This window comes from Gigantopelta aegis, chromosome 4 (genome assembly GCF_016097555.1).
Source record: "Gigantopelta aegis isolate Gae_Host chromosome 4, Gae_host_genome, whole genome shotgun sequence".
NCBI classification, from domain to species: domain Eukaryota; kingdom Metazoa; phylum Mollusca; class Gastropoda; order Neomphalida; family Peltospiridae; genus Gigantopelta; species Gigantopelta aegis.
The window spans coordinates 28443236-28587414 of NC_054702.1; the positions used below are offsets into that span (position 1 = coordinate 28443236).

At 37.8% G+C, this 144179-nt stretch overlaps 5 protein-coding genes across 8 annotated transcripts; 3 read left to right on the forward strand and 2 right to left on the reverse strand.

Annotated features, from left to right (window-relative positions):
* The first annotated feature begins 3554 nt into the window (after positions 1-3554).
* On the forward strand, positions 3555-16190 carry LOC121370315. The gene is made up of 6 exons (XM_041495457.1): positions 3555-3617; positions 4822-6718; positions 7273-7703; positions 8507-8672; positions 10359-10527; positions 11314-16190. Exons 1-6 carry the CDS (start codon positions 3555-3557, stop codon positions 11498-11500), a joined length of 2913 nt encoding a protein of 970 aa, XP_041351391.1. The 3' UTR covers positions 11501-16190.
* Positions 16191-17290: 1100 nt separating this feature from the next.
* LOC121370318 (transcription initiation factor TFIID subunit 12-like) lies at positions 17291-34552 on the reverse strand. Its single transcript, XM_041495462.1, has 7 exons — positions 34472-34552; positions 30277-30478; positions 26838-26930; positions 24953-25174; positions 23402-23516; positions 21492-21580; positions 17291-17427 (listed from the first exon to the last, which is right to left on the reverse strand). Exons 2-7 carry the CDS (start codon positions 30415-30417, stop codon positions 17389-17391), a joined length of 699 nt encoding a protein of 232 aa, XP_041351396.1. The 5' UTR covers positions 30418-30478; positions 34472-34552; the 3' UTR covers positions 17291-17388.
* Positions 34553-36822: 2270 nt separating this feature from the next.
* LOC121370317 (BTB/POZ domain-containing protein KCTD3-like) lies at positions 36823-61722 on the forward strand. Of its 3 annotated transcripts, none has more exons than XM_041495460.1 (21): positions 36823-36958; positions 40162-40215; positions 41193-41238; positions 42064-42137; positions 43605-43663; positions 44629-44709; positions 45747-45855; positions 46312-46481; positions 47075-47165; positions 49508-49698; positions 50016-50131; positions 51225-51312; positions 51745-51861; positions 53053-53223; positions 53886-54041; positions 54984-55080; positions 55609-55741; positions 56147-56207; positions 57278-57510; positions 58639-58755; positions 60531-61722. In XM_041495460.1, the coding sequence occupies exons 1-20, from the start codon at positions 36918-36920 to the stop codon at positions 58750-58752; spliced, it is 2202 nt and encodes a 733-aa protein (XP_041351394.1). In that variant the 5' UTR covers positions 36823-36917; the 3' UTR covers positions 58753-58755; positions 60531-61722. The 3 variants fall into 3 exon arrangements, with proteins under 3 accessions (XP_041351394.1, XP_041351392.1, XP_041351393.1); XM_041495458.1 differs by having other exon boundaries at positions 58639-58735; XM_041495459.1 differs by lacking the exon at positions 60531-61722 and having other exon boundaries at positions 58639-60219.
* Positions 61723-65426: 3704 nt separating this feature from the next.
* Positions 65427-89107, reverse strand: LOC121372016 (leucine-rich repeat-containing protein 74B-like). Of its 2 annotated transcripts, none has more exons than XM_041498253.1 (12): positions 88807-89107; positions 82381-82807; positions 81273-81457; positions 78001-78108; positions 77595-77688; positions 75966-76015; positions 74833-75000; positions 73360-73554; positions 71949-72044; positions 69601-69870; positions 68377-68462; positions 65427-66511 (listed from the first exon to the last, which is right to left on the reverse strand). In XM_041498253.1, exons 2-12 carry the CDS (start codon positions 82718-82720, stop codon positions 66376-66378), a joined length of 1728 nt encoding a protein of 575 aa, XP_041354187.1. In that variant the 5' UTR covers positions 82721-82807; positions 88807-89107; the 3' UTR covers positions 65427-66375. The 2 variants fall into 2 exon arrangements, with proteins under 2 accessions (XP_041354187.1, XP_041354188.1); XM_041498254.1 differs by lacking the exon at positions 88807-89107 and adding an exon at positions 87348-87449.
* Positions 89108-93404: 4297 nt separating this feature from the next.
* Positions 93405-108799, forward strand: LOC121370319 (eukaryotic translation initiation factor 1A, Y-chromosomal-like). The gene is made up of 6 exons (XM_041495463.1): positions 93405-93537; positions 98155-98238; positions 99991-100094; positions 101400-101532; positions 104461-104546; positions 105493-108799. Exons 1-6 carry the CDS (start codon positions 93522-93524, stop codon positions 105496-105498), a joined length of 429 nt encoding a protein of 142 aa, XP_041351397.1. The 5' UTR covers positions 93405-93521; the 3' UTR covers positions 105499-108799.
* Positions 108800-144179: the final 35380 nt, after the last annotated feature.

Genomic DNA, 144179 nt, shown 5'->3' on the forward strand with positions numbered 1-144179 from the left:
CTAGTGGTGTCGTTAAACAAAAACAAACTAGCTTTTCAACAAAAAAGTTAGAATCCAATAGCCGATTATTAATATATCTATGTGCTCTAGTGGTGTCGCCAAACAAAACGAAATTTAACTGTATCGATGTTCATTGAAATTCGGTAATCTCGTATAATGTTTTGATGCATGTCCCCCATTGGCGAAGTATTGGAGAGACCAGCCCCATGTCACATCATATACCACCGTTATTCGAGGCCGAGAAAGAAACGCATAGCTGTTATGTATAGCACCAATACAAGAAAACTGTGAGGTTCCCCGGGTAACTGTTCCATAGTCAACGGTCGACCACACCATAGCTTAGCGTATTGCTTAGCGTATGCCTATGTATGGTATTGCATTCCATCAAGACATTTATATTTTGAAATTAACAATCCAAGTGCTCTGCTAGCGGAACCATTTTCGCATGCACGTACATGAAATTGACTGGACTGAATTCATTTAAATCCAGTCAGTGATAGAAATAAGTAGTCATTTCCCCTAGTTCACCAGGGGCGGATTATGTTTTGGGAGAGGGAGAGGGAGAGGGGGTGAGAGAGAGAGAGAGAGAGAGAGAGAGAGAGAGAGAGAGAGACACAGACAGACAGACTGTTTATTGTGAACTGTTTCAAACTGATGCGTACATCAGCGCTACTTAATAGTTACTCGCATTTTTAGCGGGGGGGGGGGGGGGGGGGGGGGGTTGCGTGCACCTGGGAAACCCCCATAATCCGCCCGTTCACCGAACAAATATATCTAAAAATCTACTTGTCCGCCAAATTGTCACTTGTTCAAATAAAATGGTTTGTTTGATTAAAGTACAAGGATGATGTTTTTCACTAAACAAAATGAAACTGCATTAAACATTTTGGTCTCCACTAACCTATAATAAGTGGGGTGTCGCAACAAAAAGAATTCCAAAGGAATACTTTTAAACTAAAAATGATAATTTCTCGTACATTTCTGGAGGAATAATAGGTTTTAAATTTTGGGTACGTCAGACTGAAGTCGTGCCTTGCTGCTATTTCACTTAATGCTGATGACTTAAAAGTGAGGGCCATTAAAATCTAATTCCATGCAGTGGAAATAGGTTAGTTGATTGTGATCGCTTGATTTACATTTCACCAAAAGCACCAATTAGTAGGCTATAGCTACCCTAATTTATTATTGGCAGGAAGGAATCGTACATGTGCATCTTTTCACAAGTCAGGGGCGGGACGTAGCCCAGTGGTGAAGGACTCGCTCGATGGGCGGTCGTTCTGGGATCGAACTCCGTCGGTGGGCCCATTGGGCTATTTCTCGTTCCAGCCAGTGCACCACGACTGGTATATCAAAGACCGTGGTATGTACTACCCTGTCTGTGGGGATGGTGCATATAAAAGATCCCTTGCTGCTAATCGAAAAGAGTAGCCCATGAAGTGGCGACAGCGGGTTTGTTCTCTCAATATCTGTGTGGTCTTTAACCATATGTCCGACTCCATATAACCGTAAATAGCATGTGTTGAGTGCGTCGTTAAATAAAACATTTCTTTCTTTCTTTTCACAAGTCATATTACGGTTTTGAAATGTCGTAAAGCACTGGTAAGGACACTGATTCTGACGAGGTGGCCACCAAGCTACCCACTCTATAGGCTAGTTTAGCAATTAAATGGCCGAGAAGCAAGTTTGTGCGACCTACAAACATAATTTCCTATTGCAAATTCCTATTATTAAACACAATTGTTTTGTAAAATGCGTTTCAAGCTTCGTTGAGTAAAATGTTTAGATTACTCAATGAGTATATATTACTGCGTATAAAGATACTAAGTACCTAAATTACCTGAAGAATAGGACATTTCATGGTCTCACTAACACACAGACCCTGTCTATATTGTGACATCCACTTGTGGAGCCAGCAGTGTGTTTGTGTGTATGTGTGTGTGTGTGGGGGGGGGGGGGGGGTGTAAAAATGCTCTGCTCCAAGAGAATTGTTTTTAAAATGCCCTGGATCAAGGATGATCTGAATCCCCATGTCACTTCGCTCGACACAGTTTAGACACCGACCCTGCATAATTACCTCCACACACACCTGTTTTTTCGAACCTGTTATAATCAGGGCAGTCAAAACCGGATGGAAGAAACTTTATTATTTTAAAATAATAATAAATTCAAGCAATGTTCATGTAAACACTAACAACAGAATAATTATTTTTAGAACACAATTAATAATTATCTGTTTCACAGTATACATTATAGCTCTTCCGGTCTGTGTAGATTATCTTGCAACATATATAATTATATTTATTTTGTCAATGATAGGCCCGCAGGAAGTTGGGGGGTGGGGTGGTGGTGGTGAGGAGGTTGTGCCCCCCACTTGATAACGAAATTGTACAGGGTTTTTCCTACTCTATAAAAATAAAGATAAAAATGTGGCTTGTGCCCCCACGTGAGATTGTCCCCCTCTACACGTCGTTCCTACGGGCCTGTTCAGATCAAAATAATAGGTCAAAATGTTATTCGACAACCCAAAACCACGGTTTAAAAACTCCTCCAAATTGCCCACCATGTGTTTCGCGTCTTTGCCTTAAAACACTTCGACGGGCCTGAATAATGCATTAATCTCATAGATTATTGTTTTATGCAATTTTAAAAAGTATTTCAGTTTCAATTACCCTTTTCAGTTTGTATACAAAATTATATATATATTAATAGGCCTACTTGTGATATGTGTTTGTTTCATTTTTATTTACTTATTTATTTACACTAAATTATGGAATTTATTTTTTAGGTAAACAATTTTCAATGCAATTACCTGTTTGTACCCAGGCGCGTGTGCACGTGTGGGTTTTGGGGTCGACCCCCCCACCCCCCGGTCAAATAAATGTTCTGGGGTTTTTCCAATACATTTTCCAGGGGAACATATCTCACCCCTCCCCCATAATTTTCACTCGCCAGTTTAGAACCCCCTTGCCCGCTAAAATTCATACACACGCGCTTGGTACTAGGGTATCGTTATTTAACCATTTATTCATTCTAAACTTGGCTATTAAAAACTTTTTCTGATTTTATAGAATTTCATATCTAGGCTAATCTATTATTTATAACATGCATAAATAAAATTTAAATTTTTTTTAAATAATCAAACGTATCATTTTACTACGGTTAAGTTGGAGTCTGCTTGGGAATACTAGGCAGGAACCTGAAAAACAAATCAAAATTGGGTACCGGGTATTACTCCAGCCCAAAACGGAACCAGTGTAAATTTGGCGCCACCCACCTTCGCGACATGTTCGGAGGTTTACACTAATTTTATTATTATACACAGGTATTCGTCGGACATCATCAAATTAGTGATGTTGAGGGAATTGTATTTATTTATTAGTATTTATAGATCAATAACAATACGTAATTGTAGGTATTCAGTAGTCCCTAATTGGCTCTAACAAAATATCTATGTATGGTTTGGCCACTAAAGTCCGGAATGTCCGCGTGCAAACTATCATACAGTAGCCTACAACCAAGGGCGCCCCCTGCATTTGCTGATCTATTGCGAGAAAATGGCCGACTTTCTCAAGTCAAAAGCAAAACATTGGTGCTGCAATACTGTTATGTCTGAAGCGGTAACAAACATCTAGTAAAATCTTTTTAGCAGAGTTTTTTTTTCGTTTATATTTTTAAAACAGCATTATCCTTTGTATGAATTGTAATATCGATAATTAAGTGGCGACGAGTGTGTCGCTATTTTACCGTCAAAGTCCCGTTACTCGAATTGGTCTAATTGTTATCAAAGCCGAGTGTTTACAGTACAAGCCGCACATTGACATGTCACATGAATAATGCGGAAGTATGTGAAAAGAAACAATAATTCAAGTGGATACGCATCTACGTTATGCTTGATTGACATTTTAAGTACTACAAATAATTTTAACACTTGTAAATGTTACAGTCCTATGTTATGTATGTAACTTGTAGTCTAAATATGTTACATCAATAACTTAAGCTATCTTGCATGTGCCAAACCATATGTAATGCAATATACAGTTGTGTAGTCATCTGAGCAGAGAGAGAGAGAGAAACGGAGGAAAAAACCCCCAACCCCAAACAATTTGGCATTTCCCATCCCTATCTCACTCAGAAAATAAAATAAAACGTAATATTTGATATCAAGTTCTTGCAAGTGCAATATTTGATAGGGTTTTTCTAATACTTAAATTTATGATAAATAAGTAAATTAATAGATCCGACACACAGTTACAGTATAATAATAATTAATGTGACAGTGTCAAATTTGTAATGTGCATCTTCTGTCTGTCTCTCCTACAGTGATAAACCGTTCACTTGATGCATTGTCAGTCCAAGATCGGTCCCTGTCCGTCTAATTCTCATTCTAACTTGCCTCTTTGAAGTGCCCTTTTTAATGACTTTTAAATTTTAAATTCGGCAATATTTTCTGGGACCTAGATTAATTGCCATGTTGCCCTATCGTTAAAATATTGACCAATAGAAAGTTTAATTATACAGGGCTAGCTCTGGGTGAGCAAAATGTTTTGCCAAATTGTCTATTAAACTTCATAAATTGCAAAAATCGTCAGTTACTTTCTAAAAAATGTCAATTTTTACATGAAATTATTTCACAAAATTAAAATAAAATTTGCCAACTACTTTCAGAATTTGCAATTGGTGAATTTGGCGAGTGCCAGAGCTAGCCCCGATTTAATACAAAGATCTTAGGTGTGTTGACTTGGGTTGAATGTAGCTTTATTAACTATGTTTACATACCTTTGTGGAATGTTGTTTATTTTTTTCTCTTTTTGAGGTTTACAGGTTTTAAAAAAGTACAGCTATAAGACATCCCACAGCATAGGATCAAGAAAGGTTTCAGAAAGATGCATCTCCTACAGTGACACCTTTCCTATCTATAAATCAATGGTGCTGGCCTATTTAAAGGATGAGGATATGAAGTCACAGTCGTCGACCAAGACTGGCTCACATGTCTCCAAACCTGATAATCACGACCACAATGGCACTAAAGGTTTGCCGTCAAAAAAGAAAACCCAGGTTAAAGAGTTTGTCCACAAGAACAATATATGCTGTTTTGTAAAACTCTCGACGAAAAGTGCCAACAAAATTCCATCTTCAAAGCCAAAGTTCAAAGAGACATCCTTGAAAATGGATGCAACATCAAAAGTTTCCAAATCGCCTAATAAAAATAGCAAATTTGTTTCATGCAAAGAGCATGCACCTGGACAAAAATATCTGTCAACCAATGGAGTGGGTAACAAAAGCAAACAAAATATATCCATGCATGACAAAAATCCAAACCATGCCAATAACAAGTCGAAAAATAGAATTAAATCTATAGAAAGGAAAATGTGTGTGAAAAGGAAACTGGAAGTGCTCTCCTGCAAATTGGAAGAAAATAATAATACAGTCGAACATTTGAAACCTAAAAAGACAAAAGCTACTTCAAACGACATGAAATCAAAAGGCGTTCAGAGTAAGAAAGACAAAGCTAAGCTACTTGTAGATATTTCACTAATTCCAGGCAAAAGGAAAAAGCGGGAAGCAAGTTTGAACGCATCTGCTTTAGTGAATATTTATTTTGAAAAGGAACCTGTTTTTCCTAAAAAGCTTAAACTAAGTCCTAGTGTTTCCATTCCTGGAAGTGATTTTGAAATTACTGACACTAGTAAGGAAGAGTGCAAGTTGGATAGCTGTAAGAAAAAGTTGGATAAAAAAGGACTTGTACCTAGTGATGGAACTAAGAAAGTCAACACAGTTAAGGAGAAAAGTTGCAACACCTCGGCCAAATTAAAAGAAACAAATGTGAAGAAGAAAACTCTGACAAAACAAAAAGAAAATGATTTAAAAGCAAAGTCAACCAAATCTAATTTAAATGCAATAAAAACTCTGAAAGATAACATGAAGAATAAAATTAAATCTTCCAAAAGTTTGGATCTTAAGGAAATAAAGCAGAAACTTAATAATATTGGGAAGATGAAAGACAGTGTGGGGTGTTTAAATACAGAACCTGCTGCGTCTGCCTCAAAACACTTAAAGCTGAGCACTGAACGTGCTGCAAGAACTGATCGATTCTGTTTATCCTGGGTTCGGCAGCCGTTTTCAGCACACCACTGCCAGAGTAAAGCTCAGTGGGTTGAAGGCTGGGGTAATACCTGCTGCTCAGTGGCTGCACAAGCGAGTCCCGAAGCAACGTTGCTCGTTTCCCAGCCAACTCAACAGCTGTACGAAGACAGCAAGTCACCGACTATGTCGATGCAAATCACTGCACCGTCTCACCTGCCACCCCACGGACTTGGGAATGTTCCTCGCTACGAGGCAGCCTCGATCTCGCAGATGGAGCCGGCACAGGTGATCCACATAGAACCTGTTCAGAAAATAACGCACATTGAGTCCGAGATTCCATCGGAGGATCGGCCGTCCAGTGTGGTGGATGTTGTGGGTGCTCACACGCCCATGAAGCCTGTGGCTAGGACGTCGGTGTGTATCAAGTCTGTGTACCCACAAGAGTCGACTTGTGTTCCTCCCTGCAATGGGTATTGCTGTTCCCCGTCGGAGAGATACATGCCTGGTCAGTATCAGTCAATGACTCTCAGTGGCATCGGCAGTCTCAATACAATGCAAATGATGTCCTATCCTCAGCCACCGTACAGAAGTGCTTTCAGTGTGCCTTACACACATGCTGGAATCCAGTCCTATGGTAAGTATTTTGATGGTTTGTATTTGCTTGTTCTTGAAGATGATTTTCCACTATCATTCTATTCTGCTTATTTTGTGAATCATTTATTGGTTACTTATATAATTAACTAATACAGGCAGGTAAGATTTATGATCCTTATTAAATCTCAGCTTATATCAGTCGAAAGATCAGCTTATATCAGAGTTGAAAGATCAGCTTATATCGGTTGAAAGATCAGCTTATATCAGTTGAAAGATCAGCATAAATCAGAGTCGAAAGATCATGAAAACAAAATTGATAATGTTTTTTAGTATATATCTTGTGAATTTTTTTACTGATTTCATTGAAAGCTGGTCCATATTATAAAAGTAATGGAACACTGAGTTATGGTGCTCAGTCAGTCCCAACCCCTGTCGCAGATGTCTTGAGATGTCATATGAAATCCTTTCCTTTTTAATCCAGTCACTTGCTCAGTCCGTGTCTTTGGTTCAGATAGCTTAAGATGTGCATCCAGACTGCATTCTTGCAACATGAGTCACAAAAATGAAATTAAAATGAAAGATCGTTTGTTGTAGGATTTTATCCTGGAAACTTCTACCAACCGAATCCTTCATCACTAATGCAGCAGTCACTCCACAACATGAACCCATGTTTACTTCCGCACCATGTGCCGGTGCAGGTCGCTCACGCACAGGTCAAGGTGCTCATCCACAACCCAGACACCTCCCACGACTGTGCAGCCTTCTCTAATGATGTCTCAGATGATGGTCACAGCATCGTGGTAGATAGCATCAGCAGTGGAAAAGGAAAGAAGGTGACTTCCGAGGGCAAGAGTAAGAACACAGTGAAGCAGAAAAAGAAATTGGAAAGAAAAAATGTGAAGCCATCTGAAGGAGACGAAAAAGAAGTAAAAGCAGACAAAGTTATGGTTCCACAACAGCCTGAAGGGTCTGGTCACGGGTGGTCGTGGAGTGGGGAACCGGAGTGGAAACTGGTGCAGAATATTGTAAGTATCAAAGTTAAAGTTTGTTTTAACAACACTACTAGAGCACATTGATTTATTAATCATCGGCTATTGGATGTCAAACAAATGGTAATTTTGACATTTAGTTTTAGAAAGGAAACCTGGTATGTTTTCCCATTAGTAGCAAGGGATCTTTTATATACACCATCCCACAGACAGGAAAGCACATTACATGGCTTTGGATCAGTCATGGTGCACTGGCTGGAACGAGAAATGGCCCAATGGGCCCACAGACAAGGATCAATCCCAAACCAACCATGCATTAAGCGAGCACTTTACCACTGGACAACGACCTGCCCTTGTAAGTATTAAACACTGTAGACTGGGTACAAAATCATGCATCTTTATTGTTTGTTGCTGTGCAAATTTAGACCGAACCTGTCATCAAAATTTGACAGGGAAGAAAATCTGTTTTATTTTATACTTGAGTATAATTTATAGTGGTTACATATTTTCATTGACTTTAATAAAACAAGGGTCTAATAAATAGATTTAATGTATTTTCAGGTATATATGTAGCTATTTTGATTGATTACTAGGTAGTATAAATTGGTGTACTAGCTTATTCTTTTAAATGTTTAACTACTGTGATTACATTTGATCATCAGTGTAACATACAGTCAAGAATAATTTAGTTCATAAACAATTAAAATTGACCAACAAAGGGTCATTTAATTTTTTGTTTGTTTTACATTTCAATCATTATCTTAGTATTAGAATGTAGACAGTTTTCTGGCCAGCTGTCTAGTACTGACATTACATGTGGTGTACAAATCTATTTTTAGCAAGTAGATGGGCCACCCATAAGACGAAAATGTTACCCGGCCATCTGTCACGATGATGGAGACATTATCCACATTCGGGATTGTGTGCTGCTTCGATCGGGACCAAGAAAAACTGACATTCCTTTCATTGCCAAAGTGGCAGCTTTCTGGGAACACCCAGATGATGGTAAGATAATCAGTCCTTTGTCAGTCACTGACCTGTCCATCTGTCCGTCTGTCTGTTCATCTGTTCCACATATAGTTTTTCTAACTTTTTTTTGCATTAACTCAAGATAATAAGTTAAAATTTTGTATATAGGTTTATCAGGCAGAATTACAGGACATTGTTGATTTTCTTGGGGATCTACTCATTTTTGAGAGAGTTATGGCCCTTTGAAAGTAGGAGGCTCAGGTAATTGCTGCCTGCAATGAATTATGTGTATAGTAAATACTGATGGAAATAAGGGAACACGTGGAACTGTAGATCACATTTAATTCACTAATAGCATAGTAATGTCTGTATTTCATACAAAGTTTGATTGAATATCAGCAGAATCAAACTGGCTGCCAGTAACACAGTCTAACAATATGGATTGAGGGTTTTGGTTGCAGTAACTATTTAATGTTACTATTTATCTGATCCCTTATTTCTTTCCATCAGCATGTTTATTAATATATTTGTCATTGAGATCAGCTAAAATATAGGATCAGATAGGTCGATAAATATTTTGTATCTAAATATTGATGGCAACTTCAAATTGGGTATATATACATGTATGTAAATGTATTTTGACATCCACAATTCATTTTTGAGCTATATGAACCATGCAATGTAGATAAAGATATTATTTATTGGCTGGATTACAGGGAACATTTGGGTTTCAAAATCTTGATTTATTTAGCAATATTTCTAGTCAATTGAAAACTGATTGGCAACTACTGTTTAATTTTTTTAATTATGTAGGAATCTGTGAAAGTTGTGTAGACAATTGCGACGCGATACTGAAATTGTTTTAGCTTTTCAAATAGTGACTGAAATATTTCTTACTTCTCGAGAACATATACTAGGATTTCAACTGAAACGGATCCATTTGCATGACTTGTGTTCCTTGCAAGATTTTGTTTTGTCATGTTATTTCATTGGTCATTTAAAAACATTAGAGACTTAGGTACCATGGATGATTGCATTTTTCATTCCATTCTTGTGGATAATAATCAAATATGTTAGTTGAGGTTTCATTGAAAGAAGTGTTTTATTTAACGATGCACTCAACACATTTTATTTCCGGTTATATGGCATCAGACATATGGTTAAGGACCACACAGATGTTTTTAGAGGAAACCCGCTGTCGCCACATAGGCTACTCTTTTTACGACAGGCAGCAAGGGATCTTTTATTTGCGCTTCCCATAGGCAGGATAGCACAAACCATGGCCTTTGTTGAACCAGTTATGGATCACTGGTCGGTGCAAGTGGTTTACACCTACCCAATGAGCCTTGCGGAGCACTCACTCAGGGTTTGGAGTCGGTATCTGGATTAAAAATCCCATGCCTCGACTGGGATCCGAACCCAGTACCTACCAGCCTGTAGACCGATGGCCTAACCACTACGCCACCGAGGCCGGTTGAGGTTTCATTGAATAACAGGTCTAGCTCTGGCATTCACAAATTGCAAATTTTTGAAAGCAGTTGGTAAATTTTATTTTAATTTTATAGACAATTTGACAAAATTGTTTGCTCACCCAGAGCTAGCCCTGAATAATGATTATAATTTTTATTTAATGATACTTTCTGATTTAAGCAACTGTATAATAAGTTCTAATTAAAGCTTGCTTTTGCTCTGATAGTTAACCAGTATATTTTTGCATGGTAGGTGAAATGATGATGAGCCTGCTATGGTACTACAGACCTGAGCATACAGAAATGGGTCGTCAACCTCATAATCAGGAGCAGGAGATCTTTGCTTCGAAACACAGGGATGAAAACAGTGTTGCATGTATTGAGGACAAAGCGTATGTCTTGACAAGTGGTGAATATGGAAGGTAAATTTGCTTTTTACATGTACTCAGAACAGCGTTGAATGGCCTAAATATTTATATCATCAAAAGATGATGCTTTTGGCTCCGCAGTTGAAAATAAAATCAATGTATAACTCCCCCCTCCCCCCACTCCACCCCCATCCTCCATTGCTGTCATTTATATTCATACATGTGTAAAAAAAATTAAAGATGTTTTTTTTTAGTTGTCTGTTTCATATATAGGTTTCCTTCTCTCCTCCCCCCCCCCCCCCCCCACCACCTTCCCTCAAGATATTCAGCTAAAATGTTTTGTATAGCTTGACTTTTTGACCATAGAATATTTCAACCAACATTTTTCTGGAATTTTCTTTGGGATGCATCAAGATCTGGAGTTGAAATTTTTAACATACCTTTATCATGTAGTTACATATACAAGTTTGTCTTTCACAGGGTTTTAATCCCTTTAAGACAGAGATATCGTAAATATTACACTATTGCCTCTCAAAAAGGCCTGGTTGGACCTGGTAGAAGACATGCATTGTTTAGCAGTACTCTCAGAATGCCTGTTAAAAGTTGGAATACTAAATGCCATCACATTGTGACAACCAGTAAAAATCTTCACATTCCTGGGATACAAACTAACTCATTCCCTTGCGTCAGTATGTGACCGTTTTGAAATACAATTCCACTTCTGTTGTCCCGAACAAACTGAACTATTAATTTAAGATGTCAAGTAGCATCCCAAATTAAAATTATGTACAGACTTGTTTCCAGATTAAAAAGGATGTTTCTTGTTTTTTTATTTTCCAGATACAAAGCTGAAATGTGTCGACTCAAACTAGGAGCATACAGTAGAACAAATGTGGTCCCCGATGTGGACGATGAGGTGACTATCTCTCACAAGCTGATCTCCACAGATGTTGACCCGACAACCGTCTTTCTGTGTCACCAAGTGTACGACTTCCGACAAAAGCGAATTCTGAAGAATCCATCTTGAACATATCATTTTGGCGTGAGCAGTATTCCCAAGTGCAATAATTTAAATAGTATTGTTTGTTTGATTTCATCTCATTTCTCTGTTCAGTGTAGTTGACAGCATACAATTCAATACTCTTTGTGTATCATACTATATTAATAATTAGGTGTTCAAAGCTGCAATCTTAAGAATATCTTTTTTTATATTTATTACACGTTTAGAATAGGTTATGAATTTTCTTTTCTTCCCATGATGTGCCATTCTTTGACTCATTTAGGATCTGATTTACAGTCTAGGTCATATTAAAATGTAGGTTTTTTTGTGAAATTGACACATAGTGTTGGGGTGCTACGGGGAAATTTCCATTTAAGACATTACAAGTATTGTGCGCAGTGAAATTGAAAAATATACTGCAGAACTTGCAGTCTGCATCTTATTCTCAAACTGCTTTGGAAACTATATATTGTTTACACTGATTACGAATAGCAATTTTTTTAGCTGTTTATATTTTTAAAAAGATGACAAGACCTGTGAGTTGCATGTAGGTAGTTAGCTACTTTGTTGATAGAGGACACACCATTGGGGGAGGGGTGTAGGGAGACCACTGCCCACCAAAGGTAAAGATAATGCAGAGAGGAATGGCAAATTAATATACTGTAACTGACCTATCCCACCTTCCCAAATTGCCATGTATTTTCAGATGCCTCTCAACACACAAGTTTAGTAAACCTATGATTAGTAAATGATTTATAAGCTGGGGAGGCAAGAGTGCAGCTTTAAGTGTTTATAGATTTCTTTAAAATGTTCAAGAAGTATATTGATGTGTCATTCAGTTTATTTTTTTTATTCCAACAGCCACAAATTAATTAATATTTTAATTAAAAAATGACTGTCAGCTTAAAAAATACAACTGATGAATGTTTTTACAAAAGTTGTGTTCAAACTTCAGATAACTACGTAAAGTGCTTCTTTGTTCCACTGCAAGGTTACGTAGACGGTGGTGATTCCAAAATTATTAAAATCTCCTTATGTCAGTGATATGTGAAACCATTATTTCAAGTTATAGACAAATTTTGTTTTTATTTTGGTGTTTGTTCTTCATTTTGACATTTCATGGACCTTTTATGAAGATTAAGTAAATAGTATTTGTTAAGAATAGTTGCTTGTTCATTATAAATATATGTAACAGTTGTATATCTGCTTTGCAGTAAGAAAAGACTTAATTATATAACAATACATATGTTTATCAGTATCTAGGTTTTCTGGGTTTTTAGAGGACGTTTTGGTCAGAGAATTTTAACATTCAAAGTTTGTGTGTATATAGCATAAATTTTCTTTCCTAATCAAGGGAATACCATAGTTTGATTGATTGATGTATATTTTCTGAAATAAAAATCTATTGCAGTTATAAAATGCATAATATTTATGGAATCTCATGCATGCTGCATTGAGTGTTTACTTACAGCTTTATATATTATACAAATGACAAATCATTAGTCATAATTTAGTCCATTGAAAACGCACAACCCAGTTTTCATTTGTTATTGCTATTGCACTCTCCCCTGTGGTCAATTTTGGAACAGCCTTAATATGAACTATTATAATTCAAAATGAATATTATAAAGGAGTGAAATCAATGCATCAAAATATTTGTTATTAGAATTTAAAAAAAATTGGGGTGAAATATTTAGTAGTTTCTTAATACTAAATAGTCTTCCCTAAAATTATGATTTGTAAATATGTCATACAAAAATTTACATGACTAATTTGTATATACCTGTTGATAGATTTAATTCTCTTAGTTAGTTTTGAATTTGTTATTTCAATGCATTTGAAACGTTTTTACTGGAAGCCTGTATTTGGGTTTAAATACATGTAATTAAGGCTAGAAACTTCTTTTAAAATTTATTTAAATTATCAATCATGGTCATGGTTACAAACAGCACACATAAATGGTGAGAAATTTATAATGCTATATACATGTATTTTAATTATTTTTTAATAATCATGTTTGTCCCTCTTTTTTCTCTTTAGCCTGTATTATTTTTTAGCTCCTCGAGTGCTTTTGGAGACATGTATGCTATGTTTGTATATAATTTTATTTATTTATTAATAGTCACATAGTAAAGAAGTATCAATACTGTTGTTTTTACAGTCATGGTTTTAATTGATATGAAACCCATTTTGTCCCAAAAATAATTGAAGAATATGGTTTGAGGTCAAATTATATGAGATGTAAATATTTGCACAGCATATCAATATCATTTTTAGTTCCAACATGAATTGTAATCAGAGAGGCCCCAATCTTAAATTCTTGTTTTTATTTTAATATGCAAAATGGATGAATTTTTTTTATTGTCATTAATTTTTATACTTTAGTAAATTCATAGATATGATGTACAGCTTTTTGGGGTCCTTCTTTGAAGAGCAAATACTCATCCTGACCTTAAACATAATGCAGTTTATTTTGCACATAATGAGACCATTTGAAATTTGCAATGGCTAAACAAAATGCACTATGCAGACATGAAAATGCACATTTCTGCTTATGGAATCACGTTAAGTGTCGAGTGGGCCTAAGTCCGTTCCACTATTTCATTTCTTATAAAATGTGTACATGTAAATAATATTAGATGTTTAGTTTCCAGACAGTACCACACAAAATAATACAAGATTTGCTGTCAACTGATAATGGTATAGGCCTGTAATAGTGATGTAATGTTGGCAGATACCGGTACCAGTATTGGCCTATGATGATGATGTGATATTGACAGATATTGATATCGGACCCCAAATGATGTGATATTGGTATCAGTTCACAGTAGTGTCAGATTGTTTTTGTTCACCTATGCCTTGCTTGTAGAAGAAGAGGATTAAAAGGCACCAGTCATTTATTTTTGTCCTTAACAATTAAAAACAATATTTTCAAAATATATACTAAGCATGTTGTTCAGGTTTAAAGGGCATACTTCACTAAAAATACAAGGTTTTTATGCTGGCAGACTTTATTGAATGAAAATAATTGCAGTGAATTAGAGGATAATAAAAAAGTTACCAGTTATTATCAAATTTATGTCCCGAGTGAAATAATTTTCAGTTGTCACGAGCTTTAGGGAGTGACGAAAGAAAATTATTTAACGAGGGACATAAATTTGATAATAATGGGACCGAGTTTGTTATTCTATTTATTATCTCAGCTATCGCTAAAAGTCTTTATTTTTGACGCACATACACGAAGGCCAACCTGTATAGAAATGATGTAAACCACTTTTTGCACTGTTCTGAGAATTGTTATAACTTTGTAATTTAATCATGTTCATAGATAATTTTCAAAAACAAAAGTTCTCTTTATTCTGCTACAAAATCTAGAAGGAATTGCATTAAAATGAAATTTTGTTATTAATTTAACACCAAAAACAGAGCTGTATACGCAAACTCTTCAAACTGCATGACATCATTGTGTGTGTTTGCCAAATCGTGATAACATCATATTTAGTACCGACAAAGTCATTGGTTTGTAAGCGTCAAATTGTCCAATAGTATTGTTTGTTAGACCAATACAGAATATTTCTCACTGAGAAAATATGAAAAATATTTTCCCTGTTATGAGTAACCGCTGGGGTAATAAAAGCTATTATGAATGTTTTTATTGTTTTAGTAGGATGCTCCATAAATTAAGTTACAGTAAGACAGCTGTAGTACACACGAGGCTTTAGATGTAATATTTTTAGATGTATGTCCCTTCTTGTGAAGTTTATGATCCTTTTTTGGGACTGGCATATGTGTTTGATATATTATTACTTATTGTTAAAATAAGTCTACATACAGTTGGAAAGATTATTATGAAAAATAAAGTAGCTTAATTTTTGTGTGGAGAGTATATATGCTAGTAGATAAAACTATATTATCACCCACATCAAGCCCTTTCCTGTCCTGGACAGAGGAGCCGGCATGAGCAGACACCTGCGCCCATGACAGGTGTGCACTACAACAGGTTGCTCTGAATGTGCACGTTAAGCCCTTTGACCTGACCCGACTGTATTATTGTACAAGGACTGTGGTAATCTTTTAATTACCTGATGTGGTATGCCATCCCCATCCATCCCCACATCCCCAAACAATGCCAGTCCCTTCTAGGATTATGTATATCATTCCAGATTTGTTCCAGGTAATGTTGGGTGGTTTCATTGTAATATCAAGTCATTTTATCCTACTTTGCAGCTTATGGATTTGTCTTAGCACGAGACAGCTGGTGCCTTTTTTCCACTGTGACTTTTAGTCCCCTCTGCATGTTCTTGATATTTCATCACATAATATATATATTTATATTTTGTACATAAAACCCCCCTTTCATCTGTTAATTTTGTTACATGCAATTTATTTTAATAAAATTAAGGGATTTACAGATTAACTGAAAATCATGTACTCCTTTTTGTTTTTTGAATGTTTTAAGTATACGAAAGTAGAAAATAATGTGCATCACACCAGCATTATCAGTTGAATGATATCCAGTTGTTACCTTTTGTTTTCCGGAAAGCTCGTGCTTTTCCATGTGATAATAGCATAAATGCATAGTTAGTCATCAATATCACTATCATTTTAATTTATTTTATTTGTATACAGTGTATGCACTTTGTGTGTTGCCTAAAATATGTGTGTAAGGAACAACATTGTGTAACCTGTCAACTATATTAAATGAACTATTACGTCACCATTAGTGTTTGTTTTTTTGTCCAATCTGTTGAAAAACTACATTTAATTATCATATGGTTTTAGAAATGAAATCAATGGATGTTTATTGCAAGCTCAGCATTAACAAATACTTTGGTTAATAGGGATTAAACAAAGGTTGTCCAGTTTTAGATTAACCAGACACTAGCAGAGCTGGCTCTGGGTCAGCAAAACATTTCGCCAAACTTCAAAAACCCAGTTATTTTATAACAAAATATGAATTATTTTGCCAAATTACAATAGAATTCGCCAGTTACTGTTGAAATTCGCAATTGTTGAATTTAGCAACTACCAGAGCTAGCCCTGCACTAGACTAGTCATCTTTTTGCCAATGCAAAGCACATACTTATGTGTTGAAAACAGTATTTTGCGGTTTTGATAATGCTGCGTTCATTTGGTGCTCGTGAATTTACAATTTTCAAATTGTAAAACTATTTCACCAACTGGAGAACCATTCGGGCGATATATAGTCAATCTGCACTGTCTCTCCAATCTCACACCCTAACTCCTAACTGTACGAATGATTTGTTTGTTCCGCCATTTTTTCCACAATTTGTAAAGATTGAGACAGAAAAATCTTGCCCCAGTTCACAAGTTGTCTTCACAGGTTATTTCGCCAAATGAATGCTCTTCACAATTTGTGAATTCAAAAATAGGATATTCATGACTTCTAAAGAATGCAGCATGATACACATTCCGTAAACTTTGCAAAATATTCCATGACAAATTATCATTCACAATTCCAGTTTACACCTTCCATTATATATTGTTTACATGAACATTTAACATTTTGCAGAGGAATTTTAAATCTGCAGTTTGTAACGGTTTTTCTTGTAATTCTTGCAAGCCAGTAAGTTTTGAGTGGTATATCAAAATCCAGAGCTTGCAGAGAGTGAGCAGAAAATTTCACCAACTTATTTATTAAGCTTCAAAAACTACATAAACACGGTTACTTTCCAACTAAATAGCCGTTATTACATGAAATTTGCTATTGGCAAAAATCGCACAACTTGCACCTCAGATGAACGCTCTACCACCGAGTTTCATCCTATGCATGCAATAAATGACAAATGACAGAAGTGAAATGCATATTATTTTATTCATGCAGTATAAAATGTTCACTACCAATGTCTTGTATTGATCACTAGAACGTGAGCCTTTAACACAGTGCAGTATTTCTAGTATTTCTTGAGTGTCTTTCGAATCAAAGCCAGCCTCTGTAATAACAAAATAAAATGTTATTAAATATGGGAACATGTACAGTACTCAGGCATGAACGTTTGCCTCCTTTCGGCGGAATTGTGAAAAAAAAGAAAAAAGGTGCATGTCCTCAGCTGAAAAATATTTCAGCCTTTTTTGTCAAGGGCCGCTTTTATCCCTGAGTACTAAGTATATATCTACATTTTACCTCCAAATAATATCATGTATGAAAATGTACAGTCTGAGCCGTTACAAAACACCGGGGTGATCAGAAACCAATATTCTAAGCAAGAAAATACATTTACTTTAAATAATATGTAATTACGGTTGTAAAAATATTCTGTTGGCCAGAATAATCCAGTTAAGTATGTTTGTATAAACTATTAATCAGGGGTGGGAATTAGTGAACTGTAAAAAAAAAAGGAAATCTAGAGGGGTCCCAGAAATTTATTGAAATCCTAGGTTAAAATCTGTGCCATCTGACACATTTTGGAGGAAGGATGATTAAAATGTGAGGAAATGCAATGTTCCATGAGAGGAAAACAGCGGTTCTGAGAAGAATTCCCACCCCTGATTGATATGCCTATATCCAGGCATGTCCATCCCACACCCAGTCTGACAAGGCTAGTGGCTATGCATGGGCACAAAAGGGTATTTAAATTTAGGGGGCAAATTTGATGGTTTTATAGGCATGGAACAAAAGGATATATACTACTCAAAAGAATTTAAGGGTCAGACGATATTTTCGATATTATTTTCTGAATGTCAATTATATTAGCTAGACCATAATGTCACGCATGGTATTGTTCCATTTTGACGAAAGTGGGTCTAAGCAACCCATAAATGAATTAAAATCCACTGTCATTGACACTGTCGACTAGTTCTAATGGCGAAAACATGCTTACATTTGCACATAAATTAGGGTGAAAGCGAAAGGTCTGCTAAGTGCCCATAACTTGCTTTTTCACAAAAAGCGCTTCATTTGCACGCTTTGCACGTGTATTCCATATTCCCAATGCTGAATTTCCGTATAATTGGAGCTTGCGTTCGTGTACGGTGCACACTCCAAATTCGACAATGGTACGACTTCAAGTGACTATCGAAGATCGAGGAAGGGCTATTGCTTGGCTTCAGGATGGCAATACGCAAAGAAATGTTGCTCTGAGACTTGGTGTCAGTCAGAGTGTCGTTGGCCGACTGTGGCAACGGTACCAAGCAACGAATTCTGTTCGAAATCGTCCACGTTCGGGAAGACCCCAAAGCACTACAAATAGAGAGGACCGCTACATCACCAATATGGCTCTACGTCAACGCACAACCACTGCACGCCGATTACGTGACAATCTGCGGACTGCGACTGGAACTCGAGTGTCTGATCAAACCATACGCAATCGTCTGAGAGCCAATAATCTACGCTGCCGTCGCCAGGCTGTTCGAGCACCACTCCTACCACGTCACACAATGGCCAGACGTCACTGGTGCACGCTTCATCTGCGGTGGCAACATGTTCAGTGGGGTCGAGTGATGTTCACTGATGAGTCCAGGTTTAGTCTCCAGTTCAACGACAGTCGGGTTCGTGTCTACAGACGTCCTGGGGAGCGCTTTGCTGATGTTAACGTTAGACAATGTCACCGGTTCGGTGGTGGCAGCGTCATGGTGTGGGGCGGCATCTCTATCCACCACAGGACCCCCCTCTATGTGGTGGATGGCAATCTGAATGGAATCCGCTATCTGAATGAGATTATCCGGCCGTTGGTTCTCCCAGGCCTTCAGCAGATTGGCGGCGGGGCAGTTCTGCAGGATGACAATGCCAGACCCCACCGCGCCAGGGTGGTAACGGACTTTCTCAGACAACAAGGTATCGCCAGGATGGATTGGCCAGCATATTCGCCTGACTTGGCCCCAATAGAGAACGCCTGGGACGAATTAGGCAGGAGAGTTCGGGATAACCATGCCCCTCCGGCCAACCTTCATGATCGGGGTCAACTTCTTATGGCAGAGTGGCAGGCCATTCCCCAAGAGTTCTTCAGACGTCTGATCAACAGCATGAGGCAACGATGTGTCGAGTGTATTCGCGCCAGGGGTGGATTCACACACTATTAAACGAATGTTCTAATGTGTAAAATCCATGTTTGACAACCTTCAACTTTGACAGCATGTCATGTGACTTTCTTGTATACAGTGACGTTTATTTGTGGTTTTTTGTAAATATGGAACAATAAAAAAAAAAATTGGTGTAGTTTATATCATCAATCTAATACACTCTGAAACTTATTTGGTTATAAATTTTTGACCCTTAAATTCTTTTGAGTAGTATATATAAATTAATGGGGCAATTTTGACAGTTTTATGAGGAGGGCACTACATGTACAGTTACAGAATCTGTTAGTTGGTATACTAGACCTTTAGTGCAAAAAACAATTATTACTGATTGTGTATCGTAGAACATGTCCTCATAAATGAAACCTATGCATTCATCAACATTCTGTTTGATTAGTACAAAAAAAGTTAGTTTTGTTTAATGACACCACAAAAGCACATTGATTATCAGAGCTGCCAACTGCTACGCTTTATGCTCATGCCCAAATTGCTACGCTGAGTTGGAAAAAAAAATCAAGTATGATATGCTAATGAAAACCAGTAATAACTTTTGCAACAGATAAACATAACTGGATGATTAGTGTATTTGGCCAAAGTTTCTACTAAGGAATTATGTTTTATTTTGCAAAGCGTATACATATCATCTTTATTACAAATTATAGGTCTACAGAGTACAGTTGAAAAGCAGGCAATTTCTGGCAATTATACTAAAAATTGGACGTAATCTGGAATACAGTAACTAAAAATCGAATTCCTCATTTCTGTGGGGTTTTTTTGTTTATTATTCCAACATATAAATGTATAATTTGCGGATTGAAAACCATTGTAAAACAGTTATAGTAAGATGTATTCAATAACAGACATGTAGTTTTACTGTAGGCCGACCCCAGTGTTGCATACTATAAAACCTTCAAAGAACTGTTCTTTAGTTATGTTACGTTTGAATGCCGTGAATATAGAAAATTGCGCGTGAACGTATGCCAGTTATGAATAGAGTAATTATAATTTTAACTTGAAATAAGAATATTAGCATTTAAATTTATCATTGATCACATCATGGAAATGGTTTATTTAACAACGCACTCAACACATTTTATTTACGGTTATATGGCATCCGACATATGGTTAAGGACCACACAGATATTGAGAGAGGAAACCCGCTGTGGCCACTTCATGGGCTACCCTTTTTCGATTAGCAGCAAGGGATTTTTTATATGCACCATCCCATAGACAGGATAGCACATACCACGGCCTTTGATGTACCAGTCGTGGTGCACTGGCTGGTGCGAGAAATAGCCCAATGGGCCCACTGACTGGGATCGAAACGAAACTGACCGCGCATCAAGTGAGCACTTTACCACTGGGCTACGCCTTGCCCCTTGGATCACATCATTGCACAACAGTTAATTTTAGGTTTATTGCATTTCAATGCTGTTTTAAAATAAAATTCTGGTCATTCATAATCCTGTTCAAATCGCCCGACTTATCCGACAACATTCGTTACATTTAAGGTATGTCAGTATCCCTTAACCGACGACAAGCGTTATCTATGCTAAAAATAGCATGACCCAGTCTTTTGCGGATACTGACGTAGTCTTCATTATTAACCAATGAGCATTTGCGTTGGGGAAAAAAATGACTCATTTGTAACAGGATCTGTTTCGAAAGTTTATATAGCAGTTTCTTTCAACTTGAAATACAAGAGAACTACCGTAATGTGATGCTAGCAGAATGAATAATGCATCTTTGTGTTCAAAGTTATTTAGTGTTTTCTCTTGCTGTTGTTTAACTCAGGACTGTCCCTTTAACAGGAATTAAAATGTTTAAGTATTACAGAATAAAGATAATAACCAGTTAATGTTGTAGGATATCAACTTTATCCTGCTCATGTTGAATAGGGAATTCCACTTGGCAAGCCTTGCGGAATTTCCCTTCTTACCATCACAATCCGCTTTTAGCACAATATCAAAGAAAGGCATACCTGTTTGTGGGCTTCTGTCACTGTAGATTTCTTGAGTGGTCTCACCTCTTCAGATCCAAAACCTGGCACCCACATGTTCCAGTTTCTCTCTACAATAGAAAACCAGTTTAATTTATTGCGACTTACTTTGAACTCTTTTTTTCGTTATTATATCCAATTACGGTTCAAGCATGCTGTCCTGGGTACACACCTCAGCTATTTGGGCTGTTTGTCCAGGACAGTGGGTTAGTGGTTAGTGAGAGAGAAGAGGGTGTAGTGGTCTTACACCTATCCATTGGGTCGTTAAAACTTGCTCTGGAAGGGAGCCGGTACCGGGCTGTGAACCCAGCACCTACCAGCCTTATGTTGTTACGACACCACCGAGGCCGGTGTGACTTACTAATATTGATCTAAGAGGATTGAGAGGAAACCTCAGTTACCTACTGCAACCACACTGACAGTTTATATTCAGTTTCCTACAGGCAGGACAGTGCATACCAGACAGATGTACTAGTCAAAGGGCAATGGTTGGGATTAGTGAGGGGGGACGGCTGCATTGTCTTATAAAAAATAAACCCACTTCAAAACATCTTTTGCAACAAAATGCATAAGCTCAAAGATCTAATTGATATTGTCCTAAGATGATGCTAATTTTAGATAATTAAAAACCCACCTTGCACCAAAGAGTAAATTTAGTTAGTTTGAAAATGCCTTTTTACTGCCTTGGGTGTTCAGTTTAGTTATGGGTGAAAATAGAACATTTTCTATAGATTAAAATCGACTTCAGAGAGATCAAATGAATTTAATTTTTCACATTAGCAGGTTTTCTGCCAGATAGTATAGAGGGTAAAATTACTTACCCTTAATATTGTGGGAATAAATGGATGTATTTTTATGATTTGTTTTAGAAATATAAGTAAGAGAACTGCTGTTTAATATGTGTTGAAGTGTCCAATTTCAAGACATTCAAACACATAACCAGCTAGACTGGGCACTTATGGCCTATTTTGTTTTTATTTTGAACCCACAAGTTATTTTCTGATTAAGGATTCACTTTTTATTTCCACTAAAATGTGTTTGAATTTGACAATTCCCCCCCCCCCCAAAAAAAGTTTTCCGACATGACCAAATGGGTTCACTGTAAGCAAAGTCTACCTAAGCATACATCATGGTTTACACTAATGAAAATTTGGGTCTTAGAAGGCGGCCCGGTCCCTGTCAATTTTTAAGCCTTGTTTTACATGAAGTTTCTAATCTACAGATTTTTAATATATTTTTAATTTTTTTATCACACAGCCTTTTTCCTTTCTCTCCTTTGACTTCCATCTCATTTCTTCCGATCTAGCAGCTCCTATTCTTCAACTTCTTTCGCTGTCCACCTCCACAACCCAGTCCGTGTCTCTCCAACCGTGACAGGTGCTTGTCTCTTGTAACTATCCATGCCACACCAGCTTTTAGCTGCGGGCTTAGTCTGACCACTTCGGGGAGTGTTCAGTAGTTACTTCTGGCATTGTTAAGAGGCACTTGTAAAACCTACTATGCTCCCCTACTATCTTCAGTCGTTAGTTAGTATTATGAGTCAGACCAGCTTTATTAGCAGCAGAGGATGAGGATGCCAGGTGGGTGCAGGGAAGTACATACAGACTGCACCTGTGGAGGAGGCTGAGACAGGTAGGTGATGGTGTGGACAGCTCAGAAGACAGACAGAGGAAATTGAGAGACTGGGTTGAAAAATTGTAGGAGAAATTAGAGAGGTTTTTTTATATTAAGATAATGAGAATGATAGGCAGAGGGTGATAGATGAGAAAGATGAATGAAAGTGTGAGCCAGCTTTGACAGGATTTGAACCACTGTCGTCAGCATGATTGTCCAACAGCTTATCCACTACATCACAGAGCTCACTAATCTATAGATCTTCAGTACAGTCTTACCGAGATGTAGCTGAACATCCTTTACCTCCAGGGTATTGGACTTTCTGTGTTTTGCTATTTGACAAGCTGCCGTCACAACATTGTCAATAAAATCATCAGCTATTTGGAGCATCACCTGTAACACAAAATATAGTAAATACAGAAATAGTGCAAATAATATACTGTTAGGTAACAACCAGAACAATGTTAGATTCTATAACATTTTAATCTAAATTAAACTGAAAATTGTGAAAAGAATCATAATTTTATTAACAAAATTATGCCAAAGTACAATTTCCTGGCATACCTGGATACATTTCAGGACATAACCAACTATTTAATTCTAGGATACTGCTAGTAAACATATACCATTTTCACAAACAATATATAAATTAATACATATTTTTTGTAAACAGGGCTAAAAAAACCTTATCAGACATGATCTCAATTATATAAGAATTGTTTGTAATTTTTTTGTGAATTTATCAATGTATAACAGTCACAAACTGTATAAAATTGCGCGGCATAGCGATTTTATACTAAATTTGTGACTTTTATACATCAATAAATTCACACAAAAATGCAAACAATTCTTATAATTATAAACAACACAATTTATTTAGGTTAAAATACACAAAAACCAATTTCAAAAATCCTTTCCATGACATGTTTCACATAATGACAAGAAAACAACAAATACTTAAAAATAATTTTTTTTAATATACTTGAAATTGTTGCTTTATTACCAGACATGTGCAGGATTTTAGCAGAAGGTTGGGGGGGGGGGGGGGGGGGGGGCGCTAGACTTTGGCGAGCAAAGTTTATAGGAGATCGAGTTATGGAAAATACATTAAAAAAAGAAAATAACCTTGAGCAAGCAGGGGTTTCTTCTTTTTTTCCCCCATCTAAACAAAAGTTTTGTGCTTATATCCATTTAAGGTTTAAGCATACTACCCTGGGCACACACCTCAGCTATCTAAGCCGTCAGTCCAGAACAGTGGGTTAGTTGTTAGTGTAACTAATAGTTGTTAGTGGTTAGTGAGAGAGAAGTTGGGGTTGTGGATTTACACCTACTTTTTGAGCGAACCAGGTAATACAATGGTTTAACCCTTACACCACTGAGGCTGGTTGTGAAATTAGCATTTGGGCAGGGATTTTTGACAGAGGGTTAAAGGTTGGTTGTTGATCATCATTGACAGAAAAGTTGGTATACAGTAAGACTTACACTTTCCCACTGAACCCTTAAAACTCACTCTCAGTGGAAGCTTGAACCGGGATGTGAACCCAGTATCTATCGGCCTAAGTCAGTGGTTGAACCACTACATCACCGAGGTCACTTCAGTTTCTATAATTATTATACCTACATAATCAGTTTTCGAAAAATGTTTGAGCAAGTCACTAGCCCTCACAGAAGTTTTCTAGCTATTTTGGCTAGTGCCCTATATATTACAGTAATGCAGTTGATAATTTCCATTAGGCCAAACCAAACATTCATTAGCCAGGACAGATCGCTAGTGAATTTGTGGAACCCTGCATACGGCCAACACCTAGAACTACAGCATGTATACACACCTCTTCCACATCATCATCCAACTGTTCCAGAGGATCGACTTCCTTCACTAGTTCCTGAAGTCTTCTTTTATCTAAAACTCTGCCTTCACCCGACGCTACCCCATTTGCAGTCCCCGTGGTGGGCGGACGAGATGACAGATTAGACTGTGGTGAAACGGTTACCATAGGAGAGCTTGACAAAACCATTGTATTGTCGCCTGGATGCTTGCTGGCAGCCATAACCTGACAAAACACATTGTTAAAATAAAACCACATGTATGCAACACAACCATATACAGATTTCAGGACTGGCATAATTAAAGTGAAAAGCTTTCAAGAATTGTTTTAAACATAATTTATTGACTTTGTAGCATTATAACCTGAAAACCACATTGTTATAATAAAACCATATATAGATTTCAGAACTTGCACAAATAGCTTTCAAGCACCTTTAAAACATATAATTTATTGACTTGCTAGTTTAAAGTATAAATACATTTTATAAAACCTTCAGCCATTTATAAGTGTGTAACAGAGCCATGAATGATCAAAGAGATGAGTTTATAACACTAAAATGGAATTTTAGAACAAAAAAATTATTAAACTGCTCAATGTACATTTTTTCTTTCTGAAATGGCCCTAATAGTGGCACCTTATAATATTAAAAAAACAAGGTTGTTTTTTATCAATTAGATTAAATTTGTATGTTACTGTATTATTACCAAATAAATCAAAAGTTAGATTTTAGACATGGAGCATGCTACAGTTTCTACATATCAATCTCTATAGGTCAACCATGCAATGCACATGCAATCAGAGCACCTTCAAGCAGGGCCCATGCTGTAAGTTGTTTGTTTTTTTCATCAGTTTTCATCTATAATCAATTTTAAACAAAATCAGTTGTTGGCCAATTTGGCTATTGACAGTCAGTTTGACAAGATGTATAACAATTCAATATGAGATATGTCAGATTTTCCTTTCAAAGATTTCAAAACAGATATAGTGCATAACAAATCATGAAGCAAGTTTATCTAGAACTTTTATTAAACACTAGATTCATTATCAAGTCAACAGGCAAAAATAATATATTTTCTTGTTGACTGCTCAACTGTGGTTTCCTGCCAAAGCTATTAACCTTTATTTTCAAATGTAAAGATTATAACTGGGAGTAAAATTAAAGGTACATTAAAAATTATAACCAAATAATTTCATTTACAAACTAGTATTTTAAAAATACTGAAAAATCTGTACAGGTGAAACATCTGCCATAATGCTTTGAGATCAATTAAAAAACAACAACAAAAAAAAGAAGAAAAAAAAAACAAGAGAAGAAAATTAAAGCAAGGCAGCTAAGAGAGAAGCTGAATTCAGTAAGAACATGATGATCGGTTGGTAGCTGATGCCAAGAAGAGAAGAGAAAAAGTGAATGCTACTTACTCACATGTGAGGAATGGAAATTTGTTTTTAAACGAGTCTCCACATTGATGGCAAAGAACTACCGCTAGCTGCTGTGTTGATGGATACATGACAGAAACTGTATTCTTTAGCCAAATATGTTTAAATCTACTCTGTTTATTCAAAGTAGCAGGATATTTTAAATTGATATTTTCGAGTAAATAATGCTGAGGTGTGTGGGACTGTTGAATTTGTATGATATGATCACAAATGTAAAAATAGCAAAAAATGCCACTTGCAACTATGATAATGCACCTTTAAATTTAAATGTTTGTGTGCATTAATTTATGAGTTGCATGTACCATGTAAATGCTGCGATTACTGCCATGCACAAACAAGTGTAGCTCACACATTCAGCTACAACCTATTCTATGAGAAACATACCACAGTGTACTTGTTACAAATCATACTTTGTATATTGACAGTTTCGAACTGTATGTGGCAGAACTACCTTCTGCTGTTCTGCTTTTGTTCGCTGTAGAAAATTATTTAACTTTGCCAACTCCTCCTTCTGTTGTGAAGTGTGGGGTCCTGATCCCAAACGCTGGAATAGAATAAATAACAAAGAATATATTGACAGACATCTTAGTCAGTGTTAAAACAAACTTATAACAAGTTCATATCTTTCAACAAGAATTTGATTTTTTAAAATGACACATTGACAGGTACACAGAGTCCTCAAAATAAGGTGGCAACTTCAGCTTTTAATGGGCTAGAGTGTAACGTATGTGTTAGGTATCTTTAATAAGAGTTATATAACTTAAATTACAGATTTCCTTTATTACATAATCAATCTCTGCAATTAAGAAAATCACCACGACAAAAAAAATTGCCGCAGGAAAATAGTGTCCACGGGATTTTCCGCAGCTATTTTACCATTAACATGCTTGCATCTCTGGATTGTAAGTAAATTTGAATGATGAGTTTATTTGTGTTGTTTGCCAATATGCTGTAAGATTCATTTATACTATTACCAGTGGCGGTATTCGTTGACTGAAAGTGGTGTAACATGTGAATGACACGTGCATGATCAAGAACAATGGGGTTGTAAGGGATGACAATGTATCATATACAGTGTAGTCAGACTAAGTCAGTCTGCACTGACATACTAGTTCAATCTTTATCTTTTAATTATATTACATCAAAGTGTCAGAATATATTTAATGCGATATAGAATTTAAATAATTTTCTTTAATAATGGCATAATTGTTGTTAGGAAAGTTGTTACCAAGACCGAATGCTCCTTCCAAACACAAGTAAATCAATAAAGTTTTTTTTTTTTTTTTTTATGGGATTTGGCTACTCGGCACCCGAAAAGGGTAGAATATGTTGTCAATATAAATGTCGCAAAATTTTATTTAACTTTCGGGATGATCTCTCTAAATATATACTCTTCAAAAAAAGAAACGCAAAAGGGTACAAATGGGTTATAACTCCGATTTTATGTTTCCTACCGGTTCATGCTTTGTGAATATAAGGTCATTGCATGTCCTAAACACATTCCCACGGTTACATTCGATAAAACGCAGCTACTGTACAATAAAGTTCCAAAATGTGAATATTCGTAAAAATGCAGCCACGTGCAAACCATGTCACCACTGCACGTGCGTTGTCTGCACGTGCAACATGAACACCGACAGTATAAAAGTGCAGGGTGTTCGCTTGCCTGGCCTCTGTATCTGGCCGACAGTTGACAATCCAGGACATGCCACGTCTCAGTGAACCGCAGAGAAACAATGCCATCGGCCGACTAGACGCAGGCGAATCCAGAACGGCCGTTGCCAGGGCATTCCATGTGTCCCCAAGCACCATCTCCAGACTGTGGGACCGTTACCAGCAACATGGATCAACACGTGACCTCCCTAGATCCGGTCGACCACGGGTCACTACCCCCGGGCAGGACAACTACATCCGGGTACGCCACCTTCGGGAACGATTGACTACTGCCACCTCCACAGCCGCAGCAATACCAGGTTTGCGCAGGATATCCGACCAGACCGTACGGAACCGCCTACGTGAGGTAGGAATTCGTGCCAGACGTCCAGTTCGAGGTGTCATCTTAACACCACAACACCGTCGACTCCGACTGCAGTGGTGCCAGATTCATCGACAATGGCCTCAACTGCGATGGAGACAGGTGTGGTTCAGTGACGAGTCCCGATTTCTGCTCCGACGTCATGATGGAAGATGTCGCGTGTATAGGTGTCGTGGTGAACGTAAAATGCGGCAAACTGCGTGCAGGAAGTGGACAGATTCGGCGGGGGTAGTGTCATGGTGTGGGCAGCCATCTCACACACTGGCAGAACTGACCTGGTCCACGTGCAGGGCAACCTGAATGCACAGGGCTACATTGACCAGATCCTCCGGCCACACATTGTTCCAGTTATGGCCAACGCCAACGCAGTGTTCCAACATGACAACGCCAGGCCTCACACAGCACGTCTCACAACGGCTTTCCTACAGAACAACAACAATAATGTCCTTCCTTGGCCATCGATATCACCGGATTTGAACACAATTGAGCATCTATGGGACGAGTTGGACCGACGCCTCCGACAGCGACAACCACAGCCCCAAACCCTGCCCGAGCTGGCAGCAGCCTTGCAGGCCGAGTGGGCCACCATCCCCCGGGACGTCATCTGTATTCTGGTTGCTTCAATGGGCAGGCGGTGCCAGGCAGTTGTCAACACACGCGGAGGCCACACCCGGTATTGACTCCAGATGACCGTGACCTTGGTGGTGTGTCCTATCACTTACTCACAATGGACTAGAGTGAATTGTGAACAATCCTGCAACATTTGGTAATTATCGGACTCACCATTCAATAATTAAATCAATTCTCCAAATGTTACGACAATGTGGTTTTGCGTTTCTTCTTTTGAAGAGTATATGTATATCCACAAATATTTCATCATCAGACTGACCATAACACTACAAGTGACTTGTAGGAGTGTATGATGAACATTTTACTGAAAGTAAAAGACCTGTAATGCACTATAACCACGGATCAGTAATGTATAAGCTGTCACCCCCTTGCAATCCAGTGGTCCCTGCAATGCACATGTTATGAACAGTTAACAGAGTGCAATGACCTAGTTGAAACTCACTTTTATGCTGGATCGAGTTCAACCAGACTGAGCAGAAAAATGTCCATGTGACTGGTTTATGCGCTTTACGGTAAACCAAATGGCCATGTTAGGAACCAATCAAATAGCTTGCGAATGTTAGCGAAACGTTTGCTGGTTGAACTTTTGATTGGTAATTTACATGTATTTCTGATCATGCCTGATGGAGCTGAGATTCAGATACGTTAATAATAACAGTGCAGTTATTATTTTAATAAATTTACTTTTAATCTGTTTTCGGTTCACAAAGTATATTTTATTTTTTACAATAAGGAAAAACTACATATTGAAAAAAAAATCCAATATAGTCCATGGCAAAAAAAAAATGCTGCAGAGAATGAAAAACTCTGCTGCAATCTCCCCGGCAATTGCAGGAGTTGTATAATTTTAGGAATGAGCCCTACATTCTTACCAAATGGCGATTATTTAATTTGGGAATATAATTTGCTTCCATCTGAGAACAAGTTTAAAAAAACACCACTGTAGATTAACAGATATGACTTTGTGCTGGTAGCATCTTTTTCACATTATATGTACATGTACCTGCATAAATTTTAACATAATAAACAATAAAATAAATCCCACCTTACAATTGTCTTGCCTATGTAAAAAAGAAAAACAAAATAAACGAAATTTAAAAAAACCCCAAAACCCCCAAGAACTTCATTTACATGAAAAAATATGCTTTACAGAACTTAGTGAACAAACGAATGTGAAGCAGCCATCTTTAGGACTTAATATAATAATAATTAATTTCTTCCTCACCAGTATCTGGTTTTCCAGTTGGCTGATAGTCTCAGCAAACGTGGCTGGTCTGAAAGTGCTGCCCCCTGGGGAACCGTTCACTGCTTTAGTTGGAGAAGTGTTGGTGACAATACCCGACACTGAACTCATTGCTTTTTCCATAAATCCACATCTTCAGGCATCAGGCTAATGTTGTTACTGTTATATGCAAACATGTCTATTCCTGAAATGAGGAATACATTCAATATTTGCATAAATATGGTGGATAAGAAATACAAGTGTTAGTGACCATTCACAATTGTCAACAGTGTATAAAGAGTACACTTTTTCATGACACCACCCCCCCCACCCCCACTAAGTGTACAAAATAAAATGTTGATCTTTTACCATCTTTTATTGACAGTTATATTAGATCCACAGAAAACCATAAAATACATTAAAACAATTATCACAACAACGAACTACTGTCTGTCTCTATAGAGTTCATTTATATACACAGTATCGTCACCATTGTCCGCCATTCTTCTTATGTTGTTTATGTAGCTTACTGCCTTTCTTCATCAGAAAGAAAGAGGTGTTTTATTTAACGACGCACTCAACACATTTTATTTACGGTTATATGGCGTCAGACCACACAGATTTTGAGAGGAAACCCGCTGTCGCCACTACATGGGCTACTCTTCCGATTGGCAGCAAGGGATCTTTTATTTGCGCTTCCCACAGGCAGGATAGCACAAACCATGGCCTTTGTTGAACCAGTTATGGATCACTGGTCGGTGCAAGTGGTTTACACCTACCCATTGAGCCTTGCGGAGCACTCACTCAGGGTTTGGAGTCGGTATCTGGATTAAAAATCCCATGCCTCGACTGGGATCCGAACCCAGTACCTACCAGCCTGTAGACCGATGGCCTGCCACGATGCCACCGAGGCCAGTTTCTTCATCAGAGACCCACTGTGAGGTGTAGTTATCTGTGAGGTATCAGTAAATAGCTGCTGAATAGGCGCTTCGCAATAATGGCGATTAGGAAAAAATAAATATAAAAATACAGATCTTGTGGAAGATCATAAATCGACATTTATTTGTAGTTCTAAAAGCATACAGTAGCCGTTAATCCCCTCCCCACCAGTGTATGGTTTGTACGCTTATGTCAATGTTGACAATTGTAAATGGTATTGATAGTTAGCTAAGAAAAGGACTTTTAATGACATAGGCAACTGTGTTAATATGTTTAATGGAAAAACTGGTGGTAGATTATAATCCTGTGTTTTTGTATTAAAATGTCCAAATGTGTATCTAGCTCTTAAATGACAGACAGCTGGAGTAATCTGCTGTTTGAGAGCTAGACGGATATTTGGACGGTTATGATTGCTCTCACAGCCATAGATAACTATAGAGCTGGGCGGTAATTAAATTTCTGGCTTGGTATCAGTATTTTTGGGGTGATTTACCTTGGTATCAGTACGGTATTCGGTATTGATATAATACCGATACTGATATCAAGTGGTATTTTCAGTATACTCAGCTTTAAATGCATATATACATTTCACATATTAATCAATTACGTATTTAAACGGAACATTGTTGAAAGGGGTGATGTTGGATTACTTCTGCAGTCCTGTTCCAAGTCTTATTTCCTGCCAATAAGGGCAGATAAAAATGACTGCGCGCTTTTGAAAAACATCAATGCCAGATTTCGTTCCTGTAATTCAAAGTGAAGATAGGTACAAAGTAAGTATTTCTTGATCTCCATAAGCCTTGCACTTGCACTCGAGGTTAATCTTGATGAACTATTTTCTTGTAGTGCTTAGTCAAGTTAATGCAGCATTGAATTAATATTGTTAATTAAACTGTCAGGAGTCAACTGCACATTAGTGCCACTCACTGAGTCTCAGTCACAGTCTGGCTAGCCCGAGTACTCTGACTGTAAGAGAGCTAGACGGACATTTGGACATAAATACGCTCTCATTACAGTCAGAGACCAAGCTATGTATTTTTTTTGGCAATTCCCGACAACCAAAAAGTGGGCAAATATTTCCGCTCTAATATCACAACAATCCTATGTTTGAGGTTAAATACTTTTACATTGATCATTTTTGAGTTAATTGGTTAAAAAAAAATCCACATATCAAGTATTCACCAAAAGAGAGGAAATTCGTAACCAGTATCACAGCAATGCTAATCCAAATAGAAACGTTATAGCGAAAACGGAACTGTGCCAAAACGGGCCCAGGTGAAAACAGAACCAAATTGGACAAAACGGAACCTGTGTTGGCTAAAACAGCACCAAAATCTGTGGACAAAACGGAACCTGTGTTGGCTAAAACGGCACCAAAATCAAAACCAAAATTAAGGCATATAAGGCATACACTTTTTAATGAACTTTGTTAGTTGCCTTTGATGACAACTTTATATAACTTGATAAGAAGTCCATGTCTCCAAACCATTGTATTTTGAGTTTAATTGTAGGCTATTATATAAGGGAAAAAAGATCTATGACAACCGGATCCCCTTACTTGTTTACTTAACGCACAGCCTCCCATGTGGAGAGCTGCTAACCATTGAGAACTAATTAGCAATATATGCTCACTAAGGTTTGTCCATGTTCCATCAAATTGGTATTAAAGCTACAGAATCCGAATCCATGGTAGGCGTGCCCGAACCGTAAGGATATGGGCACGTTAATATAGTTCCCATGCATCTGCGCTTACAATGAGTAATATTTGTATCTTCTGCAAAAGGTGTGTTCGTCCGCGCCAGGAAGGACTTCAGTGTGAGGGCTGTTTTAAATGGCAACACAGACGTTGTGATACAGGTTAGTTTATTATATGTTAATTTTTTATTTATTTAAAGCTAAAAAATAGGGCCCCCTCAACATTCGCTACTTTTCCTGTTCTCTGCCGTTTCTATTTGGATTAGCATTGCTGTGATACTGGTTACGAATTTCCTCTCTTTTGGTGGATACTTGAGAAACTTGTGAGTGGGAGCATTTGATTATCAAAACATCTATTGACTGTTATTCCAAGTAGGGCCTCGATTAGTGACGTCAAACATCAATCTTCACTTTGAATTAAAGGAAAAAAAGTCTGACTTTACCAAGTGGATTCTAGCAGACAATTACGCTAGCAGACAATTTCAGCTGACACGCATGGCGACGTTCTAAACACCGGACTCATACGCCTTTCAAACACACTGATATGCTAATTATTAGTCTGCTAGAATCCGCTCGGTAAAGTCGGACTTTTTTTCTTTAATTCAAAGTGAAGATTGTTTCAAAGTAAGTATTTCTTGGTCTCAGTGAGCTCGAAATAGATCACAGTATACGATTAGGGTGTGGAAATGTGATGGTAATCGTTATTTTGACCGCAATTTCGTTCCGTGCAAAATTCCTCGGAACCGTTGTCCAGAAGCTGCTAATGGCGGATTGCCTAGACAAGATAAACCTCGCCGTTTGTGCTTTGCACGCGAGGTTTATCTTGGTGAACTATTGTCCGAACCAAATTGTTAACAACTACAAAAGATTACTCTCCTACCTTTAATTGCCGTTAGATTTCCTCCAAACTTTGTCCAGACACAAATCGCAAAAGAACTACTACAAATATACAGATTCCACACACGAGACTGCAACGATGTCGCCGATATTGTCTTTGCTGAGATTGCATAGGGTAAAATACATGCAGTTTTCTGCCGTCTGCCATGTTGCTTGTTTATGGAATACTCTTCAAGAGGGGTGAAAGCCTCCAAAGTATGTGACACAATTAATATGAAATCGATGATCTCTAGTGGTATCATTAAAATAATAATAATAATAATAATAAAAATAATATGATGTCATCACGTTTGCTTTTATATCATAACATGCTTTTTTCCCTATGCGCTCTCAGCGAAGTCGATATAGGTGACATGGTTATCATCTGGTATGTGGAATCTGTGTCATTGTAATGGTTTTTTCAAGATTTGTTTCTGGACAAACTTTGGAGGAAATCTAACGGCAATTAAAGGTAGGAGAGTAATTTTTCGTACTTGTTAACAAATTGGTTCGGACAATAGGCCTGAGTCAGTGACAAAGTAAACAACTGAACAGTTATTGTAAACAGTCAGACCTGTGTAAATGCAATTTGGGTCCATTTAAAAGCACATAGATGTATTATATAAAAAAAAATAGGATACTAAACAAGAAATCTAGATACAGAATTGGACAACTATTAAAAACATACCCTCTCTTTGCAAAACATAGATGCCATTTTGTGAAGGACGATAACTCTAATCCGACAGGTTTTGCCCTGGCTCAAATGAATTACCTACATAGACCGCAGCGGACTAAAAGAAACCCTACCGAAATATAATAATAATAATAGCAACAACAATAATCACAACTACTACTACTACTTAGGGCTTCTAGATTATGGTAGCCCCACTCCCATGGCTAGTGATATTCAATGCTGGGCTAGTAAATAATTACTATTGACATGCCCGATGGCTAGTGAAAAAAAAAGGAGATTAAATGTTGCAGTTAAGTCTATTTTGTAAATATGAATATCCGGACGCCACCTCAACCCCCAGTGTTGGTGTTTTTAAGCTCTATCTCCGTCTTTAGGTGAGTAGTAGTAGTATGCAGTGTGACTGTTCATAAATTAATTATTAATGTGAATACATTGTCTGTATATTATCTAAGGCCTGTACGTATTTCATGTATATGGCTGGTAACCAGTCAATTCGTACCATAATCATTTCGTACCCAATTTTACCATTTCGTACCCAAGTCATTTCGTACCTTGGCAATTTCGTACCATGTCTGTTTGGTCATTTCGTACCTCAATCATTTATTGTGCAGCTTAGTTGAATGATAGATAGTAAAATGTCGAATTACTTGTTTAAAAAATAAATATTAGGCTAATGCAACTATATTGAAGCCCCACCCCTTAATAAAGAAAGAAAGTAAGAAAAAAAGATGATATATTAGCCTACTTTCATCTCCCCACGTTTCCGTTCATCATTCCCGAGTTTGCTGCATTATAAGATGTTTCCGACTAATAAAATATTTCTACGATTAAACTTACATATTAAATATATTTTCTTGTTTAGAATATCAGTGTCTGTATATTCAACGTGTTTCTGGTCGTCTTAATATTTGTAAGAAGCCCAAACTGGATTTTGTCTTCAAATAATTTCATACATACGAAAAAATATATTTTAGGAAATAAAATCAAATTTAACCTAGTACAAATATTAGAACGATCAGAAACACGTTTAATATACAGCCACTAATATGTTATGTAGAAAAATATAGTTAATATTTAATTACAATCATTAAACAGTCTCTGTTAGTCGATAACATCTTTAAAATTGCAGATTCCCAGTCTGGAGCTCGTAAGACGTGTTTGTTTCGCTTGTGCACACTGCACGTGCTTTCGTGTGCTCGACTTGGGGGTCCTTCATTTGACGGGATGCAACCCATCTCGTCCCTTTAAGCTGTGCACCCAAACGGCCTTAACGAGGCCACTCGCGTGGACATATCGATCGGACTTTAAACTTTTAGATCTGCGTTCAAAATTTTATGTCGAAATTACTTCTTTTAAAAAAAATATTATTAAATAGTCCGATCCTCTCTTCTTTCTCTTATTTAATTTTGGACTGTCCTTCTAAAATGCTCCAAATTATATAAATATTCGGCCGAGCAGTCAATTCTTTTTTATTTTTGGCTTGTAACCTTTTTTTTTTTCTTTTTTTTATTCTATTAACTTTTTTTTACTAATTGCTATTTTCAAAATTCTGCCCATTTTCAATCCCCCCCCCCCCCCCCCCCCCATCCCGAGTCAGGCCACCGATCTTATCGGAGGTCGGACTCGGGATGGGCGTGTTCGAAACCCTAGTGGTATATGTGCACGTTAAACTAGTTATCATCATTAAAATTGCAGCAAACTCAAGAATGTCCCTTTAATTACCAACGAGCACCTAGTGTTAGAATAACATATCAAGATCTAAGACAAGCCGATCTCAGAAAAACCTTAATTACCCACGAAATGACTTTGGTACGAAATAACTAGTAACCATATGGCTTGAGTAAATGATACTGGAAATAAACAAAATTATAATATTATTTTTATCTGTAAATATAAACACGCAATGTGTGACGTCTAAAAATCAATGGATATAGGACAAATCAATGAATAAATGTACTTTATTAACAAAATAAAAATTAGTGCGAATCGAAACATGGGGCGAAACGACTCGGTTAGAGGTACGAATCAACCCTGTTCAAAACGACTCGGGTGAACTAGTAATACGGGTGAAACGACCTGTTACCACTTTTGAACACAATTATATGACATCTGAACAAACGTTGGCTATCGTTATCTACTCTTTTTTTATATATAAAACGTAATTTTGATTTGTAAAATCTTTAGGGCATCTAACCTCTTTTTAAATTGAATTCTATTTGGGTCGTTTGGGTTCATTCATGATGTTAAGTAAACTCATGTTATGTTGATAGTCTCGATCGGCCTATACTTGAACACAAGAGACTTGAAGAGTAAATTCTGTCAGCGACCGAGACTAATCCGAACAAACGATAACACTTTTTCATCGGATTTAACAATGTGAATTTGTAGATTTAAATAATAGCCATCATGTGGAAGATGGCTCAGTAGTGGCGCAATTACAATGTCAGGAGAAATAATCAATCTGAATGTTGGAGGGAAAAGGTAAACATATGATATGCATATAGGGCTACATCTGTCCGAATTGTAGACACATCCGATCATGATCGGTGACATCCATGATGATGATCCAATTTGACATTTTAATGATTACTTTTACAATGCTTCATTTTATCTTGGGGGCAAAAGTTAAAGCTGCTATCTCGAGTTTACTTGTTCGTATGGGTATGGGCATGCTTCCATCAGAAAAATGTTCAAGCATGCCTGTCGTGGGTACAACCAAAAACTTCTGCCTACGACAGTCACCGTGTCAGCCGTGTGACAGTGTTTGTTAATTATCATCCATGGACCTGTTTTGGTGGTTGTGTTGTTTGTACATACATTTGAAGATTTCTGACATTGTTGACATTTGCATGGAGAAAGTAAACAAATATCTGTCACATTCACAGAAATGTTCATAGAAATAAAGTTATTATGAGCAAAGAAAGCAAGATTGAACTTGGCCCACTCATAAACATGGCACATTTCTTAACACCTTTTTTTCCTATGATTTTCAAAGACTGTCATTTGAAAATAATTAAATTTTCTTTGCGTCTTTACACTTTACGGCAATCTGATTGGTTGTGAGGTGCTTACTATTTTTCATTCATAACTCGATGAACTGAAAAAAATTAAGCCACGTCTACCACTCCCTCCGACTTGCACTATTTTTCTGTAACTAGTCGGATTATTCAGGCAACCATATTTAGATATTTTGAAGAAAAACGTATGTGAAAGACACAAAAAGCAATACAATTGTGATACAGATTTTTATATGATAAAGTAGTGAACAATGCTATAGCAGAGTAGACATATGCATTGATGAAATTTCATCGCTATTATAATGAGACTCGGTTGGTGGCCAATGAAATGTGGAAACGTACACGCCTGAAACTTACTTGTAATTATTGTTCTACAGCTGTTGATGAAAATTAAACAGATTCCTCGACATTGTAAATGTTTGACACGTTCACTTCATTCACATTCATAAAATATAAACTAAATACAAATCGGACAAATTTTTCTAACATAACTTAACAAGCCATCAAAATCCTCCCAGCTAAAGCTAGCGGAAATGTCGTCACTTATCAAAAATACGTCATTTACCAAATGACATCATTTGGCAATCACCTGATTCAAATGATTGTGAATGAACATTTGCATTCTTATGCGACATAATATCAATGAAAATTACACAGACAATACTACAGGCATATTTAAAACTAAACAAAACAAATTGAGACATTTACTGTTAAAGTATGCATATAAATTTAATTATAAGAATTGACCGCAATTATATTTTGATTCATGCAAGTATGAACCGAATAAACAATGTGTACACTTTTGTATGACACACTACACTACAGTGTGCACATCGTTTTTTCAGTTCAGACTTGCCTTCGGATTTCACAAAAATTATTGTTTCCGGTAGCTTGTTTGTAAAATCACGGAACTGAAATTTCTTTTCCCATGATTATTATATATCATGTACAACTATTCAACAAAAATAATATATAATATGTAATTATTTTTTAAAAACAGTTTCCGATAGGTTCCCATGATCACAAGGCATGGAACCAAAAAAGTCTTTCCCATGAAATTTTAAATCCTATGGCCTGCTATATATCAACTTCACTGAGATCTCCTATGACAAAAAGCACACACTGGCTGCCAGTTTGATTTTTTTATGCAATATTCTTTAAAAGGGGTATATCACATAAATCTAATAACATGACATGTGCTACGGTATGTAAACATTAAATCAGCGTTATATGTGTCAAAATTAGTTTCCACATCTCTTGTTTTTTGTCCTAGGAGATTTTCAGCGAAGTCAGTATAGGTGACATGGTTACAATGTAGTATGTGGAATCAAGCAAACATAGTTTTCTTAAATAGTTTTGGAGAGGAGCATGTCTCAGTCACCCGTCAATTTGCTCACCACAGTCTAGGTTCCCCCTCCTGAAATTCCTGTACACACACCCATGAGAATAATTTATCATCTTAAGTAACAATGTGGTTCGAAGTTTAAATTATTTATGATATATAAATTTTAAATATTATCAGCTTTCATTTTCATCCTGTGATATGCCATTCTTCAATTTCCCTGAGATGTTATTTACAAAACAATGTGTATGTCACATGGAAATCATTTTAAACTATGGATTTCAGTTGGTGGTGTGAAATTCTGTAGTCAGTTATTATATCCGTGAGTGCTTCTAAACTGGGCTATTAACAGGAAATTGTGACTTCTGTGAGTGCACATTGTTAAATCACACTATCAATTTTGCAGAATATTTTTTTTCTTATTTACTGTAAATCATAAAATATGCTCAAGCTGTAGGATCAGGTTAAATAATATGTTTGATATATTTTGACATTATGCAGTTTACAGACAGCTGAATTTTAATACAAAATTGCAGACTGTACATGCTAACTATCTATTGTTGTTTGCTATTCATTTTGGTAGCATATAACCATTGATGTGTGTTCAGTTAATCACTGACAATTCAGTCACACAAATGTTTTTCAGGAGGGTCTATTGTATGTCTTTTTAGCATCATGAAATATTAACATCTTGTATGGCCTTGCTAAATTCACTAACATTTTATGCTCGCTATCATTTCCTGATTTACAGTAACTTACTATTAATCTGTTCAGCCTTTCCACTTTATTTCGTGACCCACACTGATGTTTTTCTGCATCATTATGCAAACCTCTATTAGTTTACTTAGCCTACATACAGTGAAACTCCTCTAAACTGGACACCCTCGGGACCAAGTAAAAAGTCTGGTTTAAGAGGTATTCAGTTTAGAGAGGTTGTCTTCTGTACAGATATTTAAAAAGGGACCATGAAACACATCCGGTTTTGAAGGGATTCTGGTTTACTGAGGGTCCGGTTTTGAGAGGTATCACTGTACATACATGTATGTTACCGGTACATTTTATCCATGTTGCACTTGTTTTAAATAATACTAATAGCATATAATCATGGACATAATTCAGGTTACTTTTAAATACATTTTTACCACCCTGATATGTCACTGCACTGCTTCTGAAAATTAATATTGTAATACTGAATGAATTACTATGACTGTGTGTGAGATTGCATATTACGATTAGTGAATATTTAATAAAATAGAAGTGTTTTTTAAAGTCTGTTTTTGTTCAGAGATCTTTAAGTAAATGATAATTATTGTGTTTGCTTACAGATTTTCCACCTCCAGACAAACACTAACATGGGTACCAGATTCATTTTTCACAAGGTAATTGTTGTTTGTTGCTAAGAGATAGTATGTAATTACATGTAAATATGTCATACATTTTCAGAAGCATACACTGCTTCATGATATTACAAAATAAAAATTTCGATGTCACTTTTAGGAAGGGGATGAGGGTAAAACAAATTTATTATCCATCGTTTGTATGATTATGAAAATGTAAATAAAGAATTTATTTTTAGCTTCTGTTGTAAAAGATATAGCTAGATATAGCTGCAGCAGCATTTAATGATGACAGTTATTTTACAAACATCTTTGTAAGAGGGTATTTAGAATAACATGTTGGATGCTACAATGGAATACAGCAACTCATTGTTATTATATTTACTAAGTAACAAAAGAAACGCAAGTATGCTATAATGTGTGTTATTTTAGCAGTGATATGGAATAGAACAACACTGAAATGTAGCAATTTTTGGATTTCAAGCTAGCAAACATTTACTATTTAGAAGAAGAGAGCATCTGTTGTTATCCTATAACTTACCCATGATATCCATGTCATAAACCCATGTAATAATTTAGCATATTATCCGGTGTAAAAATGGTATACAAATTAAAATGTGTGACGTCAAATTAATTTATGCCAATCGAGATAGTCATATTACCAATGTAGGCAACCGTAATACTGTGATTTACTAAATATCGAATTTAAATTATATATTAGAAGTGTTATAGGATAAATAGAATTCGCTACTTCTATTTTTTAATATGTAAAATATCAACCTCATCTAGTTAATCGGTATTTGTCTCAGCAGCACCTCAACAAATACTGATTAATGTAGACTCAGTTGATATTTTCCATATTAAAAAATACTTGTGATGAATCCTCTATTGACATAATATGATATATACTTGACACTGTAAGAATTATGTAATATACAGTATTTATATTTACTCACATTTCTTTTGTCAGTCAGTATACATGTACATGTGTAATTTGATGGCTATATATGTATTTGTAGCATGCTAAGTGGAAGGATCTCAACACTAAAGGATGAAACCGGTGCAGTAAGTATATAGTTGTAATTTATACAATTATGTGATATTCTTATTGTTTTTTAAATAGCACTCTGTCTTGTTCTTTATTTCATTAAACCAGTGCCACTTTTAACAGTTTGCATTATATTAAACCAGAAATAATTTTATTTCAAAGCCATTATTCTTAAATTTACTTTCATTACTTTAGGTGTGGTGTACATTGATTTAATATTGAGTTCAAACAAGAAAAGAAGAATCAGATGGATTTTAATTACGTTGAATGTTCACCAGACTTTTATCAAACTATTTGTCCATATGTCATGCAGGATTTAGGCTTGACACCATAACATATTAGCAATTTGACAAATTTGCTAAGAAAATCTGTTTCCAAATTCAAGTGTTATTGAGATAAACAACAACAATGGCGGTACATCTATAAATGATGGATGATTTTTGAATTAGCTTCTTGGTGAATCAGTAATGAAATATATACGCCAAATTCAACTTTAATTTGCATTTGGTGATTTTGCAAGTGACAGTTGAGCTTAAACTGTGGTCATGAATGGATGAATCGGACATTAACCGTGCATGGAAGATATTTACAAAAACTTACTAGATTGCCAAGATTACTGATCTCCACTTGATCATGTGTGACAGATAAGATCAGTTTAATTATTCACATGAGGTACAACAAACCCAGAATTTGCTATGTATGAACAACATTTATGTTCATTTAAGAAAAATTAAATATTATCTATACGACATATTGGTGTTTTTGTTTAACATAATGAGGTTAATTTAGTTCAATTAATGTGTATTATTTTTCACTACAAGAAGTACAATTTGTTGTTTCAGATATTTATTGATAGAGATCCCAAGCTGTTTCAGCATGTACTGAATTTTTTACGAACAAAGGATATTGCTTTGAGGTGAGTGCCACTAAGGTTGACGACAGTCACTTTTCACACTCTTCATACACAATAAATATTACATATCTTTCTATAATTTCACTTCAAATTCATATTTTGTAAATGCAATAAAACCTGCCTAAACCGGACCCTGAAGAAACCAGAAACCTGTCAAAACCAGCCAAGTTTCATGATCCTGAATTGTCTAAATTGTAAAACATGATCCTCTAATCACCGGATTCTGTCTAAATCAAATAAATATGAAGTCCCCTGCGTCATCCGGTTTAAAAAGGTTTTATTGTAGTACAATTGTTTAATTACAAGGTTTTCTTCAAACACAGTCAAGTGTGTTGGTAATTTTCAAACAAAATATTTTCAATAGCAGTTTTACATAGGGTTTTTTAAGCATTTTAAAAATGAAAACATGTACCAGGAAACGGAAAGGTGGTGCACCCAGTTTATTATTATTGTAAGGAAAAGCAAAGTGACGTCATTGGAATAGTGATATCATTCAAATTCGAAATTAGCTGTATCATTACAATGCTTCTCCACATTAAAATAAAAAGGGTCTACTTACCTTGACCCCTGTCAAAATAGTTCCGAGAGCAGACAACGCAGTTTACAGATCTGTTGGTTTTTATTTTTCATAATTTTAGACAAAATATTAAGTTTAAGTTTTAAAAGATGAAAGAAATACAAAGTACCATTCATCAAATATATAAACAAATTACTGTTAGATATATTATATTCATAGTGCATGAAGCCAATGAGTGACTGGTGTTGACTTTAGTTATAAAGATTTCCAGTTAAGAACAGTATGCAGGGCTTGAACTTAAGAATTTATCTCCCACAGCAATTTTTAAAAGAATTGCCATGTGTAAAACGTCCTACTGATAGCTATTGTGAGCCTGCCTATGGCAATTTTTTTAAAGTGACAAATAAACATGACTGAAAGGCTGTTTTGTTGTATGTGGACATATTTCGAATGTACACCAAGTGTATATATATTTTGCCATTGATGGTCTCTGCCTATGGCAATTTATATCTCAATGACGACAATTGCTGTCGTTAAGCCCAGAGTATGTATGAAGAAGAAGTTCTATTTGAACTGTCTAATTCATTTTTAATTCAGCAAAATGTCTTAACACTAACAAGTAGTACATTTAATTCTTTTAACATAAACAAACAAGGTTTAACTTTATTTCATGTTTTATGAATGTACCAAATAATTGCCTCTCAACCTTTTACACCGGGCCACATCAGTCCATTAGATGAATTCTACAACAGTGTTTAAGTATAAAAACAATCTTGCCAACATATGTGTAAAAACGGATCTATTAAGAGCAATGTGACAATTTAAGACAGAAATGTTTGTTTATTCATAAGTTTATTTCGAAGTACATTTTTGAAATTTAGATGTTTCTTTGCTTTGATATCAAAGACCTACATGTAGATATAAAAAAATGTATTTTGAAACTTTATTTTCAGAAATGTGAATCTGTCTGCACTTAGACATGAAGCAGAATTCTATGGAATCACACCTTTAGGTAGGTAATTGTGACACTTTGTGTGGACTTTCAGGCCTCCATATTTCATGGGAATGATTACTTCTGGTAATATGTCAGCAAAATCATAGCACTAAAAGTCTGTTACTCATTATCATGTATCACAATTCACCATGACCATGATCATGAAAAAAGTTTCTCATGGGTATTAATAATAATATCTCGATTAATTAAAGGGACATACCCTAGTTTCAACCCGTGAAAATTAACACTAATTTTAGTTAGTCTACAAACCTGTAACACATTTGGATTAAGTTACAATTGAATGCAACACAAGTCTTTGACTTTGAAATGGTGAAATATCCTCTAAAAATAGACCAAAACTCGACTCCATAACTGTTACTTCACAGACCCACGTGCAGTTTTAAAAATGTGAGAAATGTATTTTGTGATATTAAAAACATCAGGATGACCAAAAACACTTCGAATGTACGGAAGTGAATAATCTCAACAATACAATCTAAGTAAAGTATGATTTCAGTTGTCAAAAAAGGGCTGTAATAGTAAAACAAAAATATGCCTTAGTGTTTAAAAACTAGGGTATGTCTCTTTAATATTTTTAAAGACTATTTTTAATGCACAATCATGTGTTATTATTTTGTTGTAACTTGTATATTTACTGTTGTGTGACTGACACAGGGATGCGATCTTGCAGCTTTCTTGGTGTTTTGGTATAAAACAGTTTGCCCAAAGTAGACTAGGTTTGACCTGAAATGCAAAAATATTTAATTATAGTATAGATTTGTCAGCTTTTTAAAGATGAATTCAGGTTTTATGATTCAATTGATCTCACATCCCTGTTACAGTGCAGCGTCAATAATTTTCCAAAAGTAGACTAGGTTTGATCTGAAATGCAAAAAAAATATTTAATTATAGTGTAGATTTGTCAGCTTTTTAAAGATGAATTCAGGTTTTATGTTTCAATTGATCTCACATCCCTGTTACAGTGCGGCGTTTGATGTTGTGTGAAGACCTGGACTGTGCGTCGTGTGGAGATGTTCTCTTTCATGGATACCTTCAACCTCCGTGTGAGTAGATACATCGTCTGTGCAGTCATCTAGTAGTCTATTAAAAACTCATTACATTATCAACCCCTGCAATTGCCCATGGCAATCGGCAATGTCCTGGAGATTGCTATGGAGGTTTTAGTTCTCCACAGCACTTTTTTCTCTTTACAGCTAGTGCACCACGACTGGTATATCAAAGGCCGTGGTATGTACTATCCTGTCTGTAGGATGGTGCATATAAAAGATCCCTTGCTTCTAATGAAAAAATTGTCTCGGGTTTCCTGTCTATGACTGTCAAAAATGACCAATAGCCGATGATTAATAAATAAATGTGCTCTAGTGGTGTCATTAAACAAAACAAAATTTGGGACTATTCAGGGTTGTGTTTTTATCAGTGACATGTTTTTTTGCCGTAGAAATTTTTTTAAATGCAGGGGTTGCATTATACAAACATAAACTTAATTACTTGGTAAAAAATATTCCTCACCTGGAATATGTTATTGATTTGAAGTATTTATATATTTGTTTGATGATACACTAATAGAGCAGCATTATTATGATGCAATTTGTTGCACCGACTTGTCGCATGAGATTTGTCAGCCCTACAAAAATCGGAACTTGTAACGCTAAAGTTGTTACAATTTAGGTGTTTTCATAATACAATTTGATCACATGTGACAAGTCGGTGCAACTAATTGCATGATGAAAATACCCCTTTACATATCTGCTAAATTTCAAAAGCCTTAGCAGGCATGAGTATTTATCTATTTATAATAGTGTTAAAGCTTTATTGAAATATCACTTGGATATTGAATCCCAAGACCTGAAATACATTTAATAAAAAAATTGTGATCTTTTTAGCAGATGCTCCAGTAAATCAATAACCACTCGTTAAAAATTTAATTATTGAAATATATTGTGAAAAAAATAAAATGGGAAAGGTGATTTAAAATCTTGTTATATTAACTCCTACATATGCAGCTGTTGATGGAACTTCACAAAATACCTGTAGTTCATTGGATGTTCAAAGAATAATGAATCTTGTGTTGTAATTGTAGTACCTCCAGTGGCAGAATCTCTTTCCAAACACCAGTCACCATCTGTGAATAGCTTGGACAACAGTGAACAGGCTCAACAGAACCTGCCATCAAGACCTCCAGAATCAAGGTAAAATATACAGAATCAAGGTAAAATTGACATAATCAAGGTAAAATAGACAGAATCAAGGTAAAATAGACAGAATCAAGGTAAAATTAACTCACGCAGATCTAAGATTCCTTTGTTGGTGTGGGGGTTGTGTTTTTATTAATGTATTGTTAATTGGTGGCATTTATAAAGAAGATTTCTCATTTACAAATGCAAAATTAATTACTGGACCACAAATGAGGGTAGGGGAGGGGCTTGACACATACCTAAATATGCACCTTATTTACACCATACACAATTATTTTATTACACCCTCAGTGTGTTCAAATACCAGGGTTTTTTAATCTGCTTAATTCACTTAAATTCCAAACATAAAAGGATGTCCTGTTAGCTATTTATGGCTACAAATACAAATTTACTGCTTTAATAGGTTTGTGAAATTAATAGTGCAGTGCTGTTGTTTTGATTTGTGTTTAGGAACAGCTCAGTGGATTCAAGGATGTCTCATTCCAGACAGGGTTCCCTCGATATCCGATGTCACGCCCATTCAAGAAATTCTTCTACTGATCTGCGACATTTCCGTAACTCATTTGATTTCAACAGAATTATGTGTGCCAAGACTGACTCGGTGTCTAATTCAAGCACAGGTAAAATGACAGATTTCTATTCCATAATAATGTAAACGACACAGACTTTTTAAGACATATGATCTTTGATCAATCTTGATGTCCAGCCATATTACCTGGGACTGTCTTAAGAATATTTGAGGCCCTCGGGGGAAAAGTAATGTACTGGGGCCCCTGTTTCATAATATGAACCTTAAATTTTATTTTTGAAATTGAATTTCGGGCCCCTAAAATTGCGGGCCCCGGGGCAACTGTCCAGTGTTCCCATGAGATAAGACTGCACTAAATTCTTACATGTGTACAAACCTCGCCATTTAAGGCTATCACTCCTCCTCCCCTGAGCAAAGTCCAAGGAGAGTAATTTTGATCAATATGGTATTATTATAAATGGCTCCCCATAATCTAAATTAGAGGAGCAATTAATCACTCCCCTCAATTTTTCTCATGTCAAAGTCTACGTGTATTCGTTCCTTTCTGATCAAAATTCTAACAATGTGAATACACAGTTCACGTGAAATTGGTTTCATGTAAATGACTTTGATTTTGAATTGTCATAGCAAATTATATATGGACAGGACTTTACATTGTGTGAAGTTACGTTTCTCTGATTTCAGTTGTGTATGTTGACCCTCTGAGAGTGACCATGGTGCGTGGCCACCACAACTGGATCTGTGTGGCGTACCCACACTTTGTCTGTTGTTTCAGGTTAGTAAACTTAGCTCAGCTTCATTGCGAATATTACTATTAAATCATACGGAAACAAATCATGTAAACTGTGAATGAAATACAGTTTGCTTAAGAATTTTTTCAAGAGAATGCCACACCATTCTCAACTTTATTGACAGATACTAACCTCCTAGTAATCATAACTACCATTTTTGACTTATTTGGATATCTGTTATTGCTATTATAATTGTTAGTCCCCTATCAGTCCAACTGGAGGGGGCCATAGGTTGCATCTCCACTTCTGTCTGTTTGTCTGCTCCTTATATAGTTTTCTGGAAAAAATTTCGGAATGCCTCAAAATGTTGAGCTAAAAAAAACCTGTTTCAGATCAAGCGGTACTTTCATGGCAATTTACCCATTTTTCACAAAGTTATGACCCTTTAACTTAGACGACATGGAAATCTTTAGCATTACTCTCAGAATGCGAATTTCTGTTTGTCTTACAGAATGAAGGACTCAATGGGCTGGCATTTGGATTTGGACGAGCCCCCACATGGAATATCTACTCTAGCTGTTATTTGTCCATTTGTCTTACAGAATGAAGGACTCGATGGACTGGCAGTTGATTTGGACGAGCCCCCACATGGAATATCTACTCTAGCTGTTATTTGTCCATTTGTCTAACAGAATGAAGGACTCGATGCGCTGGAAGTTGATTTGGACGAGCCCCCACATGGAATATCTGCTCTAGCTGTTATTTGTCTATTTGTCTAACAGAATGAAGGACTCGATGGACTGGCAGTTGATTTGGACGAGCCCCCACATGAAATATCTACTCTAGCTGTTGTTTGTCTTACAGAATGAAGGACTCGATGGGCTGGCAGTTGATTTGGACGAGCCCCCACATGGAATATCTGATCTATCTATTATTTGTCTGTTTGTCTTACAGAATGAAGGACTCGATGGGCTGGCAGTTGATTTGGACGAGCCCCCACATGGAATATCTGATCTATCTATTATTTGTCTGTTTGTCTTACAGAATGAAGGACTCGATGGGCTGGCAGTTGATTTGGACGAGCCCCCACATGGAATATCTGATCTATCTATTATTTGTCTGTTTGTCTTACAGAATGAAGGACTCGATGGGCTGGCAGTTGATTTGGACGAGCCCCCACATGGAATATCTGATCTATCTATTATTTGTCTGTTTGTCTTACAGAATGAAGGACTCGATGGGCTGGCAGTTGATTTGGACGAGCCCCCACATGGAATATCTGATCTATCTATTATTTGTCTGTTTGTCTTACAGAATGAAGGACTCGATGGGCTGGCAGTTGATTTGGACGAGCCCCCACATGGAATATCTGATCTATCTATTATTTGTCTGTTTGTCTTACAGAATGAAGGACTCGATGGGCTGGCAGTTGATTTGGACGAGCCCCCACATGGAATATCTGCTCTAGCTGTTATTTGTCTATTTGTCTAACAGAATGAAGGACTCGATGGACTGGCAGTTGATTTGGACGAGCCCCCACATGAAATATCTACTCTAGCTGTTGTTTGTCTTACAGAATGAAGGACTCGATGGGCTGGCAGTTGATTTGGACGAGCCCCGACATGGAATATCTGATCTATCTATTATTTGTCTGTTTGTCTTACAGAATGAAGGACTCGATGGGCTGGCAGTTGATTTGGACGAGCCCCCACATGGAATATCTGATCTATCTATTATTTGTCTGTTTGTCTTACAGAATGAAGGACTCGATGGGCTGGCAGTTGATTTGGACGAGCCCCCACATGGAATATCTGATCTATCTATTATTTGTCTGTTTGTCTTACAGAATGAAGGACTCGATGGGCTGGCAGTTGATTTGGACGAGCCCCCACATGGAATATCTGATCTATCTATTATTTGTCTGTTTGTCTTACAGAATGAAGGACTCGATGGGCTGGCAGTTGATTTGGACGAGCCCCCACATGGAATATCTGATCTATCTATTATTTGTCTGTTTGTCTTACAGAATGAAGGACTCGATGGGCTGGCAGTTGATTTGGACGAGCCCCCACATGGAATATCTGATCTATCTATTATTTGTCTGTTTGTCTTACAGAATGAAGGACTCGATGGGCTGGCAGTTGATTTGGACGAGCCCCCACATGGAATATCTGATCTATCTATTATTTGTCTGTTTGTCTTACAGAATGAAGGACTCGATGGGCTGGCAGTTGATTTGGACGAGCCCCCACATGGAATATCTGATCTATCTATTATTTGTCTGTTTGTCTTACAGAATGAAGGACTCGATGGGCTGGCAGTTGATTTGGACGAGCCCCCACATGGAATATCTGATCTATCTATTATTTGTCTGTTTGTCTTACAGAATGAAGGACTCAATGGGCTGGCAGTTGATTTGGACTAGCCCCCACATGGAAGTACAGGTGGAGCACACAGCTATAAATGCCAAGGTGCTGAACCCGAATCAGGACAATTCGTACAAAATGGTGGCTGCATCTGAGGCTAATCTGATTAGACTCTGGTCGGTCAGCGATGATGGGGATAGTCGCGAGATAGGTATGAATTCTAAATATAGATAGAGAAAGCCCTCTAAATCGGACACCCACAGGTGAAAAAGCCTAATAGTAAACAAGTAAAAAGTCAGGTTTTAAGGGGTATCCGGTTTAGAGAGGTTCTGTTCGGTACTGATGTTTAAAAAGGGACCGTGAAAAACATCTGGTTTTGGGGCTTAAGTTTTGGGGTCCATGCACCACAAAAATTTACAAGCTTTAAAGGCAATAATTCCCAGTACTATCCAATGGAGATAGACAAGTTTTGTCATAATAACAGTGATATATATACAATCTTGTTATTACGACTGATTTGTTTTACAGGGGTGTTCAACCTAAATGTGTCGGTGGACTCGCTGTTTTTCATTGGGAGTCAGCTCGTGGCTCTGAGTCAGACAGGCAAGGTGGGAGTCTGGCACTCCATGACACAGCATTGGCAGGTACGTCACACAATATCAGAATAACCACTTTCACAACACATCGGAAGCAAAAAAGTTACCAAATTATCTATTAAACTTTAATTATTGCAAAAACCTAGTTAATTTCTGAAAAAATATCAATCATTACATGAAATTATTTTGCCAACTTAAATAAAATTTGCTAGTTATTTTTAAAATTTGAATTTAACAGAAAAATTTACCAAATTGTGTATTAATTAAACTTCAATTATTGCAAAACCATAGTTAATTTCAAAAAAAATATCAATTATTACATGAAATTATTTCGCCAACTTAACTAAAATTTGCTAGTTCATTTTGAAATTTGAATTTGGCGAGTGGCTCTGAATGTAAATATATTCATGACTGAATCACAGCTCTTATTACTATTAACAATACAACTAATATAATTCGAAATATATATATTTTATTTTTGTTGGTTTCTACACTAATCCATCTTCCATAATGAAGTAATGTTTTGCTTGAAGTAGATGTCAAATACATGTAAACATATGACAGGTATATCACTGCTACTTGCGAACATACATTTAGGATGTTTCGTGAAATTGGCTCACGGCAAGTAGAAAATAATTAAAATAAACAAAGAAAATGATTAAAAATAGATTCCTGGATTTTTCAGCTCAGTATTGACCTTCAAGCTGTCATAAGGGCTGGTAGATTATTTTACCATCCATGAATTTTTTTAAATATTACCCCATATTTCCCCTTAAATATAATAAAAAGACATCCTGGATATGGTGGTGGGTGAAACTCTGATTTAAATATTTCTCACATGTCTTTTTTTTTCCATGTATCACATTTCCTCTTGAAGATAACAGGACATATCAATTCATAATCTCACTCAAAAGTTAACATGAAAACATGAAGTAAGTATACTGGTTGTAACTAGTGACCTTAGCCACTGCTAAATATGAGATTACCTGATTTATAAAAAGTTCAGTTCAGTTCTATTAATGTGACACTGGCGTAGGAAGTGGAGTGGGGTGGGGGCAGCGATGGTTTTGATATATTTATATATGTATTTTTGGCACCTTCCTGATGTGTATGTGTCAACAGTAGGATGTTTGATATTCAGATCCAGGATGTCATTCCCATCACAAGCTATGACACATCGGGCTCTTTTCTGCTACTGGGTTGTAACAACGGTTCCATTTACTACATCGGTGAGTGCCTCAGTAGTTATAAATGATAATATTAAAGAGAAGCAGTAACAGGTTTCTTCTCTGATTGTCTTTATAAAGGACTCATTCACAAACCTTTCTGTTCAGTTCAACTTTATATTCTCGTAGTTACCATATTTTGAAGGAATGGTAGAAATGTGTGATTTTCCTTAGTTTTTGTGTTTAATTCCTTTATTATAAGACAAAATATCTCTGCAGTTAATTGCTGGAACTTTATATCCAGATACCTTTTTATGTTTGCCATTTAAAATGAATGTTCATGTAATTATCAGTATATGACTTGTTTGTAAAATGTAAATTATAATTTATTAATTAATGAAATGTGATAATTTATTCATTAATAAAATGTCATTAATACCACAAACATCTTTAAAATTAATAGGTTTTTTTTTTAAATCTCATTTATCATGGCAGACATGCAGAAGTTTCCTCTGCGGATGAAGGACAACGACTTGTTGGTAACAGAACTGTACAAGGACCCATCCAACGACATGGTCACAGCACTCAGTGTCTACCTCACCCCAAAGACCAGTAAGTATCGACATTTGTCAGTGTTTCTGAATTCATAGTGCTTTGATGGGATGGGATCTAGCTCGGTAGGTTGATTTTTTGCCTGGGTCATAGGATCAAACCTCGGAGGACTCATTAGTTTTTTAACTATCCCAGCATACGTACCACACTTGGTATATCAAAGTTCATGATGTGTGCTGTCTTGTCTGTGGAAAAGTGCATATAAGAAATATTTTCCTGCTAATGGAAAAATGTAACAGGTTTCCACTGGGCTATGTGTCGGAATTATCAGGTGTTTGACCTCCAAGAGTCGATGATTAATTTATCAGTGTGCTCTAGTGGTGGGTCATTCAGGGTTCGCACGGGCCTGGAAAAGTCCTTGAATTTTGACGTAGTACTTGAAAAGTACTGGAATTTTGCAAATTGAGAAAAGGTCCTGGAAAAGGACTGGAATTTCATTAAAAACTACTTGAAAATTGCCGAAATGTACTTGAGGTTTTTTTTACAAGCAGAATGTCTCTCTTACTGATTAAAATCTGGAAAAAATAATAAGGATTTGCTGACGTATTTCTCGGGTATTTATCGTAATCAAAACCCGGAAGTGATATGTGTTGCTGACGATATAGATAGACTGGCATACAAGTCCTTGTTGCGCTTGCTATATGCACCACAGTGTGAAGATTAAAGTAGACTGGGCTGCTGTCTACTGGAAACAGTGCATTACTAATAGTTGAACCGGTTTATGAGCGAGACAGGTAACCAGTCGTGTGCTGAAAAACGGTCAGCTGTAGTTAACTAGTGATGTGTGTGTGTTAAATTGCTTGTAACATTGTGCCAAAGACTACTTGAAAAACTGAAAAATATACTTGAAAAGTACTGGAATTTCTGTTCACCAGGTCTGTATGAACCATGGTCATTAAATAAAACAAACTTTTCATTTGATTGTGCCATGGTATTGGTTTTTAACACTTATTTCTAATTTAAATTAATAGTTTATGCTTGTTGGGTATGTGGAATTTCATTTTCCTTGTTTATTTTGTGTACAACATTTATTATTTTGTGAGTGATTAAAAAATTGCAACTCATTCCCCAGTCACTTTGAAAATTCCCTTAGTAGATTATTTCCCTTTGTTGTAAATTTGTAATGACAAGTATGTTATTTGTTATTTCACATTTTTATTAATATTATCATTATTTAAAACTATTTTGTAGGTTTAAGTGGTAATTGGATTGAAATTGCATATGGAACGAGTTCTGGAACTGTCCGAGTAATTGTACAGCATCCAGAAACAGTGGGACATGGGCCGCAACTCTTCCAGACATTCACAGTTCACCGCAGTCCAGTGAACAAGGTCATGTTGTCAGAGAAACACCTCGTCTCAGGTAAGTGTCAGATTTTCAAGTTTTCATCAGATCCCTACCTGCAGACATTATTCTGTACCAAAACTTCCAATCTAAGTATCTAATGATGCCTGAAGAGTATGTGTATGAAGCTACATCATCAGGGATGTTCGAAGTGGGAGGGAAGCAGGTGGGCCACTGGCCCCAACAACTCTGAAGTTTATATTAATGAAAAACAAATGGATATTTAGCTGCACCTTACTCCTTCCTTCCACCCCCACCCCCCGATTTGTTGGCATCTTCCGACACCTATTATGGTATTTATGTTTCTAAGTGTTAAAGGTAAATTTGGTGTGTATAGAATATGACACATTTACGACATCCCCTCAAGTGAATTACAAAGAAAAGTACTTTGTACTTTAGAAAGGACAGAAGTGGAATCAATGTTTTTAGCAACATCTCAGCACATTTTTACTATCACTCAGTGGTATCTAACATATTGTTATTTCAACACTTGGTCAAGAGAGAGAATAGAAGAGAAATGAAACGAGAGAGACTGATACGCTGCCACCAAATAAGCTGCATGGCTTTTGATGTACCAGACTGAACAGGTATACTTTATGTATGTTGCTGAAATAATAATCATATCACTTCAGTGTCTTTTGTCACTTATGGTGCTGTTAAGTTTTTCAATTTCTTTTCAGCTTGCTCCGAGTACAACCATGTTCGAACGTGGAGCGTTACACGGTTTCGTGGGATGATCTCAACCCAACCCGGTTCTACACCGTTAGCTTCCTTCAAGATTGTTTCCTTAGAAGATGTTGATCCCATTGTCAGCTATTCAGCAGGCAATGATTTTGGTAAGTTGGCTACGAAGAGACAGTAAGTGGCTGCAGTAATTAAATGTTATGTTTTGACTACATGTGTCACAAACCTCATAAACTATAGTATACAGAATGATACACAGTGACATTATATACTGAACACAAAAAATAAATGCAGATCAGGATTATGGTTGATTTGTAATTAGAATAAGATTACTTGAGTACAAACGCTCAATTCTACGGCCTCCACGAGTCAAAATATTGGACTTGAGGGTCAAATTCGACCCAGACCTGAGTACCCGACACTTACTACTAGATGATAATGAGACTCAAGAATAAAGTAAAATATATGCATCTTAATTCCAGCGCTGAACATGAATCTGAAATTATGCATTTAGAAACCAGTTGATATGTTCAGTATTGTGACGGACGAACAGCAAGATTAAAAAGAGAAACTAGCACATATGATCATATAATTATTGTGTAACTGGTATTACTGGTTAGTTACTGCTGAAATATATGCTCTACATTGTCTCACTTGCCATTCTCATGCATCTCAATAATGCATCTCAATAATTAAAAATTAAAAAGTATTTTGACGGACGAACAGCAAGATTAAAAAGAGAAACTAGCACATATGATCATATAATTATTGTGTAACTGGTATTACTGGCTAGTTACTGCTGAAATATATGCTCTACACTGTCTCACCTGTACGGGTACTCGAGTCCTGTGAACGGACACAAGCAGAGTACTCGTGGAGACACTAGTCAGTTCTAGGAAATATACCAACCTGCCATTCTTATGCATCTCAATAATTATGTTTTAATCCCTTCTTAAAAAAACTACATTTAATGTTACAGCTAAGACTTGTATTCGTGTTTCTTTTAGTTTTAGTATATTAGTGTGAAAAATCTGGTTCATTTCATTAGCTGCTTCTGGTGTTTGTATACAACATTGATTGCTTTTGTTTTTCAGGACCATATGGTGAGCGAGATGACCAGCAGCTGTTTATACAGAAAGTAGTACCAGAGACAGACCAGCTGTTTGTTCGTCTGTCTTCAACTGGACAGAGGTACAATTCTATAGCATACCGTATAGTACTTGTTTAAATCCTACGATATAGTACTTGTTTAAATCATACCAATGCTTATCTTTCACTGGACAAAGATACAAAATTTAATGTATCTATAATATAATACACAAGGCCTTTTTAACAGTTTCCGATTGTTCTATTAGCAACCTTCTTTGTACTTATTCGATGTTGCATTTCGTAAGGACCTTTTCGTGCTTAGGTCCAGTCGACTACCGTACACACATTGTGCTAAATATTACATACATAGATGAATTCCATGAATACAATGGTAATGTGATTTAGCAAAGTAGTGACTAAATATGTGGCAGTCGTGTATGTAGCTTTGGCTAATGAGGGCCGACTGTCTACACAGAGGTCATATTTTTGACATGAGTTTTAGGTATTACGATAATAAAACATGTATGCTAAAGTTTGTCTAAAAAATTATACTTGTATATTGACGGTATAAAACAAAATATATAATCATACCAGTTAGCATGGATTATGATTGTTTCTTGTGTTGTACAGAGTGTGTGTGATAAAGTCTGTTGATGCCAGTACAATCAGTGCTTTCTGCGTTCACGAGTGTGAGGGATCCAATCGAATGGGATCACGACCTCGCAGGTTTCTCTTCACTGGACACTCCAATGGCAGTATTCAGGTCAGTTTAACACATGTGTGCACTGGTCTTAAAGTGCTATAACTCGTGTTGCAGGGCTCACACTGGCAAACATTTTGGTTTAGCCAAATTTTAGATATGTACATGTATGTTGAGTATTTCCTTGAAATGATTAAAATGTGGTTAATTTATTAGGAATATTTTATTAGCCAAAAATTAAATGCTGTAGCCACTTCTAATAAAAATTAGCAATTGGCTAATTTGGCCACGTACAGGGTGAGCTCTGAGTGTTGTGCAAAATAATAAATTGATGTCAGAACAAAACCAATAAATGGTAACAGTAAAAACTAAATCTTGCAGCATGCTTGTTATTTTGTATATATTATTAAATAATAAAACTTGTTAACAAAAGTGACTATTAAATTATTTGACTTGACTTACTTTTAGATGTGGGACCTGACTACTGCACTGGATATAATGAACAAATCTGAACCGACTAGTCAAAAAGGTAAATTAGGATTTAGTGTTGTTTTAAGTGTACATGCTTTTGATTGATTATACATGTCTCCAAACAAAATCAGAGTTATCTAAAAAAAAAAGCCACACAGCATTTTTTTTTTTTTTTTTTTTTTTTTAAAAGTACTCTTTGTAATTTAAAGGGACATTCCTGAGTTTGCTGCATTGTAAGATGTTTCCGACTAATAAAATATTTCTACGTTTAAACTTGCATATTAAATATATCTTCTTGTTTAGAATATCAATGTCTGTATATTCAATGTGCTTATGGTCGTCTTAATATTTGTAAGAAGCCCAAACTGTATTTTGTCTTCAAATAATTTCGTACGTACGAAAAAATTTAGTTTAGGAAATAAAATGAAAATTAACCTAGTACAAATATTAGAACGATCAGAAACACGTTTAATATACAGCAACTAATATTCTAAACAAGAAAATATATTTAATATGCAAGTTTAATCGTAAAAATATTTTATTAGTCGATAACATCTTAAAACATTGCAGCAAACTCAGGAATGTCCCTTTTAGTAGCTAATTCTGTTTTTCAATTTTTGTTGCTCCCTGGCATTTACGCACGTGTGTGTGTGTGGCTAATCATAGATAATAAATTTACCAAGATTTTATGCAGTATATAATTTTTAATTACTGATTTGACACTTGGATTTTGTTTTTATTTTCATATTTTGTACATAGATTCAGAACTATATATACACATTGATCATTCCAAATTTGTATTTCATTTTTAGTTACGCAGGTGGCCAAATTTGATTTGATTTTGATTTTTGCAGATGTAGAACTTGAATTTTGTTTTTATTTATGTTGATTGCCCATTTTTTTTTATTTAAACAGATTTTGAAGTTGAATTTTTTTTAAAATTTATTTAATGTGCAAATTACGAACTTGACTTTTGCTTTTATTTTTATTTTAAAGTTTTAAAAACATTTTTATTCTTATACAAAGTTTTAAAATATATTTACCTCGATATTTGTATGGTATTGTATTGTGTTGGAGTATCAATAAACATTCATACATGCATTCATCCATTTGTATTTATTTGCCCAGATGGTGACCCCGGCGGTCCGACTCCACGAGAACTGATCCGACTGCTGGACCAGTGCGACCTGAGTTCGTCGCGGTGCTCCACGCCATGTGTCAGTCCTTCCCCGTCGCTCCTGGCCGGATCGGGCTTCCTGGGCTCACGGTTCCGCTCCACGCTTCCTTTCACGCCTAGCTACAACATCAACAGAGTGGCAAACCGTGAGGGCTCCGACAGCAGTGGAGAACCTGGGGAACAGGTGACATAATACACGAGTATCTGTTGGAGACGATTTATCTCACTACAAGTGGTTGCCAAATGTATCTAATGAGAGAAGTTAGATACTTTTGGGAACCATGAGTTGTAAGATAAAACTTCTTCAACAGGCATGAGTATATTATTCTATTTCTTACACACACTTAAAAAGTAATTTTTAATATAATTTAATGAGGAAAACTCTAAACAAGAAGGCTCAGCATTATGTTAAAAGTGTATATAAATTGATGATGTCATAGACATAAATGACGTCATCCATTTATAGTTACTTGGGTCATGACCTCAGGACAGCCAATCACAAGTCTTAGAAGTTGGTCTACAACATATGCTGTAGACAGTATTGATCAACAGTGGTTATCCCTTAACCGGATATGTAAAAAACATTCTGACATTCATTAAAGAGAATATGTTTTATATTTTGTTGTTTAAAATGTATTATTAGTGTATCAAGGTGGGGTTGTTTTTTTGTTTTTTTTAATCTTGTTTGTAGTAGCTCAGATTGGATTTTGCCTCCCAGAAATATTGTATATATGAAAAAATATATACTTGGAAGTACAACGAAGTTTGAGCCTCTAAAAACATTAGGACGATCAGAAATGGCCCTACTAAGGTCAAATATTTAATCTAAAATAACAGCCAACATGATGCCACCTTATTTTCCTATGCTTGTGAATGTTATATAATCCAAACCAAGTGGTGAATATATACATATATTTTGATGGTTATTTTCCTATGCTTCTTAAGGTCATATAATCCAAATTAAGTAGTGTATATACAGTGAAACCCCTCTAAACCGGACACCCTTAGGCCCAAGTAAACTGTCCGGTTTTAAGAGGTATCTGGTTTAGAGAGGTTATTTTCTGTACTGATGTTTAAAAAAAGATCTGAAAAATGTCCGGTTTTAGAGGCATTCCGGTTTATAGAGGGTCTGGTTTTGAGAGGTTTCACTATCTCTCTCTCTCTCTCTCTCTCTCTCTCTCTCTCTCTCTCTCTCTCTCTCTCTCTCTCTCTCTCTCTCTCTCTCTCTCTATATATATATATATATATATATATACATACATACATACATACATACATACATACATATATATATTGTATTTGTTTTCCACAGGATGATTCTGCCCAGCCTTGTGAGGGTGCATGTGCCGATCTGAACCACAATATGGGTGCCGGTCACGAGGAACGAGAAAACAATCCAAATGGAAAAAGTAGTTACTGGGTTTAAAAAGTATTATTTAATATGTAATAACATATTTACAAAATCACATAAATTTGTGTCTTTCATTGATGAGATACTATCAAGGTATGTAGTCCTCTAAAAACACTGTATGGTACTTCTGCCTGAAACTTACAAAGAGTTGATCCAAGGGAGGGGATGAGAAGAACCTGCCCTTCACCTCCCACCAACCCCAAGAAAAATTCACCTGTCGTTATTTTTTTGAACAATTTGTTTACAATGCCAAACTTTTATTAAAGTACTCTTTTTCAGGAGTTGGTCCATGTGTCCTTTTGCCCATGGTACCTTCCCTAAAATATTCCCTGGGTCTACCCTTGTTTTCAGTTTCATGCTTAGAATATTCAGGTCTATTTTTGGTTGTTCTAATGTCAACAGAAGCTCAGAAAAATATCTTGATCTGGCCATTTGGCATGTTAGATTTTGATGGTATGGGTACTGTGTTTTTGTAGGTACTTTTTGGTAATACATCTTTCTGAACTGTCAGTTCAAGTAAATAAAAATTATATATCATATTATATATATTTTTAATGTTAATTTGCCAAAAAGCTAATTAAAAAACTGTTTGTAGATTTGTTTATTTTGTCTGCATATTTGTTTTGTTTGGTTAACTGAAACTAGAGTTTGGTTGAAGATTTTCTGCCTAAATTCACCAAATTGCCATTAGGTTTATATTGTGCATTGTATGTTATATTTTATATAAATTTGTAAACTTACATGTATACAACCCACCTGTAGACTGTCTTATCAACTACGTATTATTATTTTATTTTGTATTCTCCTCATATGCCATTGCTGAACAGCTAGAGTAAAATAATCTATTCTTGTAGTTGACAGTTACGTACACTTCAACTGTTAGACAAATTTGTAGATGAATCATACTGATAGTGTTACCTTTGTTTGACACCCAGTAGGCGATATCTATATATTTTTGTGTTGGGCTGTCATTAAACATCCATTCACACGTACACTTATAGGTGATCACACACTCAAAACATGACCAGGGGCCTAATTCACTAATCTCTCGCAACTTTGCGATCTCGCAGTGCAATGCTAAAAGACTTGCAAAGAGGATGCTTTATTGTCTAGCAGAACCTAAGAGACCTTTGTGAATTAGGCCCCAGATGTAAAAACATTACTGTTAAGGTGTGGATAGAAATACCATATACTGTTATGCGAGGATTAAGTACTTTTAACAGATCCGTCACAAGAACATTTTATAATTTGTTTTATATAATATAGAGTTATACATCCCTATTACCTTATTTGAGAGCGTGTGTGTGTTTGCGTGCAGAAATCTTAACATTTTGATGGTTAAATGTGCAGGTTCAAATCAAAAGCCTAGGTTTTCTTAGATTAACACTCAAGCGTAGTTTAATACTTCCATTGCATTATAAGCTTCCTTCCCCATTCTCTCTCTCTCTCTCTCTCTCTCTCTCTCTCTCTCTCTCTCTCTCTCTCTCTCTCTCTCTCTCTCTCTCTCTCTAAATAACCATATGCATTAGGCATCATGTAGATCTGATTAATCATTAGGCCATCTTTAACAAACTTGATTTGCTGTTACCTCCCTCACCATTTTAACTATAATGAGACACTTAGCTATTAAAAAATAAAAATACTTTGATGATAAAAATGTTTTTAAAATATTGAACATATGTATAATAAAAATAAAAATAATAATTTAAAAAAAAGCAAGGTAAAAGAAACCATGGCGGACATATGATTTTACGTTTAAGCGTGTACTGATGTGTTCAGTTTGTTTTGAACAGGTTACAGCCAGTCAGATTGACGAGTCTGCCACTGATAGTGTAGATATCAGACACACAGCACTTTGCATGAAGTGAATCACAGGTTGAAAGGCGGTCGTGGAAGTCGATGGCTGGGTCGGAAGAATGCTTGAAAGCAGATCACTGCGTTTTCTTTGCAATACTAATATCACTGATGCTGTATCTTGCTAAGATTTGCAGAAACAATTTAATCAGAGGCATGTTCAGGAGGTCGAGTGATCGATGTCACTCGCTAGACTGGTTTTTGCACCAAATGTTAGATAAACACGATGTGATAGAAAATGATTGTACCAGTCAAATTGTTCTCGAGTGCTCAGTCTCCTGAACATGTCACAGATGTGGTGCAAAATGTCATAGCTATCTTTTTATTACCCTAGTGGTTCCCACGTAACTGGGAAAATATTTTCAGAATATTTTTGTCATTTAGATGATGCAGCAAAATCAGTTAGACAAATAGTGATTTGATGGTTGTAATGCCTTCTAAGCAATGAACTTTATTTATGACCTAATAAGGTGACACATATTAAATAGGGCTTGCATTTAGACTGTGATATAATTTCTATGTTAAATTACTCATAAGATTTTAATTTAGATACAGGTCCATTATCGATTTCTTTGAATAAACTAATAAAAGTATTTATAAAGAATTACAGTTAATCAATTTAAATGAAACCTATATGTCTGTTTGTTTGTCTGTCTCTATCTCTAATAAAAAACCCACTTTATGTATATATATATATATATAAAAAGAACTTTTTACAAGTTGCACAATGAAACCAAGCTGGGTAATAAATAGAATACTACTAGTTACTAATAAGTAGTACCTTTGTCTACCAACTTTGCATACTTCTCTTAACTATCACAGCACTCTGGCATTTGTAATATCTTCTTAATACATTGTAGTTAGTTTTACCACAGCACTCTTTTTCAGAGGACTGTAACGTTCATTAAATCACTGCTTTGTAGTTGCTTGCCTGAAAACGGGGTGCCCAATTTTCACATACACGCTAGTAGTGTTGATCTCCAATGAGTGTTTATTTAAGGATTATCTGTTGTTTCTTTTACGTTCATCTGGGTATCAACAACAAAAAGTTCTTATTTTATTTAGAATTATTTTTTAATTCTTAAAGAGTAAAAGTTTGTTTTGTTTAACGACATCACTAGAGCACATTGATGTATTAATCATCGGCTATTGGATATCAAACATTTGGTAATTTTCACATATAGTCTTAGAGAGGAAATCCGTGACATTTTTCCATTAGTAGCAAGGTATCTTTTATAGCACAAGGGACCTTTCATATGCACCATCCCACAGACAGGATAGCACATTGATATACCAGTCGTGGTGCACTGGCTGGAACGAATTCTTAAAGAGTAGCATTCAGTAAGATAAACTACCAATTATAAGTGACGTCATCGGATATATGACGTTCCCTGTAATGTAATGGAAAGTTAATTATTTAATGAATGATACAACACATTCTGCTGAATTTTTATTTGCACAGAGATGTGAGAAAGAAACATTTCTTCGGTTTCACAAATTAATGGGTACATATGAAAGAAGGTGAGGGCACTGTGTGCGGGCATCCCCTTTCTGAACTACAAAGTTCCCATTCTGTTTAAGGGATGAATTTAATTAATATTTAATTTTTTGGTGAGGGAGCCATTTTTTAAAACACTTCAAAATCTGACCCTCTGTAAACCAGAATTCCCTGAAAACCAGGTCCATTTTTAATGAACAGAACCTCTCTAAACCAGATACCCCTTGAAACTGGATGGTTTAGAGGGGTTTCAGTATATATCTTGGGAAGTATGTACAGACCTAATGAGATGTGTATTTTTTAATACTGTAGGGGACATTAGAAAATTGCTGCATCTGCCCCAGAGTACTACACTGACTTAATCCTGTTAGTTTGTTGAGTATTTACAATGAGCCTTAGAACAACAACCCCTGCAATTAACAAATGTCCACGGCAAAAAAACATGCCATTTAAAAAACCCTGAATATAGTCCACGGCAAAAATGTGCTGTTGAGAATTAAAAACTCCACAGCAATCTCCACAGCATTGCTGATTGCCGATTGCTGTTTGCCGATTGCCGATTGCTGTTTGCCGATTGCCGTGGGTAATTGCAGGGGTTGGAACAATAATTTGTTGAAAGTATTTTTAGTGTAGACATCTAGGGTTTTGCCTAGAAAATGATAACTGGTGGAGATAACATGCAAGTATAATATTAGTGAGATGCATAGTGTAGAATTCCTACACTTCGTTACTTCAAAATAGTATTACAGGTGGTAGTCGGCAGCGACAGTGCTGGTCGAAGCTTTAATGTACCGGTTGGCACTGACCTCTATAGGTAGAACCCATCGCATCTATAATGGGGAGAGGGTAGGGATGCATTAGATATATGATCTGTATCTGAAGGACAACTTGATCCACGTTACGACTGACATGTTATATAGGCAGAGCCATGTCTGTTGTATGTATTGTAAAAAAAAAAAATCTTGGTGTATTAATATATTTGTATATTTGTTCTTCATCAAACCAAATGTTACACGATGTTACACAATGTCATGTCAAAATTATTTTCTCCCTAGGATTCTGGAAAAAGATATCTTTAATAATGTAAGAAAAATTACCTGCATTCTTCTACAATCTTGAGAAATGTGTTTGGTGGGTTTTTTTGTTGTTGCTTATTTCTTTTCTTCTTTTTTTTTTGGGGGGGGGGGGGGGGGATGGTGGGGTGTCATGTTATAAAAGTTATGAAATTAACGAATTAAAGAAGATGTCAAAATCTATTTTTCGATTACTCTGTTAATTGTATTTTCAAATATTTTTTTATAATTTAATTTGGCATCTAGATATGCGACCTCTGTTGAATTGACCTCTGTTGAATTGGTCCGTTGGTTACCAATCATACATACTGAATGTAATACAGTTAAATTTGACTTTTATTTTTCTACTGGATTGAACTTTAAAAAAAAGTTTTATTATTTGTCCATGTATCCATTGAGCAGTTTCAGTCAGATTAGCTTGATGTGTGGGTGGGTATTTTGTATTTTAAAAAAGAAAAATGGAAAATGCAGCATTTACAAATTGAGGTTACATGTAGGTTTAATTCATTTTGTTTCCTTTAGGTGTGTACTTTTAAAGCTCAGTCAATCATCATTTAGATATCTCAAAACACTTCACCAAACATACTGTCAAGTTTTGAAAATTTATATATTAACACATGTATGTGTCATTTCGTAATTGGTGTCATATTTTCTATTTCTGTAGTTACCGTTTTCACTGACATGTCATTTGTGAAATAAACTTGTTAGTTGTTTTTCTTGTGTGTTATTTTCTTTAATATTTTATTTTATAATAAATGTATGACATAGAAGTCGGTAAACAAGATGAACTGATAGATTATATAAATTCTAGTAAATAGTGTACAAAAGGCCGTGATTAGTTCTGTCCTATATGTGTACAAGTGCATATATAGTGTATACCACCAAATAAATCCCATGTATGACAATAGTAACAATGCAAGACGATGGACCATACTTTGTTTAAATAAATAGGTGCGGGGAGTAACAGGTACTAAAACTATTTTGGACTATTTAATGTTTAATCTCGTCCGCTATTGTAAGGCATTTTGAGGATTTCAACACAAACCATAGGTAACGAAACCACAGACAGCCCAATGTGTTTGATATTTTTAGTTTTATAAAGACTTCACATTTTAAAATTAATATAATGCTGTACACTTCGAACTAACGGGTCATATTTACAAGCATGTTTTTGTCTTAAATGCATTTGACTACGGACTAACAGGCCTCAGTGGTGTCACGGTTAAAAGAGACATTCCTGAGTTTGCTACAATGTTTAAGAAGATGTTGACTAACGGAGACTAACTATTGCAATTACATATCAAATATATTTGTCTGCATAAAATATTAGTGGCTGTAGTTAAACACATTTCTGATCGTTCTAATATTTGTACTAGGTTAAATTTAATTTTATTTCCTAAAATATTTGTTTTCGTGCGTACGAAATTATTTGAAGACAAAATCCAATTTGAGCTTATTACAAATATTAAGACGACCAGAAACACATTGAATATACAGACACTGATATTCTATACAAGAAAATATATTTAATGTGTAAGTTTAATCGTAGAAATATTTTATTAGTCGGAAACATCTTACAACGAGCAAACTCAGGAATGTCCCTTTAAGCCATCGAACATAAGGCTGGTAGGTACAGGTTTCGCAGCCTGCTACCGGCTCACACCAATAGCGAGTTTTACAATAGGTAAGTGTAAGGCCACTACACCATGTTCTCTCTCACTAACCACTAATAATTAACAACTAACCCTTTGTCCTGGACAGACAGCCCAGATAGCTGAGGTGTGTGCCCAGGACAGCGTGCTTGAACCTTGATGGGATATAAGCACGAAAATAATTTAAAAGAAAAGAAAGAACTACGGACTTTGTACATTCGGCTCTACAAGTTTATATTGTATTAACGTTTGGTTGCGTCCTTTTGTGTGTGTCGGGGGGGGGGGGGGGGGTCCAGAGGTACTGGAATATTCTTATTTCTTAACATGATTTTTTTAAAAAGCAAACTCCGCATTCGCATTTTGAAACTTAGACGTGCACATTCAGTTAATCCAGTTCTACGATATCTCCATCATACAACACTATTACAGATATTTTTGCAATAACGTCCATCGTTCAAACATCGTATCCGATATGTTTAGGTCATCGTGTGTCAATGGTATGTTATGTTTTGTGATGCTTAAAATCCGTTGCGTATTTTTGTGCTGGGATGTAGTTAAACTTTCATTCATTCATGTGTTAATGGAATTAATGTCACATTGAAAAAAAGAAAGAAGAGAGAACACTTCCGTTTTATTATCTATGATACATCTACTAAAGTATAGTATTCATGCAAAATCTAGCTAGCTAGGTAGTCATTTGGTGCGCCATCACCTTGTTGACAATTGCAAACGGTGACTCAGTAATCTTGATATTACAAGGCTCACATAGACAGGGCGGTACTCTCCGGGGGGCGGGGCAGTTGCCTCCCTGAGAATCTCACTTTTTTTTTTTTTTTACTCCAGAAAATAGCACACACATCTCAGGGTTTAATATTTATAGTGTTTCATTTGTTTATAAAAAGTAGTGCCCCCCCCCCCCCCCCCCCGGATTTTGATCAGAGTACGGCCCTGATAGAGCACCAGCCACTCTCACAATCATTGCTATTCATTACAGTTTGTGTCCGTGTCACACTATATCGATATAATTCTGGTTTTAGAATTGTTGACACTAATTCACTACATCTGGGGACGTACCTAAACTAACAGAAAAACATTTATCAACAAACACTATGATGAACAATGTTATGAAGCTAGACCAAAGGGTCACTCTTTGTATTTTTTGGGTGGGTGGGAAAGCAATAGGCCATTTTGCCCTTCCCTCCCACTAGGTACGGCCCTTAGGAGGGTAAGCGATCGCAAACGCTCGATAGGCTGGTTTCTGCGCCGAATGTTAGATGTATAATATACATTTATGGTGACCGAAGATCAAGCCATGCACCGACTTCGTACGGTACAATCATGTATCGATGTATTTCACATTGTAATTTGAGTTCATGTGTTCTCGGGTGCTTTTCTTCACAAGTCATTCTTGAAGTTCAAGTATTAATATTAAATAGTTTGATAGGCAGACTTCTGTTAATCAGTCGCTCAGTCATTTGACACATGATCACTTCCACTGAAGGTTGAAAAACGCGTGTTACCTACTATTACGTATAACACACACATACATAACGAATGAGTGTCAAGACCCTGCCGCTTCTTGTATAAATGCGTCAGCGTTGTTGGAAGATTTGTTGACTTCGTTTTGGTGTTCCATGACCACCTTGAGAACATTCCGCTTTGTTTTCCGATGTTGAGTATCTTCCTGTACTAGTTCACTATAATAAAAATAGACAAACAGTTATTGTGCAATGTTCATGAAATAATGTGAATTTAAATATGTTCAAACTAATAACACCTTTTGAAACGGTAGCTTGTCACTTGGTTAACTATTAATATACAATTGCGTCGTTAAATAAACCATTTCCTTCCTTCCTGTTAATATACAAATTACTAACTGGACATCGTACATACAAAGTTGTGTTCCAGAATCGTGATATTTGAACTTGTGTATGAGGTGTAAAAACAAGGTGGATGTATTTGGAAGTTGTCCGGTCTTTATATTTGCGCTGGCCTATTGCCAGGATTTGTTTTTTAAGGCGCTTTCATTTTCAGTAGCGGTTACGCAGTTAGGTAGCGATAATTTTCCTGCAATCACTATAATAGTCTATATACAGTGACAATATATGATGACTAGTTAAATTTCTATATTTTCGGTCACTAACCAACAATATGCTAGTGGGGCGGAACTACTTTTACACTAGTTATGAACATCATAGGATTGGTGTATTGTTAAATATCACTTATTATTTTATTTCCAGTTGATGGTTTTGATTTTAAAAAACCCCAAACGTTTTGATGACAATTTTTGTTATTTAAGAACTATTTTGTTTTGGTGTATAGATGTTGTTTTCGATATTAAAGGCATTCAACATGTGCCAGCCTACCGCCCTAGAAAACGGTAAAATTGTGTAATAAAATAGTTAATTTCATTAATTTTTCGAATTATATAGGACTGCAGGATAAGGTTTGTTTTGTTACTGACACCACTAGAGCACATTGATTTTTAATCATCGGCTATTGGATGTCAAACAATGAGTACTTCTGACATACAGTCTTAGAGAGGAAACCTGCCACATTTTTGCATTACTAGCAAGGGACTTTTATATGCACCATCCCACAGACAGGATAGCACATACCACGGCCTTTGATATACCAGTCATGGCGTACTGGTTGGAACGAGAGCGAGTTCAATGGGCCCATCGACGGGGATCGATCCTAGACCGACCGCGCATCAAGCGAGGGCTTTACCACCCCGACTGCAGGATAAATAAAATAACCAATCGCAAGGCATTCGCCATTTTAACCTTCGTAGGATAAATCCGATATCCCAAGACAGTAACCAGTTATTACCTATATATTATATCTGTTCTCGAGCCAAGCAAAACTAAGGTGAGTGGGTGAAAGGAAACATTGTTCGTACACATCTGTTGGTGAGAACATCATTCGTTATTTTTTATAACACATACTAATAACACACATACGTGTGATAACAATTTAAAGACATACGACAGACTGATGACAAGCCACAAGTTCAGCCAACAAACGTTTCGCTAACGTTCGCGAACTATTTGAATGGTTCCCAATGTGGCCATTTGGTTTACTGTGAAGCGCATAAACCAGTCTAGCGGACGTTTTTTTATTGCTAGATTTACTCAGCCCTAGTCGTCATTGCCATATACCATCCAATGGAATAATAATTTTAACAAAGCACCAGTCGAAACCGATCACTCTGTGACGTCGCGTTGGTTGATTCCAGCAACTAGGCATTCAGCTATTAATTCGCCTTTCATGGAAGCGGGTGAAAACGTATTTTTTTTTCTCTTTTTTTTTTTCAATCTCCCCTCCCCAAGGGCGGGGACCAGGGGGCCTGTCCCTCCCCTTAAAAAATAAAGTGCCCCCTTTTTTTAACAATTTATTTACAATTTTCATTAAAGTGCCCTTTTCAGGAAGTTGCTCCATGTGCCCTTTTCCCTTGGTCCCCTCCCTAAAATGTTTCCTGGGCCCGCCCTTGCTCCCTCTTCCTACCTGCTTCCGACGCCTATGTTCATTCATATCTTCAATACATGTAAACCGAACTTACCTGAAATCAATTTCGCCGTCTCCATCCTTATCCATGCGCTGTAATAAAATTTCTATCTGCTCTTTCGTCATTTCAATGTTGAGCTTCTGTAAACAAAATACATACTAAAATAACTTCAAATACGCACCCATGCATGTTTAGTTGTGTCAATTGATACATAAACAAAAACAAAAATTTGATTAATCTTAGCTTCGTCATTGAAATTGTCATCTTGAAGTTAAAAAACCCAGCCTCGGTGGCGCAGTGGTTAAGCAATCGGACTACAGGCTGATAGGCACAGGGTTCGCAGCCCGGTACCGGCTCCAACCCAGTGCAAGTTCTTAAGGACTCACTGGGTAGGTGTAAGGCCACTACACCCTCTTCTCTCTCACTAACCAACTAACAACTAACCCACTGTCCTGGACAGGCAGCCCAGGACAGCGTGCTTGAACCTTAATTGGATATAAGCACGATAATAAGTTGAAATGAAATGAAGTAAAAAAAAAAAAAAAAAAAGTAAAAGAATAAAAAAAATTATATCTATTCTAGGCAGGGCTGTGATGAGTCAAAATTGCCCAAAGTAAAATGACGAAAAAAAAGAAAGAAAAAAGGTTTTAATTAAAGAATGTGGGTGGGGAAAACATTAAGACTACTGCCGTGTTGAATTCATGGTTGCAATCAGTTAGTGTCAGCTGGTCAATCAATTAATCAACCAATCGGCTATATATGGCCCGCCACTAGAGCACATTAATTGATTATCGGCTGTTGGATGTCTAACATTTGGTTATTCTGACATGTAATCATCAGAGGAAACCCGCTACATTTGTCCTAATGCAGCAAGGGATCTTTTATATGCACTTTTCCACAGACAGGAAAGCACATACCACGGCTTTTGACCAGTTGTGGTGCATTGGTTGGAACGAGAAAACCCCCAATCAGTTGAATGGATCCTGCGACGCAAGCACCTCAAGCGAGCGCTTGACCGACTCGGCTAAATCCCGCCCCACTCTTCAGTAAGATGAAAAGATGAAAATAATCTTTTGCATAAACCCTTTTTTAAATTCGTTGTCAATAAATTTTATTTAACCATCAATTCAGTATTTTTATCTTATCATTTGTATAAACATTTCTAATTTATTAGTTTTTTTACACTCCCCAGCCACCCAGCCACCCCTCTCTTTCTGAGTACAGTTTCTGGCCTTTGTCAAACTTTCTTTTTTTGGAGTGATAACTGCGCAAGCTTACCTCGATTCCAGTTATGAGCTCCTCTCTTGATATGGTCATACTGTTGTCCCTATCGAAATGACGTAACACGTCAATCAAACGGTAACCGGCTTTCTCCACCCACTGTTTGAATTTTGTGAATGGGTCTTTCTTGAACGCTTCCATGGGGTCAACGTACTCGGCCGTCAGGGTCGGTACCTCCTGCGTGACCCCACCATAGATGATCTTGATGTTTCGTTTGGATTCCAGTTTTTCTTGAAGGTCTTGGAATTCTGGCTTCACGACAGTATTCTGTGGAAAATTATACAAAATATTAAAGCTTCCATGTCGTCATATATATTAAAGGGACATTTCTGAGTTTGCTGCTATTTTTAAAATGTTATCGACTAATAAAGACTTTTTAACGATTGTAATTACATATCAAACATATTTTTCTGCATAAAATATTAGTGGCTGTACATTAAACGTGTTTCTGATCGTTCTAATATTAATGTACTAGATTCAATTTCATTTTATTTCCTAAAATAAGTTGTTGTTTTTTGTACGTACGAAATTATTTGAAGACAAAATCCAGTTTGGGCTTCTTACAAATATTAAGACGACCAGAAACACATTGAATATACAGAGTGACACTGATATTCTAAACAGGAAAATATATTTAATATGTAAGTTTACTCGTAGAAATATGTTATTAGTCGGTAACATCTTACAATGCAGCAAACTCAGGAATGTCCCTTTAATTGTTAGCTAATTGTGTTTAACTAGAACACGTTGAATTAATCATTGGCTATTAGGTAATTCTGGTATATAAGTCTTAGAGAGGAAACGCGTTACATTTTTTCCATTAGTAGCAAAGGATATTTTATATGCACCATCCCACAGACAGGATATCACATGCCTCGGCCTTTGGTAAGCCAGTCGTGGTGCACTAGTTGGGATGGGAAAATGCCCAGTTAAAGAATGGGTCCATTGAGGTGATTCGATCCTACGACGAATATATTTAAAATGCAACACATCACAAAACAACTACAATTTTAATAGTCATAGGATATTGTGACTACGTTTATAACGACTTAATTACGCAGTAATGTAAAAACGGGGTAGGTTGGAACGAGATCTTGTTAAGTCGGGAGAGAGTTCGTCCTCGCGTGCTTGGGTCGGATAATCGAATCTCCTCGGCAGAAACATTCTCTGATTGGCTCCCCCCCCCCCCCCCCCCCCGTGCATTATGGCTGGTACATCAAGGCAGAAGAAGGAAATGTTTTATTTTACGACGCACTCAACACATTTTATTTACGTTTATATGGCGTCAGACATACGGTTAAGGATCACATAAATATTGAGAGAGGAAACCCGCTGTCGCCACTTCATAGGCTACTCTTTTTGATTAGCAGCAAGGGATCTTTTATATGCACCATCCCACAGACAGGGTAGTACATACCACGGCCTTTGATGTACCACCCGTGGTGCACTGGCTGGAACGGAAAATAGCCCAATGGAACCACTGACGGGGATCGATCCCACACCGACCGCGCATCGAGCGAGCGCTGTACCACTGAGCTACGTCCCGCGCCTGGCTGGTACATCAAAGGCCCTGGTATACGCTGTCCTGTCTTTGGGATAGTGCATAACACATATAAAAGATCCATTGCTGCTAATGGAAAACAAAACGTAGCGCTGGCTTCCTCTGAAGGTTACGTGCCAAAATTACTAAATATTTCACATTCAATATCCGATCATTAATTAATCAATGTGTTTTAGTGGTGCAGTTAATGCAAAATTTAACTTTTACTGTAAGAAACGGAAATAAAAATGAGAGAGTTAAAAGAAACGTATCTATTCTAAATGCTTCACTATTAAAAATAGTCTCGGGATTGTATTTTTTAAAATGCTCTAACATCTGGACGAAAGCATACCGTTATTACTGTGAAAATTAATTAGGCCTAATTATTTTATAAAATAAAATAACATTTTTAAAAAAGGGTAACAATGTAACAATAAGTTTATTAATATAATTTTAAAAAAGTTAATTTGTTTTGTTTAACGCCACCACTCGAGCACATTAATTTATTAACCTGAATGTCAAACAGTTTGTAATTTTGACATATAGTCTTGAAGAGGAAACCCGCTCCAAATGTTTTCCATTAGTAGCAAGGGATCTTTTATATGCACCATCACACAGACAGGATAGAACATGCCAGTCGTGGTGCACTGGCTGGAACGAGAAATATCCCAATAGGCCCACTGAAGCGGTCTAGGAATCGATTCCAGACCGACCGCGCATCACTCTCTTAGGCAAGCGCTTTAGCACTGGGTTATGCTTCGCCACCCCCACCCCCACCCCCACCCCCATGTAAGAAATAACTTACGCCAAAGTTGAGTAGATTAAGTGAACTGCTTTCATTTTTATCCACGCCCACCAAAAGAGCAAAGGCGCCATCTGCATGGAGTGAATTATATCCAACCTTCAACAAACGAGATAATATTATTTTATAACATGAACATGAACTTCTATTAGCATTCTCCAAAACAAGCATGTATCTTTGCATTAGGCCAGTATTTGTTTTATTATTCGGTTTACGAACCCGCCGACGTAAATTTTGCTCAAATAAAACAAAACAAAAAAGTCGTATTTTTCACCTTTTTTTTTCTCTTTTTTTTTCCGCCGACTTCCACAAACAGCTCTAAAGAAAAAAAGTTACCATTCTAGTCTATTGTGGCGCATTTCGTAAGGTAACAGTGAGAAATAACATTTATTCGTCTTCGGTCGCTCTCTTTCGGTCCGAATCGCTATTTCGCGAATCCACATCTATCAAAGTAGCCATATTAAAAAAAAAAATTCACCCCTACTGATACACCCCAAACAGGTGGGGGGTTTTGGGGGGTTTTCCCCTTCCTCCTACCTTTGTGCACAAAAGTTCTTGTTCGTAAACCTAAAAATTAAAAAATACTGGCCTTAGAACATACAGACTAATTGTAATTATGAATAACTAAAATATAACAACAGCAGTTGAAATGGCCAAGTGACAATAAAGGCTCATACAGATTGGATGCAGCGCGTGCGTGCGGTCTGACTGTTGCGACTGATGCATCTGCGTCTTGCGTTTTGGGCATATATACCATATATGATTATTTCATTGCGGCTGGCCGCATGCGTTTTGTAGACGCACGCAGCAAACACATCCAGTCTAGAACCTCTCATTGAACCCAGTGTATTTTGATTTTGTTATAGCTGGACCGCACGCACGCGCCGCATCCAATCTATATGAGCCTTAACAACAGATATCCTGAATATAACTGCTGATAGCATTTTCAAGCCATAAAGTGTCTGTGGCCTTTTTCCCTCAGTAAAAAAAAATAATTGCCAAAATGGATTTCATTGGCATAGCACCCACCTTTTGGTTATGGACCTAATTACTACAGCCTGACCCCATTACTCCACCACACAACACTTCTGACTGAAGTTCAACTGCTGTAAAACATCTACCTTCAACTTACGTTTAACTGCTGTAAAACATCCACTGTCAACTTACGTTTAACTGCTGTAAAACATTATCAACTTACGTTTAACTGCTGTAAAACACTGTCAACTTACGTTTAACTGCTGTAAAACATTATCAACTTACGTTTAACTGCTGTAAAACATTGTCAGCTTACGTTTAACTGCTGTAAAACACTGTCAACTTACGTTTAACTGCTGTAAAACATTATCAACTTACGTTTAACTGCTGTAAAACACTGTCACTTACGTTTAACTGCTGTAAAACACTGTCAACTTACGTTTAACTGCTGTAAAATATCGTTGGTCTGTAGACCGTCGGACATTGACATAGCGCCGTGTAACGGCAGCCGACAGAACATTGCGTCCAGTTTGAGAAGAGTTCTGTTGTGCTTTATTGCGTCACCAAGTGCCTTGGCTCCTTCTAAACCAAATCCATTCATTGAAATATTCAGCTCTTTAAGACCAAAATTCTCCTGAAATGTAATTCAGTCTGACGTGAATGCTTGTCTTTTGTGTGGATGGTTTTATCAAGATTATTTGCAATAAATAAAACTGCCAAAGTACAATCATTCAAAGTCAAGTCATAGACATGGTAAAGGGACAGACCCTAGTTTTTAATCACTAAAGCGTATTTTTCACTATTATATCTGTTTATGGTCACTGAAATCAAACATTATATATATTTTATTGTTTAGATTGATAATTTCCTTACAACTTAAGTGGGTAAGGTCATCCTGGTGTTTCTAATACCACAAAATGCTTTTTTTCATATTGTTAAAAACGCACGTGCGTCTGAGAAGTAACGTTTATGGAGTCTGAGTTTTAGTTTATTTTTAAGGACATTTCTCTGTTTTAACGTCACAGATTTAGCTTCACTCTGTTGTACATTTATCCAAATGTGTTGCAGGTTTGTAGATTAACTAAACTTAGTTTCCATTTTCAAAAGCTGAAACTAGGGCCTGCGCCTTTAAGTAATCACACTGACGCAGGCCAATTTTTAAAATATTAGACGATTTCGGAGACTTTTAACGTGACTTATAAAGATATAAGTAATTGCTAAACAGAAGCAGAAAGGGCCAAGAGTGAAAGTTCCATTCACCGTGTTAAAATCTGAAAATGTTTTGGGGTTTTTTCATAACGCAAATTAATGGTTTTTATATAAAGTATTCAAATTCCATTGGCAATATACAGTCTATAAAGAAGATTTATTAAATAACCATTTATTTAATCTTGTTTAAAAAAAAAAAATATATATATATATACATATTAATAAACATGAATAAATCTGAACGACAAAATTGTAACACGTGATCAAGACCGTATATCTGCACAATGCAGAGTCGAATGCGCATTTGGCAAAATAATGGTTGATTCCATGAATCTCTATCTAGTGCATTGTCTGTAGGAGGACAGCCACTCTTCATTAGATCCTTTCCTGAATATTTAATTTTTCATGCAAAGCCACAAATGGACTGCCACTCCCCGACTAGTTTACTAAACAAAAACTGAGCCCAATGGAATAAGTAGAGTTGTGATGACATGCACTCATGAATCACTGTCATAACAGTGATGATATCAGGTGTTCGCGAAAGTTGAGCATATCCTGCTCCACCGATGGCACCTGTCACGAGTACTACCACCACAGCTGTCAAGTCCGTCACTCTATCTAAACGATCACAAAATAATAAATGTGCAAAGAGTTTTACCAGAGAGATGAAAACGTATGTGACAAGACAATCAATTGTAAGTACCTTAAGTCCATTTGCGATGGCAACGCAACCTTTGCTCTGGAAATGATTCCAGCTAAGATCGAGTATTTCTAGAGCCTCGTTTTCACTGAGAGCGTCTCTGAAGAACTGAGCACCATAGTCTTCGAAACAGTTATGCCGCAGTAACAAGCGCCGCAATGTCGTGTTTTTCTGCAATGAGAAATTTAATCTAAACGTAATGTGTCCTAATCATTAATGTCGACTGGCAATACTAACCGACAAATAGAAAATGTAGGAATTTTTTAACTAAATATGTTCGGATATACGTTTTGACATAATATATACCTAACCCTTAATAACAATAATTGCACTTACTATTGCTGAAATAGTTTCCTGTGGGCTCGAGTAGTAGACCTTTTTTTGAATGTATTAATTATTATTATATATAATAATATATATGGTTCTGTCCGATCTATTTGCAACTAATTTGTACCATATTTAGGTCCGACGCAAATAAATTATTTTTGTGGTTTGATTTTAAGCTTATCATTATAACTTTTTTTTCCTCCTAATTAACATTGTATATTCCATATAACCCCACCCCTTGTCTTGACAGAGGTGACTGAACCCTCATTGGATGTACGCGCACGTCAAATGGTTGATTGACTGATTGAAATCTAGGACATGAAACAAAATTGAGGCGAGTGATTAATTGCTCCCTTACCACATTGATACCATAGAATTTCACTTGCTAAGAGGAGCTAAAAATTAGTATTATATAACATTTAGTGAAATATTTTAAAATATCAGTGAAATAAATCAGTCACTCAGTGACGATAACACATTTTAGAGTGAAAATTTAACTATTTCACTCTAAAATGTGTTATTGTCACTGTAGAAAGTGTTATCTTGACTGTAAGAAAGCCGGAACTATTTTGCTGCTGGCATTTTAAAAATAAAGGTAAATTGCCAAAAGTTATATAATAAATAGAAAATTTCGTGTTTTTTGCGCGACTCGTGAGATATGATTGCAAACTTCACGAGATGAGATATAAATCATATTTGACAAAACATATGAAATATCCTCAATCTCTCCTTGAACTAGTCTCAGAGAAGTGATGGGGAGCGAGAATGATGGCTCCCGTATTTAAATGACGTCGTCTGGTACAACTTACTTTTAGCATGAAGTAGAAATATTCCGCTGCTGTATCAGTGATCTCGTTACCTGAAAGCAATAACAAGTATATAAGGAAGGAAGGAAATGGTTTATTTAACGACGCACTCAACACATTTTATTTACGGTTATATGGCGTCGGACTTATGGTTGAGGACCACACACATATTGAGAGAGGAAACCCGCTGTCGCCACTTCATGGGCTACTTTTTTCGATTAGTAGCAAGGGATCTTTTATATGCACCATCCCACAGACATAATAGAACATACCACGGTCTGTGATATACCAGTCGTGGAGAGAGAAACAGACAGACAGCGAGTGAGTTTAAGAGAGAAACTGCGATTAAAGGAAGGCCAATGGATGTCAAACATTTGGTAATTGTAACATATAGTCTTAGAGAAGAAACCAACTATATGTTTCAATTAGTAGCACCATCACACAGACAGGACAGCACACACCATGGCCTTTGATATAAAAAGAAAAAAGAATGAGAAGTATTTAAAGTTTGTTTTGTTTAACGACACCACTAGAATACATTGATTTATTAATCATCGGCTACTGGGTGTCAAACATTTGGCAATTGAATATAATATAATATAATATAATATAATAGATGTTTAACGACACCCGAGCACGTAAAATACATCGGCTATTGGTAAATGAAAATAAGTATTTTTTGGTAAACTACATGTATATTTTTCGATTAGTAGCAAGGGATCTTTTATATGCGCCATCACACAGACAGGACAGCACATACCACGGCCTTTGATATAAAAAGAAAAAAGAATAAGAAGTATTTAAAATTTGTTTTGTTTAACGACACAGCTAGAACACATTAATTTATTAATCATCAATAATAAACTATTAGATGTCAAACATTTGGTTTTTCTGACATAAAATCTTCTAGAGGAAACCCGCTATATTTCTTCATTAGTAGCAAGGGATCTGGCACTATCCCACGGACATGATAGAACATACCACGTCCCGTCCCAAGAAGTATATAAGTTAGAGATACGTATTATAGTATACCCAGTGTCCTTAATACATACACTTATTGTGTCACATTGTCCTGATGTGTCCGTGTTAATACTGTGGGGTTCACGTGGATATGTGCCCACATAAAACGTTAAAGGTACTTATTCTTACGTACAAATATTGCACAGTGTCTAAAACAACCCGCTAAAATTAATATTATGGATTAAAGCTAAAGTTTGTTTTTTGTGTAACGACATCACTAGAGCACATTGATTAATTAATCAATGTGCTCTAATGTTGTCGTTAAACAAACTACGTAGTAGTGCACAGTCTAACCAGGCCCAGGTCTTGGGCGCCAAGTTTTCGGGAGCGGCAAAATCTTGTAACAAAAACTGATTTTTGTTTTGTTTTTGTTTTTTGTTTTGTTTCCATGCTGCACAGTATTCCAATTTTTCTCTAAGTAATCTAAGTAAGCATCTACTCTTTATTCCATAATTCATGATTCCCGACAGCAACTAGTAGGCCTATTATGTTTGTTTGTTTGTTTGTTGTTGTTGTTGTTTTTGGGTGGGGTTTTTTTTTGGGGGGACGCAAAAACATGGCCTGTGTGCGCCAGATAATAAGATACATCTCTGTGTATTGTTTATAAAGTACCTGTGAGATCTACGCTCTCCAGCGTCCTGTTGTTAGCTAGGAGCTGAGCCATATGTATTGCACCAACACTTTCAATCTTGTTTTCCGATAGCACCTGCAGAAATACAACACTGTGTTAATACATAAACGACACCGCATTTATCATTTACCTTAAAACAAGTTTCAAATATATCTAACGAGAGAAAGCGTTTTTAAACATTTGAGTAATAAGATAAATGGTATCTAATGGATACGGGTGTAATTCTCTCTCTCTCTCTCTCTCTCTCTCTCTCTCTCTCTCTCTCTCTCTCTCTCTCTCTCTCTCTCTCTCTCTCTCTCTCTCTCTCTCTCTCTCTCTCTCTCTCTCTCTCTCTCTCTCTCTCTCTCTCTCTCTCTGACTATGCATGAGAAATGTGTTTTCACTCACCAGATCAGTAACGTAGACGTTTTCCCTGAGTACCCGGCAAAGGTGAATGGTCCCTTCAGCTTCGATCCCATTACCCTCAAGGTCGATCTTCTCTATGACAGTATTAATCTAAAAACACACACACACTCATTGACAAACAGACGGATTTATAAATAATCAATTATTAACACAGAAGCATATGCAGAAAATTGTACAAGTGGGGTCGAGACAAGAAAATTCGTTTCAGCAGGCGGGTTAACGCAACTTTTAAAATGAAAATGTTTTAGCCTATATCATATTTTATACTGTTTATCACACATAACCATACAACTTGTTGCTTCAATTATTTAATACGTCCTGGTTGTTGTACACCAATGCCTGAACCTCTTTTGGATATAGGCACGTTAATAAAGTAACAGTGTACTCCAAAATGCATTAAATATGCAAAACAGAAAATACACTATCTTAGAATCTAGGATCTAGGATTTTAACAGATCGACATTACACAGGGGAGGATCCAGAAATATTTTGCGGGGTGGAATTAACGGGAAAAGTGCAGAAGGAAATCCCAATAAAAAATAAATTAAAAGAGGGAAAAAGGGGGCTCATGGATATTTAGTGTGGAGGCAGGTCTCCTGGTTTCTCTCTTTGGATCCACATCTGTAACAATTTATTTTAAGAAAGAAATAATAAAGAAATGAATTATATAGTTGTGTTAATTATAACAATACTGCATTCTGAGCCAAGGCGCACAGATTTAATTTTAATTCAGTTTATTATATAGGCTATTTTAAATACTTTGTGCTTTTTAATTTGTAAATGTCAGAACTTGAAATGTGGAAATGTTAGCAAGCATACTTTAACGGACAGAATTATTAACACAAGAGCAAAATATTTCGTCTGCGTTTTAGTTTGATAAACACCGATTAATCAAATAAACAATGTATCACAAGAAAATTAAAATTATGTATACATATGTATAATAATACAGAACTAGTTCTAAATCTAATCGCTAACACCAAAATCAGTTCTTGTACAATCATGGAATCGATTCCTACACAGCTTGTAATAGTCAACCACAATATGTCTACTAAGTCTAATAATATTTTAAAAATCTTCCGTAGGAGCTGGTATTCCTTTATTTTTTGTTCAATATTAATAAATATTTGTATTTATGTCCCCTTACCCACGTTTAAAGAGAATCGTTGCCCAAACCCAGTTGTAACTAAACGATAATATAATTTAAAATATTGTGCACATCAGACTAGGGTTGCACTATAAGGTATATAATATTAACACATCGGTGTTAAGGATATACGGTATCACCTCATTTTGAGAAGAAAATATAACCTTGAAAGCTAACGTATATTTACGAGTTCGATTATAAATTCAGCAAACATGTTTCAGCTGGAATAAAATCATTCATAATTTCCTCTATTTGTAATCGTTTCCGAAAACTTCATGCTTGACTGTGTGTAAATTTGTGTTAAATTTGTGTTAAATTTACCACGACATAAAATGTATTTCCCATTTAGATAAATTATTGTAGTGAAAATAACTTTAGGCGATGTAACCAGTAAACAAACATACGTGTGTATTGTGTCGCAAAATAATAGACCTTCAATTAGCCTTATTCGGTGAGCACCTTCTACCAATTCAAAACGTCAATGTAGTAAACAATTATTTATGTCTGTTATTATTTATTACTGTTTTCGCATACTTTATAATAGTATGTGCTACACCTCCTTCTACTACCTTTATAATACATATTAATACGTGAAGCATATCAATACTTGTTGAACGTAAACAAAACTGAGATATAGAGTGCGAGTGCGAATAATTTTTATATGCTCATATACCACTAGAGTTTTGAGCATGTCCGTCCCGGGGCCTGTCTCTGGATAGCCAGTGACTTGCTCCGGGACAGAAAAAATTAAGGGGACAATTTTGAAATTTACATCCAAAAATTAAATAGTGGGCCTTTAAAATTTTGATGCGCATCTCTAATTAAGATAATTATTTTAAAATAATTTCGACATAAAATTTTGAACAAAGGTCTAAAACAGTAAAAGTTTAAAGGTTGGCGACTACGGCGATCAGACAGCAATGGGATGAGTTGCTTCTTAGAGAGCCGAATGTTGTGGAGCTCGAAGTGGATCCCGTCTGGCAGCGGTCTCCAGTCCTGGTTGCAAAACCTGCCCCTCAGCTTCGCCGTATCGGTCGTGTCGCCCTGGACGTTGTGACGGTACTAAGCCTTAAGTTTCCCCAAGGCCAGTTGCCAGGTATTTACGTCCTCCTCCGGGGGTGTCGTCTGTCAGACAGGCTGGCTTGCAGGAGATGATGCTTTCCTCTTGACGGCTGCCGTCGCCTCAACAACAGTAGGCCGCTTCTCAACGGGAGCGGTCTGTATAGTCGACCGCTTCACCGGAGGCGCTGGGGTGTGTGTGTGTGTGTGTGTGGGGGGGGGGGGGGGGGGTTAACTTCAGAGCGCACGTCGACACGTCTAGCTTCATAGCTGTCTCTCAGTGGAATGTGAGATATAGAATCAAATTTAATTACGAGAGAGAGAGAGGGATGAACATATTATAGGCTTCTGTTACGGAGATGGGGGGGGGGGGGGAGTGCCAGTTGAAATACACATTAATATATGATTGCATCCACACCTCACACCTCTAAAGCTTTAGTAGTAACTAATACGAACAACATTTTAAGACTGAGGGTGGGGGCATAAGCGGCTGCCTCTACCCACGACTAGGTAAGCTGAACATTTATATTTTCAAAGCAAAGATTTTTTTTTACACCAAATACATGTATTTCTGATATGTTGTATTCTTTGGGGGAGGGGAGTTTATTGTTTAATGTTGATTAATTATTTGGTACAATATATATGTATCCAGAGAGCCAGTGAGATTGCATAACAGGTGGTGAATAGTTATTTAACATTTGCGTTATATTATGCTACACAGAGTGCTTATGTACAAATTAGGGCATCGTCAAATTTTTCAGGGCAACTGGACCCAGCCCGTGACTCACTAACCTCGAGGGGAATGGACAAGGCCTTCATGGCCACTGGACCCAGCCCGTGACTCACTAACCTCGAGGGGAATGGACAAGGCCTTCATGGCCACTGGACCCAGCCCGTGACTCACTAACCTCGAGGGGAATGGACAGCCTGTTTTTGACTCACTAACCTCGAAGGGAATGGACAGCCCGTGACTCACTAACCTCGAGGGGAATGGACAGCCTGTGACTCACTAACCTCGAAGGGGATGGACAGCCCGTGACTCACTAACCTCGAGGGGAATGGACAAGGCCTTCATGGCCACTGGACCCAGCCCGTGGTGTTTCAAGGACAGCTCCTCGTCATGCATGTGCTGTATGAAGTAGCGGACCGGCTTCACCTCGAACAGAGCACACGCCCGCATGTACTTGTTTAAACCAGTCGTGTCTCGGTCGTACCTTTCAGGATACAACCACTCTGAAATATAACAGTCAAAGTAGAAAGAAAAAAGGAATGGCTTATTGGACGACGCTCAACACATTTTATTTACGCTTATATGGTGTCGGACATATGGTTAAGGACCACACAGATATTGAGGGAGGAAACCCGCTGTCGCCACTTCATGGGCTACTCTTTTCGATTAGCAGCAAGGGATCTTTTATATGCACCATCCCAAAGACATGATAGCACATACCACAGCCTTTGATGTACCAGTCGTAGTGCACTGGCTGGAGCGAGAAATAGCCCAATGGGCCCACTAACGGGGATCGATCCCATCAAAGTAGATATCGTCAGCCTCTTAGCATATCTTTCTAATTAATTTTTATTTTTATTTTTGTTTTTTTAATCTTTTGAGACAATTTGTTCTTCTTGTTCTTGTTCAAATAGTCGGTCCGGGGTCGATCCCCGTTTGTGGGCTCATTGGGCTGTTTCTCGTTCCAGCCAGTACACTACAACTGGTATATCAAAAGCCTTGGTATGTGCTACCTTTTCTGTGGGATGATACATATGAAATATCACTTGCTACTAATGAAAAAAATTCCTGTCCTGGACGGAGGAGCTGGCCAAAGCCGGCACAGATTGCTCTGAATGTGCACGTAAACCCCTATGACATGACATGACAATGGAAATTGTTTTTACACACATTAATATTAAAGTAAATTTGAACCTCCTAGCCATAGATTTTGTGAGACAATGCACTTTGTTGACTCCTACCCCCTACTTTATACATACATATATCTATACATCTCAAATGCATATAAATTACCCTGAATTTGATTTTAGTCATCATTTATAAAATGGTCCTGTTATGTGTAGGCCTACTTACACTATTATTGGATCTTAAAGGTATACACAGCTGATTTTATGTTATATTTTTTTTAATCTACACATTTACTTACTATCTTCATCCATATCTAGATCCGTGTCGTAGTCTTCGTCATTGAGCAGCAGAGGTTCCAGTAACACGGATCCCTCGTTGTCAGACGAATCGGAACTCTCGTACGAATCGCCACCATCGCCGTCTGCTTCCGACGCATGCGCAGTGGACCCTTCGCGAGAGAAGACGGCAGACGAGTACAAGGATTCGTCGTCGTTGTACTGCGTGAGAAGAAATGGTTCCTCCGGGTACTCCGCGGAGTTTGGACTCGACTGCCCGCTGTCGACATCCTCCTCCGATCCATCTTCCACTATGGGTTCTAGTTTGGATGACGTAGATTTGTCCACCTCCGTCGTGGACATCGCTGGTCGCACTGGTTACAAGATGGGCACGGTTACATCATCGGAACGAGTCTGCATATAATAATTAAACCATCATACGTGTTGCGTCTGAAAGCAAGAGAGGATAGGGAGTGTTAAAGACTTGATACAATATTATTAAGTTTATTTAGTTTAACGACACCACTAGAGTACATTCAATTTATGAATCATAAGCTACACTGATTGTTAAATGTTTTATACTATTGACATATAGTCTTAGAGGAAACCCACTACATTGGATCTTTTATATGCACATACCACTCCGTTTGATATACTAGTCGTGGGGCACTGTTTGTGACGGGAAGAATTAGGTAGAGGGAGATCGATCCTATGACCTAAGCACCCCAGATGAGCTCTCTATCGACTAAGTCAGATTCCACCCAAACTTATAAAAGTCAGTAATGAAAGCAATCTAAGTTAAAAGAGATCTTACTTCTCCCTTGTCAGTGCATTTAACCAAAGCTAATGTTTTCTCGTCTGCAGATGACATTGCATTCAGTCAATCAAAATACTGGTATTATAAAACATATTATAGTTCGCATTCGGAGTTACAGTTCACGATGCTCTCCTGGACAAGAAATGGCGTTGGTTCGTAGTAGATTTGAAAATCGTCTTACCACACTACTGATGCATAAAAACACGCCTTAATTTATTATAACACTATTTACTAATGCAAAACACAAAAACATTGTAAATAAATTTATTGTTAAACTTATGTTATTGCTTTCAACGGTTATCACCAACAGCCTTTATACCATAATATACAAACTAGTATATCACCATTTCCCCCTTTAAGCTGTATCCTAAAGCTGTATCCTAAAGTTGCATCCTAACCGGACGCGTGCGACGAAAGCGGCGCGAACGATTTTTGTTTAAGAAAGAAAAGTTTGTTTTATTTAACGACGCCACTGGAGCACATTGCTTTTTTATCTTATCATCGGCTATTGGACGTCAAACATATGGTCATTCTCACACTGTTTTTTAGAGGAAACCCGCTGTCGCCACATATGCTACTCTTTTACGACAGGCAGCAAGGGATCTTTTATTTGCGCTTCCCACAGGCAGGATAGCACAAACCATCGCCTTTGTTGAACCAGTTATGGATCACTGGTCGGTGCAAGTTGTTTACACCTACCCACTGAGCCTTGCGGAGCACTCACTCAGGGTTTGGAGTCGGTATCTGGATTAAAAATCTCATGCCTCGACTGGGATCCGAACCCAGTACCTACCAACCTATAGTCCGATGGCCTAACCTCGACGCCACCGAAGCCGGTATTTTTTTTTAGAAATCATTGAGTTCAATTGCTGCATCATAACCGCACGCGTACGGCGCGACAGATTCATGTAGTCGAGCGCGCGACACAATACCGATAGGAATTGTTTCTAATTTTATTTCAGAAATCAGGATACTGCAATTGAAACCAATGATTAGGAATGGTTAGGATACTGCAATTGAAACCAATGATTTCTAAAATAATCGCTCGCATCGCTCGCGGCCGGTTAGGCTACAGCTTTAATATACTACGTAGCACAAAACTGAAATATCGCCAATACTCGGCTGATCGGAATTTGACCCCGGCTACTACTTCCATATCCCAGACAAGCTGCTGATTTAGTAAGTCAATTAATTAATTAATTAATTAATTATATTAAATATATATAATTTTTCATAAATACTGTTATTAGTTGATCTATTAATTTAGGGCTGTACCTTACAAAAAGTAAAAACAAATAAGATATTTTTAAATTAATATTGCCATTTTTACCTAGCTCTGTGAAGCCGCTGCTTTACTTGTTTAGTTTGTAAATGACACCGGCCTCGGTGGTGTCGTGGTTAAGCCGGCTCCCACCCACAGCGAGTTTTAACGACACATTGGGTAGGTGTAAGACCACTACACCCTCTTCTCTCTCACTAACAACTAACGACGAACAACTAACCCACTATCCTGGACAGCTGAGGTGTGCGTGTGTGTGTGTGAGTGTGTGTGTGTGTGTGTGTGTGTCTGTCCAGGACAGCGTGCTTTATCCATAATTGGATATAAGCACGAAAATAACCATGTAAGATAATATTAACATTAACCTTGGGTCTCTATATGATTTAGTGGAATATTTATATTAATTTTATTTTATTACATTATAGTACGCTTATCAAAGCCTGTGGGGTATCGTAATAATACTCGATGCATTACAAACACAATAGAAATATATTTTTTCAAGTCATGTGTATTGTAATAGAGATGTAAAATGTTCACACTCCATTAACTATTGTACAAAAGCTAATGAAAATATATCTTACCCCCGGATCACAACCCTTTCAGTATCAATAATCCAACGACAGCTATTATACAGCTATTAGTTTCAACTTAAAATCAGGTGCGTGTCCATTTAGCTTTATTAAGAAATAGTAACATTTATCAATGGCGATAAAAAGGGCGAAAGAGTGGATGTTGAAAAAGACTTATAGCAGAATAAAAAAATGTAATCTAGATTTTGATCTCGACGACAGAGGGCTCTGGCCGTATTGTATTGAATGTGGCTGTCTTAAGAATGTTCTTTAATGGCGTCAGTGGCGATCGCTTAGAACTTCATAAACTGCGATGTCAACAGCAGATTATTAACGGCCAGTGTCAGCCACGACACGATTCTTTGATTAGGAGGCCACTCTTAAGGAATCCATTTTTCAATAGATCTATACTGTTTTGAGCTTCCGTACACCTCTTACCGCGGTCCTTCACGGCCTGTTAGCCACTGTATTTAATGGTTAATTTCTGTGAGTGGAAAACACTTCTCGCTTCCACAGAAGAAAAAAAAAACCAAGTCATAGTTGTTTGCCTGAGTAATTATATACTAATATGCATGCTCCAGGGGCGGATCCAGGATTTGTTTAGGGGGAGGGGTCTAATGGGAAACGAGCACACGAACCAAGGCCCGTGCTTATAAAACGTTTTAGAGTCCAGGGCCCGTATTTTCGAAGTCATCTTAGTGCTACGGAATCGTAAAACCGTCGTAGGTTGTGACGCCAATACAGCACACGCCATAATGACGCCATAGCTTACCACGGTTTTACGATTTCGTAGGCTAAGATTGTTTCGAAAATGTGGGCCCCAGACTCAATCTCTAAAGACGCACCACACATGCATTGTGTATGGCGGTGTCATTGCATTAGTGTCACAGACTCTGTTAAAGTCTTGAGTTTTATACTCTAAACGTTTTATAAGCACCAGGCCAGCTCCTTGAAATGGCATCCTAACAAAACAACAACAAAAAATAAAAGAAAGAAAGAAAAAAGGATAATATTTTTAAGGGGGTGGGTCCCCTGATTTGTGTCCACGACAGCGTCCATAAATCTTACTTTTAAAAAAACAACAGTATCATATATTATCGAAATTATAAAGTTATAATACAGATATATGTACATGTATATGCATCTTCTGCGATCCTTGGACCCAAGCACCTAAGGATAACACTCTATAAAGTAAGCTAAGCAAGGTCCTGCTCCCATCTGATGCGTTTCATTTTGACAGGTGATTACTATCCATCGAACCTCATTGGGTTTATTACGTCCCAACCAGTGCTCTACTACTGGTATATCCAGGGCTTCTAGAATTTTTTTAAAATCCGCTAGCCATGGGATCGATGATTTTAATAATTTACTAGACACAATTAAAAATTGATTAGCCCAACTTTACTTTAAGATAATACTAAATAATAGTAAGAATCGGATATGTCACCTAAAGAGGGAGATAGAACTTACAAACACTAATATTGGGGGATGGGGGGTGGGGGGTGGGCAGAATATTCACATTTACAAAATAGACTCAACTGCAACATTTAACAAATGTTTTTCACTAGTCATCTGGCATGGCAATAGTAGCTATTTTCTAGCCCAAAATTTAATATCACTAACCATGGGAGTGGGGCTACCATAATCTAGAAGTCCTGGGAATATCAATGGTCGTGGTATGTACTGTCTTGCCTGTGAGAAAGTGTATATAAAAGAGCCCTTGTCCTGGACAGAACTCTCTGGCGAAGTCAGAAGATGTGCTCACTATAGGCGTGCTTTAACAGTTTTCTGATCACAGCACGCCAAGAATGTCCCATACCCAAATGTTTGACATCCAATAGCTGGTGATTAATTAATCAGTGTGCTCTTATGGCTGCGTTTAACAAAACAAATTTTAACACTACCAAATAAATGAGGTGTTGTTAGATAACCAGTATTTAATTTATTCTGGTCTCTATTATAAACTCTATGTTTGTGACTACTGTCCCATCAATATATCAGTTTTTAAAATCCTCGACCTATAAAATACTGGTACATTTTAGTTATAAATCTAGATAAACTATTTCAACTTTTGGTCCGTTTTTTATTTAGTTTTATTATTTCATATATATTATGCCAAGATCAGGTGTTGTAATGCAATATGTATGATTAAATACGTACTTTTTATAACATACGTGTATATACTATTTTAATTCAAATGGGTACGGCTAAGTATGTACTTTTTATAATATATAATATTTTAATTCAAATGGGTATGACCAAGTATGTACTTTTTATAATATATAATATCTTAATTCAAATGGGTATGACTAAGTATGTACTTACAGTTGATTCTGTACCTAAAGCCACGTTGGTCCACCACGTATTCATTAACCGTCTCAAGATTGTAACAATATAAATCCAAGATTCGCAGAAGACAACCTACGGACTGTAACAAAACAGAATACCCATGTGCAACGATAACCACTGTATTGTTGAGAAGTCATCGTGAAACGAGAATATATCTGTGTGATAACAGCACTCATTGTTTCCGCTGGAAAATAATACACCAGTACCGTAAACCCAATTTAACACAATGCTTCGCCGCTCTGTCACACTGTCTACGTTCCAGCTACATGTAAATGTGACGTCACTGGTTAATTGTTTGTGATTAGTATTTCGTTATACGGGTGGAGATATTGGTTTTATAACATGATATATGTATGATTATAAAATAGGATTTGTTCACTGAACCTCAACCGTCCTGAATGACTGGGTAATCTGCACAATGTCTTGCTTTTGTCATGTGTTATCTCAAACCATAGACAAGACTATATCCTGGTCTAAGATTCGGTAAAGAGGTGTCAGGGTAGGAGATATATCTACAAGTATATGTCCATCAATGGATGAAGGAAAAAAGTTAAATCAGTTTTTGTGTCAAATAAGTAAAGCATTTGATCGAGTTGGGCACAAGGATCTAATCCACATATTGGAAACTGCCAGGATAAAGAGTAAATTGTTAACTTGGTTTGCATGTTACCCATGTCCCCATAAACAATATTTTATACTTTAAAACCCACCCAGTCTTCTCACAGAAAAACGGTTTCAAGTGGTGTTCCCCAAGGTTCTCTTCTTAGTCCTATCTTGTTTTTGATCTACATAAATTATATTGATAGTGGGATTATTTCCAATATACGTTTGTTTGCCGATGTCGCATGTTACATTATTGTTAAATATCGTCATGACGATTAGTTGTCAAACTAAAAACCATAAACAATATATACTTGTACTATAAATAATGTAAATATTTTAAAATTCTTTCCCTGCCTCCCAACCTCCTCCTCCTTCTCCCTCCCTCCCCCTCCGCTCTCTCTCTCTCTCTCTCTCTCTCTCTCTCTCTCTCTCTCTCTCTCTCTCTCTCTCTCTCTCTCTCTCTCTCTCTCTCTCTCTCCATGTTATACATCCTTTTCTTTATTTACTTTCTTTTCGTTTATTCTTCGTTAGTAATTTATAAGATACATTTATTATATATTTATAATTTTTGCTGTATACTGAACATTTGCATTTGTAAAATGTAAAGAGATGCCTTAATATGGACTTATACCTGTTACCGATCCAAAAACGGCATATGTGTTTATTACTAATATAAATACATGTACTGTTTTAAAAACCAATTGATCAACGTGTGCTAGTGGTGCTCGTCAAGTAAAACAAACTTTAAGTACCGGTAATACTTTTTAGATATTGTTATATTCAAACCAATGCCAACATCATACATTACCTGTAGTTATTTCAAACAACTTACCTGTAATACTAATCAAATCGTATCCAACATGAACGCCTCCATGTTTAACCATTTAAATACATTTTCTGTAAGTATCGTCGACGATCGTGTAATCCAGAGTGAAGAAACACAGGTGCAAAACAAAAATCACACTGATGCTCAAATATCGATGTCACTAAAATTGCTTTAGAAATAAATAGGACTTTCAGTTTTTTACCAACTAAATATCAAAGGATATATAAAACGTTATGACTGGTGGGTAATGTGTGTTAAGAAACAGTGAGTGGGGTAATCAGGCGCATGGACAAACAGCTAAAGCTTGGTGGTGTATCGCCAGGAGATATGTTGGGACTAATCCTAATATTTGTATACCAGTAAGTAACGTGCACACCTTAGGCGTCGACTCTCCACGCTCCGTCACTTCCAGTTGCGCAGTATGGTAAACGTATGCTAATTCACAGAAGAAAGGAATGTAGGGTTGTTGTTTTTGGGGTTGTTGTTTTTTGCAATACCCCAAGACATTATTTAATCAAGAGGCGGGACGTAGCCTAGTGGTAAAGCGCTTGCTTCATGTTAACATTATACGGCGGGACGTAGCCCAGTAGAAAAGCGCTCGTTTGATGCGCGGTCAGCCAAGGATAGATTCTCATCGGTAGGCCTCTTGAGCTATTTCTCGTTCCACCACGAAAAGTATATCAAATGCCGTGGTATGTGCTATCTTATCTGTGAGATGGTGCATACAGAAGATCCATTGTTACTAATGGAAAAATGTAGCTGGTTTCCTCTCTAAAACTATATGTCAAACTATCATGTCTGTGGGATGGTGTGTATAAAAGATATTTTGATTCTAATGGGAAAATGTAGAGGGTTTCCTTTTCAGACTATATGTCAAAATTACCAAATGTTTGATACCCAATATTTAATTATGAATAAATATACGTATGTGTAAATTGACATGTGTATTGATTGCAATCTGTTCATATGTATGTTCATACATGTATATGCTAAGTGGGTCACCTCAGATAAAAATAACTCCAGCAGTTAATTAGTTTTTAAACACAACGGCATATTTTTGACCATTATAGCCGTTTTTTGATAACTTAAATCATACTTTACTTAGATTTTATTGTTTAGATTATCAATTTCCGTACATTCGAAGTGTTTTTGGTCATCCTGGTGTTTTTAATATCACAAAATGCATTTCTTATATTTTTCAAAACGCACGTGCGTCTGAAAAGTAACAGTTATGGAGTCGAGTTTTAGTCTATTTATAGAGAGTATTTCACCATTTCAAAGTCACAGACTCATGTTTCACTCAATTGTAACGTTATCCAAATGTGTTACAGCTTTGTAGATTAACTAAACTTTTAGTGTTAATTTTCACGGGCTGAAACTAGAGTCTATCCCTTTAATATTCGATATTACAATATTTTGTATTATTCATTTGTCTCACAATATACTTCTATGTAGATATATACACCGTGCAGTATCCTAGTGTGTACATATATTAGTATTAACTTCAGTTATCACCATATGTAGCATTCTTTTGTATTTACTAGGTTTTTTTTTATTACAATAAGAGTGTTAACCTGTATTATGTATTAACATGTATTAATGTGTCAATATTGTTACAGCATGTCTAGCCAAGAGACAAACAACCAAGTAGCTTTGTTAATCATTCTTTAATTACTTGTTTGACAAAAGTGAATTATGTTACTTATAGTCCCACAATAATTTATTTTTATTAATGATTACCAGAAAAAGCCTATTCTCGATATTGTTTGTAACATACTAACGCAGTAATCCGTCCTTGATCTTTTACGACTGGGCGGGACGTAGCCCAGTGGCAAATCGCTCGCTCGATGCGCGGTCGGTCTGGGATCGATCCCCGCCGTTGGGCCCATTGGGCTATTTCTCGTTCCAGCCAGTGCACCACGACTGGCCGTGGTATGTACTACCCTGTCTGTGGGATGGTGCATATAAAAGATCCCTTGCTGCTAATCAAAAAGAGTAACCGATGAAGCGGCGACAGCGGGTTTCCTCTCTCAATATATGTGTGGTCCTTAACCATATGTCTGACGCCATATAACCAAAAATAAAATGTGTTGAGTGCGTCGTTAAATAAAACATTTCTTTCTTTCTTTCTTTCTTTTTTTTTTTATCTTTTACGCTTCTAAATTTCTTCAGTGGTTGTTTACAGTAATTGGTATTGGTATTATTTACTTCTTACGTATTTATTTACTAATTCACTCACTCACTCGCTCACTTACTCAATTACTTTCTTACTTACATACATATCTGAGTTGATTTGATTTGATTTGATTTGATTTGATTGATTCATTCATTTAGACAAAATTCTTATTCCAGTTGTGGAGGAGAATTGGGGGGGGGGGGTGTAACAGGAACCTATCTTTTGTGGGCTATCTGAAATATGTTAAAAAAAACTGACTTAAAGGCCCTCAATATTTTAAAAGTTATTAATAATACAAGATGGGTAGCAGATCAAAAGGTTATGCTCCGTCTATATAGAGCTTTAGTAAGATCACAACTTGACTTCGGGTGCATTTTGTACTTGTCGGCACGCAAATCTTACTTGCAGATGCTAGATCATATACATAACCAAAAACCAGGCTTTGTCTTGCAGAGCGCTTGTATGTCGATGCACACGAACCTTGTTTGGATGTTAAACGTGCAAAGCTTTCTCTGCAGTATGTCACCAATAATAAAGCATTGCCGAAACATCCTACATATAATGCGGTGTTTGATAACCAATATATCAAATTGTTTGATGCAAGGCCGAATGATTTCCTTACATTTGGTATTCACATTAAGTTGTGTTTTTTTGTCAGTTTCCATCATTGATTTAACAGACATTTGGTAAACTCATATCTTAATTGTTTTACCACATTTGTGTATGAAACCAACCAAAGTTTTGTTTGATCCTGCGCATCTGAAGAAAGATCGTACAGATGCTGTTGTATCTAAACAATATTTCATAGCAATTCAAGACAGGTACCGTGATTACATAATGTAAATTTACATTCCTGATTATACAGACGGATCCCGGTATGGGAATTATTTGGCTTGTGCTTCCGTGTTTTCACCAGACACAATCATTTCTGTGATACTGCCCAATTCGGCATCAGTCTGTAGTGCTGAAGTTTGGGCAGTCATTAAAGCCTTGTAAGAAATCAAGGATTCTATTGCATCCAACTTTGTTATTTTCATAGACTCACTTTTGTGTCTCTAAGCTTTACGATATATGAAGCTAGAACATCCCTTGGTTGGGATGGTGATACGAAAGTTAACATTTCTTCGTGATAGTGAGTTTTATTCTAAATTTTAATTTTATTTATTTGTGATATTTGTAAAAAAAACAACAAGAAAAAACCCTACCAGTTCTTTACACTGTTTATTAATTTAGCTCTTGATTTTTATATTGATATTGTCATCACTTAATTTTTCACAGTTTGCATTTACCTTGATTTGACACTAAATAGCCGATATATTTTTCGTGCTGGGGTGTCCTTAAACATTCATTCATTCTTTCATTCATTTAGGACACTCGAGCTATTACTAAGCGATTTCATGTGCAAATGGAGTGGGGTTGGGGATCGAATTTTCTTGTCTGTATGTATTTTTGAAAAAGCATAACTCGACCCCCTCCTGAAACGTCGCTCGTCACAGTTTATACTCCCCTCCCGCACAGTTTCCTACACATGCGCCTTCTTGTATATATGGGCTAAATACGAGTAGCTTTCGGTTAAGGCTGAACTGAACCAAAGCAAAGAGTTCAACACACTATAGAGGTTAAAACGAGTGCAGGGTATCCAAAAATGGAACTGCGATTTTCAGTGAAAAGGAAAGTTGCTATTAAAACATATGTTAGGCCTAGGCCTAAATATCTTGAATTGTATATGTGACCTTCCCCCATTTTTTGCAAGTAGGTTAAATATGTGAGGGTGTACTGCCTTAGTGTTTGTTTATTTATACTTAAAATCGTGCTTATCTGGTCTGTCTGTCCAGGACAGTGGGTTAGTGGTTAGCTGTTAAAACTCACTATGGGTAGGAATTGGAACCGAGATGCAAAACCAGCTACTACACCGCCAAGACCGATGCTTCTTTTATAGCTGTTTTCGTGCTATCTTGGCTGTCTGTCCAGAACAGGGCCCTAGGTGTACGATGATACGCTGTTTCTTTTTATTAGCCCAGTAGTAGAGCGCTTGTTGGAGCGCGGTCGGTCTAGGATCGATCCCCATCGGTGGAACCGTTAGGCTATGTCTTGTTCCAGCCAGTGCACCACGACTGGTATATCAAATGCCGTGATATGTGCTATCGTATCTGTGGGATGGTTCATATAAAAGATCCCTTGTTACTAATGGAAAAATGTAGCGGATTTCCTCTCTGAAACTATATGTCAAATTAACAAATGTTTAATAGCCGATGATTAATAAATCAACCTGCTCTAGTGGTGTCGTTAACCAAAAAATTTGTTGGGCTTTTTATGTTAACATTATCGGTAATGGGAATTTATTTTGTCTAATGGAACCTTATTTTTCAAAGACGCGCCTCTTGCGGTAACTTGGAACACCAATTTCCAACAATGCCTTTGGCTTACACGACTTCCGGTTAGGTATTTCACATGTCGCTAGAAGTTTTATCTTGACAATATTGGTTACCAGATTTTGTCTTTATAACTCACTGAAATATCAGTTTGATAAGTTTCTTGTTCCATCATGCCTAAAAATAAAGGTGAGTTTTATTTTCTGAGATTCAGGTCGTAAACCGTCGGTTTTGTTAGGCAAAGTGTTGAAGGCCGTGGCGGTTTTGTTTAACAATAACATCAATCATTATCTTCATGACATGGATGATGAATGATTAATCTAATGTAACTTTTGATATTAAAAATACACCACGATAAGTAATCATCATTGATTTTTAAAGAGTAATATTATATTTGAATTAACAATCAATCCACGTTAAAGGTAGGGTCAACTCAAACAAGAGCCTTCGGCTTATGTGTTGGAAAGATGCATACCCAGACCACCAACACATACTGACACTTTAGCAAATGAAAAACGCGTTATTTTAGAGTTAATAAAAAAACATGATTATTCCTGCTAACTGGGGGCAGCCATTTTGTTTCGTTTTTGTGATGTCCGGTTGGATAGCTTGGGTCGAAGTGACGTCAGCTCCTGACCATCTCCTATATGTACAGTGTTACTGAGTGTAAACAAAAGCAGTAATTTTCGACACGGCGCTTCTCATTGATCAACCTGACTTGTAAAACAGCATAAATGACATAATAATATAATAAACTATTTAACTAAATATATTTCAAGTTGCATTAACAGAACAAAATGGGGTTATAGTATTTTTCTCTGTTTAATAATCCAAAGGAAAAATGTACACTATTAGGCTATTAATATGCTACGTTGGAGCAAAAACTGACAACCCACGATACCCAAGTGATAATTTTCTTTTCTTTGGGACTACGTAATTGGTCAGTTCTGTGGTTTTAGATGGGAAAAGTCTACTTAATCAATAGTTTTACAGAACTATTTACAGTAATAAACCATGTCCATTACAATTTTAGGGGCGACAGGTAATATTCCACAATACCAGTATGTATTTTTGTGTCTAGACAGCGTCAATTAATTGGCTAATCTGGTTACCAATCAAATACAGACCTGCCAATCAGGAATCTCAGGTAGAAGCAACTAACAGCATAGACCAATTAACTAAGAAAACACTCCGCGTATCATTTCAGTACGTAGGTTAATGCATGGGCAAAACATTGTTAATTGTTTCGACTTGTTGTGTAGCCACTTTGACAATGGTATTTTATTTTGTATTGAAAAATAATATATATAGTGCTGGATTTACTTATTGCTGGCTTACTGGGATGTGTATTATTACAGAACATTGCAATATATGACTATTTATCATCCCGCAAAAACCAGGTAGATTGTGTTTCTCTAGTTCTTAAGGCTCATTCCTGACATGACGCGTTAAGTATTACGTAACCACCAGCTCGCCAGAGGGCGTACTCACTCAGATGGTACAAAATGGCTGTGCCCGTTATATATAATAGCCGTCACATTTAACCGTTTTATTAATTAACTATACGATTATACGTGTTGATATTAAAGCCGCACACCCTAGTTCCATCCAGTGAAAATAAATTATAATTTAGTTAATCTACAAACCTGTAACACACTTAGATCACGTTTTTAGCAAATGGAGTGAAAAAGCATGTTTTATATCGATAAATACCATGGGAATCCCCATGTCCCAATTGCTTGAAATAATTTTGAAAGTTAGTATTCTGATGTCACCGGTAAAAGCACAACAATGCCTACGTCACGACAAATTTCACAGACTTGGGGTGCGTTCGTTTCACCTCTCCTGGACATGTTCCAACTGTTCTGTCCTGGTTGTATCCCCTCTCCAGATATCGTAAGACTTAGCAAAATTATTGGTTTTAAGGGTTTGTAACGTTTTGTATTGAGACACTTACTTGTCTGAACTTTATTGTTCAGTGTTCGAGATTAAAAGTTTTGGGCAGTATCCCAGTTGGATACTAACAATTCAAAATCTGGTATCCCACCTGAGAATTTAGTATCCCACTTAAATGAAATTCATAAATAACATCATAACAAATTTGGACGACACCGTTCTCGTTCCCAATCTATTGCTACACCGCAATCAAAATCGCAGAATTCCTGAAATTCGCAATCAAACGGAATTGGCAAAAATATTTGCTGCATCTATTTTTGCGTAATATTGACATAAATTAATATTTAGCAGTAATCAATAAGTGTTTCTGGCATTACTAACGATAAACCTACCTGTATCAATTTTCTGCAGATGTGGAATCGATCAATATCTCAAATAAAATTTGAAGGGAGGAAACATCCAACAAGAACAATAGCGATTTATCTATTCCCAGCATTATACTGAGTACGAGTTGGGGGAGATATTGTTACGGCATAGCATTAGACTGAGTAAGAGCTCAAAAATACTGTTACTTAACTTCACCAGTAAATGACGACTTTCACTGTTTCAGCAAAAAATAAATGCAGGATTAAATAACCCAAGAACCGTATATGGTATCCCGGTGGGATACTGGGTTCTTGAAGTCTGGTATCCAAAATTAAATTCTGGTATCTCCGGGATACTGGGATACCGTTAATCTCTAACACTGTTGTTACTGAAAATGTTCACGAACTGTGAAGAAAAATCTCACAAATGAACAACAACAAATCGGATGTTGATTGCGCGAACCATGCACGAGAAAACAAACCGAACCAAAATGATAACGGTCACGTGATATACCAACGTCTGTGACATTAAAAATAGATTGGACCTCGCTTGCTTAACGGTTTTTTCTTGACAACACGTTTTGTGAAAAAATGCATTTCGTGGTTTTACAAACATCAGGATTACCAAAAAGCACTTCAGGTGAATGGAAATGTGTATTCTAAATAATAAAATGTAAGTAAAGTGCAATTTTATTTGTGAAAAATGGGGTTTAATACATAGTAGCGAAAAACAACACCGTAATGGTTAACAAATAAACGTAACTAGGGTGTGTCCCTTTAAGCAATAATGTGCATTATATATCGTTGAATATGCAGGCCAAATGCCTTAATTGTCCTCTCCTTTAACATATTGCAATAAATTGTAGCTCTTAACAGAATTTTAAGAATTAATTTCCAAAACGCAATAGACCATATCATCAAGGCATATGACAATTTCCAGATTTTGGAGTTAGAAGTAAAGGTATTCTCATACTAGTACAGACAGTAACATTCCATTGAAACACAATCTGTACCCATTCATTTATTGCACAGGATGTTAAAACTGCTTCATTTGTGTGTTAAAAATCGCAGTCTGACTAAGGTTGACAACAGTCACTTTTTGCACCCTTGTTTTGGCTTCGTACACAACAAATATAACCTATCTTACTGTAATTTTACTTGAAATCCATATTACGTAAAAGGTCCACCTTTTTAATCACAAGATTTAAAACTTCAAACACATTCAGGTGCATTAATCATGTTCAACTCCATGGCTAGTGATATTCAGTGTTGGGTTAGTAAATAACTACTGTTCAAGTCTATTGCCATGCCAGACGGCTAGTGAATTTTTTTGGTCAAATATTGCAGAACTTACCCGGTAAGTCTATTTTGTAAATATGAATATCCTGCCTACACCCTAACCCACCAATGTTAGTGTTTTTAAGCTCTATCTCCCACTTTAGGTAACATATTTGATTATTACTAGTATTTAGTAAAATTGTATAAACTTGAAGTAAAGTAGGGCTTGTGAATTTTTAATCGTGGCTAGTAAATTTCTAAAATCACTGATCCCATGGCTAGTGGATTTTATAATAATTCTAGAAGCCCTGTTCAAACAAGAAATTTTCATTTGGAATTTTTCCAGCATTCTTAAAACGGAAATGTCATGTACCTAGTTTATGGTCATTGTAAGGAAATGTCATGTACCTAGTTTATGGTCATTGTAAGGAAATGCAAAGTGACATCTTTTGAATACTGATGTGAATTCGTATTCAAAATTAGCTATATTATTACAATGCTTTGCCATATTAAAATAAAAACTGGTCTACTAACCGTGTCCCGTGTCAAACAAGCAGACAATGCTGTTTACAGGTCAGTATGTATATATATATTTTTTTCTTCATAATTCTGGACAAAATATTAATTTTAAGATTTAAAAAATGAAAGAAATAAAAAGTACCTTTTGTCAAATATATCATATATATAAAAATTACCATTGAATATGTTTTATTTATTGTGTACAAAGCCAAAACAAGGGTCTGAAAAGTGACTCCTTGAGAGCCAAAACAAGTAAATGCTAAATTAGGTAGAGCATCATTAGATATTTACAAAATATTGACATGTCAGTTTAATATGAAAGACATAATCGACGAAAATCAGTTTTATTCTATTTCCGACACTACTTTAGTCATTTGTAAAAAAAATTCTATATGCTGTCGAAATTCTATATCTGTGCTCTGGTGTACTGACTCCAGGTACAGATACTGTCATTCTTTATACAATTCAATCAAAATATCATCCTTTTTTTGTGTGTTCACGTGGTGTCAATGGATGACACCATTTTGACAGATGATTGGTTCATCTACAAATCTCAGGACATTTTCAGTCACATCCATCTCGAGACCGATGCCTTCATCCATTCAAAATCAAACATGTTTAGCATTAAATAAAGGCACCATAGCCATAATGCAGGTTAGTCGCGCACACAGAGTTTTATGCTGGACTAATTTCTAACACACATTTTGCTTTACATTATAATACATATATGTAAATGTTTCTTTTAAAGGTAAGGGAGGTAAAAACCGAAGGAGGGGAAAGAATGAAAATGAAAACGAGAAGAGAGAGTTGGTTTTCAAGGAGGATGGGCAAGGTATGTTCGATGCAAATAAAACACAGTGGCAGTCTGAACGTGTGTATCCACCCATATTAATTATCATTAATCTTTTGTGAAGGTTTTCTTCTGTATATAAAGTAAATGGGCAATATGCAAAGTTTTGAAATTATTAGAACCAAAGAGGTCTATATTTAAAAGCAAAAGCTCTCTCGCTTTTAAATATAAACATTTAACCATAAAATAATTTGAAAAAATTATTTAAGAATCTTTAGTGGATGACCAATAGAATATTGGGCACGTTTAGTTGAGGTGAACTGTCACTCTAGATAACGTTATGCCAGAATATGTTGCTGTTGTCTTCCTGCAACACATCTGTCTCTGATTGCCATATACCAGCATCATGGTTAGGCCATTGGTCTACAGGCTGGTAGGTACTGGGTTCGGATCCCAGTCGAGGCTTGGGATTTTTAATCCAGATAACGACTCCAAACCTCGAGTGAGTGCTCCGCAAGGCTTAATGGGTAGGTGTAAACCGACCAGTGATCCGTAACTGATTCAGCAAAGGCCATGGTTTGTGCTATCCTGCCTGTGGGAAGCGCAAATAAAAGATCCCTTGCTGTTAATCAGAAAGAGTAGCTCATGTAGTGGCAACAGCGGGTTTCCTCTCAAAATCTGTGTGGTCCTTAACCATATGTCTGACGCCATATAACCATAAATAAAAGGTGTTGAGTGCATCGTTAAATAAAACATTTCTTTCTTTCTGGTTGCCATATCTAGTTGCCGACAGTCTACTTAACAGCTTTTGTGGATTTGATGGTTTTTTAAGATTTGTTATGATGTGTTAAGATATAAATTTAGTTGTACATACTGGATGTGACTGTTCAACATGGTCTGCGAGTACCTTTTTACCGGATGTGTGTTGGTAGCATGTTGGCTAAATCATAGAACCATAAGACTGTTAGTACTATGTCATTGTGTAACATACTCAACCATTGCCATGATTACTACAAACAGTTTCTGATGGGCTCAATTATCACAGGCATGGAACTGAAATTTTTTTGAAAAAGTGCTTTTCTTAAAATTTGATACCATGACTGTAAAAGAAGTTGAAAGAATGAAGGAGATGCCATCTCGGGAAGAAGGAATAAGACTATTAAGAGCAGTGGAGAAAAAAATAGTTTTAAATCCAATCAGAATCTGCATGTAACTTACAATTATTGTAATTGAGTCATAGTGTATTTTACTGTGAAAATTGCAGATAAAATCAAGTTGATCGCTTATTTTGTATATGTTCTTTAATGTTTTTTAAAGTTTATTTTTGTTTAATGACACCACTAGAGCACATTGATTTATTAATCATCGGCTATTGGATGTCAAACATATGGTCATTATGACACTGTCATAGAGTGGAAACATGCTACAATATTTCCATTAATTGCAGGGGATCTTTTATATGCACCATCCCACAGACAGGATAGTACATACCATGGCCTTTGATATACCTGTTGTGGTGCACTAGCTGGAATGAGAAATAGCCCAGTGGGCCCACCGACGGGGATCGATCCCAAACCGACCATGCATCAAGCAATCGTTTTGCCACTGGGCTATGTCACGCCCCCGTACATGTAAGATACTGACGCCCAATAACCGCTGTGTATTTTTGTGTCATTAAAAACAGTTCATTCATTCATTCATTGGAAGATAGTGATAACTATCTCATGCCTCACACTCGTTAGAGATTGAAAATGTGCATAATTTAATTATATGCAAGATATTTTGTTCCTTTAGAATATGCTCAAGTTACCAAGATGCTTGGAAATGGGCGGTTGGAAGCGCTGTGCTTTGATGGAGTAAAAAGGTTATGTCACATCCGAGGGAAGCTTCGTAAAAAGGTTTGCTATTTGTATGCCACATTTACTGTTACTGAACATGTCCTTGGTTGCAGTCATCTAATCATAATCTCCAGCCAGTGCACCACGACTGGTACATCAAAGGTTGTGGGATGGTGGGAAAGATCCCTTGCTGCTAATTGATAAGTATAGCCCATGAAGTGGCGACAGCGGGTTTGGTCCCTCAATATCAGTGTGGTCCTTAACCACATGTCCGACACCATATAACCGTAAAATAAAATGTGTTGAGTGCGTCGTTAAATAAAACATTTCCTAATCATAATAATATATAGAATAAGGCCATATAAACAAATTAGTTGGGGAGAGTCCCATCCTGCCCACCTGAAAGACCACATTTAGGCTAAACACCTCATGATGTATCCTTTTTTTTTTCCCCCTTTGCTGTAGAAAAGTCTAATATAAATTTTGTGATATTGAACTGATTTGTTTTTCTGGATATGACCCAGTGTCATCACCAACTTGACTCATCATGTTTGGAGGGAATTCAGGGCTACCTTTGTCATTCGCCTATTGTAAATTTTAGGAACAATTGGCGAATTTTATTTTGATTTGGCAAACAAATTTCATGTACTAATTGCTATTTTTGGGGAAAAATAACAGTGATTTAACATTTTTTAAAGATGATTTAGCAAAATGTTTTGCGCATCCAGGTCTAGCCCTGGAATTGCAACGAAAATAGCATTTTAGCATCTCAAACCCATTTTCCAACATGAAATATTGAAAACAGCCTACCTATATATATGCATGTTCAAATTCTTAATTATACAATCAAAAAAAAAATGTCTGTCCATCCCATATATGTATAGGAAGTTGCCAACTGATTTTTTTAATGGCTTAATAGTAATGTTGTATTAAAATGACACTTGAAATTTAGATTTCTTATTGGATGGTTTTTAAATTATATGTTTATATTTTGTTTGGTTGTTTATAATATAATAATTATTCAGACACATAGGTAAAATAAATTTTGAAACTTATCTCCAGCATCATCAGTATAATTACAATGATTTACGTTGTGTATATGGTTTTATTCTTTTTTTTTGTAATACAGAGATCCATATAATGTTCAGAATGTGAAGCTGTGGTGTGTTCACCTGGCTGTGGATTTTTGAAGCTTTCTTGGCGTTATGAAATTGTAAAACCATCATAGACCATAGCGTCACTACAGCACATGCCATAGTGACATCGTAGCCTACAGAGGTTTTACTGTTTCATAGTGCTAAGATAGCTTAGAAAAAATTGGCCCTGGCCGGTAGAAATGTTTAACACTTTTGATCTGTGTTGTAGGTGTGGATCAATGGTGGTGACATCATATTGCTCGGTCTCCGTGACTACCAGGACAATAAGGCTGATGTCATACAGAAATACACGCCAGACGAAGCCAGAAACTTGAAAGCTTATGGTGAACTGCCAGAAAATGGTAAGTATCAGTTTTGTTTTAATTTGTCTGTCTGACTGTATATTGTTTTTAAATGATCTCGACAATATGTGGTCAAAACACTGAATTGAATAAAACCTGCATCTGCCTTTTTTTTTAACTCAGTGAACTTTGTCGTCACTTCAGTTTTGAATATTAATTTTACGTCACATTCTAGCCTGATCAACTGATAATTTTCAGAACTAAAATGGTATAATAATCTGGGTTAGCAGAAATTTTAGCCAGGCTGTTTATTAAACTTTAAACACTGCAGACACTTATTTACCAACAAAATATTAATCTTGTAATGTAATTATTTAAAAATTTGCAGTTGGTGAATTTTAAGAGTGATGCATCTAGCCCAGTTAATCAAGTTTGTCAAGCATTTCTCTGACACATTTGTCCAATTTTAATCGAGTATGTTTCATGATAGAATAAACTGAATATTGTGCAGAGTTGTTTCCCTTCTGGTTATGTAGTGTCTATTTTCTAAATGAAGTTTCATGATAGAATAAACTGAATATTGTGCAGAGTTGTTTCCCTTCTGGTTATGTAGTGTCTATTTTCTAAATGAAGTTTACTAAATATTATATTCTTTGTAATTTATACTTTTATTCAACGCCATAACTGCTGTTGGTTTCAAACACTTTCTGAAGAGAATAATTACAGTTCCAGTGATCATTTTGGAACCCAATGGTTCACCATATCACCAATTGGCTGTTAATGTGAATTTCAAGTTGCATAAACAAACAGGGGCCTAATTCACTAAACTCTCACAACTTTTCAATCTTGCAGTGTAATGCTAAAAGACTTGCAAAGAGGATGCTTTGTTGTCTAGCAGAGCCTAAGAGACCTTTGCGAATTAGGCCCCAGAATAGCAGTTTGCATGAATATTGTGCCGTTACTAAAACATCTTTGCAAATCCTTTTGAACTCATTTCACCTGTTTTAGCATACACCAGTGCAGCATGCCTGGTATATCAAAGCAGTGTTCAACAAATGTTTGAAAAAGTTACTAGCCCTTACAAAAACTTTGGCTAGTAATACAGTTAACAGTTTCCACTAGCCTAGACTAAAAATTCACTAAGCAGGGCTGAGGGCTAGTGGTTTTGTCGGACACCACAAGGGCATGCTATATGCTATCGTCTCTGATAAAGACTATGTGTTTTGTCGGACACCACAAGGGCATGCTATATGCTATCGTCTCTGATAAAGACTATGTGTTTTGTCGGACACCACAAGGGCATGCTATATGCTATCGTCTCTGATAAACACTACATTATGTGTTTTATCGGACACTGCAAGGGCATGCTATGTGCTGTCGTCTCTGATAAAGACTATGTGTTTTGTCGGACACCACAAGGGCATGCTATGTGCTATCGTCTCTGATAAAGACTACATTATGTGTTTTGTCGGACACCGCAAGGGCATGCTATGTGCTATCGTCTCTGATAAAGACTACATTATGTGTTTTGTCGGACACCGCAAGGGCATGCTATGTGCTATCGTCTCTGATAAAGACTACATTATGTGTTTTGTCGGACACCGCAAGGGCATGCTATGTGCTATCGTCTCTGATAAAGATTATGTGTTTTGTCGGACACCGCAAAGGCATGCTATGTGCTATCGTCTCTGATAAAGACTACATTATGTGTTTTGTCGGACACCACAAGGGCATGCTATGTGCTATCGTCTCTGATAAAGACTACATTATGTGTTTTGTCGGACACCGCAAGGGCATGCTATGTATATCGTCTCTGATAAAGACTACATTATGTGTTTTGTCGGACACCGCAAGGGCATGCTATGTGCTATCGTCTCTGATAAAGACTACATTATGTGTTTTGTCTGACACCGCAAGGGCATGCTATGTGCCATCGTCTGTGATAAAGACTACATTATGTGTTTTGTCGGACACCGCAAGGGCATGCTATGTGCTATCGTCTCTGATAAAGACTACATTATGTGTTTTGTCTGACACCGCAAGGGCATGCTATGTGCCATCGTCTGTGATAAAGACTACATTATGTGTTTTGTCGGACACCGCAAGGGCATGCTATGTGCTATCGTCTCTGATAAAGACTACATTATGTGTTTTGTCTGACACCGCAAGGGCATGCTATGTGCCATCGTCTGTGATAAAGACTACATTATGTGTTTTGTCGGACACCGCAAGGGCATGCTATGTGCTATCGTCTCTGATAAAGACTACATTATGTGTTTTGTCTGACACCGCAAGGGCATGCTATGTGCCATCGTCTGTGATAAAGACTGTGTTTTGTCGGACACCGCAAGGGCATGCTATGTGCTATCTTCTCTGATAAAGACTACATTATGTGTTTTGTCGGACACCGCAAGGGCATGCTATGTGCTATCTTCTCTGATAAAGACTACATTATGTGTTTTGTCGGACACTGCAAGGGCATGGTATGTGCTATCTTCTCTGATAAAGACTACATTATGTGTTTTGTTGTGAAATCGTTATGCTCAGGCTTGGAATGAATTCTTCAAGTGTCTCCTTCACAGTCTAAACCATAGGAAGGGATGTATTTGGGTTGCATTCTAGTAAATTCATGGACAAGTTCATTTTTAAATTTGCGTTATTTTAAGAAAAATATAATTTGGCTGCAACATGACGTTATAGCGTATATCAGACAAAGCACAATTTTAATATCCTGTGGGCAACGATCATATTTTGACAGAAACTCTAGATAATGTCGCATTGCAGAATTGTTCTAATATCAGTATACCTTCACTCCTAACTCCATAAATTGAAAATTGGTGTACCACGTTTTGGAAATGAACTCTTCAACTGTATAACTTCTACAAGTACATTTTTTCTAGAAGTACATTTTTTCTTTTATGTGATTTTATTATTGGATGCAAATTATTAGAAACATCTAAATTTGAAATTTGTTTTTCTCATCTACAGCTAAAATCAATGAGGCAATTGGTGATGAAGAACTTGATGACAATGTCACCTTTGACTTTGATGGTGATGATGAAGATATTGACGAGGTAAATATTCTAATATGTCAACTACTCATTCTAGGAGCGTGAAATGAAACAGCTCACCTTCAAAATGTTTTACTTACTGTAATAGTGTTATAAGTATTGGTTTAACGTTAGAACTAGGATTAATAATATCTTTAATAGATTAATTTCTTCACATTCCCAACCATTGGCCCATGAATGGTATATTCCTTTTATCACAGTTTTCTCTCTCAAACACGCTCACTGTCTGTCTGTCTCCCCACGACTGGTATATCAAAGGCCGTGGTATGTGCTGTCCTGTCTATGGGATGGTGCATATAAAAGATCCCTTGCTGCTAATCGTAAAAAGTAGCGACAACGGGTTTTCTTTCTCAATATCGGTGTGGTCCTTATTCATGTTTGATGCCATATAACTGTAAATAAAATGTGTTGAGTGCATGGTTAAATAAAACATTTCCTTCCTACTCTGTCTGTGTTTCTTTGGCTCTCTCTCTCTCTCTATCTCTCTCTCTCTCTCTCTCTCTCTCTCTCTCTCTCTCTCTCTCTCTCTCTCAGTGTAATGTATACACCGTTGAACTCTTTCCTAAATGGCAGACACAAATTATGAAAAAATTGTCACGGTTAACACTGAAAGGTGGGATTTTTTTTAAGTTGGCCAAGTTGTGAACATTTTAGTATCTTCAAGATACAGTATCAAAACTCATTTAATTTATGTAACCTTTTACTAGTCTCTATTGAAGCAGTATACTAATCAACCATTAGCTGTCTGGAATGCCTCATAATTAAAGTATTGATAACCATTCTTATTGCTCAGTATGCTAGCCGAAAGAGTTGTATTATTACTGTTTAATTACAATTATGCTCTTTTAATACATGTACTACATATTGGACAGAGTAATATTATGATATTGGCAATTTATATTCTTTTGTGTTTGGATAAATTAACCTACAATTTTTTTTTCTTTTTCAGATTTGATGAATAGAGGTTGGGGTTTTTTCTGTGGTCCATCATTATTTTTTCTGAAACAAAGAGCCTTGCTGAGGAGGAAATGTTTGTGTAAAAACTTGTTCAGTTGAACTGAAATCAAACATGAGATTGTATGTCATTTAGGCTAAATACCTCATGGTGTATCGTTTTTTTTCTTTGCTGTGAAAAAGTCTTATGTAAATTTTGTGATATTAAACAGTATTCTATTTTGTTACATTAAATATTGTTTAATGAACTGAACTTTTGAGTGAAAAAAACACACATGATATTGAGGTTTTTACAGAAATTATTTCATTTCGACTTTCCACAGATTTTGGGGATACAGCATGGTGTAAAATATGAACTACACTGTTTGAAAGCATTTGTACATACTAGTATATCATTGAATATGACATGTAGTTTTATTTTATTTTTCGCCAGCTGCTTAATATTGTGGAATATCGCAGGCTCAGGTGTGTTTTGGTCACATACTATGCATTTATCAAATAAGGAGCCTACGTCTTGAATTATTCTTCTCAGTGTAATATTTTTTTTGAATTAACTATAATTCAAGGCATACCTATCCTAAAATAATGAGGTGTGTGGGTCAGTAAAAAAGAAAGAAGCGATTCATGGCACATTAATGTAGGGTGTTCACTAACAAGAGAAATAGTGCTCTTGTAAACTTAAAAGTGATCTTTTTCATACATTTTTCTCATGGCTCACCCTGGAAAGAATTTTCAGATATGTGGATTATTTCCTCGAATATTATTTTAAAGGGGGTTCATTTAAACAAAATTTTATTGGCCAACTTCTAAAATTTTATGTTATAGTCATTTTGTATCAAAGTTAGTTGATATAGCTATGGGGAAGGTGAGCCTTGTTTTCTTCAGGGGCAACTGCCTCTTGTAATGCTACACTACTAAATATGGCTGTGCAGTTAAACAATAGTTTTTCAACAATAGTTTTTAAGTACAGATATCGACGCCATTACTTGCACTCAGTGTAAGGGAAGGCCAAGGTAGTTTCACTAGTGAAAGACCTTAAATGCAGCCTTGTTTGATTAAAGAACGAAAAAAGTTACAATTCAAAGAATTTGCCATGTCCATAATGCTACTATTAATCTTATTCCATGTTCTTAGAGTAATATTTTATAAATGTGAAAATTGTGTTTGTACAGTTCGTAATGGGTGTTTGTACAGTTCGTAATGGGTGTTAAAGAGAGAGGACATTTGGGGCCTTAACTGTTGCCTATTCCAGCCCCAAGTTGAGCCAGTGAAGGTTTCGCTAAAATTCATGAACTTTTTAATTGGTTCCCAACATTGCCATTTGGTTTACCGTGAAGCACATGAACTAGTCTAGCGGACGTTTTTCTGCTCAGTCTGGCTGAACTCGGCCCAGGTGTACATGATATATAGAGATGACAAACATTTTCAGATTTTTCTGGAATTTTGTGTCACATGGAAACTATTCACGTCCTTGTTCTGTGATAGGAAAAAGCTCCTGTTCGCAAAGTTTTTATGATTTAATTGTTCCCAGTCATTTTCGTCTCTTGATAGATAGCTAATTGTCTTCAATTATACGTAATAAACTACAATTTTTAAAACAATTTTTAAAAACCTAACAACAGTATGTCGCCATCCTGCCCCACCCCATACTTAGTGGCCGACTGTCACCTATTATTCATATTTATAATTACTTCCCCTTTTCCATCCCACACTTTCAAAATGTTTACCCATGGTTCTGCACTGTTATGTGTTGGTGCACACCTACAGAAATGAACTGATGGAATTCGATATGAATGTTGTATATTGTAACATAAAATAAAACCTGTTTTAACTGTACATATGTTAGAGCCACAAGGTGCTATCTCCATTTGTAATCAGATGGGTTCAGTGCACTATCATGACTGAATGATATTCTATCTGATATTAAATCTCACCTTTTGATATTCTGCACACGTTTTCTTAAAGTATTGTCTGTCTGATTCATAAATTGTGATGGTCAGAATGTGCTGTATGTATATCACATGCATAGGAAGGTGCCAAAAAGGTGGGGGGCACACACACACACACACACACATATATATATATATATATATATATACATATATATATATATAAAATCTAAAAGCCATCGCTGCTGCTACAAAGTGCACATGCCCCCCTTGCGCCCCACTTCCTACGCCATTGTACATGTATATGCTAAATTCAGTAGCACAAAACATTCTTCGCCATGAACAAAAATCATGGCGAACTGAAGATCTCCTGAAATTGTGCTTGGTGAGCAATCGCATGAAATTTCAAATAAAATTTAGGAACAATTTCCTTAGAAGGTGATGATTTGCTGCTCTTACAGGTAGTACAGGTGATCGCTTACCTTTCCTAGCGAAGATTGCAAACATTGGAGATCACACCTTTTGGTTCTAGCAGGTGGTGTTAGTGATTGTTAATTAAGTCGGGTGTCATTTCACCAATCACATGGTTGTATATGGTATTTGATGAACTTGAAAGCCCAATGATAAAAGCCAGATGATGATGATTACATTGTTGAGAGTTAAACACTGATTGAGATATCACTAATATTTATATCCAGTGTATTACCTGTAATTGTTATTAGTTATCACCAACTTGAAGAATCTTTCCCAAGTTTGTTGCTATAATAACATGTTAAAAAGTCTATTTTCTTGTTCAGACTAATAGTATGTCTGTATATACAATTTGTTTCTGAATGTTTAAATGTCTGTGTAGCCCATACTGGATTTTACCACCCAATAATTTTATACTTGTGAAAAAGTATATATTAGTAAGTAAAATGTTCAAGCTTTTGATCGTTTAGTTGACCAAGAAACATTGAATATACAGATACTTATATATTCTGAACAAGAAACATATTTAGTCATTAAAAAAGCTCAAATTAGTCTAAATCACAGGTACCCCCAAACAAAAACCCCTAATACAAATACTATAGTTACATATATACTCTATATTATATAATGTTATTATAACATATCTGACGTTAATGTTTGGGGATACCTGTGGTCGAAACCACCACCTCATATTGTCTGATGATCTGATGTACCTTTATGTTCACCTATTTTGAGCTTTCAAATCGAGAATCCTGCAAGTTTGGCATTTGGGTTTTTTCCCGAACAGAATGGTGGTGGATTGAAAAAAGCACAAAACTGCCATTGTCATCTGGTCTTGTTGGTACCAAATAATGTATTTACTATAATTATAATGTCATGAGGTAATGTATGACTTTTTGTCATTTGTCTATTTAATTTCAATAAAACAGAACTACAAACAAACTAGTAGTTATTCTCTTGTTGTTAATGTTGTGTAAAAACATATCAATGTTTGAAACGGGTAATTACTGAATACAAGCATTTGATTACAAGAATTGACAGTGTTGAATACTTGGAGAATCTATGATACCTGAATATGTGTGCTAATACTACATACAACAGGTACTCATTCCAGCCAGTGCAACTCGACTGATAAACCAAAGGCTGTGGTATGTGCTATCCTGTCTGGTATGATGCATACTTAAAAAATCCCTTATTACTAGTGGGAAAATGCAGCAGATGTCAGTTACCAAATATCCAGTAGCTAATGATTAATAAATCAATGTGCTCTAGTGGTGTCGTTAATGTTTTAATAATAAAAATACAAATATGCGTGTACCTTGAAGCACTGTAGGTTTCATCTTCGTCTGTCGCACGTTTTCCAAATGTTTTTTGAAGATCTAAGGCTTTGAGATATTAAGTTGAAATTTTGTGTATAGCTTTATTAGGTACTGTTACAGATGAAGTTTAACTTTCACGGCAATTTACCGACTTTTGACAAAGTTGTGGCCCTTGAACTTAGGACCTATGAAAATTAGTTTTCCGGACTTTTTGTTTTGCAATACCTGAAAATACTGAGGTGACATTTTGTATATAGCTTTATCATGTACCGTTACTGATCAAGTTTAACTTTCATAGTGATTTACCCACTTTTCACAGATGTTTGGCCCTTGAATTTAGGAGATACGAAAAAATGTGTTGGGTCAGGTAGGGGACGTGTATTGCTTTAGCAGTACTGTCAAAATGCTTGTTTTGTACAAACGCGATGGACTTTTCATGACAATTTACCAATTTAGTTTTTTTACTTGTGGCCCTTGAACTTTTTAGATATGAAAATTAGTTTTTCGGACTATTCTTTTGCAATGCTTCAACATATTGAGATGGAATTTTTTAATATGGCTTTATCATGTACTGTTACAGATGAAGTTTAACTTTCATGATGATTTACCTTTTTTATTCAGAGACATTCTGTTTGAATTCCATTAATTCTGTGTCTATTAAAACTATCAATGTCTGGTTGTCTCTCTCTCTGTCTCTATATCTCTCTTCCTCCCATCTGTCTCTGTCTGTCTCGCTCTGTCTGTATCTGTCTCTCTTTATCTCTCTCATCCTCCCATCTCTCTCTCCCTCTTCCTCCCATCTCTCTCTGTCTCTGTCTCTGTCTCCCTCTCTCTGTGTATGTACGTGTTAAAATATTGCCATTTCTTTTGTTGTTCAGTGTGTTTATGGCAGACGTCACTACCCAACCTCCCACTCTTTAGATAATCATTGTACATGTGATATATTACACTAGTAGCTGCTCCCACTTGCCCACCCGATTCTGTCATCTTCCGATGTCTGTGATTTAACACTGTTCCATGGGGGTGATATCGATACTGTTTTTAAACAGTTATTTATAATAGTACGGTTCCCAAGTTGCGTATAGTGTTTATTTCACGAAATGGAGAGTCGTCTTTCTTCCATTATTTCATCAAGCTTTAAATTTATTGATGCTGCTTTCAGAGCCGGTTTATCCAAGTAGCACGTGCTACGGTGCCCGCGCTTCAGGGGGCCCCGCTGTGATGTGTAAATTTATTTTTCCTCTCTCCCCAAGGGGGTTGCAAAATCTATATCCCGGGAAGGGCGCCGCGCTGTTATTTGTGCTACTGTCCCCGCGGATCCTTAAACCGGCTTTGGTTGCTTGTAACCCAATAAATAATACAAACACTTTAACAGATTGGTATACCTAGGTATATTTTGGTAAATCTGATTTATTTCCCAGATGTGAATCCATAAGTTTGTGAAGGGGTGGAGGAGAGGGGCGCGCCGTACGTTATAAGAGGTGTTTAAACAGGCTTTCATTATATATAATAACATTCATATTAGCATCACTACCAAAATAAATAATATAGTTGGAAAGAATCACTACTCGTTTTTACATGGATTACAACTAATATTGTGGGTAGAATTATGGAAATAAATTGTGAAAACGTTTCACGCCAGCTCATTTTGCCAGAATATCTCCACTGTTTTTCCTCGAATTTTAGGATTTGCTACAGAGCAGTTGCCACCCCCACCCCCGTCTCCTACACTTATATCCCCGTGCCTCTCCACTATAGGTTCTAATAGACCAAATCAATTCATATTGCCGATAATGTTAACGTTTACTAATAAAACTGATATAAGCAGCGTATCAGCACACCCAGGAAGTACAGCAATAAAAAGTGTGACACCTCACATCTAATCTACCTGCAAGAAATTGGGGGGGGGGGGGGGGGGGGGGGGGGGGGGGAGTCGCATACCATTTAAGAGATTTAATTAATGTTTTAATAGCAACCGTCATTTTTGCTGAAAATAGCAGTTCCATTTTTGGGGGTACCCCGCATTAGTTTCAACCTCTGGTATATAGGCTACTGCATAACAACTGTATAACAAATAAAAGTGTATTTATTTATTGTCAATGGATAATAGTATTTGCACAAATAATCAATGTCACATATTACTACCAATCACACCTATAGCTGCTTTTACTCCGTAAATATACTCTTCAAAAAAAGAAACGCAAAAGGGTACAAATGGGTTATAACTCCGATTTTATGTTTCCTACCGGTTCATGCTTTGTGAATATAACGTCATTGCATGTCCCAAACACATTCCCACGGTTACATTCGATAAAACGCAGCTACTGTACAATAAAGTTCCAAAATGTGAATATTCGCAAAAACGCAGCCACGTGCAAACCATGTCACCACTGCACGTGCGTTGTCTGCACGTGCAACATGAACACCGACAGTATAAAAGTGCAGGGTGTTCGCTTGCCTGGCCTCTGTATCTGGCCGACAGTTGACAATCCAGGACATGCCACGTCTCAGTGAACCGCAGAGAAACAATGCCATCGGCCGACTAGACGCAGGCGAATCCAGAACGGCCGTTGCCAGGGCATTCCATGTGTCCCCAAGCACCATCTCCAGACTGTGGGACCGTTACCAGCAACATGGATCAACACGTGACCTCCCTAGATCCGGTCGACCACGGGTCACTACCCCCGGGCAGGACCGCTACATCCGGGTACGCCGCCTTCGGGAACGATTGACTACTGCCACCTCCACAGCCGCAGCAATACCAGGTTTGCGCAGGATATCCGACCAGACCGTACGGAACCGCCTACGTGAGGTAGGAATTCGTGCCAGACGTCCAGTTCGAGGTGTCATCTTAACACCACAACACCGTCGACTCCGACTGCAGTGGTGCCAGATTCATCGACAATGGCCTCAACTGCGATGGAGACAGGTGTGGTTCAGTGACGAGTCCCGATTTCTGCTCCGACGTCATGATGGAAGATGTCGCGTGTATAGGCGTCGTGGTGAATGTTATGCGGCAAACTGCGTGCAGGAAGTGGACAGATTCGGCGGGGGTAGTGTCATGGTGTGGGCAGCCATCTCACACACTGGCAGAACTGACCTGGTCCACGTGCAGGGCAACCTGAATGCACAGGGCTACATTGACCAGATCCTCCGGCCACACATCGTTCCAGTTATGGCCAACGCCAACGCAGTGTTCCAACATGACAACGCCAGGCCTCACACAGCACGTCTCACAACGGCTTTCCTACAGAACAACAACATTAATGTCCTTCCTTGGCCATCGATATCACCGGATTTGAACCCAATTGAGCATCTATGGGACGAGTTGGACCGACGCCTCCGACAGCGACAACCACAGCCCCAGACCCTGCCCGAGCTGGCAGCAGCCTTGCAGGCCGAGTGGGCCACCATCCCCCGGGACGTCATCCGTACTCTGGTTGCTTCAATGGGCAGGCGGTGCCAGGCAGTTGTCAACACACGCGGAGGCCACACCCGGTATTGACTCCAGATGACCTTGACCTTGGTGGTGTGTCCTATCACTTACTCACAATGGACTAGAGTGAATTGTGAACAATCCTGCAACATTTGGTAATTATCGGACTCACCATTCAATAATTAAATCAATTCTCCAAATGTTACGACAATGTGTTTTTGCGTTTCTTCTTTTGAAGAGTATATTTGAGGTGCACCTCGAACTTTGACACGGAACTCTCTTTGGTACTATGCAACCTATATTCGCGTTTACTGTCACTAAACTTCAAATAAAGTATGGACCGTGGAAATTTCCCGGGAACCTATATGAATAGCCTAATATCGTACTGTAAAAAATGTTTTAGCTTCAGAAAGAAAGAAATGTTTTATTTAACGACGCACTCAACACATTTTATTTACGGTTATTTGGCGTCAGATATATTATGGTTAAGGACCACACAGATATTGAGAGAGGAAACCCGCTATCGTCACTTCATGGGCTACTCTTTTCGATTAGCAGCAAGGGATCTTTTATATGCACCATCCCACAGACAGGGTAGTATATATACCAGTCGTGGTGCATAGCTGGAACGAGAACTAGTCCAATGGGCCCACCGACGGGGATAGATCCCAGACCGACTGCGCATCGAGCGAGCGCTTTATCACTGGGCTACGTCCCGTCCCGAGCTACATCACGCCCGAATTACGATAAAGACATCACTCTAGTTCGTCGCGATTCGTACATCATAGACCGTGGTATGTGCTGTCCTGAGAAACTGCACATAAATGATCTCTTTCTTCTAATGCAAAAAATAATAAATGTAACGGGTTTCCTCTAAGACTGTCAGAATTATCAAATGTTTGACATCCATTAGCCGATGATTAATCCATGTACTCTAGTGTTGTCACTAAGCAAAAAACAAACTTACTATCATACAATATTGAATATTAAAAATAATTTAAATTATGAACAATCGCAAAACAACAACAAAACAAAAAACCCATAACATTCGTGTAGTAATTTGATTCATATATATATATATATATATATATATATATATATATATATATATATATATATATATATATATATATAATAAAAATGAGATAACAAAAAACAGCATGTATCGCATTCTTTTGTTTTATAACAATAACTGTTCACTTGTATCGATTATTTCAAAATCAAAGTCACTATCTGATTTCAACGCCCTCGCGTAGCGGTGTTAGCATCATTTCATTAACCAGCATACATTTCTTCAAACAGTCTTTTCCTTGGAAATTACCTGACCTCTATATGTTCGACGATTATTCGAATAAAAACGTAACAAGGAGCTATAAAATGGACGTTACTTGTGCACAATGTCTACAACCCAAGGACGTTGTTTAATTAAAAAGGTACATCAAAGTGTGTTTTAATTTCAAAGTAGTTCATTTCAGGTTGTATGATGTCTGCCTACGTGTGAAAAATCGTAAAGTTTGATATTTTTTTTTAAAGTGCGGTGCAAAATCATTAAACTTTTTCATGAAGAGTTTTATTGATAGAGCGGTGGGTTGAACTGTATGTAGGATAATCCCATTCATTGGGATCGATCGCTTTCTATGAACTCTGGGGGGTTTTCTCGTCTCAAAAGCCGTGGTATGTAATGTCATGTCTATGGACTGCAAAAGACTGTCAGGGTTGTAGCTGGACTGAAATTGCTGGAGGGGGCAGATTAAAAAAAAATGCCTAAAATAGCCAGAGGGGAAGATTTTTATAAAAAATTTTTTTAAAGAACTAGAGCACAGTAATATATGGTTTTCCGACATTTCTCCAACTGGACACAAAGGGCATTTTGAGTATTTTCGGTGAGGTGAGGTGATTTGACCATATATGACGGTCAGGTATCTCGCTGCTCCATTTAAGCAGAGCGGCCCGCTCCGCTATTGCATTTTGCCGCCCTCCTTTTACGTTCTCCGCCCTCCTTTATTTTTCTGTGCCCCTCTTTATTTTCCAGCACCTACTATATTTTCCAGCACCTATCTCCACTATTTCCAAATGAACACTTTTTTTTCTTTTTTTTATTGTCCCCAGAAACATAAGCAAGGTCAAGGTTGGGGCTTTGAATCATTGCTGTACATAAACAATACATAATTAAAGCTATACACCCGTATATAAAGCACTTATTAAACAATATGTGTATACATGGGCGTGTATGAGAGAGGGGAGGGGGGAGACAGACATACAGACACGGACGTGTGGAGTAACAGGGATGAAGCCGAAGATAGACGAAAGGGAACACAAACGGCGCGAGCCGTATGTACACATACATAGTATTCAATATTAAGATGAAACAAATAGGCTTAACATGATACCGTGAAACGGGATATTAGCAATGCAAAAGCCTTACATAACTGAATCCAAATGCACACTTTTTTCCATACATAAAACCTCCCCCCAAAAACAAGGATCAGTCTGCACACTGGACATCAAAGGAAACAAGCCGCGTTCTGTACGAAAAAGCAATTGACGAAACATTTACGACAGTTACGTAATTTAACAGTATTTTTAACAGCCTCTATTTTGTCCCATACCTGTATCCATTTGTATGTTTAATACAAACAAGAAAAGTTGTATTTTACTTGAGCAATGAAAACATTTTTATTTTTTACGGATTCGGCAATCTCCGATTGAAAAAAATAAACTCACTTATTTGGCGCCAAATTTGTCACGCGATCAGAACGATCATTCTGTCTTTTGTTTCCACTGACTATCGTCTGATGTTTTGTCCTCAATTGCATATATAATTGGTTGTAACTGATGCTAGGACAGGCTCGGACATGTAGAGACTAAACGCGAACAACCGCGGCGTTCTGCAGAATGGCCGTCATACGAGTCACGAAAAAAACAAGTCGACAGTCAGACGGAGAAATGACGTGGAGGCAAGGAATCTCGCTAAAAAAGAATCCAACCTGGTGGTGCAGGCTGTCGAAACGAGAAGCGTTCCAGCGTTCAATCAGTTCCATTGGCCGCATATATCCCAGTAGAAAACTTAATTTCGCTGGAAAAAAACAACGAAATGAAGGACCCCCCCCCCCCCCCCCCCCCCCCCCCCCCCCCCCAAAGTCGAGCACTCGAAAGCACGTGCAGTGTGCACAAGCGAAACAAACACGTCTTACCGCGTGGAGCTCCAGACTGGGAATGTTTTTTGTTTTTTTTGTTTGAAGGGTGTGGTGCCGCGTGGCCGCTCTCCTTTAAAGTTACATTCTCTGGTTACCATATAACATCATGTACAAATATGAAATACAAGCTCAAATGCACTTTTAAAAAACTCGTGTGTGTTCGCTATGAACGGAGATCGTCAACAGTATACGCTCGATTCGTCGCCTGTGCCGCCATAGCTCGGCAAAGCACAAACGACAACCAGTTGTCAGTTTCAGTTAATACGTGCGTTTGCCGATTTCAAATTGTAGAGTCCGTCTCAAAAAATTAAAAGAGAAATCTTGCGCTATACGAAGAACGTTCGGTTGAGGATACGGTACTAGAATCTTTCGTTAAAGGGACACGCCCTAGTTGTTAACCATTACGCCGTTGTTTTTGGCAATTAAACCCATTTTTTCACAAATAAAATTGCACTTTACTTACCGTTTATTATTTAGAATATACATTTCCATTCACCTGAAGTGTTTTTTGGTAATCCTGGTAATCCTGGTGTTTGTAGTACCACAAAATGCTTTTTTCGTATTTCATAAAATGCCACGGGCCTCTGAAAAAAAACCGTTGAGCAGACAAGGTCTAATCTATTTTTAGAGGGATATTCCCATTTCAATGTCACAGACGTTGGTATACCACGTGACCGTTATCATTTTGGTTCGGTTTGTTTTCTCGTGCACGGTTCGCGCAATCAACATCCGATTTGTTGTCGTTTGCTTGTTGTTCGTTTGTGAGATTTTTCTTCACAGTTCGTGAACATTTTCAGTAACAACAAAGTTCTGGAGAGGGGATACATCCAGGACAGAACAGTTGGAACATGTCCAGGAGAGGTGAAAGGAACGCACCCCAAGTCTGTGCGCACTCTGTGAAATTTGTCGTGACGTAGGCATTGTTGTGCTTCGAGCGACATCTACCGGTGACATCAGAATACTAACTTTCAAAATTATTTCAAGCAATTGGAACATGGGGATTCCCATAGTATTTATCGATATAAAACCTGCTTTTTCACTCCATTTGATAAAAACGTGATCTAAGTGTGTTACAGGTTTGTAGATTAACCAAATTATAATTTATTTTCGCTGGATGGAACTAGGGCGTGCGGCTTTAAAACCAGTTTGATCTTGACGACGTATTATCGACAATCGTACCTTCCTATTTCAGAATTAATATTTTATAAAGTGTTAGTAGAACTTTCAAAGTTTAGTTTGTATAACACATTGATCATGTATATATTTTTAAAATAAAATATACTAAAGTAGACGTTTTTACTTCTTAATTTTACGTGTTAAAATCGACAAATTCAAATAAATATTCTTTCTTTTGGAAAGGGTAAAGTTAGTGGGGGGGTTGTTTAACGACATCAAAGTTAGAGCATATTGATTTAATAATCATCCTACGCCATACAACCGTAAATAAAATGTGTTGAGTGCGTAAAACATATCCTATCCTTCCTTCCATCTGCTGTTGGATGTCTAACATTTGGTAATTTTGACATATAATCTTAGAGAGGAATCGGGTGCATTTGCAGGAAGAGGGTATTGGAGGTCGAAACCCTTACTTGCCGAAGCTTAAAAAAAATTGAAATGTATTTTCTGGGGGACCATGGCCGCATATAAACTTCGCTCAACACAGTCTATAACCCCAACCCTGCTGAAATCCCTGCACACGCGCCTTGGAAACCCGCTACATTTTGTTGTTAGCAAGGGATCGTTTATATGTACCATCCCACAGACAGGATATCACATACCATGGTCTTTTATATACCCGCCGATGGGGATCGATCCTAGACTGACCGCGCTTTTCCAAAAAACACCTTTTTAGGTATAAGTAATTAATAAAAATAACAGTCTTGAAAAATGTTACGTAAATCGAACACAGTACCTCTTCCTCTACCCCTAGAGCGTTACGTAATTAGTAACACACCCTTACATGTAACAGCTGGCCACTGTGAAAATGTCAAGGCAAATCCCCACTCACCGACCCCTGGAAAGGCGTTATACCATACCTCTATGGATATAAATATGTTTTGGAGATATGAGACGACCCCTCAATCAAGACAGTTAAATTTGTTCAAAAATTGCGAAATCTCACGTGATCTCTTGTTGGGGAATTCCACACTTGTGATAAGCCAATGAAAACCGAGATCGGTAGGAGCCCGTCAAAAGTGTCCCACTTTCAAAATACTGGCTTTGTTTTTGACCTGGATAAGCCAGCGTAATGAAATCAATGCGGAGTGCGGCGTCATATATGCACCAAACGTAATTGGATTTTCTGTTCTATATGCTTAAATAATAAAAAAATATTCCGGATATAGCCGCTTTAATTTTCACCCAGCGAGAACACTGTCAGACCCGCTAGTTACAGACTTTAGGACCAGGCAAAACTAGAATGCAAGAAATGTTCATTACAAAATGCCATTATATTTGAGAAATACAAATTTACACAAATTTAGGGGGGGGGGGGGGGCGGCGGTGGGGTTGTAGGCAAAAGAGTGCGCGTATTTCCCCCGCTTTTTCCGACGCCGCCGTCATAAAGCATTACGATACTCAGTCATTAGTCAGTGACCGAATTTGTCATCATTTTCGTTAAATATTTTCCCCAAACAATAAATGCTTTCATATACTATTGATTTCCATGCCTGCAGATATGGCATGTCTTGTGTTATTTTTATGTAGTTATTTATTAACTAGTCGCGAAGAATTAGCAGTATTATCTCGTGATTCAGCTGCATAATTAAGTTAGTACAAATCACACGGGACCCGTTAAGTCACTTATCATTTGACAGCGAGTACCGTTATGTCCACAGCACGGCTCTGGCAGCTCACGCCATTACACCGATTCCACGCACATCAAACGTCCTTTCTTCTAACGCAGCGAATGGCAGGCGCGAAAATGAATTAATCAATTACGTTAAAGAAAATGTCACATACAAAATATAACTGCTTACAAGTTATTTTTCTTGTCGGTTCTTTGCACCCACAAGGATAGTTTTAAACACAAATTGTTGACTTCACAAAAACAAGAGAAAAAAGAAGTATATTTAAAAAGATGTTGTTAATGAAGTTATAAATTTAGCGACATCGACACACGTGAAATATATTGGTTTCATCATAGCATATATGTAGGTGTGCTGTTCGCTTTTCGGAAAAAAACCCGGAACTGTGACCAAAGTAATATAGCAACATGATGTCCGCGACACGAAATTGAGAGAGCGGTATTTGCGAGGCAGTCCAAGTATGAAAACTGTCAAATCAATGTTTCATTGATCTTTATAAACTGATACATTTTATTTTGTAACTGAAAGCTTTCGGAGCTGACCTAGCACCGGAATGGTCTGAAAGGCATGCAGTTGTGTGGGTATTAAATTTTGATCGAGGCATTGGGCAGACTTTGGGACGTGGGCGAACAACTTTAGTTAGGTTCGGACCATCGTTATAGGTTGTTGGTCCAACTTTTAGCTGGTTCAGCAGCATTCACTAAATGCAGTCTCCACAACTTGAAAGCTTGACTTGAATAGGGAACAAAAAACCCAAAAAGGAGTAGAAAAAAAAGAAGAAAAACTCTCCAACTTCTTTGACTTGAAACTGTTACTGATACGGTATCAGTGGAACAAGAATGAAGATTTATCATGTCACAACAACTTGTGTCGTGTTTATGGTTGCCGTCTGCTATACGTGTTGCAGCAGACAGTTTTTGCGGTACTCCAGCGATGCTAAATTCTGGAAGCCATCTCAAGGACACATAAGAAGAAAACTGATGAGTTCTCGGTTATTTTTTCCCATGGCCGCTGCTCAAAGACTTTATTTTAGTAGAAGAACTAAAAAAGGTAAGATAATAATTATAGACTTAATAATAATTTGTTTGTTAAATGATACTGAAAGACTGTGGTGAAGAAAATATTTCATGGCTTAAAATTCGTAAAGATATGTAGCATGACAATATCTGTTTGGTTAAACACTGCCTTTGTCTCTGTCTCTCTCAAGGGCGGGACGTAGCCCAGTGGTAAAGCGTTCGGTTGATGCGCGGTCGGTTTTGGGATCGATCCCCGTCGGTATTTCTCGTTCCAACCAGTGCTCCACAACTGGTGTAACACAGGCCGTGGTATGTACTATCCTGTCTGTGGGATGGTGCATATAAAAGATCCCCCGCTGCTAATCGAAAAAGAGTAGCCCATCAAGTGGCGACAGCGGGTTTTCTCTCTCAATATCTGTTTGGTCCTTAACCATATAACCGTAAATAAATTGTGTCGAGTGCGTCGTAAAATAAAACATTTCCTTCATTTCCTTCAAATCGGCAGAACACTCGCCTGATGTGCTTAGGTCAGAGGGTCGAACCCCCTCGGTGGACCCATTCTTTATAAAATTCCTTTCTGCTAACTCTGGATGTGTGTGCGTGTGTGTATGTGTGTGTGTGTGTGTGTGTGTGTGTGTGTGTATGTGTGTGTGTGGGTGTGTGCGCGTGTCTCCTCTGTATGCCTGATTCTTTCTCAAATATGCAAATCTGAAATTGACAGTTTGATTCTTATCCTTTGTTAACAGAAAATATTAGCAACAGGCCTTGAAGTTGCAATACAAAAGAAAGAAAGACATTTTTATTTAACGACGCACTCAACACATTTTATTTACAGTTATATGGCGTCAGATATATGGTTAAGGACCACACAGATATTGAGATAGGAAACCCGCTGTCGCCACTTCATGAGCTACTCTTTTCGATTAGCAGCACGGGATATTTTATAAGCACCATCCCACAGACAGGGTAGTACATACCACGGCCTTTGTTACACCAGTCGTGCACTTGCTGGAACGAGAAATAGCCCAATGGGCCCACGAACGGGGATCGATCTCACACCGACCGCGCATCGAGCGACCGCCTTACCACTGGGCTACGTCCCGCCCCTTAAAGTTGCAATACTGAATATGTTTTTAATATTTAAACATTTAAAATAGAGTACCTTATATTTGTTCTTGCCATTCTTCAGTTTAAAATAGAGTACCTTATATTTGTTCTTGCCATTCTTCAGTTTAAATTGGGATTGGTTTCCAATCTAGGTTACAAAGACACATTGTTATTCAATATAAAACTGTACACAAAAGTTTGTTTTCTTTAATGACACCACTGATTTATTAATCATCGGCTGTTTGATGTTAAGCATTTGGTAATTTTGACATATAGTCTTAGAGAGGAAACTCGCTATATTTTTCATTAGTAGCAAGGGATCTTTTATATGCACCATCCCACAGACAGGAAAACACACACACACCACGGCCTTTAATATACCATTCGTGGTACACTGGCTGGAACGAGAAATATCCTAATGGGCCCACCGACGGGGGTCGATCCCAAAACGATCGCGCATTTGTCGAGCTCTTTTCCTCTGGGCTACATCCCGCCCATAGATAACTGTAAAAGCGACCCGCTTCTGAACTTTGTAGACATATACGTACAACTTTTAACAAATAGAGGGCGAGGTTTGTGTGTAACATAAAGACTTTTGACAACAAAACACACGAGTTTATTAAGTATTAAAATACATGATCGACCGCCCTTGATGGACACGGCAGTGGGTTAATTGTTAGTCCAGGACAGTGGGTTAATTGTTAGTTGGTTAGTGCTTAGTGAGAGAGAAGAGGGTGTAGTGGCCTCACACCTACCCATTGAGCCCTTAAGAACTCGCACTGGGTTGGAGCCGGTACCGGGCTGCGAACCTTTATGCGGTAGGAGTATTCCAGGTAGTGGCAGAAATAACCATAATGTTAGACACCATATAGCTAGTTTAAATACGTCGACGTATCGTTAAACACACATTCCTCCTTTTTTCCCCACTCTAAAGCCGGTAATCCTGGTTCTCGGGGTATATGTCTTTTATTATCTCCCACTGGGGCGGGACGTAGCCCACTGGGGCGGGACGTAACCCACTGGGGCAGGACGTAACCCACTGGGGCGGGACGTAGCCCACTGGGGCGAGACGTAGCCCACTGGGACGGGACGTAGCCCACTGGGGCGGGACGTAGCCCAGTGGTAAAGTGTACACCTGATCGATTCCCATCGGTGGGCCTATTGGGACCTTTCTCGTTCCAGCCAGTGCACCACTGGTATATAAAAGGCCGTGATATGTGCTATCCTGTCTGGGATGGTGTATATAAGATATCCTTTGCCACTAATGGAAAAATGTAGAGGGTTTCCTCTCTGAGATTATATGTCAGAATTATCAAATGTTTCTCATCCAATAACCGATTATTAATAAACCAGTGTGCTCTAGTGGTATCGTTAAAACAAAAACAAATTTTGATTTTTCGACTATCTTTCAGATGCTACAAATACCAGGACGACTAGAAACGCGTTGTATATAATAAAATTAATAATTGATGCAAATTTTTTGTTTAATGTGTGCGCTAACGGTAAAACAGCCTAAATTATCTGACAGTCTTAAAACTAGGGTCAGGAGCTTTAAAGATTCACACTAAGCATTAGCATTATTTAGCCAGACCACTCTGTCGTTCGAGCTGATTGGGTTTTCTCTCGTTCCAACCAGTGCACCACAAGTGGACAAAGACCGTGGTATGTACTTTCCTGTCTGTTGGAAAGTGCATATAAAAGATCCCTTGCAGCATTTGAAAAAAATGTAGCGAGTTTCCTCTGATGACTACGTGTCAGAATTACCCAATGTTTGACATCCAATAGCCCATGATTAATTAATCAATGTGCTCCAGTGATGTCGTTAAACTTCCTTTCTGTCGTTCGACCGGCCTCGGTGGCGTCGTGGTAGGCCATCGGTCTACAGGCTGGTAGGTACTGGGTTCGGATCCCAGTCGAGGCATGGGATTTTTAATCGAGATACCGACTCCAACCCCTGAGTGAGTGCTCCGCAAGGCTCAATGGGTAGGTGTAAATCACTTGCACCGACCAGTGATCCATAACTGGTTCAACAAAGGCCATGGTTTGTGCTATCCTGCCTGTGGGAAGCGCAAATAAAAGATCCCTTGCTGCCTGTCGTAAAAAGAGTAGCCTATGTGGCGACAGCGGGTTTCCTCTAAAAACAGTGTCAGAATGACCATATGTTTGACGTCCAATAGCCGATGATAAGATAAAAAATCAATGTGCTCTAGTGGCGTCGTTAAATAAAAAACAAACTTTACTTTCTGTCGTTCGAGAGCTAGACGGATATTTGGACCGTTATGATCGCTCTCAGCCAGAGATAACTCTATAGCTTAAACACAGAATTGCTGCCTACCACCGGGTAGACAAAGATTCTCGCTCTAATGTAAACAATAATCCTATGTTTGACGTTAAATAGTTACAACGATCATTTTGCAGTTGGCTGATAACAAATATTTGAGATATTAATCACTACATGTAATACACACACTGAGAGAGCGATCATAACCGTCCAAATGTTCGTCTAGCTCTCGAAATGCAGATCACTCGGGCTACTGCATTAATATGTTCTTAAATGGGCCTTTTTGTATTGACCTTGTTGTACTGGCCCTCTGTCGGCTGTATTGACGTTAACATCGCAATACATCAGTCCTCGGACCTATAACAAGGCAGGCACGGCGGAAGCAAGTAGACATGTGATATAAATATAAAATAGACAAATCATTGAAAAATAAATATAAAACATGAAATACAGTTTTACAGATAAAGAAATATTCGGTTTAGGGCTGACTGAGATCGAGGGCGCAAAGCAAAATTTCTAGGGGTTCGGGGGTATGCTTCTCTGTAAAAGTTTGAAAGCTAGATGCCCCAAAATGCAATTTCCTGCATTCTACAAGTACAATTCATTTCTGCCTTAAGATTTACAACCAATAATATTGTCTTTATTCACAAGGCCAATGGTAACGATAGAACTGTTTGTTCATTCTAGCTATTCAAGAGCAGCATATGTGGAGAATACCAAAAACCAATCATACGGAGTGGCTACGTTTACGGAGCTCTGAACAAACTCAGCCAGGCTCCAGTCACGTCACTGCACAGTAAATGAACCTATATTCTTATCCTATTAAATGTACATCAAAATTGTCCCAAACATTTTGTGAATACCTGTCTGTCCCAGACCCTGACACTGGCTTTTGGAATGAACATGCCTGGACCGTAATGAATATAGGCATGATCAAATTAATTGACTTGACTGATCTGAGCCGCGTTCAGCTAGACCGAGCAGAAAAACACCGCTAGCCTGGTTTATGCGCTTCACGGTAAACCAAATGGCCAATGAAATAGTTCGCGAACGTTAGCTGGCTGAACTTGAGCTGCTAGCTAGTGACACCACTGCGCCGTGATTCTGCTGTGCAAAAGTGTATGGGCGTGACATTGTTAACTAAGTGAGTCAAATATGTTAATGTTATAAATGACAAACTTTGTAAAATGTTTTTTCTTTATTTTATCACATGCCTTCCTTAAAATGGCTTGACGTAGCCAGGTGGCAATGAGCCATGTGCCCTACCAATCACGTACCCGTCACCTTTTCGCACACCACTTTTTATATTTGCCTGTCGCACCATAACACGGCTTATAACATGCAAACACACACACACACACACACACACACACACACACACACGCACACGCACACGCTCCCCAATATAAAATCCTGTCTACGCCAGTGAATGCATTGATCCCATATTGTGATATATCGCGACACAAAATTCTCATAATACCCATCTCCAAAACCCGCACTCAGATGTAATGTTTTGTTTTTGTTTTGTTCTATTTTCAAAAGCCGATAGAATGTTTTCCCTACATAATACTGACCAATGTTATAGCTTCCCAAAATTTCACTCACACATAAATAAACTAAAAGAAAATGTAAACGCTGCCGTGACACTATCCGAGCTAAAAATAGCACTGTATCATATATCTTCGTTTCTGACTAAATGACTTTCAAACACACAAACAAGACAAACACAAATTAGTAAAGCGATAAAAAATAGTTTATTAAAATTCAGCTATTTCACTGATCAATCAATCAGTCATTGGCGAATAAAGAATCGGAAACTAGTTTATTATCTTTCATTGAAAATAAGGGCAAGATATTTTAGTACGTTAAATGGATTATTCTCAGTTTGCTGCTGTTGTAACATGTGTACGACATTGGAAGCCTTCCTGATGACTAAAACTAGTAAACAAGGTGTTTGTTGTTGTCTTAATGTTAATAGTAGCCCAAACCGAATTTTTAAAAATTAAGGTCAGCCTTTCGTTTTTGCTAGGTAGGGTAAGGGTCACTTTCCAGAAACATACAATTTGTTTTACGCCTTAATGGGCACACCAAATTCTTCACCAACAAATATTCTTCGTCTTCAAATTGTATATTAGGGGTCGCAAAACAGATGGGGCTGATGATGCTATAACCCCCCCCCCACACACACACACACACACACACACACACACCTTTCCTTGTTATTGTGCTCACACAGCAGTTTACACCATGGTGGTAGGGTGTATAGTACTCTAACGCCCTCATAAGGACGACTATTTCGCGGTGTTTTCCATTACACGCCATTCCTCGATTGCAGAATCTTGACTTAACAAACATGTGTGTGTGTATGTATATATAGCGAAAGTAACGTGACAGGTACAGCGTTGAAAATTAGCAGTCGCCCTTTATTAGCTAAGGGCGACCAAGAATTTTACAAAGGTAGTCCGTTGGGCGACCATCGATTTTAGGGTCTGGCGAGTATGGTACTAGTTAAAAAAAGAAAACAGATCTGGCAGCAGAAGACTATTAGAACATGTTCCACGAAGCGATCTTAGCGTTAAGATCAACGTAAGTGCATACGGTAGTTATACACTTACGGTAATCTTAATGCTAAGATCGCTTCGTGGAACGGGGTCCAGGGCCGTATATCTACACAAAGCAGAGTCGAATGGGAATTTGGCAAAATAGTGGATGATTCCATGGATGTCTATCTAGTGTCTCGTCTATAGGAGAACAACCACTTCCGAGAAAATCATTTACCGGGGATTCCACTCCTCTTGCATCGCCTCTAAGTTTATTCCATCCCTCTTGCATCGCCACAAAAAGGACTAACACTCCCAGACTAGTTCACTAAAGCATGTGCAGTTCTACCTTTAGTCTCTGTGTACTGTATTATATTTTACTTCAAAGACAATGCAAGTCAAGCAGCATACCTTGGCTGTTCTAGCATTTTGTCTTCACCCCTGTATTAAAAATGATATAATTTAATGGGACTTTGTAAAGAAACATTTTTATTTACACGTATATTGGATTTCTTTTTCAATTTGTTTTATTTGAGTTGGTATGGGTTTAAAACTTAATAACATGTTTTTATATGAATTTAAACTTTATTTATTATGAAGTTAAACGCCAATTCATCTGTTTTCTTTTGACGCAAACGGACTACATGATTATTATTCAACAAAAAACATTATAGTTTTGATTTTGGCTATGCAGTTAAATTTCAATGTGATAATTGGAGGGCTAGTTGAATTTGAGAAGGGCCAGTAAGATTTTTCTTCAACTTGCCCTGCTGGCGACCATGTTTTTCATCTTAATGTTCAACCCTGCATGTAACTAAGGTTTCAATGTGTTCGTTTTCAAATGTGTTAAGATAGGATTTGGAACATCCGAGAAAGTCAATTTTTATGCACACATCATCTGTGGTGTCTGGGGAATGTTTCCTCATATTGACGAGGAGGACACAAACATTACATGTAAGAGTTAAGACGTTGCACATCAATACCTCGTGTGACCCCCATGGACGTTTTCCACGGACACACGTGTATCTCCTGTACATGGACTGAATAAGGTGGTTGATAAAGGCTATTGGGATCTGGGCCAATATCCTGAGCTGCAAGTAGATCTGTCTTCTTAGGACCTCGTCCCACAAGTGTTCTATCGGAGTTACACTAGTATACGGACTGAGGGCAGGTGATGGCGTTGTGCTGCTAGTGGCTCTGGCTCGGACCAAGTCACTGGCTATCCAGAGATTTTGCCCGCGACAGACATGCCTGAAACCGTAGTGGTATATGGGCATGTTAAAAACTCTCTCTCTCTCTCTCTCTCTCTCTCTCTCTCTCTCTCTCTCTCTCTCTCTCTCTCTCTCTCTCTCTCTCTCTCTCTCTCTCTCTCTCTCTCTCTCTGGGTCTGGGTAGTATGGTACCAGTCGAAAATAAAACGCACTAAATCTAATGTAACAAAACACACCTCGTCTGTGCTGGCGCGAACTACAGATCTGGTAACAGACAGCATAGAACATGCACTGTTTTCACAGTGCCATTAATCAGTGTGGATTTCTCACACTTATTATCGGTGTTTATAGAAGTAAATTTATCTAAAGATATCAACTCATTAATATATACTCTTCAAAAGAAGAAACGCAAAACCACATTGTCGTAACATTTGGAGAATTGATTTAATTATTGAATGGTGAGTCCGATAATTACCAAATGTTGCAGGATTGTTCACAATTCACTCTAGTCCATTGTGAGTAAGTGATAGGACACACCACCAAGGTCAAGGTCATCTGGAGTCAATACCGGGTGTGGCCTCCGCGTGTGTTGACAACTGCCTGGCACCGCCTGCCCATTGAAGCAACCAGAATACGAATGACGTCCCGGGGGATGATGGCCCACTCGGCCTGCAAGGCTGCTGCCAGCTCGGGCAGGGCCTGGGGCTGTGGTTGTCGCTGTCGGAGGCGTCGGTCCAACTCGTCCCATAGATGCTCAATTGGGTTCAAATCCGGTGATATCGATGGCCAAGGAAGGACATTAATGTTGTTGTTCTGTAGGAAAGCCGTTGTGAGACGTGCTGTGTGAGGCCTGGCGTTGTCATGTTGGAACACTGCGTTGGCGTTGGCCATAACTGGAACGATGTGTGGCCGGAGGATCTGGTCAATGTAGCCCTGTGCATTCAGGTTGCCCTGCACGTGGACCAGGTCAGTTCTGCCAGTGTGTGAGATGGCTTCCCACACCATGACACTACCCCCGCCGAATCTGTCCACTTCCTGCACGCAGTTTGCCGCATAACGTTCACCACGACGCCTATACACGCGACATCTTCCATCATGACGTCGGAGCAGAAATCGGGACTCGTCACTGAACCACACCTGTCTCCATCGCAGTTGAGGCCATTGTCGATGAATCTGGCACCACTGCAGTCGGAGTCGACGGTGTTGTGGTGTTAAGATGACACCTCGAACTGGACGTCTGGCACGAATTCCTACCTCACGTAGGCGGTTCCGTACGGTCTGGTCAGATATCCTGCGCAAACCTGGTATTGCTGCGGCTGTGGAGGTGGCAGTAGTCAATCGTTCCCGAAGGTGGCGTACCCGGATGTAGCGGTCCTGCCCGGAGGTAGTGACCCGTGGGCGACCGGATCTAGGGAGGTCACGTGTTGATCCATGTTGCTGGTAACGGTCCCACAGTCTGGAGATGGTGCTTGGGGACACATGGAATGCCCTGGCAACGGCCGTTCTGGATTCGCCTGCGTCTAGTCGGCCGATGGCATTGTTTCTCTGCGGTTCACTGAGACGTGGCATGTCCTGGATTGTCAACTGTCGGCCAGATACAGAGGCCAGGCAAGCGAACACCCTGCACTTTTATACTGTCGGTGTTCATGTTGCACGTGCAGACAACGCACGTGCAGTGGTGACATGGTTTGCACGTGGCTGCGTTTTTGCGAATATTCACATTTTGGAACTTTATTGTACAGTAGCTGCATTTTATCGAATGTAACCGTGGGAATGTGTTTGGGACATGCAATGACCTTATATTCACAAAGCATGAACCAGTAGGAAACATAAAATCGGAGTTATAACCCATTTGTACCCTTTTGCGTTTCTTTTTTTGAAGAGTAATATATTGATAACACATTACAGACTAAATACAGACCCAGACGTCAAAATACACTGGATATGATGTATTTGCAATACTCGCCAGACCCAGACCCAGACCCTAGACCCCAGACCCGGACCCAGACCCAGACCTAAACCCCAGACCCCAGACCCCAGACCCAGACCCAGACCCCTGACCCAGACCCAGAACCCAGACCCCAGACCCCAGACCCCAGCCCCAGATCCAGACCCAAACCCCAGACCCCAGACCCAGACCCCAGACCCCAGATCCCAGACCCAGCCCCAGACCCAGACCCTAGACCCCAGACCCAGACCCCAGACCCCAGACCCAGCCCCAGACCTCTGACCCAGACCCAGACCCAGACCCCAGACCCCAGACCCAGCCCCCAGCCCCAGCCCCAGATCCAGACCCAGACCCAGACCCAGCCCCAGACCCCAGACCCAGACCCAAACCCCAGATCTAGCCCCAGATCCCAGACTCCAGACCCCAGACCCAGCCCCCAGCCCCAGACCCAGACCCAAACCCAGACCCCAGCCCCAGATCCAGACCCAGACCCAGACCCAGACCCAGCCCCAGCCCCAGACCCAGACCCAGCCCCAGCCCCCAGCCCCAGCCCCAGATCCAGACCCAGACCCAGACCCAGACCCCAGACCCAGACCCAAACCCAGACCCCAGATCCAGCCCCAGATCCCAGACCCCTGACCCCAGACCCAGACCCAGCCCCCAGACCCAGACCCAGCCCCCAACCCCAGATCCAGACCCCAGATCCCAGACCCCAGACCCAGACCCAGCCCCAGCCCCAGACCTCTGACCCAGACCCCAGACCCAGACCCAGACCCCAGACCCAGACCCAGACCCAGATCCCAGACCCAGACCCAGACCCCAGACCCAGACCCAGACCTCTGACCCAAACCCAAACCCAGACCCAGCCCCAGCCCCAGACCTCTGACCCAGACCCCAGACCCAGACCCAGACCCCAGACCCAGACCCAGACCCAGATCCCAGACCCAGACCCAGACCCCAGACCCAGACCCAGACCTCTGACCCAAACCCAGCCCCAGCCCCAGCCCCAGACCTCTGACCCAGACCCAGACCCCAGACCCAGACCCAGACCACTGACCCAGACCCCAGACCCAGACCCAGATCACAGAACCAGACCCAGACCACTGACCCAGACCCCAGACCCAGCCCCAGACCCCTGACCCAGACCCCTGACCCAGACCCAGACCCAGACCCCTAGCCCAGACCCCAGATCCAGACCCAGACCCAGCCCCAGCCTCAGCCCCCTGACCCAGACCCAGACCCCAGACCCCAGACTCCAGCCCCAGCCCCAGCCCCAGCCCCAGACCCCAAACCCCAAACCCAGACCCCAGACCCAGACCCAGACCCAGACCCAGACCCAGACCCCTGACCCAGACCCAGACCCAGACCCAGACCCAGCTTTAGTGTGTTTCTGGCCTTACCGTGCCATCCGCCGTGGAAACACAGAACTGACTTTCATCTAAAAAGAGGAGAGTTGTCCACTACTGAGGGCGCCAGTATTGACTAGCTGTGGTCGTTTCATTCGTTCCTGCCGAAGACAGTTTGTCAGAATAGGGATCCGAGAAGGAGTTGGCACTGATAGGTCATTGCTGGGTTCCAGTGGTTTGATGATCTGTCTCCATGGCACTGACATAGTGAATCAGTTTTGCAGGTGTTGGCGCAGAATATAGCGATTTTGTCGAGGGTGATGACACAAGGTATTGACTTACAACGTTCCATGACATGTAATGTCTGGGTCAACCTCGCCAATATGAGGAAAATGTTAAAAACGTTCTGTTTTTGTTTTCTATTTACGTTTAGCTAAGTGTGTATAACGATCTTATTGAACTTTTTGACCTCGGAACAGTCAGGTCAAATATGAGCCTTATGTGTTGGAAAGATGCATACCTGGACCACCAACACAAACTGACTTATGAAAAATGCGTAATTTTTCGAAAACTGATTATTTCTGCTACCTGGGGACAGCCATTTTGTTTCGTTTTTGTGGCCTCTGGTACTCTAGCTTGAAAGGGAAGTTGTGTCATGTCCTGTAGTAGTTTGTGCTACTCGTGTAATGGCTACATGCAGAGTAAAAAAATGTAGTAATGTAAAACAGAGTTTGTTTTGTTTAACGACACCATTGGAGTACATTGATTAATTAATCATCGGCTATTGGATGTCAAGCATTTGGTAATTATGACTCGTAGTCATCAGAGGAAACCCGCTACATGTTTTCTAATGCAGCAAGGGATCTTTCAAATGCACTTTCCCACAGATAGGAGAGCACATACCACGGCCTTTGACCAGTTGTGGTACATTGGTTGGAACGAGAAAAAAACCAATCAGTTGAATGAATCCACCGAGGTGGTTCGATCCTGCAACGCAAGCACTCAACCGACTGAGCTAAATCCCCTCCTCTGTATTAATGTAAAGCAAAGCGATCAGCTTGATTTGCAAAACAACATAAATGGCCAGATATATAATGAAATATTTAACCAAAGATATTTCGGGTTTTGGTATTTTTCCCTCCGTAAAAATCCAAATTTAAAAGTTCATACCAGCAGTAGTATGCTCGAGCAAAAACGGCCATTTACGATAACCAAATGATCATTTTCCGTCTCGTGATAGGTCAGTTCTTTTAGGTGAGACAGTCTTCTTAACCAATAGTATTACAGAATGATTTACAGTAATAAACCCTGTCGGTTGAAAATTTGTTCATTACCATTTTAAAGTTTACAGGTTATTTTTGGAGAATATTTTTTTTTCCGTGATCAATATGGTGACACGGGTCATGCCAATAACAGAAGTGCATATATTTTCTCCATTGCATTAAACAAAAACTAATATTTGAACAAGTTATTACACAGACTGGTATATAAAAAAGGGATACGTTTTATTATTTTATTTCTAAACTGCAGTGTCGCTCCCAGACATTAATTCATTTCAACTTATATGCAATTAAGGTTCAAGCACGCTGTCCTGGGCACACACCTCAGCTATCTGGGCTGTCTGTCCAGGACAGTGGGTTAGTTGGTAGTGAGAGAGAAGAGGGTGTTGTGGTCTTACACTTAACCATTGAGTCGTTAAAATTCGCTCTGGGTGGGAGCCGATGCCGGGCTGCGAACCTAGTACCTACCATTCTTATGTCTGAGGGCTTAATCACGACACCATCGAGGCCGGCACAATGTCTCGTAAAATCTAATACACAATTGCCAAAAATAAATCACATATAAAGGCAACTAAAATAATAGACAGTCGTTTTACCATTTCAGTACGTAGATTCCTGGACTAAAACATGATATATCATATAATAATATATATCATATAATAATATAATACATCGTGGCACAGTTTTTCTTTTTGTTTAATAGCCTTTTTGACAATTGTGGTTCATTTTGTATAGGGAAATAATGTATACTTACGTCTCGCTTACTGGGATGGATATTATTACAGAACATTACGACGCATGCCTATTTTATTATTCTTCAAAAATCAACAGACCGATATGTCCGGGTGTTTGGTTTTTTCAGTTCTAAGACTTTAAAGGGACTGTCCTGTGTTTGCAGCCATTGTAAGATGTTTGCGATAACAGAGCCTTGTTGGCGACTACTATTTCATAATAAATATATAAAAAAATGTTTTAGAACACCAGTGTCTGTATATCGAATGCGTTTGCGTTGGTATACTAATGTTTGTAGCACTCAGTTTTTACTTTAATTCGTGATATATATTTTTTCGTACGTACGAAATTATTGGGAGGTAAAATCCGGTTTGGGCTACTACAAGCATTAGGACAACAACAAACACCTTGTCAATACAGACACTGATATTTTAAATAAGAAAATGTATTTAATTTGTATGTTACGTCATCGAAAAGGCTCTATTGGTCGGAAACATTTTACAATGGTTATAAACTCAGGACTGTCCCTTTAAGATCTGATGTGACGTGTTAACTATTAACCTACTCGTTAGAGGGCGAATTCTATCGAATGGACAAAAATGGCTGCGCCAGTTATATATAATAGCTGTCACATTTTATTTTTACCGTTTTATAAATTAAATATACCAATAAACTTGATATTTTGCAATGATGTGCATTAGATTTCGTTGAATATGCATTCATATCCAGTTCAAACGCCTTTCCTGGCTGTTTCTAGCATCCACCTTATAAATGTTCAGTAACCCTATTAGAATGCTTTTAACATGCAAATGCCATCAAAATGTTTTTTCTGAATGTATTAAAAGAAAAACAGGCACAATGTTTTCATCTGGCAAATTGCATACTCTAAATCAATTTTACTACTGTATACAACTAAATAAATGAAACGCGACCCGTCATCACAGCGTCGATTTCTCGAAAACTCGTTTGGCAGTCAAGATTACGGGTTTAACAGGCAGTGCCAACTGAAGAATGGTTCCTCGCGGGAAGAAGGCAAAACGCTAACGTGTGCTTGGGTGGTTGTAGCGGGTTTTCGCTCTGTCTGTCTGTCTGTCTGTCTGTCTGTCTGTCTCCTCTCCCATCTGCCCCCCCCCCCCTCTCTCTCTATCTCTCTCTCTCTCTCTCTCGTTCCTTCTCCCTTTCTCTTTCTCTTTCTCGCTCTAGCTCTCTCTTTCTTTCTGTCTTTGTCTTTCGCTTTCTCACACTGTCTTTATATATAGATATTTATTTATTGATATACAGATCTGAATTTTCTCCATCAGTAACCATATTTTAGACACCAAATAGCCGTGGTTTTAAAAATATTCTTTGTCATTAATGAAATCGGTCAATATATACTCTTCAAAAAAGTAGGGGCACCTGAAATATTAAAACATACGTTTTGATCACAGTCATCCTAGTAAAGAACGTTCAGGTCTGTTTATCAACACATGCATCACGCAGTTGCCCCGTACACGTGCGTGGGGTGTCATTCTCGATTTTGATAATTTCCAGGAAGGTCCATTAATCACTGTGGAACATTATTTATGTCAATCTTTTTCATTCTGTTGATAATACAGTTGTTATTATTATTTTCTTTTTGTTGTCATTTTTATTGTTTGAATTTGCGATTTACTGATATAAAAAAACCCCGTCAGCGTTCAAATTTCACTTCTGACCCCAATCGTCCTTCAAGATCTTTGGTGGTCATAAAACCGACTGTAATACTGAACCACCGGTTGTATTGTTTGCCCAATTAATTCACTATTATCATATAACCATTCCCCACAGCTAATATACCTTACAATTTTGGCAATTGTAAATTCTTATTAGAGTTTCCCTACTTTTTTTTAAGAGTATAGTTTTGCGAGGAGAGTTAAATAGCAATAGGCGTACGGGCTCGCAATTTTGTAAGAGGGTAGGCAGAATTTTGGCTGAATTAAACTTAAATGCCCGAACCTGGTTAACAACATTTATTCATATTAGCATTGGTGCTAACCAGTTATATAGGATTGTAAACGAATCGACATAGATTTTTACTTGAATTACAACTAATATTGTGGGTAGAATGATGGAAATAAACATGGTGAAAAGGTTTCAGGTCAGGTAATTTTGCCCGAATTTCTCTATCGTTTTTGCCCGAATTTGAGGATTTGCTCAAGCACCGAGGGGAGTGAGTATGTGTGTGTGGACGGGGGGGGGGGGGGGGGGGGGGGGGGGACAGTTACCGTTACCCCCTGCCCGTTCGTACGCTTATGATATTATGTAAATATATAATTATTTAATGAATATATTATTACATAATGTAATCTTATCTGTTCCTAGAACAATTTTAATATGGTATCGGTGATAGTACTGAACATCGGACTATAGCGCTGTGATGGAATAACTAGAACTACGTTTGTGGTTTCCACTATACCTAATTACAATAACAGTTGGTGGCTGGGCTTCTGTTGGGGATTTGTTTTGTAGTTTAATTTGTCACCTGACTCTCTGATTTAACTTGTTCGAGTGCACATTAATACCCCAGGGAGAAAGAGAGAGAGAGATAATATCAGAGCCATCGAACAATGTGTTTTTTGTTGGGTATTTTTTTTTCTTTTGTTTAGGACGATGACTTTCTTTGTGTAATTTTTGTTTTTGTCTCATGAAATGGCGTTTCACTGCTGGTTTAACAATGAAACAAATTAGATGCTTAGATTTATAATTATTCTCACAAATTTTATAGGGTTCCTTCTTCTTCTGCGTTCAATCAAGATTTGGCCGTATTAGATCAATAATCCGGATGTGATGACGAAATGTAACGTCTTCCGGAGGTCGTCGAGAGGTCCACAGAGTTTGATATTGAGGGGTGTGTCAATTGTTCAAACTTTCTGGCGGTTCTCTTCCAGGTGTGGGCAGTTTTGTAGGATGTGTTCTGGCGTTTGTTCTTCGGCACCACATTCACATTGGGCCGTATCCGCAAGACCCATCTTTTTCAGGTGCTTTTTCAGACGACAATGTCCAGTTAGCAGACGAAAAATTATGGTTTGTTATTTCCTGTGTAACTGGTTTATGCAGTCTTTGTCAGGGGTGTATCCATTGTTTCTTGTCTTCCAATCACATTTGAATTTTCGTTTTAGAAGAGTCTTGGCTTCACTGTATGGGATAGAGGATTGGGTTTGTGGAAGGCAGCTACCTGCTTTGGCCAGTTGGTTAGCTTTTTCATTGCCTGCAACTCCTATGCGTGCTGGGATCCACTGGAGTGTCACTTTTTGGCTTTGGGCAAGGCCTTCTGCTCTGTAGTTTGAACTTGGCTCTCCAATTGGGGTGGAAATGGAGATAGAGGATCCATCTGGATAACTGATATATGTTCCACTTCCACCATTTCGTATGGCATTCTCTGCTGAACCATCCATGAAGGCATGGATCCTTGTTGACTTTGGATAACGCTCATGAATCATTTCAATGGTGAGGGCTAGCTGTAGAGGTGGTGGCTGCTCCCCCTTTTTGGCAAGTTCTAGAACATCCAGCCTGATTTCATGAAGGCGTGTTTGCACCCAGACATTTCGGGAGAGTTTCTCACACTGCAAGGCATTTTGGCTGATGCAATCATAATTTTTCTTTTGCAAATTATATGTCAGGTGGTTGAGATTTTATCGTTTTAGTCTGTTCTTTGTTTTTTCCTGGAGTCTTTGATGCAGTAGATGTGAATGCAGTCGTTTCATCTTTTCTCTCTGGATAAGGACCTTGCATTGTTGCCAGGATTCCAGAGGTTTGAGGTCTGTTGTTTTTTCCATTTTTGCTGATTGGAGTGCTTTTCATGGCCCCAAGGATAAATCCAAAGTGTTTTATTTAACGACGCACTCAGCACATTTTTATACGGTTATATAGCGTCAGACATATGATTAAGGACCGCAGAGATAATTAGAAAGGAAACCCACTGCTGTGATGCAATGGGATACTCTTTTTGATCAGTTATCGGCAACGGATATTTTATATGCAATATCCCACATACAGGATAGTACATACCACGGTCTTTGTTACACCAGTCATGGAGCACTGACTGGAACCAGAAATAGCCCAATGGGTCCACTGACGGGGATCAATCCTAGATCGGACGCGCATCAGGCGAGCGCTTTACCACTGGGCTACGTCTCGCTTCATTAAGGGACGAGGAAGAGTGATTGCACCTTTAATTCAAGAATGAAAATAAACTTATATTCATCATCATTTCTGTAGACAGTTATGCATGAGTGAATACCATTGGTTACCGAGCTATTAAAAGCCAACCTCGATATGTAACTCAAAACCGAAAATAGCTTCCAGAGGTATTTAATAAAAAATATCAAAGTTCGTAACATATCCTTTTGTAGACTGCTTAATGGAGCATGAGTATAGAGAGTACATTTATCTAGAATCGTCAAATATAGTGCTTTGAATTTTCTCTCATAAAATGATGGATTCATTTCTGTCGCATTTACATATCCCGGCGTCAAAAGCGCGCGCAAGTCAATGCCGTCCGGAATGTCACGTGGTCTTTTGATGCCACTTGAAGTTGCCAATATGCATGCGCACACCGGCACAACAAACCCAAACAATGGTTGCCCGTATGGCTAATACTACCTCTGATAAACGCACTCTGCCATCTACAATTACCCTTTCAACCACATAATGGCTTTTTTGTTTGCCTGTTTGCAGAGATATCGTGGGCGGCATGTTATAAGAATTGCTTCATGACCGGTCATTTTTAAAGCTTTCAACAGATCAATGGATAATGGAATAACTTTAATATTCGCGTAAACATTAAATACTATCGTCACTTATCAAGTCAGTGGCGGGTTATAATCCCTGCATTTCCCGTTCATTGACAATATACATTACCGCCAGCTCGACAGTTGGCATTTAAATTTGACACTTACTAAACAGATAAGAGGGCCGGACGTAGCCCAGTGGTAAAACGCTCGCTTGATGCGCGGTCGGTCTAGGATTGGGCTATTGGGCTATTTCTAGTTCTAGCTAGTGGACCACGATTGGTATATCAAAGGCCGTGGTATGTGCTATCCTGCCTGTGGTATGGTGCATATAAAAGATCCCTTGCTACTAAAAATGGGGAAAAGAAGAAAGAAAGAAAGAAAAGAAAGAATGACAAAATGTTTTAAAATTTAAGAAGTGGGTGAATTGGATTTGTTTTTAACAAATGTTTCAAAACCTAGTCTCAATGTAGGACAATTTTTGAGCTTGAAATCCGCCACCAAACTTAATAGCATCTCTGACACCATGGTTGCTAATCAACGCCACCTATCGGCGGGGAATATTTCGTAGTAAGCCATTTAGTGTGCATTTAGTGTGGTGTAGTGATTAGCCATCGAGCTTAAGCGTGGTAGGTACTGTGTTCGCCTCCCGGTGCCGGGTCCGTTCCAAATCGAGTTTAACGACATGAATCTGAACGACAAAACCATACCACATGATCAGGGCCGTATCTCTGCACAGTACAGAGTCGAATGGGTATTTGGCAACATAGTGGTTGATTCCATGAATCTCTATCTAGTGCCTCGTCTATAGGAGGACAGCCACTCCCGAGGAGACCTTTTACTAGAGATTTATACCCTCTTGCATTGTCACAAAGTGGACTATCACTCCCAGACTAGTTTACTGAATCAAAACTTAACACCGGGCAGAGCTCTTTAGAATAAATACAGCCGCCTGAGCCGTGATGATAAACACTCATGAATCACTGTCACAAAAGTGATGATATCTGGTGTTCGCGAAAGTTGAGCATATCCTGCCCCACCGGTGGCACTCATGCGTGTAGGTAAAGCCCATTAACAACTAACCACTAACAGCTAACCACTAACCCACTGACCTGGAAAGACAGCCCATACTTTTTAGGTGTGTGCCCAGGATAGCGTGCAGCGTGTTTGAACCTTAATTGGAGATAAGCACGAAAATAAATGAAATCAAATGAAATCAAATGCTTGAGCATTTATTTAATATAAAGATGTTAATTACAGACACTTGACTTACCAGTATTTTGTGGGATTGACCTACATATATAAATAAATGAATATAATTAATTTTAGACCGAGACCGTTAAGCTTTAATAGTAAATTCTAATAGAGGTTTCTTACTGCAAGACGCTACAAATAGGACATTATTTTTGGCTGCCACGTTCTTTGTAATTAATTAAGTCAGAACAAACAAAGTACGTATTTAATGTTTTTTAAACTAGAAAAATTACAAAGAGATAAGAGGTTTCTACTGATGTCGGGGAAGACATGTAAAAGGGACATTCCTGAGTTTGCTGCATTGTAATATGTTTCCGACTAATAAAATATTTCTGCGATTAAACTTACATACATTAAATATATTTTCTTGCTCAATGTCTGTATATTCAATGTGTTTCTGGTCGCCTTAATATTTGTAAGAAGCCCAAACTGGATTTTGTTTTCAAATAATTTCGTACGTACGAAATACAGTATAATCTCGTTGTGTTAAACTCGGAAGGGTCGAATACACCGCAACACTCGAACCAAAAACGAAGTCCTGAATTACACTTACACGATGTTTACCGAATGGTTAGGTCAGATTACCCGATGGGTCGAGTACTTTCTTGAGCACCGACGATGTTCGAGCCAACGAGATTCAACTGTATATGAAATTTAACCTGGTACAAATATTAGAAGCATCAGAAACACGCTTAATACACCCACTAATATATTATGCAGAAAAATATATTTGATATCTAATTACAATCGTTAAAAAGTCTCTTTTAGTCGATAATATCTTAAAAATTGCAGCAAACTCAGGAACGTCCCTTTAAATATGTTATAGGTAGATAACTATAAAGTGGCCGCTATACAGTGTTTACAAAAGGAATTTTAGCGGGTTGGGGGTCTAGACTTTAGTGAAGGAAGGAAGGAAATGTTTTATTTAACGACGCACTCAACACATTTTATTTACGGTTATATGGCGTCGGACATATGTTTAAGGACCACACAGATATTGAGAGAGGAAACACGCTGTCGACACTTCATGGGCTACTCTTTCTTTTTTTCGATTAGCAGCAAGAGATCTCTTATTTGCACCATCCCACAGACAGGATGGTACATACCACGGTCTTTGTTACACAAGTTGTGGAGCACTGGCTGGAACGAGAAATAGCCCAATGGGCCAACCTACGGGAATCGATCCTAGATCGATCAGGCGAGCGCTGTACCATTGACCTACGTCACGCCCCAGACTTTGGTGAATGAACTTTATAAAAGGTGTCGAGTCATCCTCCCACGGAAAATATATTGAATGTTTTTTTTTTACTTGAACAGGGGATGGTTTCGACCCTCAAAGCCCACCCCTGCACATGCTCCTGAACTTACAAACTAAAGTCGTTTTATAATACGCATGCATATACACGTATATTCATTCATTCGTTTCAACTTGTTTTTGTGCTTGTGTTTAATTGAGGTTCAAGCACACTGTCCTGGGCACACACACACATGAGCTATTTGGGCTGTCTGTCCAAGACAGTGTGTAGGTGGTTAGATGTTAGTGACAGAAGTCGGTATGGTGGTCTTACATTATTCCGAGTACTCTGACGGTAAGAGAGCTAGACTGACATTTGGACAGTTATACGCTCATTACCAAATATCCTTCTAGCTCTTTTACCGTCAGAGCAATCGGGCTAGTCTTCCATCTTCCGTCGTTAAAACTCGCTCTGGGTGGAAGCCGGTACCGGGCTGCGAACCCAGTACCTACCAGACGTATGTTTGATGACTTCATCACGACACCACCGAGACCGGTATATAAACATGTACATCAGTATTATCAATACTTCACGACTGGTATACCAAAGGCCGTGGTATGTGCTATCCTTTCTATGGGATGATGTATATAAAAGATCCCTTACTACTAATGGAAAAATGTAGCGGGTTTCCTCTTTAAGACTGTATGTAAAAATTACCAAATGTTTGACATTCAATAGCTGATGATTAATAATCAACGTGGTGTCGTTAAACAAAACGAACTTTTTAAAAATCAATATCAGGGCCGTAGCTAGGAGTTTTTGTTGGGGGGGGGGGGGACTGAATAGTTAATAGTCTAAAACTCCTTAAACGGTTAAGAAGTGAATTTTTTTTTTACTTTCTACAATTTTTTCCGGTTTTTTTCTCCTCCTCCTCCCCCCCCCCCCCCCCCCCTCCGCTAGCTACGGCCCTGAATACTTATTAAATAGTGAAACACGCACTGCTGTTGTGAGTATTACCCGGAATGGTGCACCAGTTATTGCCCAGAATATGATACTATTTCGTCATATTGGCAATCAATTAAGTAATGTTTGTCAAAGGATGTTGCTTCAATGGCAGCAAATGTTAACTTGTAAACGAAAGCTTGAGAATTTATTACCGTACGCGTAGTGCTATACGCCACATATCTATAAAACACGCTGCATGTAAAGGTGACGTCACACTATACGAGAAGAGCCATGAGAATAGCCGATTTTGAGAAGACAACATCACGATTTTATCGGTGCTGTGCATTCGGCTATTATCGTGCTAGGCACTCGTAGTCAGGTCAGGTCAGAGTGTTTAACGTGCACATTCAGAACAAGCTGTTGTAGCGCGCACCTGTCCTGGGTACAGGTGCCGGCCTCGACCGGCTCCACTGTACAAGGCACTCGTAGTGTGTGGCGTTGCCTTAAGTTAACGCGAACCCACACGATATCATATGACGTAATTGGACAGTCCATTTTACGAGTAAAACTCGTACGATCAAATCGGTAACACTGCTCGTGTACGAGTGCATCGTATCCTGTGTTGTCGACTTTAAGGTATATGAGGCGACGCTTTCTGTGAGTGATCGGTCACCTGACCAAATTGGTTGGAAAATTATTGTCATTGATATTTCATATTCAGTTCGTTAGTGTTCACATATTTGTAAAATTGGTTAATTGAGTTTCAACTATCGCAGTTTGAAGTGGGTGTTTTTGTTTTGTTTGTTTTGTGTGTTGTTGTTTTTTGGTGTGTGTGTGTGTGTGTGTGTGTGTGTGTGTGCGTGCGTGTGTGTGGGTGGGTGGGTGGGTTGGTGTGTGGGTGTTAGTGTTGTTGTTGTTTTGGAGCTTTTCGACGATGCGGAGTGGAAATGGTAAAACGGATATTTGCGACAGTAAAACCAATATTAACGTCCCCAAATCCTCATTCTAATTCAATAAATTAATTTTTATGTTTATTACAACAGCCCTGTTGCGCCTAATTTTACGTTTGTGTTTTATTGTTTTAATAACGACAATGCTAACCATTATTAAGATGTTTTAAATTGATACAATACAAACAAGAATCACCTTGGAGATCAGGGTCTTCATATTCCACAGATCCCTGTGGTACTTTATTTAGTGTAATTACTGGTTTATGTACAGTTAATGGGACATTTTATACATGTGCACATTATAAATAATGTTTGTGAAATTGAATCATTAATAGATTCATAATTTCTTTCTCCTAAACACTGAAGTCGTCATTTATCAGTGCGATGTACGTAGTGACCTATGGTTCATGGTGTACGTAAAACGAAAGGAAAGGAATGTTTGTTTAACGACACTTGGTACATACTAAACTACTAGAGAGAGAGACAGGCAGACAGATAGAGAAATTGAGAAAGAGACAGACAGACAGACAAACAGACAGATAGATATAATTAATTAATGTTTAACGACACCCCAGCACGAAAAATACATCGGCTATTGGGTGTCAAACTATGGTAATGCAAACAAATAAAGTGATGATCAACATCAATATAAAAATTCAAAATTTAAATAAAAACAGTGTAAAGAACTGTGCAAAAATACAAATATCACAGATAGATACAGAGAGAGAGAGAGAGAGAGAGAGAGAGAGAGAGAGAGAGAGAGAGAGAGAGAGAGAGAGAGAGTTAGCTGTCACATGGATTACTCCCTATAAAGCAGCAAGAGATCGCAAATAAGCTCTTTCCTATAGGCAGGACAGTACATATGACGGCCCTTGATGTATTTGTTGTGGGACAGAAAAACACGAGACCATCGATAGGTATCGACCCTGAGACCCATCACACTTCAACTGAGCATTCTATCACTGAGTAACAACCCATTCCAGTAGTGTACGGAATGTTGGAGTTCATGTGGAATTCTCTGTATATGAAAGACCATGGTGTGTGTTGTCCTGTCTTTGGGAAGGGCATATAAAAGATCTCTTGGTGCTAATGAAATAGAAACAAAATGGAGCGGGTAAATGTTTAACATCCAATAAGCGATGATTAATAAATCAATGTGCTCTGGTAGTGTCGTTAAGCAAAACAAACTTCCAACTGTTCGGAGCATAACTAATCTGTGATACACTGATAGTGTATCGTATATGGTTAATGTAGATTTTATTTTTAAAGATGGCTAATTAACACTAGCTGTACACAACGTCCATTAATTATAACCGGCCCTTGTGGCGCAGTGGTTAAGCCATCGAATTACAGGCTGGTAGGTATAGGGTTCACAGCCCGGTACCGGCTCCAACCCAGAGCAAGTTCTTAAGGGCTCTTCTCTCTCACTAACCACTAACCAACTGACAACTAACCCACTGTCCTAGAAAGACAACGCAGATAGCTGAGGTGTGTGCCCAGGATAGCGTACTTGAACCTTAATTGGATGTAAGCAGGAAAATAAGTTGAAATGAATGAATGATTAATTATACAGTTTCTTTTCACAGTTAATAGTAATACTGCAACCTGTGTTAAAGGTGTTTGAAACCCGAGTGGTATTTGAGCACGTAAAACTAGTTACCTACCTACTTATGAGTTAAAGTTATTACCGTAATGAATTTTAAAAAAATTCATTAAAGGGTCTATCCAGCGTTTTCAGTTATTGTAAGATGTCTCCATCTAACAGAGCCTTTTAGACAACTAAAATTACATAATAAATACATTTTCTTGTTTAGAATACCAGTGTCTGTATATGCAATGTAGGCCCGTAACAACCGGGTGCGGGGGCTGGGGGCACGTCCCCCACCACTTGTGAGCCTTTTTTGCCACATTAATGTTTGCCATTGTAACCAAAATCTGATACAGAATTTGTACCCGATCCCCATCCAAAAGTCATTCCTACGAGCCTGCAATGTATTAGCGATCGCATACTAATGTTTGTAACAGTAATTTTTCATTCTACTTCTTAAAAAGGCGGGGTTGTTGTTGTTTGTTTGTTTGTTGTTTTTTTTGTTGTTTTTGGGGTGTGTATATACGAAATTATTGGAAGATAAAATCTGGTTTGGGTTACTACAAGCATTAGGGCGACAACGGACACTGTTTTACAGATACTGATATTCGAAAGAGGAAAATATCTTTAATATGTAAGTTTAGTAATCAAAACGAATGTGTTAGTCGTAAATATTTTATAATGACAGCAAACTCTGGACAGTCCCTTTAACCAGAGAATCGGCCAGTGCACCACGACTGGTATATCAAAGGCCGTGGTGTGTGCTATCCTGTCTGTGGGATGGTGCTGCTGCATATAAAAGATCCCTTGCTACTAATGGCAAAATAAAGCGGGTTTCATCTCTGAGACTATAAGTCAAAATGACCAAATGTTTGACATCCAATAGCCGATGATTAAGAAGTCAACGTGCTCTGGTAGTGTCATAAACAAAAAATAACCAGAGAATAACAGGCTAATGGCGGCTTTTTCCTATGAAGGTCAGAACGAGGAATTTTCAAACAGTTTTCCGTTTCCTTTTACGTCAAACTAAACTGCAATTATCGATAAAAATAGTTTTACCTTTTTTTACCTTTTTTTACCTTTTTTTTGCTAGTACAATGATTAAATATAAACATACTTGAGAATACAGCTTTAAAAACACTTTATAAGAAACATTACGGAATCGTGTTTGAACATTTATTTTCGTTTCAAGAAGCAAAAATAGATAGTTTTTATATCTAGTAAACGTTCTTGCATATTTCTGGTTCATATAAATGATTTTGAACCGAGGTAAGACAGCCATAAGTTGATAAAAGTACATATCTTAATTTTAAAATGTGGAGGGTTTCTTTGGTATTTAAAAATAGGCGTTATAATCTTACCCCTGCTCTAATAATACA

Bases quoted from the DNA above. Each gene is read 5' to 3' on its own strand.
- LOC121372016 (XM_041498253.1), bottom strand. From the start codon at position 82,720: ATGTCCACGACGGAGGTGGACAAATCTACGTCATCCAAACTAGAACCC. The intron at 78,109-81,272 runs GTTAGTGAGTCA...GTGTGTTTTTAG, and splicing joins CCTTGTCCATTCCCCTCGAG to ATTAATACTGTCATAGAGAA. The intron at 77,689-78,000 runs GTGAGTGAAAAC...GTATTTCTGCAG, and splicing joins ACGTCTACGTTACTGATCTG to GTGCTATCGGAAAACAAGAT.
- LOC121370317 (XM_041495458.1), top strand. From the start codon at position 36,918: ATGTCAGGAGAAATAATCAATCTGAATGTTGGAGGGAAAAG. The intron at 44,710-45,746 runs GTGAGTAGATAC...TTGTAATTGTAG, and splicing joins TGGATACCTTCAACCTCCGT to TACCTCCAGTGGCAGAATCT. The intron at 46,482-47,074 runs GTAAAATGACAG...CTCTGATTTCAG, and splicing joins GGTGTCTAATTCAAGCACAG to TTGTGTATGTTGACCCTCTG.
- LOC121370319 (XM_041495463.1), top strand. The intron at 98,239-99,990 runs GTATGTTCGATG...TTGTTCCTTTAG, and splicing joins TTTCAAGGAGGATGGGCAAG to AATATGCTCAAGTTACCAAG. The intron at 101,533-104,460 runs GTAAGTATCAGT...TCTCATCTACAG, and splicing joins TGGTGAACTGCCAGAAAATG to CTAAAATCAATGAGGCAATT.
- LOC121370315 (XM_041495457.1), top strand. From the start codon at position 3,555: ATGGCCGACTTTCTCAAGTCAAAAGCAAAACATTGGTGCTGCAATACT. The intron at 6,719-7,272 runs GTAAGTATTTTG...CGTTTGTTGTAG, and splicing joins TGCTGGAATCCAGTCCTATG to GATTTTATCCTGGAAACTTC. The intron at 7,704-8,506 runs GTAAGTATCAAA...ATCTATTTTTAG, and splicing joins GGAAACTGGTGCAGAATATT to CAAGTAGATGGGCCACCCAT.
- LOC121370318 (XM_041495462.1), bottom strand. From the start codon at position 30,417: ATGGAAAAAGCAATGAGTTCAGTGTCGGGTATTGTCACCAACACTTCT. The intron at 25,175-26,837 runs GTAGTTCTGCCA...GTGTTTTGTCAG, and splicing joins CAAAAGCAGAACAGCAGAAG to GTTATGGCTGCCAGCAAGCA. The intron at 21,581-23,401 runs GTAAGACTGTAC...TTTCTATTGTAG, and splicing joins GGATGTTCAGCTACATCTCG to AGAGAAACTGGAACATGTGG.